The sequence below is a fragment of the Quercus lobata genome, chromosome 5 (genome assembly GCF_001633185.2).
Source record: "Quercus lobata isolate SW786 chromosome 5, ValleyOak3.0 Primary Assembly, whole genome shotgun sequence".
In the NCBI taxonomy this organism is placed as follows: Eukaryota; Viridiplantae; Streptophyta; class Magnoliopsida; order Fagales; family Fagaceae; genus Quercus; species Quercus lobata.
Genome location: NC_044908.1, coordinates 50,597,855 through 50,742,033, shown reverse-complemented (window position 1 = coordinate 50,742,033; position 144,179 = coordinate 50,597,855). Strand labels below are relative to the sequence as shown.

Here is a 144,179-nt window from a genome sequence, read left to right as displayed (position 1 = left end):
AAAAAATCTCAAATCAGATAGCGGCAAAGTCTAGAAAGCATTCAAGGCCAATTAGTTGGCTGCGTCATTGAAAGCGAAGGCATTTAAATTTTGAAGAAATCAGTTTTAAGACTTCTTCTGCAAGAATTCTTACAGAAAAAGATAGCGTGTCTGGGAGGCTCCAGGATGACGTGAATTCTTGCTTAAATAGTTGTGAAAAGGTGATTCCCTACAAAGGATCTTTCTGTCAAGTTCAATTTTGGTTTGATATGTTGGAGGGGTTCCATTCTGCCAGTTAGCTCTAGCTCAATGGCACTTCCTTTTCCCACAATAATGGTTGGAGGGTGAGTTTGAGGGTTCAAGGCTCACTAAATGCCCGTGTAACTTACTAATAGAAAGAGAAAGGTTCTCTTAGTACATGAAACCTAATATTGTGGCCTGATCTAGAAGATTTTTAGATATATGCTGTGTGCCTAGCACGGATACACTTATATTAATGATCCCCCCATGAATTGATAATCGAATTGTACCTTTTTTTCAACACATTATGGAATACTTTAAACATCAAACTCTGTTAGTTTTGTAAATTGTTATCAAAGGTTTTTGGAGCATGACATGATAACATCCCATTGAATTTTGATAATGGAGTTTGTGTATTACGTTGTATATAAACATTTCAATCATTTACAGCTACATTGATTTCCTTTTTTGCATTTTTTTGTATATGACAAACTGAGTGTCACTGTTGTGTTATCATTATGAAAGTCTGGATTAATAGTGATTGCCTTTCTATTATCAGAATAAAGGGTTTAGGTGCAGAAATAGTAATCCCCCAGCAATGTAGCAAACATAAGACATACAGCCAAACAATCTCAGCTGGTAGTTGTGGCTATTTACTCATGGTGCCTGCTTGAGCACAAGAACAAGATGCAGTATGTCAAGGCTTACTCTTCTGGTTAATGAGCATCTCTAAGAAAGTAACAGAAGCTGGAAGTGGAACATCAATTAGGAGATATCAGTACCATAATCAATATTAACACATACATGGCTAGAATGGTGTTTGTTGGCTTGGAGATTCTGAGATAGATGTGATTGTCAGTGACTAAAAGATCCTATGCCTCAAGAGGGTTAGAGAGACTAAGTTTTGGTTGATCTATACTCATTACACATATTAAGAAGATTGAATAACTTTATGCCTTCTAGTGAACATTTAGATTTGTTCAATGCAATGATAGACATTTCTCCCTGATATTTACTGTTTATTTATTTATTTTTTTAGCTTTTGAAAATTTTCCTTTTGGATATGATCTATTCTGCAGATGCCTTGTTTTTCAGTATCAAAATCTCCTAAGCCCCTGGTAGTCACCAAAGGGGCTTATATTAATCGGAAATCCATGTTTTATGACATGGAGCATTCTTCATCAATGTTTCCAGGAAAACGTATCCTCTAGTTCAATTTTAAATGTACATGTAGCTAATTTGTCCTCTCTCCATTATAAAATTGCCTTTCATTCCATTGTTTTCACCTGACTTGATAGACTGAATGATCGGCAACTAATGGTACTTTGGTTGTCAATACCCCTTGTATTTTTTTTATTTCTTCTTTTGTTGTGCAATTATGCATTTTATTTACCAAAGAAACACAGTTTGACCTTAAAGTTTGTGATGCTATGAGCTTCTGCCACGTTTTCTCTTTGGTGCAAAAGAACACAGTACCTTAATAATCTTCAGATATACTAAATTCTCTAAAGTCAAATATTGTTGGTGCAAAATTTCTTATTGGCAATATCTTTGGCTTATCTGAGATAAATTCAACTCAGGAAATGCCATGCTGCCAGAGTAGTGGCTTTTGTGTCAACAAATGAGCATGCATGTAAGTGGCATATTCATATATTTTGGTTGTGGATCATTTTTTTAATTGTATGATGAAACCTTATAGGCCTTTATTGATTTGTCATGGCACAATTATTGTTTTTTGAAGTGGCATGCATGTTAATTTCAGTTTAATGATTTGATCTCTACCATCCAAATTTCTTCTTACTGTATAATATTGATTACATGGTTCTTATAAGCTCTTAGATATGGAACCGTTAAATAGCTCCTTTGCTGGATAGAATAGGAGATTTATGCATGAGACAGTTCCAAACTTTCAATTATGAGTAATGACAATGTTTGCTCAACAAGTACCAGGACTGCAGTTTAAAGGCTCTGAAAGGGATTAAGGTCAAAAGGGACAACAATGTTATAGCCAATGTTCATACTTCAGACTAAAGTCTGGAATGAAATGATGGTTACCGTTAAAATGAGCTTCTTCAGATGGAAGCCATACTGTGTCTTAGAGCACAGATACATGAAAACTTTTACTGACGTATAAAATATGGACATGTTTGTGATCATATTAGGGCAATAAATAATTGCACTTGAAGCCAATACATCAGTTTTTATTTTTGGTGGGTGGTTCTGCTTTAACTGCTTGTTTTTGGTTCTGAAGGTACCACTCACTTGTTAAGTTGTTTAAGAGGGTTGTACGCAGGACACGGTGTTGCCAACATCTGAGATTATTGGATAAGCATTGTGCTGTTCCAGAATAAAATGATACTGGAAAATCTAGCACCAGCTTTAAGTTAAGTATTGGGACTATTTTGTTGTGTATAAGTTGTGTGAAGGCATAATTAGCATTCTCAATTTTACATTATGAGGTTACACCTTGCTCAGTTTCCTATGCATTTTGAACACCTTAGTGCATCATATCCATGCCTTGATAATTGTGGAAACTGAAAGACTATGCAATTTTCTTTTTTCTTTCTTCTTTTTAGAGGGGGGGGGGGGGGGCGTTGGTTCCCTTTTTTTTTTTTGGGGGGGCACGCAGGGGTGGGGCGGTGGGGGTGGGATAGGGGGGTTTGTTAAATTGGAGCTCATCATAGAATTGCACACTGTATTGCACATCCTTTAAGCTATCTCACTAGTTTAATAACTTCTTGCTTCCCCTAAGAAAAATATAATACTTCTGAAATTTTCATTTCAGGGGATGGGGGGTTTTGTTAAATGGGAGCGCATCATAGAATTGCACACTGTATTGCACATCCTTCAAGCTATCTCACTAATTTAATCACTTCTTGCTTCCTCTAAGAAAAATATAATACTTCTGAAATTTTCATTTCAGGGGATAGGGGGGTTTGTTAAATGGGAGCTCATCATAGAATTGCACACTGCATTGTACATCCTTTAAGGTATCTCTCTAATTTAATCACGTCTTGCTTCCTCTAAGAAAAATATAATACTTCTGAAATTTTCATTTCAGGGTGAATCAAAGAAAAACGTTCCTGAGAAATCTCATGGTTTTAATACTGCATATTGCAAGGAAACTGAACCTCAGTTTGAAGCAAATACTTGCTATTGCTTGAGAAGTCAGGTAGTGTCATTTGTATGGGCAGTGATCAGGAGTATAGTTCCTACAGAATTGCTAGGAACTCCTAACTGGAGAATGTTAAGGAGAAATATTGCCCAGTTTATTCAACTACGAAGATTTGAGAAGTTCGCATTAAAGAAATGCATGCATAAATTAAAAGTATCAGAGTTCCCATTTCTATCAACTCAAAATTTTTCATGTTTCTTTAGTAATCAAAAGCAAAAATATGCAACAGGGGTGAGTGTTGGCATGCATAAGGAACCAGAAGATTGGATGATGCTGCATATGATTTGAGACATAAACTTCTGGAAAACTGGATCTTTTGGCTCTTTTCATGTCTAGTAGTACCACTGGTGCGAGCAAACTTATATGTCACTGAAACTGAGCATGGGAATCAAGATATATATTATTATAGGAAGTCAGTTTGGGAGAAGATGATAAATAACGCCATCACTTGCTTGAAAGATCAGGGCTATCGTGACTTGGATGATGTGACTGTTAGAAATATTATGAAAAACAGAAAATTTGGTTTCTCGAAGCTAAGACTTCGTCCCAAAGGAAATGATATGAGGATGCTGGCAAATCTAAAAGCCTCATCAAGAATGCCAACACAAAAATCCTCTTTGGAAAATCAATCATGTGGAATGCATGGAAAAGGAAAACCTTGTCCAAAGAAAGTTAAATTTAATCAATTCAAGTCTTTATATATTGTTCTTCGTGATACACACGCTGTCTTAAAAGGAATAAAGTTGGAAGAACCCGAGAAGCTGGGATCATCAGTTTTTGATTACAATGACGTCTACAGAAAGTTATGTCCATTTCTAATTGGTCTGAAAAATAGGTTGGTAATTATGCCTGGTGCATTTGTTGTTGTTTCTGATGTATGAAAAGCATTTGATTCTATTGATCAGGATAAGCTGCTTACTGTAATGAAAGATATCCTACAGAAAGATGAATATCTTCTTAAAGAGTCCCATCAAGTAGTCTGCACACAGAAATCTTTGTGGGTTCACAAGAACCTTGTCTTGATGGATCAAAATATGAGCACTCCAAAAGTCACATCCTCTGTTCCTTACCGTTTACTGCACAGTCTTTGTTAACCAGGTAACTATTTCAAGTCAATCTTCAAGCAAAGTTGGTGATATGTTTTCTAATAGATCTTTTCTATTTCCATTGAATATTTTAAGGATTAATGCTTTTGCTTTTTATCAGCTATGTCACATAGTTTCAGCTCTTACCACCGTTCTAACTACTACCTTCACATTCACGCATAGTGCCTGCAATATACAAATAGTCTTTAGAATCCTGCAAGCACCTTAAGCAATTTATTGAGTTGGACTTTTATTATTTATATTTTTGTCACTGATTTTGCAAAATAGTGGGGGCTACCTTTTTTTCTAGATCAAATCATAGCTCTTAGTACTAGAAGTTTTGATGTTCAAATGAAGCTCTCTACGAAATGAAAATAGTTTTGGTACTTGCAGAGATTTTTGTGTGGTTCCTAGGCCCAGCTGATTGTGCTACCCTTTGGGTAATTTTGGGACTTGCAGAGATTGACGGGCACTCATTTGGGTTTTGTACTGAATGACAAGGGTATTCTTGTCTATTTTGTTATGGCCCAGGAACTGGTTAGTTGGTTGCGACTCTTATTTAGTCGTCAACTAAAGTGTATTTGGGTTGCCGATGAGCTCTAGCTCAAATGACACCTCTTCCCTTGTAATGGTAAAGTGTGGAGGGTGAGGTTGTGGGTTCAAGATCCGTTGGATACATGTGTTACTTACCAATAACTTTTGGTCTTTAAAGTTTGGGGTTGTTTTCATTTTAACCCTTTAATAAGTTTCAAAAATTTTATTTTGGTCTTTAATGTTGGATTCCATTTTCATATTGGCCCTACCATCCATTTCCTTTAGTAATCTAGTCATTAAGTGTCCTTTGATTTAACTATTCATGAAATACTAGCTCTATAATGTTGTGGAATGTAGTTATTCCCTTATTGTAGGCAAAATAACATATTATACTTGTCAAAGAAAGAAAAAAAAAAAAAAAGAGAGAGAAAGTTTACTAACGGAAATGGACAGTAAGGCCAATATGAAAATGAAATAAAAAATGAAGCGCCAAAATGAAAATTTTGAAATGTAAATGGCTGAAATGAAACCAAACCAAAACTTCAAGGGCCAAAAGGGTACTTTAGTCTTAAAAGATGTATTTGGGTCATTTAGATTTAGTCTTAGGTCTGTTATGCTTTGACTAGTGAACCAACTTTCCTCAGTCCCCCTAATGTGCTCATTCACCAAGCATATGCAGCCTATGTTAGCTATGCATTGATGTACATTAAAGGGGATAAAGAATAAAGTATTTGTAGCCCATGTGGTCTATCTATGTGGTGTAATAAGATATTTGGATGCATCAATGTTGTGATGACTGGGTAGTATTCTTTCTCTTCCACATTACTACTGTCATCAAGCTTTTATCCTAACTGATGTAGGGTCTTTAGAAATTCAGCATTAAATTAGATTCTTGATTAGATCTTGAATGGTTGATGGCTGTTTGCTATTAAAAAAAAGATGAAGATAACATGAAATAAAGAAAGAAAAAACACTAGGACAATCACTCTTAGGTTTTCCTTAGCAATAACACTTAGGTATGAGAAGGTACTCACACCCCCAAAGCTTCAAATAAGATGCTGAAATTTTATTAAAATCAAGCTCTCTATAATTATTATTTACTACAAGAAAGCCTTATGTTGGCGACTGTTAAATCCTTTCCTAGGACTAGGACTTTAAATAAGCTATTCGTCTACTAGTATTACTGATAACAAACAAAAAAGACTTAAGAATGTTTAAACCAAATAGGAAAGGATTGAAAACATAAAAAAAGACTCATGGGCCTTTAGTACAACCAAGGACAGCCCATTCCATAAATCTAGAAATTACCAAATTGCCCTTATTCAAGTAAAACTATCAAAACTAAACAAACAACTTTCTAAACTAAAAATACTTAGGCCCCGTTTGGTATGCGAGTTCAAACACATGTGTTCAGTTTTTAAACAACATTATACTTATTTTTACACACTTTTTCACCCATACGTATTTTCAAAAAAACTGAAAACTATTGTACCAAACGGGCTCTTAATATCAAGCATCCATGATAATTAAAATAACCTATGATGAAAGATGCCAAGGAAGGCCTGCATCAAAACTTGACCACAAATCATGAATCTCTTGGTGTTTAACCTTGTTTTTTTTTGAAAACTTTGCTGTTTGCATCACTAACAGCCCAAGACTAAAAGCAGCCATGCAGAAGTTCCTGTGGCAGATTTACCCATTTCCAGAAAATTTTGACAGTGAAAATTGATCTAGTTTGTTGAAGAGCTGCCACCATGCCTGTATTCCAGTTTGGTCAGTTCTGCCCATTACGTAGTGTAGCCGTTCTTTGATTCAAACTCCTCTCTCAATTTGGTCCTTGACTTGTGAATTTCCTTAAGCACACTACATGTTACCAACGTACACAATTAAGGATTTTTTCATCATTTCTGCATTTAATGAAAATATATCATTTACTTCCCTATGCATAGGGATTAATTTGATCGAGCCTGAACTATTCATGTCACTGCACTTTTCTTTCATACCCTTATACATGGAACTCTAGTGGGGATCTTGCATGCCCTTTATCCTCCAATCTGCATTTGGTGAAGTAAAGGTGGAAGGATAATTCAATGATATCTGAGAATTATGTTTTAAAAAGAAATTGAATCTGAATGTATCTTTTTCATTCACTTGTGCAGATGTAATGATTGTTATAGTTGAAAAGGTAAATGCCACTTCATTCCCTATCAATTGATATTGCTATTAGCTTGAAGCAACAGACATCACTTAATATTTCAATAAACTAAGTGTCAGATCATCCTAGTGGACTCCACAAGTAGATGTCAACTGAATGGGACAGTAGACTTTTAAGCTCTGTTTGGATAGCTGATGGCTGATTGCGTTTGGTGTTTTTGCCCTTTTTTTTTTTTTTTTTTTTTTTTTTTTTTTTTTTTTTCCAGCTCAGCGACATGAACAGTGCATTTAGGCTTTGCTGCAGTGTTAAAAGAGTGAACAGTGTTGCAGAAATTATTTTTTTAATGTTTTCAGTTTTCAGCAAAAGAAACGGTATCCAAACGCATACTTAAAGCGGAAAAAATGAAATGCCTCTTTTCTTAATCGTTATACTTGTAAAGAAATCATCTCTTTTGAGGAAGCTAAGTTTTGTTTAATATTTTTTCTTCTTATAGGAGTGGAGCAGGCATGTGAAAAAAGAAGAGTTATTTTTCATTTTAAAGGAACATGTTAAGTACAATGTACTGCAATTCGATAAAAAGTTTTTCGTGCATGGTGTAGGTATTCCTCAAGGAAGTGCTTTGTCACCTCTGCTTTGCTCATTATACATTGGACATCTGGAAAGGAATTTGATCATTCCATTTCTTGAAAAAACTAGTAAAGGTGCCAGTAAAGATATATCTAGAAGACATATTTCTATGGATGCTTCTTCAGAGGAAAGTAGCGTGGATAGATATATACTTCTTAGGTTTACTGATAACTATCTTTTCATTTCAACCTCAAAGAAGCAGGCTGCTAGCTTCTTTTCCAGGCTGCAAAGAGGATTTTGTGAGTACAACTGCTACATGAATGATGACAAATTTTCTCATAATTTTGATATTGGACAGTTATCAGGGATTCCATCAAGCAGGGCATATGTGGGTGAAGATGGCATTTCATTTCTTCGATGGTGTGGATTGCTTCTCAACTGTTGCACTCTAGAAGTTCAGGCAGACTACACAAAGTTAATTTTCGTATATACATTTTACTTACTTTGTTGTCTTTCTACTTGCCAGATATATCTTATGATCTTCTGTTTTGGAATTTACCTAGTGGTGTCTTGATGGATAATCAACATTTTTGTTTTATTGGTGGGCTTTAGCTTCAGATGCTTAAGATTGGGACACAATCATTTGAACCTTTGTAATGGTTCCAAATCCTTGTCAGGCTACCCATTAGGTGTACATAACATGACACTGCACAGACTGTAGTCTATAGTCTAAATATTATTGATGTATATTGCCAAGAGCCATGTGCTCAATTGGCATTTCCTGGTGTTTCCAACATGAGACATCCAGGTTCAAAACTCCTCATTCCCCAACTATCAAATTATCAAAAAATTATTGATGTATAAGTACTGCCCTTAAGGCCTTAACATTTGGTACTTTCAAAATTGTATGTTAGCATTCTTATTTGGTTGTATATCTTCTTTCTTCCAAACAATTATACTTGAGAGTTTCCTTTTGGCTGTTGCTTGATTTATTTTATTTATTAATTCTAATTCTTATTGATTTTCCAGCCAGAATTTGTGAAAGTTCAATTTCTTCCCCAATTAACTTGTTCCATATGCTAAACAGGTATCTGAATAATCATTTATGTTCGACTCTTACTGTCAGCTGGCAAAGTAAACCAGGCCGCCATCCGAGGGCAAAGCTGTGTAGCTTTATGAGGCCTAAATGCCACCCTATATTCTTTGATTCAAATATTAATTCCGTAGCTGTTATCAGATTAAATATATATCAGGCTTTTCTGGTATGTGCAATGAAGTTTCATTGCTATGTTTGTGACTTATCGTACATATGCAAACTTCATGCGGGATTCTATTTATACATTATTGAAAGATCTCTGAGGTATGAATGTAATTCTTGTTTATCTTACAGTGTATGTGGTTAATAAACTTGATTTATTGAGAGCAGTTTTTCTGTGCTGTTTTTAGTTGATATTTTAGCATTGTTGAAGCCCCATGTGCAGTATACACAATCTTTAAATTTGAAGAACTATAAAATTTAATTATCAAATTTAAATTTACTTATTTTCTACTATTTTTTCAGTTCTTTGTCTTTATTGATTGACTTGTTAGGTATATGTACAAGCTCATAAAGAAACAGATGTGTTCTGCATAACATTTTTCTGATGTCCGGCCAATACTTCAGTTGGAGGAAGAAGTTGAATGGCTTGGATTATATGCATATATACAAGTATTGAAGAGAAAAGAATCACGGCATAAACAGTTGATATTTTCATTAAGGTGTAAGTTAGAACATACAATACCTACAAGTGTGCCACTGCCACCTCAACTAAAGTATGCAGTTGATGCCTCACATTCCTCTTTAATATGGAAAATTAAGTATTAAATTCTTGGAGGTATGTGACAAGTAGTATAATGATGGAACTTTTTTCTTTTTGTTTTCTCATTACCTGTCCCAACCAACAACTTTTGGGACTATATTCCAGTTTACTTGGTTCTTGTTTAAAGGTTACGTTTATTTACTCATTAGCTGGTACAATTCTCATACTGGAAGGGTTTCTTTCTCATGTGGGAATTTTGATGATGCAGCATCAGCAAATATGTATCTGCTATGCTCTGCTTTTGAATTTCAAAGAGTCGGTTGTAGTTTTGATCAAGGTGGGGGGGAGTTTTAGAGTGCGGATGCTCTTGCAAGAAAATAGGCATATCTACAACAAGATTGTGTTTTGATAGGCCCCTACTGATATGTCTTTAAGTCTTCTATGATTCCTTGGGTCTGTATTACTATTATGACGGGCTCTGTCCTGAACTCTATTTTGGTTATTTAAAATTTTAATTAAATGCATCGTTTATTATCTAAAATGATCTTGAAACATCAATGTTATAAAACGATATATTTTTACCTTTAAAATTCAAGATAGAAGAGCCTTGCTTGCATCTACTTAGATTTCAAAGCTTCCCATGGATCTTACAAATTTAGTAGTCCCTACAAGCCATAATTGTGTTTGCATGTTGAGTTCTCTTTCTACTACAGATTACTATTTGCACATGTATAACTTCTTGCAGGAGCATCCAAAATTTGGTCTTTTAGGAATATTGATGATGGTAAACGGCAAAAAAAAAAAAAGAGGAAGGATTATTCAATTTTCAGATTTTGCAAAAAAATTTTAAATGAAGAAAGGATGACAATGGTGATAGACGTCGGATGAGTACCAGTTGTGAAGATGAGATGATTATAAATTTATCCCAAAATGACAATTGAGTTAAAGCAAAAATTTCCAAAGAAGTTAAATGTTATAACTAATATGCAAAAGGCAACGAAGATCAAGGCTGACATGATATCTTTTCCGTAAGTTACATCCAGGATCCTGGTAATAACCAAATTCCACTTTGGTGAGTTGTTTGGACATGAATTTTTATTTATTTATTTATCATTTTAATGATCAATTTATTCTCAAATAACATTTTTCGAAGAATAATTTTTATTTTATCAATCTCTCTATCTATCTTCAACATTTATTTTGTATTGGAATTATTTATGTTTTTTTTCATTTTCAAGTTTATCTTATATTGGAATTATTTATGTTTTTTTAATTTTTAAGTGATTGTAGCTTCAAGCAAAGTGAAATATATCCCATGCATCGCACAAGTTAGCTACTAGTCTACTTTAATTTTGAAAACTATAAATTTTGGTTAAGGTTTTCTAAACATATATTGAGCAATTCAACTACAGAACCATTTTTCAAAAAAAAAAAAAAAAAAAAAAAACGAAACCAAAAGTTCCCAGCCCTCTTATACGATTAGTTCAATTGTTTCTACACACCTTGAGAAAGCTATATCCGTTGAAAGTTCTACTCCATATTATCATTAGTATTTCATCTGTTATCTTTATCCTCCTCTTTTTTCTTCCTCTCTTAGCCTCATGTGTAGAACTATAGTTTTTTTATTTATTTTTTTTTTTTCAAGTAATTGTTTTGTTATATCTGCTAATTTATTTACTTAGAATTCATTCTACTAACCTATATCTTCTCTTAATAAAGTTGCAAGCATAGCATCAACGGCTTTGTAGCAATACTCACACTAAAAAAAAAGAAAAAAAGAAAAGAAAAAAAGCCTCCAACCTATCCAATAAACAAAAACCATCACATGGATTTGTTTTCAAATATTTATCTCTCTTTGTCTCTATGTTTAATCTTGAACAAGTATCGGACACACCCAAGAAAATATTATTTGCACACTACTAAGTTATTACAATTAATACTTTATAATGCTTAAACTATGAGGTTCATTATTATGCCCTCTTATACGTGTTATTTTCCTGTATCTTATATATGATATATCTTACAAAATTACAATTTTTTTTTTTAATCTCTTTCATAAGGTACAACTTTAACTTCTTTAACCTTATTGAGATAGTATGATCTACTTTTTCATGTATAACCTAATTCTAGATTTAGTCACATTGTTGTGATTATTAATTGAAACTATATATGAACTCTCTCTCTCTCTCTCTCGCTCTCTCTCTCTTTATATATATATATATATACATATGCACGTGTGCATGTGTGAATTATTCATTTAGTTAATATTTCTCAAGTAAATTATATGGTATATAAGTTGATGAGTAACACTACGCACAAGACTTTAGCTAGTTAAACACTAATCAAGAAAAAAAATCACAATTTTTATTTTTTACACGGTAGATGTATAACTTTAATTTCTTTATTACTATTAAAATATGTAAAATAGTAGTGAAAAATTACTTCATTGTAGTTATTTGAAGCATTAGATGAGAATTTTAAAATTATGTAATTTCTATATATTAAGAAGATTAAGAAAGTTATTTATTACATTTTTTTACTTATAAAAATACCCCTAATTTAATTAACTTATCCTTATTCTTTTCTTTTTATTTTTGACTGAAAACTTATCCTTATCCCTAAAATATAAGAAATGAGGTTAAAACCATGAAAAGACCAAAATTTAAAACCAAAAAGCGAAAATCTACGGGCAAAAACTCTCCGCAAGATACTATATAGACACAAAGTTCTTTTTCCTATTAAAAAAAAAAAAAAAAAATCTATCCCAAGTCCTGTCAAAAAGAAAATACTATCCCATCTTCTAAAACCACTACCGGATAAGGTAGTTTTTATTTTGACAAAAATTGGGATACTTTTTTTTTTTTTCTAATATAAAATATGCCGTGTTTTTTTTTTTTTTTTTTTTTTTTTTTACAGAAGGTGGGGAAGTTTTTTTTTTTTTGGGTAAATTGCAAATTATATTCCTAAAATTTGAGTGTTTGGATTTTACATTATAAAATTTCAAAAAATTTAACCCTCTAAAGTTTGGAGGTTTTTGGATTTTATACCCTAATGTTTTAGAATTTGGATTTTACTCCTTAAATTTTATTGGTGTTTGGATTTTACTCCCCAAACTTCAAGATGTAATATCCAAACACCCCCAAATTTTAAATGTGTAATTTGTAATTTGCAATTTAATGGTAGCAACTTTGTATCTATCTACTATGGCAAAATTTGCTAAATAACATCTTTTTAGAAAAATACTAGATAAATAGCATGTGACTGAAAGTATTTAGCAAGTTGGACTATTTTTGGAATTCGAGTTCCAACCCAAAATCGAGTTTCCCAAACTCGATTTACTCTTGGATTAATCTGACATGGATTTAAAAAAAGAAAAAAAAAATAGAAAAGGCAAAAAAAAAGAGGTACTTGAGTACCTTTGATATTTTATTTATCCTTGCTTGGAACTCGAGTATAACAAACTCGAGTTCCTTGCAAGTAAATTTTTTTTTTTTTTTTTAATGGAACTCAAGGTTTCTAAACTCGAGTTCTATGTGTTTTTTTTTAATCCATGTTAGATGAATCCAAGCATAAATCGAGTTTGGGAAACTCGATTTTGGTTCCAAAAACAATCCAAGTTACTAAACTGTTTCATCCACATACTATTTTTCTAAAAATATGTTGTTCAGCAAATTTTGCCATCTACTATCTAGTGTAGAGTTTTTAGCATATAGGTTTTTCATTTTTTTTTTTGTTTGTTTTTAATTCTTTCCTATTTACGGTTTTAACCTCATTTCTTATGTTTTAAGAATAAGAATAAGTTAATTAAATTATGAGTATCTTTAAAAGTCAAAAAGACAATAACTAATTTTTTGAATTCTCTTAATATATAGAGGTAATAAAAAAATAAAAAAAACCCCCACTCACAAACTAATTGCAACTTTCTAAAAAAGAAAATTCGTCTTTCATCTGTTCCTCTCTTCCCTTTTCTTGCGTTGTGGTCTCTTAAACTGCAAATCCACAATATTTCTTCAGTTTCTACTTTATTCTTTCATCTTATTTCTATCTAACACTATTTTCTTCCACACTCTCGGTTTCATATATTGAATTCTTCTTAATAGTTAAGTGTTTTCTTGTCAAAATTGTTAAGTCTCTAAACAAAATTTATTCTACTTTCTCAGTTACATATCTTGTGAATAGTTAACTCTTTCTCTATGAAAATTTGGTTATAAAAATGTAAAATGATGAGACTAAGTATCTGTATGTGGATCCACATTTGCGTTTCTTTTCTTTTTTTTTTCCCTAGCAGCATGTTTTTGACTTTTCAACAGTAAACAGTACACGGGTCCAACAAACTTTACTTTTCAGCAATTTTTTCATTAAAAATAGATCCCACGGTACTATTTACACATTTAAAAATTATTTTTTTACAGTGTTTTCAGTTTTTAGTTTCAATAAAATAAATTCTATCTAAACAGACCTTAAACCTAAAAAAATAAAAAAAGTCTCATCATGATGAGGCTAGTAATAACTATTCATTTGTTTATTATTTCTCAAATAAATTATAGTATATATTTCTTTTGCGCAAATAATTATATTATATATATGTTCATGAATAAAACCCTGCAAAGCATGACACTTTAACTGGTAGTAGTACTTTCTAAAAAAAAAAAAAAAAAAAAAAAAAAAAAAAAAAAAAAGAACCATGAGCCTTCCATGCCGAATAACATAACAAAACCATGACTTATGGCATTAAAATATTTTTACTATCAAGGACTCATTCTATTCAAGGTGATCATTCAAAAGGTGAAATGACAAAAAGGAATTTCCTCTCGCCTTGCCAAAACACTTAATTAGAATGACTTAATTAGAAAAGTTCTAATTTTTTAATTTTTTTTAAGAAGTTCTAATGTTTTGTTTTGTTTTTCTTTTAAAGGGTACTCAAAGAACTCGCTAAAGCCTCTCCCTCTCTACACAAACACTAAACCCAAACACTAAACCCACTGCAAAACCCTAACTCCAAACCCATTCTCCTCCCCCAACATAACATTCGATCATGGATGCTTTGTTCGTACTCACCTGCTCTTCTTCTTCGTTTTTTCTCAAGAATCAACCCTCCTCCATTACATGGTGTACCGTGCTTTGTTGGAAGAGATTATAGACGTAGCGCTTCCTCCGATTCTGTTGGGCATTCTTGTCCTTGGAGTGCATTCCGTTGTTAAATCGTATTCACGAGGATGGAAGTGCTGGATTGCCATTTTGACTCTCTGCCGCATGTATGAGATGGTTCTACAAAGGCAAAGCGCATTCCACCCGCGGTAAGATTTGTTTTGTTTTGTTTTGTTTTTCTTTTTGTTTCTTATGATTCCATTTGGTGTGTGTTCTGATTTGATCGAGTTGTGAAATGGTGTTAAATGGTAGAATATGAGATGGAGTACAGTAAATTGATTGTTTCATATTGTCAAACCACCTCTATCTCATTCTTTTCTCTGCTTAATTAACAAATAATTTGTGTATTTTTTTTTTTTTGGTTTATGTTTGTGTCTACCTTTTTCAATGAAAATAGAGAGATCCTAGAATAGTTTGGTAATTGTGAAATGGATTGTATGGGTGATTTGGTTTCTCTCGGATTGTTCTGCATGTTCATAAGTTTTCTTTTTCTTGTTTCCATACAAATTTTGGACTACACATCATTGAATAAGGTAGACACAAACATTAAAAAAAAAAAAAAAAAAAAAAAAAACACAAATTATTTGTTAATTAGGCAGAGAAAAGAATGAGGTAGAGGTGGTTTGACAATATGAAACAATCAATTTACTCTCCTCCCTCTCATATCCTACCATTTAACACCATTTCACAACTCGATCAAATCAGAACACACACCAAATGGAATCATAAGAACCAAAAAGAAAAACAAAACAAAAGAAAACTTACCGCAGGTGGAATGCGCTTTGCCTTTGTAGAACCATCTCATACATGCGGCAGAGAGTCAAAATGGCAATCCAGCGCTTCCATCCTCATGAATACGATTTGACAACGGAATGCACTCCAAGGACAAGAATGCCCAACAGAATCGGAGGAAGCGCTACGTCTATAATCTCTTCCAACAAAGCACGGTAGTTGTACACAATGTAATGGAGGAGGGTTGATTCTTGAGAAAAAACGAAGAAGAAGAGCTAGGTGAGTACGAACAAAGCATCCATGATCGAAATGTTATGTTGGAGAGGAGAATGGGTTTGGAGTTAGGGTTTTGCGGTGGGTTTATGGCTTGTTTGGAAGTTTAAAAAAGGAGGGGGAGTAGAGTAGAGGGAGGGAGAGTAATTCAATTATCTTGTTTGGAAGTTTTTTAAAGAAGGAGGGGGAGGGGTTTCAACCACTTCTAACCCCTCATTTTTAATTTCCCCAAATTGGAGAATTAAAGTGCGGCATCTCTCCTCCCCATAAGCTCTCTCTCTCTCTCTCTCTTGTTTGAGAAAACATAACAAATTTTCACATTTATCGTTTTCCTACACTTTCTCGCCAACCAAACAGTGCGTTAAGTTAGTTTTATTTGTTGTTTTCATTCGCTCTGTTCACTTGCAATGCTAGATTAGGGGTTTGATCTATCTTTGTCTCACAAAATTGAGTGTTTATCATTGATTACTTACAAGTTACAAGGTTCTTAATTATCTGATTTCAAGAATGATTGTAATTTATAAGATTTAAGAACGATTGTAATTTCTAAGTCACACTGTGGCTTCAATGCTAGGGTTGGGGAAATTATTATGTTTCTAAGGTTTAGGGTTGGAGGACATTGATTTTAATTAGCGGAGATAAAGTTCATTGTGTTGGATTTCTCTATGTTGGTGTCAATTGGGCATTATATATGGGTGTGTGCTCGTGCGAGTGTATGTATTTATGCATGTACATATGACATTTATATTAGTGTGTTGTGATTAGCCTTATATACTGACTTGAAGTGGTTGATATGTATTGGTAATTTGATGTATATAAGTTGGGAATGAAAGTCGGTTGTAGTTACTAGAAGCACTCAAAGTTTGTGTCCAGTCCTTGCACCTTTTGGAATTTTCACGGCTGTGTTGTCTTAATGCGTGCTGCTGTTCGAACTTTACAATTTGTCCAAAATTCAATATCCTTATAGTTCGTTCTGATTGAGGGAGAGGAAGTGGGAGTGGAGGGGAACCGTTCCCCTCTACTCTCCTCCCTCTCTAAACTTCCAAACAGGCCATTACTCTTTGCTTTCATATTTGTAATTTTCTTTTCTATACTTGCTCATTTGTTTCATGTTTCTTTTTCAGTAATTACATTGTGCTCATTCGTAAGGTTAGCACTAACTTGCTTGAGATAGTGGATATGGTTATGCCTATGGTTCTACTGGTTATTATCATGATCGCATCCCACTTCCTTTATTTCGCTCCAATTCCATGGCCTTTGATTCGCTGGGCAGCTGCTTTGGTTTTGTGCATCATCTTTATAGTTCGAGCCCACATTCAGAACCGATGGTATGTTGTGGTTTTTGATGTTTTTTGTTTATTTTTTGATGATGTTGTTTATTTTTATTTTTTTTATATTGTTGTTCTAAGAAATAAAAATTGCTTATTGAAATCTTGTTTCCTATAGGCCTAAGCAGGAGGATGGAGATGCTGGAGGGCAGACCCTGCTAGCTATGATCATATAAAGGTTAGAAGGTTATCTAAATATTTCGGTTAGATTCTGTTTCTAAGTTTGTTAGCTTTGGTAGATATTTTCCTTTTGGTAGAGATTTTTTTTGCTTAGCATTAGCCTCTCAGACTGTATATAAGCTGTGTTGTAACAATCTTTCATTCAATAAAATTGGAAGTTCATGTTTGGTGAGAGTTTCAGAGAGAGAGAGAGAGTGGGGAAGAGTTTTTTAGAGAATTCCAGATTCTAACAAATTTGTTGAAAATAAACAAGTTTCATAAATTGAATTTTGGCATTTTAATTGTTGGTGTTTGAGGGAGGGAGGGAGGGAGGGAGGGAAAAGGAAATTCTCAGTTCCACAACTTATTTATTAAGTGAGAAAACTGCTCCCAGTCCTTGCAGGATAAGCCTTTTCCTTCATAACTAATAGAACTTTTCTGTTTCATTTGCCAACTGCAATATGTTGCAGTATATTCATTCGCTTTATCCTCAGTTTGATTTTTATGAACTGGTACAAATTTTTGTTCAACAAATATCATGATTTTGTTAAATCAAATTGGCCGCTTGTGCTACTATGTTGTGAGACAATGGGGGTAATAATTAATAACCAGTAGTGTGTGTGCATTAGTAAGGAAATTCCAAAAAGGTGAGTTTTTTTTTTCCTTGCTTCTGATCCTCTTCTTTTCTTCCTTTCTGATTTAAACTTTGATACTCCCCCTCAAGATGAGAACCAATACTATGTATATTTTTAACACTCATCTTGGACAGTAAAGAAGAAAGTTGTTGAGAAATAAGAGCCTAAGAAAAAAATCTGCTAACTGAGAATGAGTTGGAGTATAGAACAATCTGCTAATTTTGATATATGTTCTATGTTTTCATTTGTGAATTAACAACTCAGTTGCTTTCATATTATTTTCAACTATTTCTCTTTATCTAATTTAGAGTCAAATTCAGTAATTAGCTTTTCGTTTCCATCATGCTAATTCTTTTCATTTTCCTTTTGAGTATTGAATCTGAGTGCCTTGCCTGTTTTCAGATGATCGGTCTTGAAATCTCCATGTAAAGTTTTAGCTGGAGAAGATATTCAGATTGAAGCTGTCTATATTAGCACTCTTTGACCATTATATTTGACAGTCCGTATTAGCTGTCTATATCTCGATATTCCAGATTGAAACTGTCTACATTAGCACTCTTTGACCATTTATTAGTTGGAATATTAGTATTGCGGCTATAGTTGCATTATATAATTTTGTATCCAATAGCAATATGAGACAATTACTCATGTTTTCAACAGAGAAATGATGAAAGAAAGTTGGTTCTTGGTTCTTTTGTTATTATTTATTCGTTCTTTAGATATCACACATTTCTTTATTAATTATGCCTTGCACTTTTTGAAGGTGTGGGTGCCATTTACCAACCTTGATTTTAAAGAGTACTTTTTGCAATTTAAATAAGGTAAAATAAGTTAATCTTTTGAAAGCAAGCATTGCTATTTGCTTCATTCAATGTGCCATACTGCCATGCATCTATTAATCTCTTCGTAATCTAAAAAATAGAAGCAAGTTAACTAGACAATTATTATAATAAAAGTTGAAAAATGATAGCAGCAAGAAATTTGGCATATAAATAAGTCATCGAGTTGTCAGTTGTAGCAACTAGTTTATGTATCTCAAAAATAAAAAGCGTTTATGTATCTCAAAGGTCTCTGCTGTTTCTAAATTCTTGTAGCAGTTGATCAAAATTTTTTTTTTTTTTTTTTTTTTAATGAATAAAGCGGATAGTGATCAATTTTTTTAATACCAAATTAAATACACATTCTTCTCATAAAAAAAAAAAAAAAAAAATTAACTACACGTATACACAAGTGCAATAAATGGGAAAGAGTAGGGAGCTGAAAGAGTAATTCTATGGGTAAAAAACGAGTAAAGGAAGAATATTTTTAATTTGGGGGGGAAAAAAGTTTAATGTAGATAGAAGTAAAAAAAGTCATGATAAATAGAAAAATGCACTTTTAGATTAGCCAAATCTAAAGCAATTTTAACTTCTATTATTTATTTATTTATTATTATTATTATTTTGCTGAATAACTTCTATAAATTGATGTAATGGTGTACCTCACAAGAAATCCTGAATATTTTTACCAAATTCCCTCTTTACTATGTAACAAAGAATCCAATTATCAAAATAATATGTGTACTTGTATTTAATTAGCAATTCAAAGTGAATTACTATGAAAATAGAAATGGAACTATTAACAATCAAACAGATGATATGGATTTTTTTTTTTAAATAAAAATAAAATACATGCTTCAAAAAATAATCGGAGGAGCATAAGCTTAGTTTAGACATATCTACTTCGAAAGATTATTCTACGTCCCCATGAAGAAAAATGGACCTTTTAACTACGAAATTTATGCTCAAACAATGACCTAAAAATAAAATAATACCCCCTCCTAAAAAACTAAAAGCCACCACAGACAGCCATATACTAAGCTATTTTTTTATGAACGTATACTAAGCTATTGACTAGTGCTGTTCTCACCAAGAAAACCCCCTGGAAAGACTTCAACCAAAGTACGCTTTTCTTTCTATTAGGTTTACTTCTTCCCAAATTGGGGAATGCTACTCCTATCATCATAACCATAATATGCATATAATTTAATTTTGATTTTCAAAATCAATTTAGATCCATAAAATATATACCCTTTAAATATAAGTTTCAAAACCAATTAGATGAAATCCCAATGAGTTCGCCTAGTGAATTTAGGCTTCCTAAAATTTGTTGATTATCTTTTATTAATATGGGTTGTAATGCTCCAGCACATTGTCTTGCAGCATGGGCTATTTTTTGTGATTTGGATCGGGCATCTTCCTATCTCTTGTCTTCTGAATTCATGGAAATACTCAGTTGCCACATATAAACAGCTATACCTGTAATTTTTCTAAATGTAGATTGGTAATCTAAGCTTTGAAGGATAGAGAGTGTGAAATTCAAGTTGAGGGTCTCCAATCTCCATTGCAGACGAGGAGGACTTCTGAAAATGTTGCAAGTGGCATAGGGGTTCGAATCTTTTTTTCTTTTCCCCTTTTATTTTTTGGATGACCACACTAGATTTTGGACGGCACACAAAGAGACCAAGAGAGGGGCTATTTAGTATTTACGCACTCATCTTTCAATCCAAAGTATAATATAAGGGGTATTTTATCAAGCACATGACATGGCCTACTCCAAAATTTGGCCAATTCTAAATTAATTTGCTAAGGATCCATAGTCCACCTAACAATTTAGGATTAAGGTTTGTTGTTAATGTTATCAAGCACTTGACATAAGCTCTGTTACGATGAATACAAATCATTTATCTTAATTTTTGTTTTTCACTTTATACTACATAAATCATAACTTGACATCCTTTTTCCCTTTTCCTTGTGCATGTGTATTTATTTCTTTGTTTCTAAAAATAATAATAATAATAATAAAAGTAATTGTCTCATATTGTTTAAAAAAATGTGTTGTGCGTAGTATAACTTACCCTAAACTCCTTTAAGGGTGTTTTTGATTAGAGATGAAATATAATAGATGGAAAACCTCGGAGAGAAAATGGAAAAGGATGTTGTTTGGTAAAGAGGTAGGGAGATAAATTTATTTGGTGAGGCCCAGGCATTTTACACTCAGGTCCACCCAAAACTTGTCTCTCCAAAATAGAGAGAAAACTTGGTGGGGGGAGTTTGATGGGTAAATAACAAAATTGCCCATTGCACTAATTTAGTCCAGTTGCCTTGGATTTTTTTTTTTTTTTTTTTGCTTTCCTGCATTTGCCCTTTTAAGGCATTTATTATTAATATTAATAATAATAATATTATTATTATTTTCACTTCCTGGGAATGTTACCTCTTTTTTTTTAATAATTTTTTCTTTTGATTTCCTGGGCCGTATGTGGTGCTATGTTTTGTTTTTTTTTTTTTTTAGCTAGATATGATTTTTTGTCTAGACATAATTTTTATTATTTAATAAATTTGTGTGATTGCCTTTTTTTTTTAATTACTTGTCACTTTTTTATTTTAATTATGCATCATTTTTTAACAAGGGTATATAAGTAATTATACAAACTCACTTTTTTCATTCATCCATTTTTTCATTCCCAACTAAACAAAATAGTGGAAAATTAAAATATTTTTTATTCTCTCACTTTTCTATCCTCTCACCGTTTTCCATCCTTCTACTTTTTCACCTCTCCAACCAAACAGACCCTAAAAGTTACCGTTACTTTTGAGTGGAGTTTGTGGTGTGTCTTTATATAAGAACATCTTTCCCTCTCTCATATGTGTTTTTGTTTCTTTAAAAAATAAAAATCATAACTTCACACACACACACACATATATGGAGAGAGAGAGAGAGGTGTTGCGTCCACAATATTTTTACAACAAATCATAGGTGGTTAGTTATTATTGGTTCAAATTTGAACTTAACACTAAGATTAAATTTTTGCTCTAAGAATAACAACCAGTAACAACCTACCACTAAGGATTTGTTGTAAAAATGTTGTGAAAATGTTGTGGACATATCATTTCTCATATATATATATATATACGCTTTTACTTTTCTCATAAAATTTTTAAAAAAAAAATCTAAATTGACACCTTAAATTGTTATGGAAAATTGATCATCAATGGTTGCACACTTTACAGAAAATTTCTTTTTGGTGCTAAACCTAGAAGGTATTTTTTTCCATTTAATTGGAGACATGAAAAATTCTTCAAGCTAAGTCTTGCAATTTAAATTAAATAATAATTATTTTATTTTTTACATATAATATAATTTCAACAATTCGCAAACATAGGACTTTGATAAAAACATCTCTGTCAGGCCCATCATCGATTAATTTATGGGCTTTGAATGGTCGCTTAATGATTCAAACACAAGTAGCTAAAATAAAAACTAGTTCGAATGTAAGAGCATCCACAGCAGGTGTAACAAACGTGCCAAATGTCAAATATTTGGCACATTTACCACACCAAACACAAAAATAGTGTTTTATGAGATGTGCCAAATCTCAAAAATTATACAACATGACTACAGTACTGTTGCAAATTTGCAACGGTATGGACAAATGTTGCAAAAATTTTATTGTTTTATATTCTCTTTTCTCTCTCCTCTCTCTTCATTTTTTTCTTTTCTCTTCTCTCTCACTCTCCGGTTCCCTCTCTCTTCGACCAGTCATGGATGTTCAACGGCAGCGAAGACGACATAACTCCGATGACAATAGCGCGCTCTGCCACGCTCGATCTCGCTGATCTCACCCTCTTCCCTCTCCTTTCACTCTGCCTCTCTCTGGTTGTGGGGTTTTTTTTTTTTTTGTGCTACAATTTGGGTTGATCTGATGGTGGTGGTGGGTTGTGGGCTATGGGCGGTGACAGTGGCAGTGGTGGTGGGCTGTGGGGGTGATGGCCGGTGGTGGCTGTCGGTTTTTTTTTTTTTTTTTTTTTTTTTGGGCTGCAATTTGGGTTGATTTAATGGTGGTGGTGGGCTGTGGGCTATGGGAGGTGACAGTGGCAGTGGTGGTGGGCTGTGGGGGTGATGGCCAGTGGTGGCTGTTGGTGTTGTTGATGATAATGGAGGGTGGGATAATATATTATTTTAATGTGTAGTAAATATTATTTTAATGTATAGGATTGAATGATAAAACATCTGATAAATAAAATGTTGTAAAATGATGTGGTAAAATAATAAAGTAGGTCTTTAGCGTGGCAAAATGACATTTTTTTTGCAACATTTGCTGTGGATGCTCTAAATGAGCAAACAACTTGCATTAATTCAAGTGTTAGATACAAGCAATTCTGAACCCGAAGTCTAAAGAAGTCAAACTAATTCTAAATGCTAAAAGAAGATTAAAAATGAACCATAAGGGAATATATATATATATATATATATAATGGAAATTTGGTTACTGTTTTCTAATCTTGACACAAAGTTTTAAGACCCCAATTTTTTTTTAAAATTTTTTTAAAATTTGATATTTAGAGTTAGCAATAATGATAAATTAAGTAACTTAAAACTAATTAGAAGTCACTCACTTTTTGGATAAATCAACCTAACAAGAAACAAGAATTAAATTAGGTCTAAACAAGTTCAAATCATGTTTTTTCTAATGTTGACTCATAAACTTTTGAATGTGGATATTTTTTTATATCGTTATTTTAATATAAAATTTTGAATTTGGTTCCTAGAGTCAAATAAAAAAACTATGTCACCTAATTATTATGAAAACTAAAAGCGACCTTGTTAAAACATATCCATATTGATATTACAATTCAAATTAATGTATGGAAGCCTTACTCTTGCTAAAATAATAAAAAAGGATTTTTAAAGGTACTTGAACACTGTATTGTAATTATAGTATTATAATTAAGTGATTCTATATTTGTAAATTAGTAAGTCATATGTTACACATATAATAACATAATACAGATTTATAATCCTAAGCGTAAATGGTTTTGCTACCAGTTATTCTAGTACAACTTAAAGTAGAGGGAAATATAAAAAGAAAAAGTAATATTAAAATTTAAAACACCAATACAAAATATGAGATATTAAGATACAAAAATATAACGATTTTTTTTTCTTTTTTTGGGCTTAATGATAATATCAATGAGAGAAAAACCACACAAACAAATAAACCAACTCTTTAATTTTGGGCAAATTACAACTTATTCACTTGTGGTTTGACCGAAATTTAAATTATCTATCTATGATTTGAAATTTGACACTTTACCCACCTAAGTTTTGACTGAAATTTAAGTTGTTTACATGTGGTTTGAAATTTCATAGAGCAAGTATTCCATTAGATTCTTTTTGATCTTAATTGATCTTGTATTTTTTTTTTTTTTTTTGTATTTTTGGAGGAGAGGGATATAAAAGTGAAGCAAAATTACATATTTAGCCATATTTTTAACAGATGTGAGTTACAGTATTTTAACTGAGTTAACCTTAGGTTGGTAAAGTGTCAAAATTTAAATCATAAATAGCAACTTAAATTTCGACCAAACTACAGGTGGGTAAGTTGTAATTTGTCCTTTAATTTTTTTAAAACATAAGAACATAAGAACAAAGATTTTTTAATAAATTATTTTCATTACTTTCCAAAAAAATTTTAAATGGTTATTCCATCAATTGGTATTTTGAAAGCACAAAGAAGAAGGGGTGAAAAAAAGAACAATGATTTTTTATTCACCAAAAAAGATTTTAAAATTGGTATTTTAAAAAAAAAAAATTGAAAATCAGCATATCATCTGAGACGTCATTTTGTTTTGGGTTTATATGAAAGAAAGTCGCACGTGCAACGGCTAGTCTATATATAATTTATAAACGGCTAGTCTTTTCAATTCCTCTCTCTCACTTTCCCTCACCCTTTCTCCACTTTTCTCTCTGAAAAAATTCTCACTTTTTTTCTCACACTTTCCCGGATAACCCAATCCATCCCATCTTCAAAAGCAGAAAATTTTCCCTCAAGAAAGTGGTTTTCCTTACCACAAAAACAGACGTATTCAATTCAAGAAACGGGTTCAAAGATTTTCCCCAGAAAATCTGATTCTCTCTCTTCAAATGGGTTTTTAATTTTGAAATACTTAATTTCTTAATTTAATTTAATTAAAAAAAATTTCTTCTGTTTTTGCAGACTACTGACGGTGATGAGGAAGTTATGTACAAAGTTTCCAATCTCTCAAATCAAGAAAAGGGTCTGAAGATTTTCTCTGGTGAGGAATATCCTTTCAAATGTATACGAACTTGAATTAATTTTCATGTTCCTGATGTTTTAAAAGATTTTTCATTTATTTTCTATGTTTCTCCTCTGAAATTTGTGGCATGTACAACAACAAGATTTTTCCCGGCGAAGGGGTTTTATAGACTAATGGGCTTTTCTTTGTGCTTTCATCGGTGTGGTTTTTACTGATTTTGTTGCTAATTGTGAATTTTTTTTTTTTAATTTTTTATATTCTATATACTTGAACAAATTTTGGCACTCACTAGTTATGACATAATTATCCAACATATGGTTTCTTTGGCACTATATATCGTTTTGCATGCTCTTGATCTATTATGTTTGCAACTTGATGCTTTTGTGCCCTTGACTGCTAATTGTTCTGTTGGTTTCCTTCCAATTATTAGGTGCTGAGATACAAGGCTGCTAATTGATCTATTATGAGAACTTTTTTCATCTACTTTTGATATGTAGATCTAGGCTTCTAGAATGTGATCATGTAAGGGTATCTCTGCACAGTATTAGGGGTTATCAATTTCTAGCTTTAGCTTATTGGATAATCTTATTTTTTGGTCTTTTCTGGCCCTTAAAATTAAATTTGCTATTGCTTTTAAGTGTTCCAATGAATCATTGATTCTTCTCCACACCCCGTTCCCCAATGAATAATTGATTCTGTGTGCATGTGTTTGGACTTGATAGAAAACAAGATAGGGTGGAGGGTCCTGGCTTCAAATTTGTATTTCCAACTTATTATTATAAATTTATCAGCTGCTAATCGATTCACTGTATGTGACATTAACTTTTTGCTATTGTTAGCAAAACCTTATTTTGCGATTGACTAGTTCATTTATTTATTTTTTCCGAACAAATTTGAGGCAGTGATGATAGTCATTATTCAGTACTTTCTTTAGCTTTTACTGCATTCCTTAGACTGCTGTGAAAGCAAATTTTGGGTTGAAAAAAACACAGGAAAAACCCAAGTGGTCTGTAGCTACTAAGAGAGATGCTTACAAGTGCTGTAACAAGAGAAATGATTTCTATGCAGTATAGAGACCTTTTTGTATCAACACCCTAAAAGGTTAGTGCATTTTTTTTCCATAACCACCAGAAGTTGGATGCAGAATTTTAATCTTATGAACATGACTCCTTACATATTATTTGGGGATGCTAGCAGCACGACTCACAAGTGCCTCCTCATTTCTTGTTGCTAAGGATTCTCCTGTGAGTCCCACAGACAAAATATGAGATACATTATTTTGGTTGGCATGTTTCTTTGTTTGCTTGTACGGTTCAACAAATGGGTGGCTTTATCATCTAATCACTGCACAAGTGTGATTCTAGAAATATGTATATTTTGTTGACATAAACATATATGCCTGATATTGGTTTACATCTTTGATAAATATATGGAAGCTTTGTATTTATCAATATTTAGTTGGAAGCTTTGTGAACTGGGTATGGAATAGGTTTCTTTGCTGTTTCTCATTTCTATTAGTTTACTGTCTCTTTATACCAGAAACTAAACTACACAAGTATTTTGTGGTTTGCATCATGGTGATATGAGTTGAGTAACTTCTTTGTTGTTTCAATAAGCACAAGTAGAACTCCAAGCTTCAGAATAAAAGGAGTTGAATTTTACAATGGCCTTCTTCATGGGATTTACAAATATCCTTGTTTTGTACTTGTATTGTTATTAGAAAGTATATGTGTACATAATAATGAGCAAATGGTTGAGATACCGTGAAATTTCAAACATATATTGTGTTTGAGTCATTGGGAGTGCTCATTGTCTTATCTTCCCTTTATTTTGCTTTAAATTTTCAAGTCTAATCATGGTCCAAATGCCAACAGACTGAGTTCAAGAGAATCACTTCAACTCTAAAGTACCAGACAAGATGTGTTGCTGCCTTTCCAGATCAGCAAGGTTTCTTGGTATGCAACTGCTTGTAATTTCATTAAGTTTAAATTGTCTATTTATGATTATTATTATTACTACCTTTTTTTAATGGTTGACTTTTGACATTTCAGTTTTCTACTCCCTTATTTTGATAATTCTGCATTGTTTTGATGTTCTCTACTTTCCCAATATGGACAGTGTAATCTATTTGTTGAAAAATGAAAACTTTGTTCTTAGCATGCTCTATATAGATGCACAAATAGTTGATAGAGCATATTTTTTTTAGTGGAGTTTGAATTTAGACATTGATAGGTTAGGGAACTGAGGCTGATTGTTTGTGGTTCAATTAGGGTCTTATCTAGGGTAGGTAACTGAGGCTGATTGTTTGTGGTTCAATTAGGGTCCTATCTAGGGTAGGTACTTTAGAATTTTCTGAGATTGCCTATGTAGTCTTGTAATATATTGAATACATAATCTTTTCTTCCTCATATGCAGCCTGTGGCCTGGTACCTTTCTGTGCTAGGGGTATGTTTTTCCCCAGAAAATCTGATCCTCTCTCTCTCTCTCTCTTCCCGAATGCTCTAAGTTATCCTTAAATAGAAAGTGCTTCTCCAACAACTGAAAGAAAAAAAACACTTTTCTTGGAAATTCAAGAAAAGGGTTTGAAGATTTTCTCAGGAAAGTGACTGCCAGATTTGAATTTTAAGAAAAGGCTATGTGGAACAACAACAAGATGGGGTTTTCCATGCCACCGCTGGCACGGAAGTTGAGGCCAATGATGCCGTACCTGAGATTTTTTTGTGCTTTCATATGGTTTAGACTAAGGGGTTTTTTTCTGGATTCTGATTTGATTGAATTGAATTGCAAGTTCCCGTTGCTTTTTGGAATTTCCTGGTTCTTGAATGTTATTGATTTGGTTCTTGTTACGAAGCTTATCTTAAAAATATTGTGAGAAAAGAGAAGTAGTAATCAAGGAAACATTTATCAAAAAATTTTTAGAATAGCCAAAGAAAATGTATCTGAACTGTGCTGATCATACAGATTTTAGAGACCAGCCTTTCTTCCATAAAAATTTGATAGTTTTCATGTTTGAAGATTACCCATCTGGAATTTTTGTTATTTTCCATTCTGTATTGATTATATATATATATATATATATATTATTAAATGTTTGTTTCTCCAACTACTGTTGATAGATCGGATCCAAGAAAGGCAATTTCCTTGTTCTGGTCTGCCATAAATGCTGGGGACCTGGCTGATAGTGCCTTGAAAGAAATGGCAATTGTGATGAAACAATTGGATCGATTTGATGAGGCAATTGAGGCTATCAAATCTTTTCGTCATCTCTGCCCTTATGATTCCTAGGAATCTCTTGGCAATGTGTTAGTTGAACTCTACAAGGTAAAACTAAAACCAGTTTTATCCAATAAATAGTTTCTTATATTTTACTTGCCATTCTTTGTCATTTTCCTTTCAGCTAGTTACATATATTGGGGCAACAACAACAAGAAAGCTGGAGTGTGGCAAGTATAAATGGTGAGTGTTAATGCTCTTAAAATTGAACAAGTACCATCCTACTTTCTAGGGGAAATTATTGAGAAAAGAAAGTAGGGTGAGTGTAAAAAGGAAAACAAAATATTGTGCTTAAAGAAAGTGGTAGATAGTGTTGGCACTAACAAGAAAGAAAGAAAAGAGTACTGATGAAACATTTCATAGCGTCTTGGCTTTTACTTTAATCCGAGTCTGTGGTTTCTACTTGTGGTTTCTACTTGGGGTTTGTATGCAGAAACTGTGAGAACCAGCTCCTATTTAAAATGTTAAATATCCCATGTGTTGGACCACACTTATTAAGGGGCATTTTGGGTCTATATGAGAGGGATGGTTAGATTTATGGTTAAGTGATTAATTCACCATTTCCTAATGATTTAAGTTTTTGGGACAATCTGTAATTTATCAGAAGTATATGAGTTAATTAGAAGTTTTTTTTTTTTTTTTTCTTCAAAATTTTATTGTGTTAGTTAGGGTGAATTATTTTTTTATATTCAAGCAATGATAAGTTTCTGCGCAGTTACAATGAAAATTTACAATTTTTATGCACCTGAGCATATAATTTTCATATGAGCATATCATCTTTCCTTAAGTGTAACTCATGAAAGTAATTATAAAGAAAACTGACAATTCCTTATCATACTGCTTCATATGTGCCTCCTTGAACAGATATTACAGGACTAAATTTGCAGACAAGAACTTTTACCTTCAAAAAAATAAAAGCAGCCACTAATGATTTCTATTCTGCCAACAAAATTTGAGAAGGTGATTTTGGTCCTGTGTACAAGGTATTACTCGTTCAGCCAAAAAAAAAAAAAAAGGTATTACTCTTACATGGCTGATCCCATTGAGTATTGATTTTCCTGCTTATCCGATAAGGTTCGGTGCAGAGTGAATTACCTGATGGTACTGTCATAGCAGTTAAGCAACTCTCATCTAAATCAAAGCAAGGAAATCGTGAATTTTTAACTGAAATAGGCATGATTTCTTGTTTGCAACACCCAAATCTGGTGAAGCTTCATGGATGTTGTATTGAAGGGGAGCAATTATTGTTAGTCTATGAGTACATGGAAAATAATAACTTAGTCCATGCATTATTTGGTGAGTATTATGTAATCTTGCTTAGCATTGAGCTATTACGAAAAAAAATATGAGATGAAATTTTTTCCATGATTTGAATTTAATTATATGTAGCAAAAAATTAAGTCAGGTGAGCTTATCTGGCTTCCAGACCATCCTTGGATTCTTTTCTTGATTTTCTGGATGGTCAGCTCTATGGGATTCAGATTTGAGTTTTCTGGTTATTGGTTTCTTCTTATTTGAGTAATTGAGTTGACTCAGCAGTATTTTCTTCTTTGGTAGGTCCAGAAATCAATCAGCTTAAACTGGACTGGCCTACAAGGCTTAAGATATGTATTGGGATAGCAAGGGCCTTAGCTTTTTACCATGAAGAATCAAGACTCAAGATTGTCCACAGAGACATCAAAGCTACTAATGTGTTGCTAGATGGAGACTTAAATCCTAAAATATCTGACTTTGGATTGGCTAAACTTGATTAAGAGGAGAAGACCCACATTAGCACCAAGGTAGCTGGAACTATGTCAGTTCCCATCTTATTAATGAACTTCTAGTTATATATGTTATAATTTTAATAATTATATTTGAGGTTAGCAAAATATTCTAATTTTTGGAGTTGAATCATAAGACATTGAGATTTTGATTTGCAATGGATATATGACACCAGAATATGTATTATGGGGTTATCTGACCTACAAAGTAGATGTTCATAAGTTTTGGAGTTGTGGCCTTAGAAGTTCTCAGTGGAAAGAGCAACAGTAATTATATGCCAAGTGACATTTGTGTTTGCCTTTTAGATCTGGTACTTTCTAACTTCCTATCCCTGTTTGATTCATTACACATATATCGTTAATGCTTCAATTATTACTTACTAGTTGAGTAGCTACTAGCAATATTTGCATGATAGTAATAGGATAATTTATATATATCAGTCTTGCCTATCATGTATCACGAAGGCCTATCATGTATCATGGGCGAATGACTGTTCCAGACATGATTCCTAAACCAAGTACCTATAGTGATGATCTAAGGTTTAAGGCCATGAGAGACCTTCGTCGACAAAGGGAAAATCAGAATTTGAGTAGAAACCAAACCCAAAATTCAACAAAAGTCCATACATTCTCCTTTCCCACTATATATATCCATCCAAGATTATTTTGAAATCAGTCCAGAATCTATTCCTGTTTAGAGTGATGAGCATTGCGATTAGTTCTTCATTGAGCATATATATTGTTTATTCTTTAACAATGTCCCTGACTCCCTGTGGCTATTACTGAAGCTTCAAGTATACACATGGATATGATTTGGTATGATAAATCATGGGGGAAAAGATTAAAGTGGGGATGCATGCACTAATATAATGTAATGATGATTTCTGTATAAATTTTTTCTTAGGTTAGAGAGAGAATATGTGGGGATTATTTTTTACAATTTTTCTTGTGTTCTATATATATATATATATATATATATATGTAATAAATGTAATTTTTCTGAGTTACATTATTTACTACACCAATGAAAATTTTAAGGTGATCAAGGTATTCTTTTTCCAATCATGGTACTACACCCTGACAAAATTTATGTCTCTATTACCCTTTATAAGCAACTTTTTATATCAAACCAGTAGAATTTGAATATATATTATTTGGAAAATTCTCAAATTTTTTTGAGTTCGAGTGGGTATGGTATTGTCTCAATTAAGAGAACTTTTGCAAAATAAATTATTCAAACACAAGTAGCTAAAATGAAAACTAATTGGAGTGTAAATGAACAACCAACTTGCATTAATTCAAGTGTTAGATACGAGCAATTCTGAACTTGAAGTTAGAAATCAAACTAATTCTAAATTAATGCTAAAAGTTGATTAAAAATGAACTATAAGGGAATCAATAATATATATATATATATATAAAAAGTGTAAGTTTTGTTAAAATTTTCTACTGTGCACACAGTACACATTTTTAAAAGCCCGCATTTTTTTTTTTTTTTTTTTTTTTTTTTTTTGTTATTCTAATTTTTTTAATTTGATATTTAGAGTTACCAATAATGCTAAATTATGCAACTTAAAACTAACTAAAACTTGCTTGATTTTTGAACAGATCAACCTAACACTAAACAAATTCATATTAATTTAGGTCTGATCGATCTTCTATAAACAAGTTTTAATCATGTCTTTTCTTAAGTTGGCTCATAAACTTTTGAAAGTTCACATTTTTCTATATCATTGTTTTAATATAAATTTTTTAATTTGCTTGCTAGAGTAAAAAATAACTATTTGTGATCTAACTATTATGAAAACTAATTAAGTGCCCGTTTGTTTCCACGTTTTAAACCCAAAAAGCGCTTTTTGAAAAAAGCCGAACCAAAATATGCGTTTGGTGAAGCCCAAAACGCAACTTTTGGGCATAGACCAAAAATAAGGAGAAACGCGGAAATTTTTATGGACCCTCAGGGGTCCATAAATGAAAACGCGCAATGCGCGTTTTCAGTAGGTTACCGTTGCAAAAATAAAATTACGGAAATACCCATCAAATAGCACAAACCCACGGCCACAATCCAAAAACACATACCAAAAATACACATAGAAAGACAGAAAGAAAGAAGAAGAAGATGAAGACGAAGATTAAAATCATTACCCAAAACACAAACCACAATCCAAAAATACAGAAATCAAATAGCACAAACCCACGGCCAAACAACCATAAACACATAGAAAGACAGAAAGAAAGAAGAAGAAGAGGAAGAAGAAGATGAAGACAAAGAAAGACCGAACCTACAGTGTTCAGTTCAGGTCGTGAGGCTTCTCAATTTTCAGTTCAGGTCCGCGAGCAATTTGCTTCACATAAGTCAAGAAGCAGAAGTGGAGATCTTTTGGAAATCAAGTGGAAAAAAAAAAAAAAAAAAAAAAAAGAGAGAGAGAGAAGAAATTGAGAGAGCCGGATAGCTTTGGAATTGAGAGAGCCTTCTGGAAACAAACAGAAAAGGAAAAAGGAAAAAGGAAAGAATGAGAGAATGAGAGAGCCTTCTGGAAGGTGGAGGTGTAGGAAAAAGGAGAGGGCGTGGAAAAAAGAGTGTACACGTGTGTGGTGGGATAAAATACAGGAGAAAAAAAAAAAGAAAAGGAAAAGGTAACGTATGGAGGAAAAAAAAAAAGGAAAAGTATTAGAAATCACAATTTCAAAATATTACCATAATATTTTCACAATATTTTCACAATAAATTTTAAGTAATTAGTTAATATTGATAAGTAAAAATATAATTTTAGTAATGGGTTCAAATTAAAACTAGTAATAACTTTTCATATAAGATTTTGTTATGATTCTTGTGAAAGTATTGCAAAAAATATTGTGAATGTAACACTTTTTGTTGAAAAATATAATGGTTGAAAATGAATAAAAAAGAAAAATAAATATTAAAAAAGAATAAATTTGATTAAAAAATAAAAATTAAAAAAGTGGATAGGCAAAAGATAAATGTCATTATTGATTGTTCAAACAGCACAAAAATTTGTCTAACTTGCTGGAGATGCTCTTATATATACATTGTCCTTTTTGGTAATTTATCCCTTAAATTGTCACTTTTATAAGTGCTAGCCAAACACTCAGCTTTTTCAAAAAACACTTTTTAACAGTTTTTACCAAACACTCAACTTTTTGAAAATGTACTTTTTCAATTATGCACTTTTTGAAAACTCCACTTTTTCATTATGCACTTTTACACTTTAAATATGATCCTGGTAAAATAGATCCATATTGATATTGACAATTCAATTGAATATGTGGAAACCGGCCCTAGCATCAAATGAACATATTAATCCACCTAAAATCTCAAATATTTGGACTCCTGTACATTTGAGTGCAGAAGACATGTGAGATACAAATGTCTCTATGAAGGATAAATAGCACAGTGGAGATAAGCAACATGATATAATTCATCCAATGTTTTGGTACACCTACAACAAACATGATATAAATAAACACATAGACAATTTAACAAAAAAAAAAAAAAAAACTTATTTTACTTATTTTACTCAAATGTTGTATATATTTTATTTCACCAATAGCTTGGAATCAGTGTCCAATTGATTATGCTGGACATAAGCTATTGTATTAAGACCTTATATATCTCTTACTCATTGTGACTTTTTCCCTAAAACCCATTTTTGGTTTATTTAGATGAACCTATTTAGGTCTTATCTCTTACTCGTGATAGCTTTTGTATTAATCTTCTTATTGTTGTTTTTGTATCATGTGATTAATTCAGCATTGGTTGAATCACTCTATAATCTATACATGTTATAGACTGTCTGTTAATCTCACATGATTAGTGTACTCACTTTTGGATTGAGATCCGGTACAATAGCAATTATGGTTTTTAAACCTAGACCATTTAATGAACCGTTAAAATGAGATGTTCAAGATTTTAAAGGTCAAATCAAGATTGATCCGAGTTTGAACTATAATGATGTTATAATTAATTTAATAATTATTTAAATATAAATAATTTTAATTTAAAATTAATATAAATATAAAAATTGACTAAAATAGTCTAATTAAATATATTTTTTATATAAGTCCCTAAATTATTTAATATGTTAGTGTCTAAATAAAATGTCATCATCTAATTGACAAAAACAAAATAGTAAATGCATTTAGATATTTTCAACAAAAATTGAAGTATAATAATAATAAAAATAAAAAAGCTCTTTGTTCCATGTTGACAGAGTCACAGCATTATAGTACAAAATTTTAAATTAAAGTTGTATTGTGCAATCAAAGCACGTGGGTGGGTGGCTCAACAAGTCAGATATGGTCTGTTTAGATACAATTTATTTTTGTTGAAACTGAAAACTGAAAATACTGTAGCAAAATAATTTTTAAATGTGTAAATAATACTGTGGAACCCATTTTTAATTAAAATTTGGATAAAAAAAAGATGTTTGTGGGTCCCGTGAACAGTGTATGGGATCCACAAACAATGCCATTTCGGACCAATATGTGGCCATCCAAGTGCTTGTGGGTCCGTGCACTATGCACGAGACCCACTGGCAGGTTTGTCCCCCACGTGAAACCAACTTCAGGTAAAAGAAAAAAGAAAAAAAAAAGGAGAAAACGTGAAGGAGAAATACGCAATGTGAATAAGTGCAATCCAAACTGCACCATAAGCACTAAGCACACTGTACATGACATACTTAACTTTTAATTTTTTACTCTCTCTCTCTCTCAAAAAGGGATAAAATCCAAAAAAGTGCAACAGAGTTTATGAATAGTAGTAAAAATAAGTTGAATAGTGAAATAATTTATAATTTTAATCCACATTCAAATGCACACTATGTGTCAATATGTATTTTTTTGGGGGCAAAAATGCAAAACTGACTCTCTAATTTTCATATTTTTTCATTTCAATCCTCTAACTTTCAGTTTTGTCAATTCAGTCTTTTAACTTTCAATTTTTGTCAATACAGAACTCCATTACAACTTTGTTAGTGGCTGCCGTTAGTCGGGATGTCCAAAATACCCACTAACCCACCTGACTTGCACCCAACCCACCTGCCCTGTACGGGTCATTAAGTTAGGCGATTTGGGTTGAGCGAGTTAGACCCCCAAAATTGCAGACTAGATTGGGTTATGGATTGAAAAATTGTCAACCTGTTATAACTTGACCCGCTTGCTTAATTATACATACATAAAAAATAAAATATATTAGTTCAGATTGTTAAATATTTAAAGTTAATCAATTCACCTAATAAATTTTTACAACTAATCAATAATCAATTCCCTAAATAGAACTGGCCTTCAAAAATTCCTTAAACAAAATCTAAAAAGTCAACATTGAAACCCTAAACACTCCTACCTACCACCTATTCCATTTACTTAAGCCATGTATACAGTATACACTTTGTGGCTCTAGGTCTCACTTTTGGATTTCACCTTCAGCCACTATCTTTCCCTTCCTCTTTCTTCTTTAACCTTTTTGAAGCCTATTTCTTATCATTTCAATTCTTCACCGACAATCACAAAGGTACGTAATTGCGTTATTGTCTTCTATTGTTTAATTCTTTTTTGTCTTTTTTATTTTGGTTTATGTCATTTGATCCATTTATATATTATAAAATGTGTTATAATATTACAAGTAAAGCCATTCTAGGAGGCAGGTTCATTGCATATTCATGTAGTTCATTGTATATTCAAGTTAAATATGTTATATATTACATAAGAATACAGTTCATCTAGTTCTTTGTCTTTGTCTAATTTTTTATTTATTATTTTTAATCCTTGATGTGAATTTGGAAATGTTAAGAATTTGAGTTTGTTGATTAATTTTCCTAAGTTGTAAGGTAGAGCCTACTGTTTTTTAATTTCCTAAGTTGTGAGGTAGAGTCTACTTTTGCTAGAGATGATATATCTCTTTTTCATTGACCCTATGTTTATGTTAGAATTGAGATTATTCATTGAAATCTACCTTTAGTTTTTTTTGTGCATTAGTTATATTTTGAGATTATTTAATAAAAAATTGTAGTTTGTGATAATTTTTTTTTTTAAATATTGTTAATGTCAACCTGCCTAATCCACCGAGTTGAAACCACCAAAATTTGTTACCAATCAGCTGGATTTAGAATCTGGTGGGTTGGTAGCGAATTAGAATTTTCCCAACCCGCTAGTAGCAGATTGGATAGAAAAATTGGCGTTTACTCGCCTAATCTGACTCGCACACACCCTTAGCCGATAGAACTCCTGAAACGACGCTGTTTTGCATGGTGTTTTTTTTATTTTTTGTTTTTTTATTTTTTTTATAAATTCAGAATTGAAAGAAAATAAGAAAAATCTGAAAAAAGAAAAAGAAAAAATAAAATAAAACATTAAGGGGGAATGACATCGTTCCCCTTCCCCTGAAATCAAAACAAAGGACTTTGCAAGAACACCCAAATCCCTAATGGGTCAGTTTGAGAGAGAGAGAGAGAGAGTGAGTCGGTTTGAGAGAGAAATTAAGTCGGACTGAGAGAGAGAGAGAGATCGAGTATGAGAAACTAAGTCAGACTGAGAGAGAGAGAGAGACCGAGTAGGAAACTGAGTTCGTTTGATTCTGTTTGACTATTCAAGACCGATTTACAGAGATATTTTGAATTGGTTTGATTGAATTGGTGATTAAGTTTTGATGAAGACCGATTTGCAGAGATTGAGACCGAGAATCCCTATATTGACTGAATTGGTGATGGAGTTCTGATGAAGGTGATGGAGGTACTACGGTAAGGCAAGGCAGAGCAGCGAGGGGGTCGTGGTTTACATGGCGAGCAGAGCAGTGAGCGGTGGTGGTGGTACTAGTGATAAGACGGCGAGGGACGTTGTTCTCTCTCTCTCTCTCTCAATCTGACCCATTAGGGATTTGGGCGTTCTGGCAAAGTCCTTCATTTTGACTTCAGGAGAAGGGGAATGACGATGTTGTTCCCCTTATTTATTTATTTATTTATTTTCTTTTAATTTCGAATTAAAAAAAAAAATGCAAAACTGCGTCATTTTAGGAGATCTAATAGCAGCCACTAACTGAGTTGTAATGGAGTCCTACATTGACAAAATTGAAAATTAGAGGACTGAAATGAAAAAAAGGGGAAAGTTAAAGGGTTAGTTTTGCATTTTTGCCTTCTTTTTTTTGGGGGAATGGATCATTCATTCATTCATATTAATAACGTATCTTGATACAAGGCTTCCATTGTTGGTGGGGGAAAATCCTCCATCCAATACAAGTCCTCATCTAATGTGTTCCTAGCATGTTGTGCAAGTGCATGTGCAACCTTATTTCCTCCTCTCCTTATGCAGCAAATGCTAGCCCACTGTAAACCTTGGATTAAATGGCGAATATCATCAACCACATTACCTATCAGTGAGTTATTTGCCAATGGAGATGAAATGGCTTGTATGACGTTGACATTATCTCCCTCAATGATCAGCCTTGAGAAACTAACGTCCACAACAAATTCAAGAGCTCTTTTGCATGCAAGCATTTCAGCTTCATCACTTGTACTCACCTTCGGTCCACTAGTAATCATAGCAGCTATGACCTCTCCCTTGTCGTTATGGATTATCGCTCCAAATCCAGATCTGTTCAATCTCGAAAAGACCACCGCATCAAAGTTAAGTTTGTAGGTTGTTTGTCGAGGTGGTTGCCAAACCTCCCTACTGAGTTGCAGCATTGGGCTCTCTGTCAAATGTGTTTGGGCTTGTCCAATGTGTCAATATGTATTGAATTTGCATATATCACTTAAAAAATAAAATAAAATATATGATTGTTAGGTGGTTTATAAATCATTGAAATTCACATTTATATTATATATATATATATACATATATATATATTTGGATAAGCCATTTCTCTTATATTTTTGCCAACTAATTAAGCCACAATCTTCCCTAAAAAAAAAAAAATAATAATAAAAAATAAGCCACAAACGATGGAGTTATTGTGGTTTATTTTATTTTTATTTTTTTGCATTGCAATGAATATTGTAAGGACGCGATTCGTGGCGGACCGTAACAGTGTTGGGTTCGCACGTGAAAAGGCCCAAACAATATCATTTGTAGAGTGTGGGTTTGGAAGGCTAGGCCTTGATCGACAGGCGGTGGGTTTTTCGTGGTGTTCGTACGAGTTTAAGTTTTCCTTCACCCCTAGAGTCTTTCTCCTGGAGGTGGGCTGAGAGGCTCCGGTTTTTGGCCATTTTTCCCAACCCCCCCTTTAGGTTACTTATTTTTCCTTTTTATCTTTTTCTGCGTTCATTGTCCTTCGTCCACGTATAGGGTCAATCTTTCCAGGATTGATACTTGTCCCATCAGCCCATATTCAAAGTCGTTGGGGGTGGTTGTAAAAGCCAAAGAATGCGGCTCTGTCAGGTTCAGAGTATTGAATGGCAGTAAGGGCAGCTTTCCCTGGATATTTTAGATCTTTCTCCCAAGTTTCAGTCCTATACCGTTTTTACCCCTCTTTCAGGGGGGACTTTAGGTCTGCCGAGGACTGAGCTGTCCTCGGCGGTATCCATAGGCTACTTTGTCGAGCTTGGGCCATAGCCCTCCTCGGCTTGGGCCTTCAGATTCTCCCCGGGTAGATGGGCCTGGCCCATAAATCATTTGGGCCCCACAATAGCCCCTCAAAACCCGGCTGTCCAACCTTTTGGTTGGAAAGGGGGGTTTTGGTGATGCCGAACCTCTTCCTACGGCCCAATCAATTTGGCCTATTAATAATGCTGGCGGCTCCTCATCTGTCCAAGAAATGTGCCGGTCTATGAGACAGTTTTTTGATTTCGCGCTTGATGCGCTCTTATCGTTTGGGCATCCCAAAACGTGCTTTTAATGACCACTATTTACGAGACTACTTTAATTCGGCAGTTTGTTTTGATGGGGTGGAGAAACGGAACCGGCATGTTTGTGTTGGCAAATTCCTTTGGAGATCTGAACCTATTAAATGTCTCCCGCTCCACCCTCAGTATAAGAAGGAAGGGAGGAGGTTATTGTTTTTGTAAAGAATTCCTTCTCATCCTTCTGAGATTTGAAATACTTGGCCTCCCCTAGGGTTCATTTTACCCACTGGTTCACAAACTAAATTGTGATACACTTTATCGTAACAACGAGTGATGCAGGAGCCAAACTCCTCCCATAAACGCCATGTTCCAATAAAGCTCATTATGGCTCGATCGGGACAGGGATGACGAAGACTCAAAATCAACCTCACCCTTCTTTCAGTCAAAATCCGAAGCAGGGACTTGTCACGTCAAACTTTTGGCGTGACTGAGTCGAGAACACCCATCATCAGTACCAACCGCTCTCCTATGAGCATACCTAGTATGGCTCCAGTGTGTTGGGAGTCAGGATCGAGGCAGGGACTAAGTGTCTCTACTTCTTCCTCTCTTCCTTCACTGGTGCTATCCTCCGTCTCCCTTTCTTAGTCTTCCCAGCACCAGATCCATCCTGGTGCTTTCACTTCTCCCTCTTTTGCTCCTTTTTCTTTCTTTTCATCTCTTCTCTCTTCTTCTCCTCCTTCTTTACTCATGTCCTCCATCTTCTTCATTCATCTCCTCCATCTTCTTCATTGATTTCTTCCTTACTATTTCCTTCTCCTTCATTCATTTTTTTTTCAAAGAAGGTTCTTATCGTAATATGAGCAGTATTGAGGCAGAGATTGGAGAGACTTTGAAGACGAGTTTAAAAGACGCCTGACAGTTTACTTATCTGTACTACGGATGTAATTGTTGCTTAGGCAGTTCTCATTTTGTATAGGCTCGCTTGAGCCCCTCTTTGTACGTTGTAATAATTTTTCGTATTAATAAAAATTGTTGTTACTTTATTTCGCATGTTTTGTCTCTATGGCTTTTCTTTTCTTTTCTTTTTAAATTTACAAACGCTGCTCGGCACAATAATATAGCATCTAAATCAATGACGACTAAGACCAAAATACTTGATAATAAAAAGATGTCGCCATAACTTTAATAGAAACGCTTGGCACAATAAGGCCGACCAGTGAAAAGTAATACTTACCCCATGCTAGCCGAGGAGTAAAACGAAGGTTTGATGCCGTGTGAGGAATAACCATTTGAAGATATATCACCCACCAAATGAACAGCCTTCTTATACGACTAAATGCTGGGGCGTTTCACCACCTTCCTCACAACTTTATTGGTCTTAACCTTTTTATGGTGTTTAAGCCGTGGATGAAGTGACCTGACATTTTTATCAAGTAACCCATCTTACGAAATTCAAACCTTTCCTTGTCCAAGTATTTGGTTTCCCCATTGGCCTGAGTCCGAGGACCATACAAGGCCTTGGTTCTGTCCAAAACTTGTGGTTTTTTCGTTTTTGTACTTGGTTTCCCCATAGGCTTGAGTCCGAGGACCATGCAAGGCCTTGGTTCTGTCCAAAACTTGTGATTTTTTCTTTTTCGTACTTGGTTTCCCTATAGGCTTGAGTCCGAGGACCATGCAAGGCCTTGGTTCTGTCCCTGGGCCCATGTGCTGAACGGGCCTGGGCCGCGAATTTACTGGGCCCACAAATTAAGAGGTATTTCCATAGTCTTTGATCACGCGGTACTTTTTGGCGTCCCAGTGTTCGAGGTGCGCCTTCTCGAGACTCCTTTAACCTCAGGGTTGCAGACGACGTTGGAAATCGAGCCAGAGACGTTTTGTCTGTAGCGTTCCTTGGGACGCTGCGTGAATTAAATGCCACCGGTTTACTTCTGGGTATAAATGGGATAGGGGGTCACTTCACTTGCACATGAACTCTCCTGTTCCCTTCAGAACCATATTTCTTCCATATCCGCGATCTCTCTTTCTAGTGCCACTGCCTTAAAGCAAGATGTTTGAGGCGTGGATGGGGATGAAAGGTCTCCGCACGCTTCAGAGGCACCGAATCCTCAAGGTGATATGGTATGGACAAGGATGGCACAGATTCAAGCCAGTCCTCCGTCTTGACAGGAGGAAGATGGTATTCCTCCTTTTTTTAGCCAAAATCCGAAGCAGGTTCTGGTCATGCCAGATTTTTGGTATGTCAGAAAAAGGAATTTCCGCCATCAGCGCCGTCTGCCTTGTAGCAGGCGAATTTTTGCCGGGGCTCCCCAACTTCCGGCTCCCTGCGCCTTTTCTGTAGATGGTGTTAGCCTGAGGTCAGGCTCCTTGCACATTTTCTTCATCGGTGCAAGCCCCAAGTTGGGTTCTTTTGCTGCCTGAGTTATGGGCGTGCAAAAGCATTGAGGAGGAATAAGGTCTCGAGGCAGTAGCCAACTTCTCCTCTGTGCTACCTCCTCGGCTTTATCTTCACTCTCTTGTATTTTTCGTTACTTACGTAGTTAGCTTCAATGTAGGCTTTGTTTCAGCTTTTCATTGTACACTGTACTGTTCCTTTGTCTTAATAAAATATGTGTCTATTTCTCTATACATATCTTTCTTCTCCGTAACCACTACTTTATGCATGAATATTAAATATAAGCTTGCCCTTAATGATATTCTAGGCAGAAAAATGCCTTAACACAGATTCCTACTAGTTTAAACTTACAAATATTATCGAGCATAACAAGGTTAATCATCAATAAATTAAACTCTTGGAACTAACCGGGATAACCGCTGAATGCTGCGCGATGCATACTAGAGCGATGTCCGAGAACGATAAACTCTAAGTCATTCGTCCGAGAGGGTAGCCGAGTAGCGAGGGGCTTTGGTTGTGCTTTTGGGTAATATGTTGCCCCGTATCGCATCAACCCCTTTGATACTGGGGATCCGAGGGTAGACCGAGGACTCCGCGCAATCAAGGTATTAACCCATCTGTTAACGCGGAGTTCTCTTCGGATGGATTTCGAGATTTATGTGCCATAGCTTTTTTTTTTAGATAGTTGGTTCCTCATCCAGGTAGTTGGTTTCCCCATAGGCTTGAGTCCGAGGACTATGCAATGCCTTGGTTCTGTCCAAAACCTAGTTTTCCTCATCCAGGTAGTTGGTTTCCCCATAGGCTTGAGTCTGAGGACTATGCAATGCCTTGGTTCTGTCTAAAACCTAGTTTTCCTCATCCAGGTAGTTGGTTTCCCCATAGGCTCGAGTCCGAGGACTATGCAATGCCTTGGTTCTGTCCAAAACCTAGTTTTCCTCATTCAGGTAGTTGGTTTCCCCATAGGCTCGAGTCCGAGGACTATGCAATGCCTTGGTTCTGTCCAAAACCTAGTTTTCCTCATCCAGGTAGTTGGTTTCCCCAGAGGCTCGAGTCCGTGGACTATGCAATGCCTTGGTTCTGTCCAAAACCTAGTCCACATCCAACCTAGCAATGCCTTTTCTGTCCAAAACCTAGTTTTCCACATCCAGGTAGTTGGTTTCCCCAGAGGCTTGAGTCCGTGGACTATGCAATGCCTTGGTTCTGTCCAAAACCTAGTTTTCCACATCCAGGTAGTTGGTTTCCCCATAGGCTTGAGTCCGTGGACTATGCAATGCCTTGGTTCTGTCCAAAACCTAGTTTTCCAGGTAGTTGGTTTCCCCATGCAAGTTGGTAGTTCCCCATAGGCTCCCGAGGACTATGCAATGCCTTGGTTCTGTCCAAAACCTAGTTTTCCTCATCCAGGTAGTTGGTTTCCCCATAGGCTTGAGTCCGAGGACTATGCAATGCCTTGGTTCTGTCCAAAACCTAGTTTTCCTCATCCAGGTAGTTGGTTTCCCCAGAGGCTTGAGTCCGTGGACTATGCAATGCCTTGGTTCTGTCCAAAACCTAGTTTTCCAGATCCAGGTAGTTGGTTTCCCCAGAGGCTTGAGTCCGTGGACTATGCAATGCCTTGGTTCTGTCCAAAACCTAGTTTTCCTCATCCAGGTAGTTGGTTTCCCTAGGGGCTTGAGTCCGTGGACTATGCTATGCCTTGAATCTGTCCAAAACCTAGTTTTCCTCATCCAGGTAGTTGGTTTCCCCATAGGCTCGAGTCCGAGGACTATGCAATGCCTTGGTTCTGTCCAAAACCTAGTTTTCCTCATCCAGGTAGTTGGTTTCCCCAGAGGCTCGAGTCCGTGGACTATGCTATGTCTTGGTTCTGTCCAAAACCTAGTTTTCTCTTTGTGTGGGATCTTGGCTTTAGGGGAGTTAGCTCCTCAGTCAAGCCCCTAGAGTTTATCCATATGGTTAACGCTACCAAGTGCCTAGTTTGCTCTTTACGGGGGACCTTGGCTTTAAGGGAGTTAGCTCCTCAACCAAGCCCCTAGTCAAGAAACGTAGTCCCTAACAAAACTTTATACTAGAACTCTATAACCAACGGTTAGAAATAACGAAGAAACTCTATCGACCCACTTCCTATACCAACACACAAGCCTTCCCCACAGACGGCGCCAATTGTAAGGACGCGATTCGTGGCGGACCGTAACAGTGTTGGGTTCGCACGTGAAAAGGCCCAAACAATATCATTTGTAGAGCGTGGGTTTGGAAGGCTAGGCCTTAATCGACAGGCGGTGGGTTTTTCGTGGTGTTCGTACGAGTTTAAGTTTTCCTTCACCCCTGGAGTCTTTCTCCTGGAGGTGGGCTGGGAGGCTCTGGTTTTTGGCCATTTTTCCCAACCCCCCCTTTAGGTTACTTATTTTTCCTTTTTATCTTTTTCTGCGTTCATTGTCCTTCGTCCACGTATAGGGTCAACCTTTCCAGGATTGATACTTGTCCCATCAGCCCATATTCAAAGTCGTTAGGGGTGGTTGTAAAAGCCAAAGAATGCGGCTCTGTCAGGTTCAGAGCATTGGATGGCAGTAAGGGCAGCTTTCCCTGGATATTTTAGATCTTTCTCCCAAGTTTCAGTCCTATACCGTTTTTAACCCTCTTTCAGGGGGGACTTTGGGTCTGCCGAGGACTGAGCTGTCCTCGGCGGTATCCATAGGCTACTTTGTTGAGCTTGGGCCATAGCCCTCCTCGGCTTGGGCTTTCGGATTCTCCCCGGGTAGATGGGCCTGGCCCATAAATCATTTGGGCCCCACAAATATAATCATTGTTCATTTGTGGGGAAATCCTAATTGAAATTCTCATTTTGTAATGGCTACCTATCTGTTGTGGGTGGAGGGTGCCCCTTAATCCAAGAGTAAGGGGGAATGCTAAAAATTGACTCCACAGTGGACAAACCTTGACCAATCACATCCACTTTAGCCAATTACAATATACTTTTAACTAGTTTAATGCCCAAACTCAGTTACAAACTTATGTTACTAAGCTTGGCAAATATAATCATTGAATAAAAGAGAAACATTATACAGAAAAGGAAGAAATAAGGAGGCTTAACTTCCTCCCTCACCAATCAACACACACAAAAAGGAGAGGACCCAGCAGAGAAAGCAAAGCTAAAGAAAGAATTTTAAGGTATCCATTTATCTCCAAGATGACTTGACTTGTGGACTTTGATATTATGATTTCTAACCTTAATTAATTTCTCTTTCTTTCCCACACGTCGGTGGTCTCCTTTCCACAACACGGTTACTACTTTTCTCGCTACACATAAGAAAACGAGTCCAAATCTTCTGTCTCACTCTTCCTGCTCCACTATATACTCCACAAATAAAAATATGGTACATGCCCATCTATTTTATTAAATGCTAAATTTATGTCTTCTATTATTTCAATGTCCTAAAATAAATAAATAAATAACCCATCGTATTTAGGTAATTGAAATAATAGAAGGCATAAATTTAGTATTTAATAAAATAGATGGACATGTGGCATGTTTTTATTTGTGGAGTAGGAAGAGTGGGATAAAAGATTTGGACTCATAAGAAAACAAATGAAAAATAGAATTCTGGTTTTCTCTGTAATTAATGAGCAAAGGTTTTCTCTGCCATATCATTGGTGATATCGCCAAGACTTTACATAGATTTAGAGGTTGTTTGTTACTGTTGTTTAAATAATAGTTTTCAGTATTTAAAGAAGGGTTATGCTAATAAGTGTTCTTAGGGCATTGGTTAAGAATTTATTTTAGGAAAGTTTTGACATAACTTTTATGGGAAATGAAAAAAGTTGTCAAATCATTAATTATTATTTTTTTCTTATAAAAACTTTCTTTAAATGGATTATTAACTAATGCTCTAAGAGCATTTGTTAGCATTTTCCTTTAAACAATAACAACACTTTTGACATATATTTCTATAATATTCAAACATGTATTTTCATAATACTGAAAACTGAACCACAATACGCTACCAAATAGGCCCTAATTTCAAGCCTAATAAGAGAGGGTGAATAAGCATGAATATTTGAAAAATAATTCAAACATTCGTGTAACTTTAATCCACATGGAGGTTTGTCGGCAACGTACACATATGCATGATTTATTTATCTTGCCAAATTTCTCTTTGTTTTATTTATTGATTTTTTTTTTTTTTCATTCAATTTAATTATTATTACTTATAAAGTTATAAGAGCAAATAAGAAGATTCATCCTTAGAAATTAGTGGGTTTCAGTTCAGGGGGTGGCGCTACAGTCGGACCTCAATATATATATATATATATATATATATATGTATATTATTTTTTTTATTAGTTTAATATTTTAATTTATTAATTCTTAAAAATATTTTTGCACACCTTAACTTAATCAATTTAATTAACCCAAACGTAGGGTAATTTTTATATTTTATCCGAACTTAAGGTAAGGAGAGAATTAATGCTCAGTGTCTTGTACAAGTTAATTTCATAATTTCAGCCCATCATAAAAAAAAAATTCATAATTTCAACTGGCATGCAAAAGTGGGAAATTATTATTACTTATAGTAGCAAAAATAAGTTGAATAATAAAATAAGTTGGCAAAAAATAAGTTATCTAAGCGCAACCTAATTATAAATTGCCACTCAACTTAATTTACAAAACCAAGTCCCTATTCATTAATCTCTTTCTGTCAAAAGAAAAGCTGCCCCTTCATCCTCTTCAAACAAGTCCCGCACACGTACAATATAAAACTTAAGGAACACCAATTAAGTCTTTGAAGTAGAAGATGCCAAGGCAAGCTCAAAATTCAAGAATCAATTTGACACTCGTTAAGCTCCTTCTTCTTCTTCTTCTATGCATGGAAGTCAAAGCACAAGCAGGGCATCTTGATGATGATGAAGGTAAGAAGACTCTTCTTCTTTCATTTTCTCGTTTCTATAGCAGTAAATTGAGGCTATATATAATGTATTAATATTGACGAAAAGGTATGTCTATATAATGCACTGATGGTCTCAAATTAGTGCAAGTTATTTAAGCATGGGAGCATGATCGGTTTTTGGTTATTTATTTATTTATAGATTGTTTCAACCTAGCTCCTAATAATAGCACTTTATTATTAGACCAAGATACCAATCGGTTTTTGGTGTAGGCAGTGATTGAACATTATCTCTTATTCCTTTAAGCCCTACTATCTGTAAAATTCTCTCCCTAATTAGCCATTCTTTTAATTAATTGAGTCTTAATAAAATATATTGAGCAACAATTGAAAACTAAAGTAAAGATACATGAATAATTTGATACAATGCATAAGTCATTTGCGTATTTTCTTAGTTAATAAGATTTTTAATATATATATATATATATATATTTATATATATATATTTATTTATTTTCTAAGTAAAACAAGATTTTTATGCTAATGATGTGAGGTTTGAATCCTTTTGAGGCCAATGTTAGACCCTACAAGCAAGCTCAGGTGATAGTCAGAGCCTCCTTCAGTCATCAAATGCAACATAGATTGGCTCTTCTTCTACATCTGCCCATGATCTCTATTCAATTAATCTCGACTCTCAGTAATATGAGGTGAATGCTACTTATCTCCAGTTATGGTTAATGATAAAATTTAAAAGAATGAGCAGTGTGATTTTAATTCCATCATGACAACTTTGCTTGGGATTTGGTTGATTGTGAGATATGGCTATGCCAAGGGCACACTCAATTATTTAGAAGCCCATAGACAGGGTAGTCTACAACTGTTCATGAAAAAAAAAAAGTCTAGAGCTTCTAAAAAGTCTCCCTATTTTGTTACTTCCTTCCCTTTAATGCGTTACTAGATTTATGTTTCAAATATCTCCTGATTTTGTGTATGTTTCATTTCCTTGGATCATAAGAATGAGAATAGCCATTCGTTTTGTATCTGTTACATTTCTTAGGTTCCTCCATTAACACTTAATTAATGTGATATACAAATTGTATCACCAAAAACTTAAGAAGAGTGTTTGCAATATCATGAAAAATTGCAATGTACATAGATATGCATAAAGTGGCTTATGAATTTTGTCAAGCAATCACACACTCTTTTCTTCCTAAATCATTCTTGCTGTAAGTGTTGTGGATGGTTTAATTCACGACATTATTAGTTTTGAATTTGTCTTCTCTTGGGAAAAAGTACTGAAGATTATGTAAATATCTCAAAAAACTTCAAAACTGTGAATTGACACCTCAACTTGATAATTTCATACTATCTTTTTTTTTTTTTTAATTGTTCCATTAATGTATAATCATTTTGTCAGGATGACCTAGTGTTAGTTAATTATTCTTTTCTAACTATTAAGTTTTGCTAAGAATTACTATTCAAGACTACATATTCTTTTTTTTGATACAAAATAAAATTTCTACTCTAACCTAATTTAAGTATATATGTGAGTGTATATGTGTGTGAATCTCCCTTCTGGAGATTTGAACCCTGAAACTCGCCCCCCACACCCCACAAGTACTTATACTTGTGGAATGACCATCGCACCAAGGGTATGCGGTGGTAGACTACATATTCTTAACATAATGTATTTCTCTAATAGAAATTAATATTTTTTTTGTTAATACTTTAGTATTAATCTGTCAAAATTAATATTGGTTTGATTAGTAATAAATAAACGTATTTAATTAATATTTAAACATAACAGTCTCTACTAAAATTTATCAATTTAAACCTCAGACTTTATTGAGCTGGCCTTGTTTATAGACTCCCCAACACATTAGAAAAGGAATATATCATTCATTTTTATTATATTTCAGTTTTGTTATGGACTCCAAAACCTTGTATAAAAGTCTCTCAATAGGCCCATAAATGTAATGGTGAGCCCATAATCCCATTAACCAACCATTTTAAATAGCTAGTTTGATTACCACTAGGCCCAATACAGAAGCCCAATTGAGAAGTGCTTCATGTAATAGGTTCACAATTGGGAAAGAAAGACTAGACTTTCGATATGGACCCATGCAGTAGCAATGACCGAAAGTTGGGCAGCGCCCAAATATAAGTGTTGACTGATGCCACTCTACAACAATTCTCTCATCTACAATTGCTCTCATTATCATGGCTAGAATTCAAGACCCATTTTCTTTTATAGCTTTTGGATTTTGATGCTCTTAAGTCCTACCACGCTAACGTCCCATATATATAATTATAAACCGATATTCACTAATTTAAAAAAAGTTTATAATTAAAAAGGAAAAAGAAAAAGAAAGAGGGAATCAGGAGCAAACAAACAAAACTACAAAACATATAGAAAAAAAAAATGAAAGACACATGTAGGGGGAGAAGGAAAGAGGTTCAATAGAAAATCTACAGATTTGATAAGGCTAAGGCTGGCCCAAGGCCCCAGCCACTAAAAAATTTTTACCCCCAAGGGAAAAAGGCCTTGTCCTCTATAGTAAAATGCTTAAAATTTTATAAAATTATATATATATATATATATATAGTTGTTTACTTTTTTTTTTTTTTTTTATTAGTGATGCTAATGAGACCACAAATTTTACTATAAACTTACAAATTGATATGTCACCAATCACAAAAAACTAATTTAAACATTCATTAATTAGGTTGTTGAAGTTCATTAATCATAGCTATTGTCACATCATATTGTAAATATTTTGTAGTATATTTTGCTCATTTTTCCTTTTCGTTTCTATCAAGACTTCCAAAATGAGAGACCAATAGAAACCTAACCCAATTAAAACCCTAAAACTTTTCATAAAAAAAAAAAAGGTGCAAATATTGTTAAATTATCAATTATAGATTAATCTCCCCTAATAGTTTGAGTATTTAATTTTTGTAAACCGATATCTAACAAAACCACACACCAAATAATATCCATCTCTCTCTTTCTCTAAAAAAACAAGATATAAAATTAAAAATTAAATTACAACTTTACTTACCTATGCATCATCATTGTCCAAAATAAAGTATCTTTTTTAATCATAATATTTTTTTATTTTTATTTTTTTCATTTTATTAAAATTTATGATTCAACTATGATATTTAATTATCTATATGAAATTAACATTAGTTCAATTAGTATTATTCATCAAAATATGTATTTAATGTGTCAAATTAATCTTGATTTAATTAGTATTAAATAATTTTATTTAATTAATATTTACGTTTACAATTTAAAAGAATAATCTCTATTTGCGTGAGTTAGTTAGTTAAAAGATATTAAATTGAGGTTAAAAAGAAAATAGAAATTATCTTAGTTATTGGAATATGAATACCCACATTTAGGGAATACATGTCCCCGCTAGTGATGTTTGGTGAAAATTTTGAAATTTACAATCTGGTAGGCATATCACATATGGATTTTTTTAAAAAAAATTTATAAGACATGGATTTCTTTAAGCTTATTGTAAGTTTGTAACCAAATACGAAAATTATCTGGAATACTCTCAAGATTCCTTAGGATTATTAAAGATTACACCAAGTGAAACTTAGGTCACTATTTTTTTTTTTTTTTTTTTTTAAAGTGCATGCTGGGTGCAGTTTTTACTCAAATTGGGGGTCGAAGGTTGGAGTAGTGATCCGTGACCATGATGGAAGGGTCGTAACAGTAATGAGCATGAAACTTCTTCAATCTTTGGGTTTGAAAGTGATTCCAAGATAGTGTCTGACACTTTTCTAGGTTTATGTACTCCTCCTATGACTGTCTCCAATGTTCTGGTTGGTGTAGATCACAAGTTTAAGGATTTTAGATCAATTCAAATCTTCCATGTAAAGTGACAAGACAATAAACCTGCACATTTATTAGCAAAATTGGCCAAAGAAATAGATAATATTGATAATTATGTAACATCGATAGAGAAAAATTTATCACTGATTGAGTCAGCTGTTGCTCATGATGTACTGAATTTGTCTTCTTCCTAATAAAGTTACAAGTTTCTCATAATAATTAAAAAAAAAAAAAAAAAACTCTTTTGATATATATAATATGTGTGTGTGTGTGTGTGTGTGTGTGTGTGTGTGTGAGGTCGAGAATCCCTAATCAAATTTAAATAGGCTGCCAAGACTATTTCCAAGGATATACCTCGGACCTTGGGGACAAGTATTAGCTGAACTCAGGGACGAGTATTAGCTGTGGGAGGCGCATGAAGTTAAAATATCAAAAAGGGAAAAGAGCCAACTCAGCACGAAATACGAGAAGGAAGAAGGAAGAAGGGTGTAGAAGCCATCCCCTCCGCGTTAAATACAACATAGCTACTCCCTTGGCCGCATTAATGAGGAAATGACCATGAACAGTGGTGGCACAGCTAACGTTGCAGGATAAAAGCTTACTAGGAGGTTTCGGATGAGACAAAAGTCCTAGGAACGCAATCTTAGTATTCCAAGTGTAAGACTGAGATGATTTGTGTTGAGATATAAAAGAAAAATTAAGATCCATATGTGAAGAAGAGAGAGAAAAAAGAACAATGTAACCAAGAACTAAAAGACTTGTATTAGGAAAAAGAGAAAGCTCTATGAAATTGATCCTCCTCGAGTTTGACCGAGTAACTTTTTTCCTCATATTTTGCTGTCCTAGTTATTTCATTTGCTTCATATCTCATTGTGATTAACTTTAACTTACCAAGTGATCAATATCCAACCCATTCTCTAACAAATCTATTATAGAGGGCTTATTGGGCCACCATCCTTACCACTTTTGGGCCGCAGTCCAAGTTCCACCCTTACAATATATATATATATATATATATATATATATATATATATTGATTTTGAGAAATAGCTAGATATACAATTAAGTACTCTTTTGATCTTCCCCCCCCCCCCCCAAAAAAAGTACTCTTTTGATGTCCCATAAGGGCTTGTTTGGTTGTGTTGTTAACAGTTTTTGTTGTTTAAACAACACATCACGTATTTCCATAACACTTCTTCACCTACATGTTGGCCTATACTCTTAAAGTTAAAAGTTAAAACATTTCTCCATTCTATATATATCTTTTATTCTCTCTATTGATTGGTTAGACCGTTTGAACAACTGAGTCACTGAACCGATCTAATGCGTTTGGCTAAACTTATTTTTTAGTTGATTTGATTATTTTTGTTAAATATATCTTTTTTGGAACCTCAATTTTTCTTAAAGATGGAGTTGCATAAATTTGTCAATAAAAATAAGTTTACCCAAACACTAACCAAACTTCGTTAACATTTGGATTAAGCCAAATTTGAGCATGGTTCAATTGTTGAACCACTTGACTTTATAAATCTAGGTAACCCATTTTTAAAAGTAATAATAAAAAAAAAAGAGGTGCTACGTCCATAACATTTTTACAACAAATAATAGGTGGTGAGTTGTTATTGATTTTAATTTAAATCCACAACTTAAATTACTTTTTTGTCCACTCATAATAACCAATAACAACCTACTATGGGAACAGCTTATTTAGCTAAAACTGAATTGTTTTTGCTGAAAATACAGTAAATAAAGCTAAAAAGTAGCTGAAATAGTACAAGGGGGCTTATGAATAGTGCAAAAAAGTGCAATGAGACCCATGAATAGTAGCAAAAATAAGCTGAATAGTAAAAAAAAATGGCTTTTTAAGCAATGCCAAATGTGCACTACCTATGAATAGTACAAAATTTGCGCCTCCACATGAGGCAAACATTGGACCACTTTCAGAGCTTGTGAATGATCAAAACCAAGCCAAATATTCAAGCAAATTTTGTACAAACCTATAATCCAAGGAAGGGTCCATCCCGCATTGACAAGCATATCATGAAAGTTCCAATCTTGTGCATTAATTTTGCATCATAGTAGAAACTCACCATGATAAATACTCGATCGAGGGTGCAAAGCCAATTTTTGAAAATGATAGGAGCATGTCCTTAAGCATTTTGTTTGTAGGGTAGCAATTCTCCAATAAAGGTATGATCCTTACTTGCTTGCATAACATTGAGAAACCCTAGGAGAAACGGTTCCAGAACCGCTTGTGCATTAGAACCCACCTAAGTCGTAAGGGTCCCCAACCCTACAAGGGCATGCATGCATTTTCTGATATCTCCCAACTAATTGTATAGATAATTAATTGGGTGACTAGCAACTGAGTTTTTCCATAGAGACATGCAAGAGGCCAAGTTTTTCTTCAAAAATTGGAAAAAAAATTAAGCTTTGTTTTCCTGATATCAAATGCCTTTGCATCAAAATTGGTTTCTTTGTCCAAGGATCTTTGTGAATATCATTACAAAAACCTTTAAACGTTGGGTCAGGATTTCTATCAAAATTTGAGTTTTAGCTTTCTTGGGCAAATATTCCAATATTATTTGTTGGGTCTCAAAGTGTGTCGATTGAGGTTCACATCATTCCTCCTTCAAGAAACGGTAGCCTGACTTACAAGTGTAGCAGCCATCCTTTGCCCATGGCCAGAAAATTGAATCATCAGACTCCACCCATGCAAGTGGAATTCTTTTAATTAAGTCGGCTTCTTGTGGAGCAAGATTTCCATCAATTTTTATACTTAATAATTCACATAATACAAAAATTAAAAACTGAATGAAACATGTGGGACAAAATTGAAAATCCATTTAAAATATAATTGGATTTTCTATATGTATATATATATATATATATATATATATATATATGGACAAAATTTAGGTACAGTACTTTAGGTGCTGATCCTTACGTTCCCTCTTAAGATTCAGTCATGTGGCTACTTAACTAAAAAATACACTTCTATCATATAAAGAAAAATCCACATGGTAGAATTTTAAAAAGAGAACATAAGGAACAACACATAAATACTGTACTTAAATCTTACACGAGAGAGAGAGAGAGAGAGTGAGAGAGAGAGAGAGAGATTGGGTGTGTTTAAATTCTTGGGCCGCATGTTGATGATAAAGGCTGCTACTTCCTTTCTCTTCAGCCACAGACCACATTTTTATTTATTTTTTGCTGAATAACCACATGTTTTGATATTTGCTTGACCAGTTTAATTATCATAGCAATATATCTTTTTTTTCCCTACTATTATTATATTTTTTGGGCTAAGTTGATCATATTTCTTAATCATTCAAGATTTGAGGCATGCTTTGAATAAGACATGACACCGACTAAAAAATAATAATAATAAATCCCGTGCTTAAATATGCAAATCAAGCTGTCTACTCCAAAAAAGTCACGTTTGAACGGCATAGCCAAGTCATCTACACGTGGGATTTGTCGAAATTTATATTGACAGCTCCAAAATAAAAAGACAAAAAAGTAAATAGAAATAGGGGATGCATCTATTGATTACTCCAATCAAAAAATAAATAAATAAAAGAGTGAAGGAAGGTTTTACTTTTTATAAAACAACATTAGTTTCAGAGCTTGTGAATGATCAAAACCAAGCCAAATATTCAACTAAATACAAAATGATAATAGTTTCTCCTTAGTGAGATCTTCAGCTGCCCAAGTTGTGGGCTTTCCTCGCCCAATTTATAAGAAAAACAGAGAGCTAGAGAGTAGAGAAGATAAGCTAGAGAGAAAAGATTGATTAATGATTTTTTTTAATTCTATTGAATGAGTCAAAACTGATTGTACAATATGTATATATACAACTAACACCAGGAAGCAAAATAACTAACTCTAACTAACTCCACATTATACGGATCTTACTCTAACACCCAATTCAACTAATCCCAATATTACACGTGTCCCTATATACATCTTCTAATTAACTTAAAACTGAACAACAAGTCGTATACTAGAATTCATCAACTCAGGTCAGTCATATAGCAAGCTAATCTTCCAACACTCTGTTCCATTCCTCTGCCTCTCTGCCTGAACTAACTCTTCACTTCAATGCTTGCATCTGTCTTCTTCTGCTTGCATCTGCCTTCTTCTTCTTGTTCTTATCTTAGCACTCATCCAAACTTTGACATTCCCCCTCAAGATGAGAAGCTGAACCATGTATATTCACCGCACTCATCTTGCCTAATAAGTGTCTTAATTGTTGACTGCTAAGAGCTTTTGTAAGTAAATCAGCTAACTGAGAATGTGTAGGAGTAAAGAGTAGCCTAACAACATTTTCTTGCACCTTATCTCTTACTACATGGCAGTCTACCTCTACATGTTTGGTCCTTTCGTGAAACACTGGATTTTCTCCAATGTAAATGGTAGCTTGATTATCACAAAACAATAGAGCTGGTTGAGGATGAAAGATCCCTAAATCCTTTAATAATGCCAAGAGTCAAGTCATTTCACACACAGTAACAGCCATTGCCCTGTATTCTGCTTCGGCAGAAGATCTAGACACTATGGACCGTTTCTTGGACTTCCATGATATGAGAGAATCAAAAAGATGCAATATCCTATGGTTGACCTCCTGGTATCAATGCAAGAGGCCCAATTAGCATCTGTGTAGGCCTTCAAATGGAAATCTGATGTGGCTGATAGAAAAACACCTTGACCAGGACTACTCTTGATGTATTGCAGCACTTTATATGCAGCATCTAGATGAGGCTTCCTAGGTTTTGACATGAACTGACTTAATTTGTGAACAGGATATGCAATATCTGGCCTAGTGATAGTCAGATAAAGCAATCTTCCCATTAACCTTCTGTACACCCTAGGATTAGCCAGCAATTTTCCTTGAAACTTGCTCAACTTCAAATTTTGCTCCATTGGCACCTTGCTAGGCTTACAAGCTGACATTCCAGCATCCTTCAATACCTCTAAAGCATACTTTCATTGACACAAAGTGATACCCTTGTCTGATCTAGCTATCTTAAGTCCAAGAAAATACTTTAAACCCCCAAGATCCTTAAGTTTGAAATGCTGATCTAAGGAAGTCTTAAGCTCCTCAACTGCTTGAACATTGTTGCTAGCTATGAGTATATCATCAACATAAACTACCAAAACTATGAATGAATCATTGAACTTCTTTGTAAATAAAGAGTAGTCAGCTTTGGACTGTTTGAAACCATGATGCTTAATGACAACACAAACTTTGCATTCCACTGCCTTGAAGCCTGTTTAAGCCCATATAAAGACTTGTTCAATTTGCAAACAACATTTCCCCCTTTGCTATGAAAGCCTTGAGGGAGTTGCATGTACACCTCCTCATGAAGATCACCATTCAAAAATGCATTGTTGACATCCAATTGCACCAAATGCCAACCTTTCACAGTAGAGATGGCAAGAAGTGTCTTAACAATAGTTAAATTTGCAACTGGAGAAAAAGTATCAGTAAAATCCAGCTCCTCTTGTTGAGTGAAACCTTTAGCAACTAGTCTAGCCTTATATCTCTCCACAGAGCCATCAGCCTTGTATTTGATCCTATAAACCCATTTACAACCAATTGCCTTTTTATTGGGAGGTAAGGGAGTAAGAGACCAGGTATTGTTGGAAACCAAAGCATCTATTTCAGCATTCATGGCTTCTTTCCATTTAGGATCCTTAACAGCCTCATGATAGAATCTTGGTTTCGGAATAGAGGTAATGACAGCACGAAAATTGGCATATGAAGGAGAGAGTTGTGAAGTGTCAATATAATCTGAAATAGGATATTTGGTAGAGACTAAGGAAGTACTTGACTTGCTGTGTGAAGTGGATTGGGAAAGATCAGGAGATATGATGCTGCTACATTTGTAGTCTTGCAAATAGGAAGGTGGTTTAATGGATCTGGATGACCTTCTCAAGGAAGGAAGAGTGGCAGGTTGAACTAAATCTGGTCCTTGAGAAGGGGATAAAGGACCAGGTGCTGTAGAATCTGGTAAGATAGGAATAAAAGAACCAGAAGCAGGTAGAATGGGTTCTGGTATGACAAAATCTGATATACCAGAATCTGAACTTGGATTAGATGCCTGAATAGGACCAGAATCAGAAGAAGGAACATCTAAAGAAGGTGTAAGGGGTTCAGAAAACATGGGATCATGTGGAATAGTCACATTAGGACATATATAAGGAAGTGAAATGGAAGTATGCGGTGAACAAACTGAAGAAATGAAAGGGAAAACAGTTTCATGAAAAGAAACATCCCTTGAAATGAAAATTTTCTTTGTGATCAAGTTTAACAACTTGTAACCCTTAACATCAAAAGGGTAACCAAGGAAAACACAAGGAATTGACCTAGGTGAGGACTTAGACCTATTGTGAGCCAATGTGAAAGCAAAACAAAGGCAGCCAAAAACTCTTAAGTGCTGATAGGAAGGAACCTTGTCATAAAGCTTCTCAAAAGGGGTTTTATGATCCAAAACAACACTAGGCAGCTTATTTATGATGTAAACTGCTGTTAAAACACAATCTCCCCAATAACAAAGTGGTATGTTAGACTGAAACTTCCATGCTCTTGCAATATTTAGGATATGTTGATACTTTCTTTCCACAATTGAATTTTGTTGTGGAGTAGCAATACAGGAATGTTGATGAACAATCCCATGTTGAGCATAAAAATCTTTAAGGAAAAATTCTTGAGCATTATTAGTTCTAAACACTTTGATATTAGTGTGAAATTGAGTATGTATCATTTAATAAAATGAGATCAGCAAAGGCCTAGTTTCTGATTTGGATTTCATTAGATAAACCCATGTAGATCTTGTAGCATCATCTACACTAGTAAGAAAATATTTAAAATCATCATGAGTTGCTTGAGCAAAAGGTCCCCATACATCATAGTGAATCATATCAAAAGAATGATCAGATAAGTAATTAGAGTTGGGAAAAGGTAAACGTTTATGCTTTGCAATTGGACAAACAATACAGTCTTTATTTGAATGAAAATAGGACATATCAGATACACAATGTTGAAGTTTATCATCAGAAGCATGTCCTAATCTAAGATGGCACAAGTAAGACTGAGTTACAATGGGAACGTGAGAGACAAAGTTAACAAAAAACTTCAAAACTGACTCTAGGATAGTAGAAGCTTTTGAAATGGACTTGCAATTGACTGAATCTTGCAGTAGGTACAGATTACCATGAAGCTTACCCAATCCAATCATTTTCCAACAAGTAAGGTCCTATATGAAGCAATAATTTGAAAGGAAAACCAAACAACATGATAGGGATTTGGTTAACTTACTTACTGAGATCAGATTGAAGGAAAAAGCTAGAACACAAATGACATCCTCAAGAATTAAGGATGAAGTAACCTGGATTGTGCCTATGTGTGTGGCAAGGACTTTTTCACCATTAGGTAAATGCACAAAAGAAGATATTGAATTAGTGATCTTAGTAAGCAAAGAAATGGAATGAATAATGTGGTCAGTAGCCCCTGTGTCAAGAACCCAAGTTTCTTCATTGTAAGCTGTTTTGTTTGAAGGATTTTCAGTAAAAATTGAATTCTTCAAACTAAGACATGTTGAATCCTGGAAAGAGCCACAAGAAATACCTGATAGTGCTGAATTTGCTGCGTGAATGACATCAGGAGTGGTAGAAGATGATGCATGAGAGCTCAACAAGGATAGCAGCTGTTGGCATTGTTCAGATGTGAAAGGAAAAGACCCTGGCTGTGATGCAGCTTCAGATTGACCAGAATCACCATTAAGACTCATTTGATTAGCCATGGACACCTTTCCCTTTTGCTTATATCCTGGTGGAAAGCCAATTAACTTGTAGCATTTCTCCATGAAATGTCCAGCCCTGCTATAATGACTGCAGATAAGTCTACCCTTTCCTTTTGTGTTCTTCCCATCTTGATTAAATCCTTGAGTCTTGACTGCAAGAGCAGTTGCATCAACTGAAGGCCCTTCATTGAAGCCTAAAGCCCTCTGTCTTTCATCTTGTATTACCAAAGAGAAAGCCTTGTCAATTGAGGGACTTGGTTCCATCATCAAAATTTGCATTTGGACTTATGAATAGACTTCATTCAAGCCATTAAAAAACTGCATTAAAGAGTCTTGATGATGAAATATTGTGATCCTGTCATTTAGACCACAAACTTATTTACCACAGGAACAGCATGGTAAAGGCCTGAGATTAAGCAACTGATCCCAAAAAGCTTGAAGATCAGTGAAGAAAGAAGTCACTGTTGCCTCTCCTTGCATGATTGTTGAAATCTGCTTATGGAGTTGTGAAATTCGTAGACCATTTGCTTGCAAGAAACGGTTCTTTAATGAATTCCAAACCTCCATTGCAGTATTTTTGTAAATCACACTTCCAGAGATGTGAGGAGAGACTGAATTCAATATCCATGAAGAAATCATAGAATTGTTCTTTGACCAAGCAATCTTTTCCAGAGGTGTAATGGCCATGGAAGTTGTTACAGTGCCATCCACAAACCCTAGCTTACTCTTCGCATCCAATGCCATACGCATAGCCCTAGCCCAATTAGGATAATTGTCTTCTGTCAAGGGCTGTGTGACAAGAATTGCACCTGGTGACTTTCCCTCGTGCAGAAAGAATGGACTCCTCGGATCCTCCATTGGAGAGAGCTCACAATGAGCAGTGGATGGAGAAGATGAAGTTTGAGAAGTCTGATCTTGGTTAGCCATTGACAGAAACATAGTGCTCTGATACCATCTAAGAAAAACAGAGAGCTAGAGAGTAGAGAAGATAAGCTAGAGAGAAAAGATTGATTGATGAATTTCTATAATTCTATTGAATGAGTCAAAACTGATTGTACAATATGTATGTATACTAGAACTAACACCAGGAAGCAAAATAACTAACTCCACATTATACGGATCTTACTCTAACACCCAATTCCACTAATCCCAGTATTACACGTGTCCCTATATACATCTTCTAATTAACTTAAAATTGAACTACAAGTCGTATACTAGAACTCATCAACTCAGGTCAGTCGTATAGCAAGCTATTCTTCCAACACTTCGTTCCATTCCTCTGCCTTTCTACCTGAACTAACTCTTCACTTCAATGCTTGCATCTGTCTTCTTCTTGCTTGCATTTGCCTTCTTCTTCTTGTTCTTATCTTTGCACTCATCCAAACTTTGACACAGTTTGTGGGCTTCCTTGTGTCGGTTTCCCTTACCCAGATAGTGGGTTTCGCGGTGTTGATAAAGGGTGTCGCCTCTAAGTCTCAAGACGCCGATCAACTTCTCTGTAGTTTTGAAGGATTGTCAGCAATTGTGGAGTTCTTAGCTTTGTGGACCGTCCCATATCTTGAAGTGAAGGGGCTGATTGTTCTTACATCTTAGCAATGAAAGACTCTTGGTGGTTGGGTTTCTACAAAGTAGAGAGCTTCCATATTATCTCAACAGCACCTTATCTTGGCTACAAGTAAAGTTGTCTCTTAAAACATCCCAGATATAGGAGTTTTGTTTTGGATTATTGAATATATGAAGTAAGGTGATTAAGAAAGCTGAACCATGAGTATATTAAGTCTTAATTGCCGTGGACTTATGGACAAAAGTTTTGTTGGAGAGCTTTCTAAGCTAATTAAAGTTCAATGTCCCCAAATTGTATTTTTGATGGAGACTAAACTTAAAAAGAAAGGCATAGAAGAAGTGAGAGATGAATTAAAAATAGATAATGTAGTATGTGTAGATAGAATTGGAATGGGTGGAGGTTTGGCTTTGTTATGGGGTTCAAAATGGGATGTGAATTTGAAAACCTTGTCGAAAAGCCATATGGATGTTATTGTGAAAGAGAAGGATGGGGTTTCATGGAGATTGACAGGAATATGGGCACCCTGAAAAATTGAAGCATATTGAGACATGGAATTTGATGCGTCTACTTCATTAGCAAGTCACATTGCCATGGATATGCATAGGAGACTTCAATGAGATACTTTCAGTGAATGAAAAACAAGGAGGCGAACCAAGAAGTGAGTGGCAAATGGCAAATTTTCGAGAAATGCTGGACGATTGCAGATTAAGGGACATGGGCTTTAAAGGTGCTCGCTTCACATGGTATAATCAGAGAGATGAACAGGATCGGGTATATGTTAGACTTGACTGTGGGGTAGCTAACCAAGAATGGTATGATCTTTTTCCTCACTTTGAAGTTCATCATTTAAGCTTTGCAAATTCTGATCACATGGCCATTGGGGTGCAACTAAGAAGGCAATCCCAATTTCAATTTGGGATGTATAAAAAACGATTTCGTTTTGAGGAAGCATGGGTGAAAGATGAAGGCTACGGGGACACAATTGCAAATGCTTGGTCTGTTTCCTTCAATGGAAGTCCTTTGTTCCCGGTGTGTAATAAGATAAAAGAATGTAGGAAGCGGTTGTTAGCTCGGAGTAAAAATTCACTGTGTTCCTAGGCAAAAAGATTGAGGAAAAGCGAAATAGACTGCAGGTGCTAGAGCAAAACAACAGGGATTCATCATGGGCTAAGTGTGAAGCTCTTAGGCATGAGATTAATATTTTAATTGAGAAAGAAGAAATTTATTGGAAACAAAGATCCCAAATCAGCTGGTTGCGTGAAGGTAATAGTAATACAAAATTTTTTCATGCGAAGGCGTCTACAAGGAGTAAAAAATACTTAATTGTCTCGCTAAAGGAGATGGATGGTATGATGATAGAGCAACAAAGCGATATAGAAAGTATGATAATTCAACATTTCTCAACTCTCTTCCAATCTTCAAATCCGAATGCCATTGAAGAGGTGGTGGCCCATATCCCTACAGTAGTTATGGAAGAGATGAATGATTGGCTTGTGAGAGATTTTCATCCAGAGGAGGTTTGATTCGCCTTATTTTAGATGCATCCTTCAAAGGCTTCAGGCCCTGATGGTATGACTGCTCTCTTTTTTCAAAAGTTTTGGCATATAGTGGGTGCATATGTAACTAATGCTGTGCTATCATGTTTAAATTTTGGAATTATACTTCGAAATATAAATAATACCCACATAGCTCTAATACTCAAAACTAAAGTCCCTGAATCAATCACAAAATATCACCCCATTAGCCTATGTAATGTGCTTTACAAAATCATATCTAAAATGTTAGTCAACCGGCTGAAGGTCATCCTCCCAAATTTAATTTCGGATACTTAGAGCGCTTTTGTCCCAGGAAGATTAATTACAGACAACATTTTAGTTGCATATGAAACTTTGCATAACATGAAAAAGAAAAGGTGGGGTGAGATAGGCCAGGTAGCTATTAAATTGGACATGAGCAAAGCTTATGACCGGGTTGAATGGGGTTATCTACAAAGGGTGGGTTTCATGCAAAATGGGTGCAATTGATAATGGCATGCTTAACAACTGCTCATTTTTTCTGTTTTAGTTAATGGCAACCCTACAGGTTATATTCTGCCTTTTAGAGGATTGAGACAAGGTGATCCATTGTCACCTTATCTCTTTCTGTTTTGTGTTGGGGGGCTTACCATTGTGCTCAGAAAGGCAAAAACAAATTGAATTATAAGAGGAGTGGTAGCTAGCAGAGGTGGTTCTTGTATTTCTCATCTCCTATTTGCTAATGATAGCTTATTATTTTGTCATGCCTTAGGAGAGGAGTGCCAACAAGTCAATTTCTTGCTTAATTTATATGAGGTTGCTTCAGGACAAAAGATTAATACTGACAAAACTTCTCTTTTCTTTAGCAGCAATACTGGATTAGAGACCCAAGAATCAATTAAACAGGCATTGGGTGCAGAGATAGTCCTAGAATATGAGAAGTATTTAGGGCTGCCTAGTATAGTGGGGCATAACAAAAAATCAGCCTTTGCTCCAATCATTGGAAGGGTCCGGAGTAAACTAAAGGGATGGAAGGAAAAGATGACGTCTCAAGCTGGAAGAGAAATATATTAAAGCCGTGGCACAAGCTATCCCCACATATGCCATGGAATGCTTTTTGCTACCGAAAGGCTTGCTTAAAGATCTTGAAGGGATGATGAGCAGATTTTGGTGGGGTCAAAAGACACAAGAAAGGAAAGTACACTGGCTGAGTTGGTCTAAACTTTGTATGCCCAAGTCGATGGGAGGAATTGGGTTTCGGGATCTTCATTCTTTCAACCTAGCCATGTTAGCAAAACAAGGATGGAGGCTTCTGAAAAACACACACTCCTTGTTCTATCATGTCTACAAATCAAAGTACTTTCCCAATACATCCTTTTTAGATGCCCCATCATCAATTCAGGGAGTTTTGCATGGAAAAGTATAGTAGCAGCCAGATCTATCTTGGACAGTGGATTGAGATGGCGAGTAGGAATCGGAAATAAAATTCGAATTTGGCAAGACTGATGGCTTCCAACCCCACCATCATTCAAGGTGGTAACCTCGTGCTCCACAATGTCAACAATAGCCACTGTGGATAACCTCATTGATCCATCTACAAGATTGTGGCAAGTATCCATGATTGATCATGTATTCCTCATACATGAAGCTGAGGTTATTAAATCCATCCCATTGAGCAATAGAGTGGGGCAAGACATCCAAATTTGGGCATAACAAAACACGGGTGAATATTCGGTAAAAAGTGCATATAAGATGATCCAAACTCAACAAGTGAGATCTTCTCATGGCCAATCATCCAATCACTCACAGAGCAATAAAATTTGGAAAGCGATATGGGTGGTCAAGGTATGTAATAAAATCAAAACTTTCATTTGGAGAGCTTGTAGAGATATACTGCCTACTAAAGCTAACCTAACTAGAAGGAAAATTTTGTTTGATGCTGGATGTGAATATTGTGAGGATGGGGTGGAGTCAATAGACCGTGTCCTTCTAAGATGTACATATTCTGACAAGGTTTGGATGTCTTCATGCTTGAGGGAGATCATGACTCATTGCACAAATTTCTCATTTGTGGATGTGGTTGATCAAATAATGCAAAGAAAAAATGACCCAGAGATTGCAATATTTTTCACAATCAGCTGGATGATTTGGAATAAGCGGAATGAGGCTCGCTTTGGTACTCCACGACCTGATCCCCATTTTCTAGCCATGTCTGTTGTAGCCCATGCTTTAGAACATTTGGAAGCTAATTATGAAGCTTTGTCTTGAGGAATAGTTAGATAGTCTTGTTTTTTTCTTTGACATCCCTTGCTGTAACTTATTTGTTTATATTTGCTATTTTGTTGGTGAAGAGAAAGCTATTAGCTAGTCCAGGTTTAGCTGGCATGGTTGTTAGTTGGCATGGTTGTATAAACTTATTTTTTCTTTGAATAAATTTCTACCATTTATTCTCAAAAAAAAGGTTGCCAATTGTTTGTGTATTTCATTTGATTATTTGACTACAGTCAAACTCAAAGATATGTAATAAGTTATGATGATGCTTTGGGTGCCGTATCAAAGTCCTTAAGGGTGCGTTTGTTAAGAGAGTTTAGGTATTAGTTTTTAAAATAATGTGAAAATTGTGGTTTAAAAAGTGTTATAAAAATTAGTGTTTAAAGTACTCTTAATGCAAAAAAATGTGTATGGTACCATGTTTCTAATAACATATCTTCAAAAGTGAAAAAATACAATTGAGTGTTTAGTATGATTACATGTTTGCTTTTCAAAAAAATGTGTGTTTTATCTATTGTCTACATCATCTAGGTCCCACAATTAAAAAAAAAAAAAAATTACAACAATATCATTCAAAATTGTTACTTGAAAATTGAAAGCACCTCTTGAAGTGTTCTCAAAATACAGTCTTTAAGCACTCTAAATTAAGAATTGTAACTCAAATATTCTTTGTTAAACTCTCCTACCAAACATTTTGTTTTAGAGCTCACAGTTTTCAATATTTAAACACTAAAAGATATTGTTTGAACTCTCTAACCAAACAGGCTCTAAGTATTTGCCTTAGAATAAGGTTTCCAATTATTGGTGTATTTCATTGATTGTTTGTCTACAATCATACTTTCATGAGAGATTTTTGTTAAATTGTAATGGTGCTTTGTTAAATTGTAATGGTGCTTTGGCTGCCCTATCATCTCTCTCTCTCACACACACACAACTCTCTTGCTTTTTCTCTATCTCCCCCTTCTTATTTCCCTTTTACCTAACATAATTAAGTAGAAGATCAACTACTTGGATTTACACGCACAATCGTGTTGGTTTTTCCAACCTTAAATGGCTATACAAACCCCCATCTCATTTTAATAATTTACACACACATATAGTTTGGATTCTATCCTCATCAATGTAAAGATTGCACATAAAAGAATTTTGAATTCACAACACTTAAAGTGCCTCTATGCATCCATATTACCATGCATAGCCCAATGTAATACATCACCTTAATTATTTTCTCTCATTTGACCTTATCATGTGCACTATCATTTTTGTCTATCCATTCCTTTGAAGCCTAGACTAATTCCCTCATTATTTGATTCCTCATCTTTTAATTTTTAGGGGCACCAATTATAAGAACCTTAATCTTATGAAATTTAGTTTGGTTGGATCTCATCTAGTGTAAATTACATGAAGAAATCTTCTCCTTCAACTACCATCTCCATGTCTATTCAACTTATAATCGTTCTAAAAATTGTTGCTAACAATGTTGGAAGAATATACTTCTCTATATATTAGATGATAAAATACTCTACAATTGGGCATTGTTATACTTTAATTATTTAATTTTCAAATCATCAATAGATATTTCTAATGGAGTTTTTATTCATCATTAAATTTACTTGAGAGGCAGCTGTCAACAAATTTATTCAAGGGCTTTGGTTGTTTCACATCCAACAATGTCAACACTCTTTCTATCATATATGTAAAATATGGGCACTTGATATAAAAGTGTGGATATTGTGTGAAATATTATACATCTGGAAGTGTAAAATAATAATTATCTTTATATGAAAGAATCCTAAGATACAAAACTTTTTTTGTATTTAAGAAAAAATGTATCCTAAGACCGCTAGTTAGGATTGAGGGGAAATAAAATAGAGTTGACCGAGAATTAGCCAATTCTAATATACTAGATAACTCTACTAGTATATTAGAGTTGAGGTTTAGAACTTGAGGTTTAGAATTAGTAAACCATATTTTCTTTATCCAACTCTGACGTCCTCTTTAGCATTGCCCTTTCATATTAGTGATTTCAGTGCTACGTAACACTACCTAATCCTGAGCATCCTCATATAGCTTTATTCCTTCTCTACTAGTGATTTGACCACCATGTAGCATAAATTTTTAAGATTCATCCCCTCCTTCGTAGTTCATACCACCATTTTAAGTTACGAACGACTTGGGTCTTGTTTTGCACAATGCCGAAAGGCTCATCATTAGAATCTTCCGCTCCTTTTAGTTCACTACCTCACATTCTCTATAGTCTATATGACTATACACGCACACACACCAAAATACACATCCACCGACCTCTTCAGTGGTCATACTTTTAGTCCAATCTCAAATTGTTATCAAGCTTACAATTTGAGTTTGACAGGAACATCATCAGAACACTATAAAAGAACCATGGATACAATGAACCGTGATTTTATATAATAGCACGGGCTGTGGTTTTAGGATTATTACATTTGTTATCATATATATAAAAATGATCATCGTTATGGAATATGATTTTACATCAATCATATACCAACGGTACTTAGTAAAAAATTTGATCACCACTAAAAAAATACTTGGAATAAGGCTTGGATGTCAGTAATTATCAACATGAAACTATTGCAAAAGCCTAGAAGCCCTTCCAAATAAGACCGGATTTGACAGTAGCCATATGAGAGCATAGTTATCACAACACTTTAGACACATTCACACACAAAACAATTTTTCTGAGGTTTGGTGCCTAATAAAATGGTGAAAGAGGACATGCTGAATTAGCAATAATGCAGGCGAAGACATCCAAGATATTGAGTTCAGTTTAATGAAGCTCTAAGAGGCACCATAAAAATTAAAAGACAATCCTTACTATTTATTACAAAAAATCCATTTTGTCACTACAACTGTGATCAATGGCCTGCAACTTGATGGACCATCTTTCCATAACTTCCCAGGCTTTCCCGTGTCACGCTCTCTTTTTCCAGGCCCACACAACCTTAAAAGCTGAGTCAGATCCTCGCTTCAATTTGTTGGATACTCCCAGTCCCTAGTGAACAAATCAAACAAGTTTTTTAACAAGTCCGGCATAACTTCGTAAAATTCTTATGCATATCCAGACGCCAAAGAAAAAAAATGGGAAAAGAAAAATTATCAAGGGTATGAAAATTTAAATTGATGCATTTGTAATTTTTTTCCCCGAAGGTACTATTTCATCAACTTATATTGGATCATCCAAAAAAAATTGTAGACACTATAAATAATGAGATAGCATCAAATTAAAAGAATTTACGAAATGCGCTGTCATTGGTTTTCCGTTCTTTTTGTAATATAAGACGATGGACGCCAGTCTTGGACCATGGTGTTTATAATTATGAATTCTGCTCATATTATATACAAAACAGATCAAACCAACTAAATTTCATGGGACATCAATAGAAAAAAATAATAATAAATAAAAAAATAAATCATGGGACATTGAAACAGGGCTAGAAGTGCATTATCCCCCTTGCTCTTCTTCTTCTTATTACCTTTGTAGCGAAATCCTGACCTTCCTGCTTGTAGTAAAATCCCAAGAATTAAGAGAAGTCATTTTAAAAAAACCAAAAAGTAAAGAGAAGTGCTACATCCACAACATTTTCACAACAAATCATAAGTAGTAAGTTGTTATTGGTTGAAATTTAAACCTATTACTTAAATTACTTTTTTGCCCACCAATAACAATCTGTAACGATGTGCCACTTATGATTTGTTGTGAAAATATTGTGGCATAGTTTCTAAAAAGTAAAACAGAAAATGAACTATTAAGGTTCATGATAATACAAAACCATAACAATGGGATTATGAGTAGATGCATCTACAAATCGGATGGTAGTTGTAGATTTATCTATAAATATGTAATAATAAATAAATAAATTGTTTATAATTCATCATGTCAAATGAATTCACTACCAAAATTACTAAAATATGAAAAAAAAAGAAAAAAAAGAAAAAAGTGGCCACCCTCAATACAGTCATATAGCAGAGGCGTTGCATGAATTTGAAGGAAACCAACTTCTGAAAATAGGCATAGAAAGAATTAACTTACATCCTTAGGCAAGGGTGATAGGTGCAACAATCCATCAGCATATTCTGACACAAAAACATGCAGATGAAGACCTTGTTTCAAAAACATGAGATATTGAGACAAAAATATATAGATGGTTTTTTTTCTCTTTTTGGGCTACATGATAATATCATTGAGAGGAAAACCACACAAACAAATAAACCAACCATTTTAATTTTTTATAACATAAAAACTAAAATTCTTTTAAATGGTTCTTCCATCAATTGGTATTTTGAAAGCACAAAGAAAAAGGGGTGAAAAAAAGAACAAAAATTTTTTATTCACCAAAAATATATTTGAAAATTAGTATTTTTTTAGAAAGAAAAATCAATATTTTTTTCTTGTCCTAATCACTTGCTGACTTGCACATGAGTTCCATGCAATAACAATTTCACTTACAAGAATTACTTGGCATGTGAAAATTTTTAATTGAATGTGTGTTATTTACAACTTATAAATGAATCAAAGCTTAAAAAATTTATAGTAATTTTTTACTTCTTAGCATTAAGTGAGTTTGTTCATCATGAATATTATTTATTTGAAATGAATTAATTTCATAATAAAGATTGAATATTATAAATTTAAAAAGAAAAAGTAGTATTAAAATTTAAAATATCAATACAAAATATGAGATATTGAGACACAAAAATAAAATGATTTTTGTTTTGGACTAAATGATAATATTATTGAGAGAAAAACTATATAAACAAATAAACCATTTTAATTTTTTAAAACATAAGAACAAAGATTCTTTAATGACTTATTTTCATTACTTTCTAAAAGAAATTTTAAATAGTTCTTCCATCAAATTGGTATTTTGAGAGCACAAAGAAGAAGGGGATGAAGAAAAGAACACTAATTTTTTATTTGCCAAAAAATATTTGAAAATCAGCATTTTATTTTGGGTTTGTATCGAAGAAAGTCGCACGTGCAACGGCTAGTAAATATAAAGCTGAAACAAACGCACACATAGTGAGCGTTTGGGCTCCGCGTTCGCGGCGTCTGCGTTTTTCCAGTTCGCGTTTTCTCTTTTTTTTTTTTTTTTTTTTGCCCGCTTTTGTTGATTTTGGGAGACAAATTTCACTATTATGAACAGTAAATATACTGTTCACGTACTGTGTTGTTACTGTTTATATATTAAAAAATATTAAAAATGAGTCTCACGGTACTATTTACACATTTAAAAATTATTTTACTACAGTATTTTCAGTTTTCAGTTTTCAATTTCAGCATCAATAAGCTTAATCCAAACAGACCCATACTCATTTATAAAAACGGCTAGTCTTTTCAATTTCTCTCTCTTCACTTTTCTCTCTGAAAATATTCTCTCACTTTCTCACACTTTCCCAGATAACTCAACCCATCTTCAAAAGCAGAAAATTTTCCCTCAAGGAAGTGGTTTTCCTTACCACAAAGACAGACAGATTCAATTCAAGAAACGGGTTCAAAGATTTTCCCCAGAAAATCTGATCCTCTCTCTTCAAACGGGTTTTTAATTTTGAAATGCTTAGTGAATTTAATTTTTCTGTTTCTGCAGACTACGGTGATGAAAAAGTTATCTAGAAAGTTTCCAATCTTCTCAAATCTTCCTGAATGCTCTAAGGTCTCCTTAAATAGAAAGGGTAATGGTTTTCTTGGAAGTCGAGGCCGATGATGCCTATGTCAGAGAGGAAGACCGAAGACTAATGGGATTTTTTGTGCTTTCATATGGTTTAGACTAATGGTTTTTTTTTTTTGGGGGGGGCGGGGGGGGCATTCTGATTTGTTTGCAAGTTCCTGTTGATTTGGTTCTTGTTTATAATGAAAAAGCTGTTTTTGGAATTTCCTGGTTCTTGTATGCTATTGATTTTATTTACTAGACTCTTATATTTTGTATAATTTTGAATGCCTTTCTTGGTAGTCTTAGCTGTACCCATTTGGTTTTTTATTCTAATTGGTGTGAAATATCCTTTCAAATGTATACGGACTTGAATTAATTTTCATGTTTCTGTTATGGAAGCTCATCTTAAAAATATTTATCAAAAAAATTTAGGAATAGCCAAAGAAACTGTATCTGAATTGTGATGATCGTATAGATTTTAGAGATGAAAACCTTTCTCCTATCAAAATTTAATAGTTTTCATGGTTGATTTTTGTTATTTTCCATTCTGTATTGATTATGTATTATTAAATGTTTGTTTCTCCAACTGCAGTTGATAGACAAGAATCCAAGCAAGGCAATTTCCCTGTTCTGGTCTGCCATAAATGCTGGGGACCTGGTTGATAATGCTTCAAATTGAATATTTGTTGCTTAAGAGCACTCTAATTTGTATTGATGCTGAGTGTTTAATTGTTGACAGTTGAGTTTGAAAAAAAGAAGGGAAAAAATATTCTATGGCAAGGGTAGGAGATGAATTAATTATCATATGCTAAACTATTTACATACACACTCAATTATGTAAATGGCATCTCCTGCTCTGTAGGGCATTTTCATTCCATATTCTTGTGTGAGTTCTAATTATATATATATATATAAAAAAGCTGAATATCATTTTGTCTGGTTCTATTATAGGTACCCTAATCCATCAGCATTCACATATGAAAGGCGCTTCTTCCGTCCTTTTGAGTATGCTCTCCAGCCCCCTCTGTCGTATAAGCCAGAGCATGTAGCTGTAAACAAGCCTGAGGTACCTTTTGGGGTGTCTGAACTGAAGCAATATGATGGACCTCAGTGTTTTGTTATTCCCAGAAACCATGGTTTGTATAAATTCTGAGTCTGAGCCTTGCATCATTTACTTTTGTTCCTCCACAAAAGAGAAAAGTTTTTGGAACTGATTCTGTTGTTTTCATTTATGAATTTATTACTGCATTTATTTGATTCCATTTATTTTATAACATGAACTAGTATCAAGACATGCCTATATGGAGTGCATGTCGGACTTTTGTCATTGTGTCAAGACATGTCTACTATCACATGTTTGACAAGCACATTAACAGATTAACTATAGTGGAGGGAAAGTAGTGAAACACTTAATTTTGCAATGTGGGTCTAACTATACTTGCTTTGAGATGTCTATATTACTGGTCGTCCCCCCCCTTTGGGGACAAAACTTATTAAAAAAGAAGATGGGTTACCACCTTTTACCCATGTAGTTTTATATTTTTGATATGGCTGCTTTTGTCAGACCACTCACATTTACACTTTTTAAGTTAGTGTTAATATGTTAACTGTCATTTAGAGAGTGTGGACTTACAAAGCCAACAAACACTGACATTACTTTCTTGTGGTTATGAATCTGGATTTGTTTTTCATATCTTTATTTGGGGAATAATATGCTATTCTTCTGGCTAATAGCCATTAGCTACATTTTTGACCTTCCTGTTATTCTTGTAAGAATTTGAAAGATATCCTTTTCCTCATTTTGTAATAGCTAATTTTATATATCCGGAAAATCAATTCATTTTATGATGCTACTACTAACTAATGTAAATCCTTGTGTTTCCACTTTATCATAATATTCGAGCGACATAGGAGAAACCATAACATTGCGACACAAAAATCACTTAATACATAAAGTGCCTGCTGGTGATTCTCCCTATGTCAGGGCTAAACATGTTCAGGTCAGAGATTTTTTTGTGCTTTCATATGGTTTAGACTAATGGGTTTTTTTTTTTGGATTCTGATTTGTTTGAATTGAATTGCAAGTTCCTGTTGATTTGGTTCTTGTTTGTAATGAAAAACTTCTTTTTGGATTTTATTTGGTCTCTTGCTTTTTGGAATTTCCTGGTTCTTGAATGTTATTGATTTTTTTAACTAGACTTTTATATTTTGTATAATTTTGAATGCCTTTCTTGGTAGTCTAAGCTGTACCCCGTTGGTTTTTTATTCTAATTGGTGTGGAATATCCTTCCAAATGTGTACGGACTTGAATTAATTTTCATGTTCCTGTTGTTTTAAAAGATTTTTCATTTATTTTCTATGTTTCTCCTCTGAAATTTGTGGCATGAAGTTATTCAAATTGCATTAAATTTTTTTCTCCGGTAAAAATCCTTGTCATACAGATTTCTTAGAGGGCAAGGTCTTGCTGGTACACTTCCACCAGCTCTAGCGAAGCTACCCAAACTGAAATCTATGTAAGAAGAGTAGCCATTATTTATTTTTTTACTTAGTACCTTAGTGGTAATATACCCCATGAATGGGGTTCTATGCAGTTGGAATATCTATAAGTGACTTCTGAGTTCAAGTCCAAGTTAGGCAATAATTGCTCATTCCAACTGATTTAAATAAATTCACTGCCGGTCCATCTCTATGAACAACTTATCAGGACCAATTCCAACCTACTTGGGAAATATTACCTCTCTTAAAATAATGTATGCTCTTGTTGAATCTTTCTTTCTCACCAATCATTTAGAAAGTAAAAGTATGTCATTTTTCAATTGCTTTAACTATAATCTTTAAGATTATATTCAGGAGCATAGAGAGCAATCAATTTTCTGGAATTGTTCCCCCTGAGCTTGGAAATTTGCTTAACTTGGAGTATCTGTCAGTGTCTCTTTCTTTTCTTTTATTTACTTTTTCAAATCACATTTGATTGGTAATTTTTAAATTCTCACTGATCTTCTTAATCACTTAACAATTGAAATGGTCTGAACTTTCCTTTTGGTTATGAATATGGATTTGTTTTTCATATCTTTTTTTAGGGAATCGTATGCTATTCTGCTGGTTAATTGTCATTAGCTACATTCTTTGCCTCCCTGTTATTCTTATAAGAATTTGAAAGATAACCTTTTTCTCATTCTGAAATAGCTAATTTTATATATCCTGAAAATCAGATAACTTTATGATGCTACTACTAACTAATGTACATCCTTGTGTTTCCACTTTATCATAATATTCGAGCGACATTGGACAAACCATAACATTGCGTCACAAAAATAGAATAACAGGAAAACAATGGATAGATAACCTTGGAGTCAACACTTAGGTTTGCCTTGAGTCAGCACAAAGCAAGAGAAAACCTCTAGGAGTTAGCATTTAGGATTTGTTTGAGTGGGCTCCAGACCATTGGGACATTTTCAATAGAAATTTTATTAATCAAAATAATCCCCTCCACCAAAGGATTACAATACTTTGCTTATAAGACTACTGAACCCTAATTTTAATTGAAGTAGGAAATTCTAATACTACATAACTTGGGAAATCTCCATTATTGAATTACAAAAATACCCTTGACTTTAAATAAAATACTAATAAACCCAATTAACCACTAGGGTCTAGAATAAAATACAATTGACTTATAAAATTGAATAAGACTAAATTAAAATAAATCTTTGCTTGTGCTTCCTGCATCACTGAGTGCTCCAATTCTCTTCCTGCTTGTGACTCATTCCTTTTGAACTGTCCACCTTTGAAGTAATTTGATTATTTTTTATACATCTCTTGTATTCTGTACGGTATATGGACCTTCTTCATGGCCTGCTCCATATTTTCTTTCTGCCTTTGCTTTCTGGTAGAAGGAAAGGCACTTTTGATGCCTTGCCTTCTGCTAGAAAATAGTTTCTTATATCTCTTGTATTGTGATGCCGTTTAGCTAGTTACATATATATCATCACCTTAGAAAAGGTTAATTGGGTAAAATGCTTGTATCAACTATAAAGGTTTAGGGATAAGTTACTAGATCTTGTTGCAGTGGAGATGGGAACTTTGATACAAAGGTCTTATTTCATTTAGTTTACCCCTAATAAGACCTTGCTGAAATATATAGTTAAGAAAAATGTTTTACTCCTAATAATATGCATAAGTTTTAGTATCTAGTAAAATGTTAGGAGTGACAGAGGCAAGGCTAGCCTATATTGGTGTATGCATATTATCATGTTCTATGTAGCATTTGGAAGAATTTTATTTTATTTGTTAGCTTTTCATTGCCTTTGATATCTGGGATAATCTCAAGAATTTAATTTAGTATGCATCAAATTAGTTTTGTATATGCACAGCAAGATGCTAGGAACTTTATGGGACTAAAAAGCATGTCATGCATAATAATGTATTTGCTTCTATACTCCTATTTATGTTGAAGGATTTTGGTTACATATCTTTGTATCAAATAGTTGCTATGAGGCTGTTTAAGTCATGTATTGTTTTTCTGCTGAGCATTTATGGATATTACATGCATGTATTTGTGTGTAAGCAATTCTTATATTTAACAGAGATCTGGAAGGGTTGAAGAAGAGATTGAAATGCTTCAGCTCAAGCTGAAGCATATTGAAGAAGGTATAGCTTTCAGTGGAAGGAGGGCAAAGACAGCTAGATCTCTAGGGAAGAAGGTTCAAATAACTGTCGAGCAGGAAATTTCAAGGTGGATGTTGCATCTTTTCTTTTTCTGCTTTCATACTTGTTATATATTCCAAAGCGCTTGCATGATTTTGATACTCTTATCATTGCGGAATGCTTGAGAATTGACCTGGGCTTGCTTGCAGCAAAACAATTATAGTTCTGCCAATGAACATTACAAGTAAGTTTGTCCATTCTTAGAACTTGGCTCATTGGGCTTCTCTGATAAGAATCTAGGCATAAGCCCAACTTATGCAGTTAAGCACAGAAACAAAGTAGTATTTAAGAACTATACCTTTAATCTCAGCTTGGCTAAGAAGTGAAGGGTGAAACTGACTTCATAATTATATAATTGCTCATATAATTTGATAATTATATGACTAATGTAGCTATAAGTCATAAAAAAAATATGCATTTAGTAAATATAATTTTAGTGCTTTTGAGACCAACATTTGAATTTTTTTTGTTTAAAATGAAATCTAAAAAAATCAGGGTAATTTCTGGCCAAATGTCTTGTTTAACTTGTAAATGAGTAGGGAAAAATCCTACTCATTTTTTATTAAATTTTTTTCATCAGTAAAAATCCTTGTCATAAAGATTTCTTATAGGGCAGGGTCTTGCTGGTATACTTCCACCAGCTCTAGTGAAGCTACCCAAACTAAACACCATGTAAGAAGAGTTGCCATTATTATTATTATTATTATTTTTTACTTATTAGCAACTGAAAATCAATTTAAGTTTCTTTGACTAATTTCCTCTTGATTGTAGTGATCTCAATGCTAACTACCTTAGTGTTAACATACCACATGAATGGGGTTCTATGCAGTTGGAGTATCTCTAAGTGACTCCTGAGTTCAAGTCCAAGTTAGTCAATAATTGCTCATTCTTACTGATTTAAATGAATTCCAACCTACTTGGGAAATATTACCTCTCTTAAAATAATGTATGCTCTTGTTGTATCTTTCTTTCTCACTGATCATTTAGACAGTAAAATTATGTCATTTTTTCTTTTATTGGTAATTTTTAAATTCTCACTGATCTTCTTAATTACTTAACAATTGAATGGTCTGAACTTTCCTTTTGGTGACTGCAGCATTCTTAGTGCTAACAATCTCATAGGAGAGTTGCCAGGCACTCTTACTAATCTAACCAAATTAAAACTATTGTTAAGTTGGTGGTTTTGATGCCATAGGTGTTCTAACAGTAATTTTAGTATTTTCATTGAAGGGCAATCTTTGGGGTTTGTATTTTGTTCAATCTTCTTTCCATTTTGGGCCATGTGTAATAGAATTAGTAGTAACAACTTCACTGGAAGGATGCCTAACTTTTTTCAAACTTGGAAACAACTAAAGAAATTGTATGGGCTTTTCTTCTACATTGTTTTCCAAGTATCTTTTATCTTTTTAAAGTAAGGGAGTCAGATCTGATCTCAATCCTTTTGAGCTGTGATGTTAACAGAGAGATCCAAGTCTTTAGGGGCCCATTCCCCCTAGCATTTCTGCCTTCTAAGTTAATAGTTCTATAGCTTCTTAACCTCTAAGATACATTCATGTGGTTTTAAATTTATTGTATTTATTTTTGAAGTTCCTGACAGTAATTGATGATGCAACTCTATTCAGACAAATTAGTGATTTATTTGGAGAAGGCTCAAAATTTCTGTCCTTGCGTGGTGTGACAAACATGAGCAAATTGTAAGTCATTATTTTGTTGTAAGATGGTATAAATTAGAATGATACATTGCTCAGATCAGTTTTCCTTACATGAATTTTGTATAAATTTAAGGTTGTTGAGGAGCTGCAATATCAATTTATAGGCGCAAAGAGCTCAAGAAAACTCTTGAAATCATCTTCAATTGAGCTACCTAGTATGTGTTGGGATTCTTGGATGCAGATCACTTTGACCCCTTGCAATCTGTGGGGACAGCTCCAAGGTGGAGGCCTCCTGATGTGGGTTGGGTAATACGGAATGTTGGGATGTCTACTCTTATTTGAACCCTATAATAGTGCTGCATAAACACGTTCAAAATTATAACTAAGTTGACATCTTTGACACCATACATTCCCTTCACATAGTGGCTTTCAGAAATTGCGTTGATTATTAATTACTACAAGCACGTAAACTCAAATTACAGTAGTAGAGAATCAAGTACAGTACATGAAGGTGATTCCTAAAGCAAAGGAGAATTAAAATCTCCCATTAAACATTTCAACAGGTGAGACTAAACTTGTACGAGATTTATAACACACTTAGAAATCCCAAATTGCATACTTCATCAAGGAATTGTTAAAGAGATTGTCTCTTTCAGTAGTTTCACGCTCCTGCATTTAATAAAAAGTTCATTAGCTCACCATTGTATACCTTGATAGTGTCAACAGTAATAGCTATTGCATGCGATAAATGGAAAAAGAAAATGGACAAGTATTATTATAGGAAGGCTGTGCATTTAATAAGTTGAAAATTTTAGTCCAACATTTTGATTGTGAATGAGAACTGAAAATCTAATTATGAAATTAGTTAGGATATACTGGAAGTGATAAAAGATAAATGCAATATCTTTCTTGGTTATATAATTTAAAAGAATTTAGGAATTGAAAGAAAAAAGAAAGAAAGTTCATGACTATGATAGTCCTATAATATAAAATATATTTACCACTTAGTTGGGCTTGATTTAATCTACCTCTGTGGATCCTCAAATCAACAAAAGTATTTTTTTATCAATTTTAGTTCCTTAATGACTTCCTTCTTACTCATTCTATCTTTTGGGGATTTCATTGAACATGAGTCCAATGTTAAGAATTGAGAGTAGGCATATTTGCATGTCAACGTCCATCTGCCTTAAGTACTCAATTTTATTATTTTCTTCTGTTTGTTCAACTTCACTGCCATTGCCATCTTCTTCTGTTTCCACTATTGCTGTAGTTATTGCTCTCATTTTTTCAGGTTTTCTAGGCAAAAGCATTGGGTTAACGACCTGAATGAGTCTTTTTGGTAATGTCATCTTAACAAAGTTATGAAGATTGAGACAATCTTTAAACATATCAGCAGTGGGCCTCCTTCCGGTGAACATTTCCAACACAAGGATTCCATATATGCACCCCCCTGAGTTGATGCCTACCACCCATGCCATACTCCTTCCAATGCCTGCTGGTGATTCTCCCTATGTCAGGGCTAAACATGTTCAGGTGAGAGATTTTTTTTTGCTTTCATATGGTTTGGACTAATGGGTTTTTTTCTGGATTCTGATTTGTTTGAATTGAATTGTGAGTTCCTATTGATTTGGTTCTTGTTTGTAATGAAAAACTTCTTTTTGGATTTTCTTTGCTCTCTTGCTTTTTGGAATTTCCTGGTTCTTGAATGTTATTGATTTTTATTAATTAGACCTTTAAATTTTGTAGAATTTCGAATGCCTTTCTTGGTAGTCTTAGCTGTATCCCGTTGGTTTTCTATTCTTGGAATATCCTTTCAAATGTATACGGGTTGATAGACATGGAAATTGTGATGAAACAATTGGATTGATCTGATGAGGCAATATCTTTTTGTCATCTCTGCCCTTATGATTCTTAGGAATCTCTTAGCAATGTGTTAGTTGAACTCTACAAGGTAAAACTAAAACCAGTTTTATCCAATAAATAGTTTCTTATATTTTACTTGCCATTCTTTGTCATTTGCCGTTTAGCTAGTTACATATATTTCATCACTGTAGAAAAGGTTAGTTGGGTGAAATGCTTGTATCAACTAAAAAGGTTTAGGGATTAATTACTAGATCTTGTTGCAGTAGTGATGGGAACTTTGATATAAAGGTCTTATTTCATTTAAGTTTACCCATAATAAGACCTTGCTGAAATATATAGTCCAGAAAAATGTTCTACTCCTAATAACATGTGTAAGTTTTAGCGTCTAGTAAAATGGTAGGAGTGACAAAGGCAAGGCCAGCCTATATTGTTGTATGCATATTACTATTGTTATGAGGAATAGGGGCAAAACAGTAATATCATGTACTTTATATATAAATAATATTTTGTGTTAGGGTTGACTTATCAAACCCTAAACACCTTTACCATAAACAACATGGTGTTAGAGCCACCAACCCACTGCTGCTGTTAATCCTACGACCACCACCCACTGATACTGTTGTCACCAGCAACCATAACAGCACCTCGCTAGCTGCGATGACCCTAACAGAGACCTTTGACGATCTCAATTTAGTGGATGAAGGAGTTGTCCAGCGCCGGTGACCCTCTCTCAGGTCTTGCGACATCAGATCGACATCACCTGACCGCAAGAGAGGCAGGGCTCACCCTCCTCCGGTGACCCATCCTAGCCCACTCACGGGTTCTCGAGCTGCCGCTCCTGCACCCTATCACCGTTGCCGGACTTTTTCAACTGGGGGTTTCAACCATGGTCTGATTTTCATCTCTTCTTCAATACGCTCTCTGATTATCTGTTCAGGCAGCCTTGGGTTGATTTGTTGGACTAGATTTTGTTGATTGATGTTTAGTGGTGGATTGGGCTTTTTTTTTTGGTGTTGGTATGGATTTCAAGTGGGGATTTTTATTTGGATTGTGAGGTATCTTAAAGCACATCCAAGCTGTGGTCTTTTGTATAAAGCTAATGGTCACCTATGGGTAGAAGCCTACACTGATGCTGATTGGGTTGGATCACCATCAGATAGAAAATCCACTATTGGGTATTGCACTTTTCTGGGAGGAAATCTGATTACTTGGAGAAGTAAGAAACAAGCTGTTATTGCCAAGTCTCGTGTAGAGGTTGAGTATAGAGCCATGGCACACACATCATATGAGCTTATGTGGATTAAGCATTTACTTGAGGAATTAAGATTTTCCTTTATAATAATCCTAAAATGACCTTAAATAACTAGGTCTTTACTAGAGAAAATAGAGTTGGACCTTTTAATATAGTGTCTGATTGACATCCTCTTATTATTATAGCAAGAATATTTTATTAAATCCATTTTTAGCAACTAATGAACTAGCTCTAAAAAAAAAAAAAAAATTTAAAATAAGCTTCCGTGTGTGTGTTTATATATATATATATATATATATATATGTATATTTGGTCTCACCTTTCAACAAATCAGCTACCAGAAAATACTGCCAAACTCACTAATGGTCATGCTATTAAGTGTTCAACCAGTGATATTTTTGTTTGTTTAATAAATGGGTGTCTGATAAGTGACTTGCTTGTTAGGCCTATTCCGGAATGGATCAAGGGCAAAGATTCTAATCAGTAAGGGTTTACATCTTAAATTCTACTTCAATTTTGCATTGACTTGTGAGTATAAAGAAACAGATTTTTAAAGTTACTACCATAATAATATGAATAATGATTGTTATACTCTCCTTATTACACATTCATCGTACACACATTGCGACATGATTGAAATTGTTTCTAAAACATGATTTCACAATTTTAACAAAAATTGTGTTTTAAAAACACAATTCCAAAGGACAGTGTTTAGAGTGTGCAATAGGGAGTGTAATTATATTTTTCGGTAAATTTTATACTTCACTTTGGATAGTGCTTCATCTCATGGTTGGAGCTGTAGTTATGGGGCTACTCATTTTAATGATCTTGGGCATTCTTTGGTGGAAAGGCCGTTTGGGAGGGAGTTATCACAGGAAAATGGTAATATTTGCGAATCTTATGTGGAAATTGGAAAAGACAGTATTCATTGTCTCCTCCTATGCCAGGAAGTTGGAACAATGTATAGAAAATGAAAATTTTTCTTTTTCTTTTATCTTTCCCTAGATGATCAGCGTTCCAAAGTACGCCTCAAAAGAAACTGCATGATTGCAGGGCTCAGAGCATAGAACTTTTCTTTGGGATGATGCATGATGAATCATGTCATTTAGTTCCAATTTTGATGATAATGAGCCCAGGGAATCATGCAACAACAAAAAAAAACTATTATCATAGCTTCTTTCTTTAAAATAAAATAATTTTTTTCAAATGAATATTGCATGGTTAGCTTAATTTCACTGTAGTTGAGTGATGTATAAAGATTTGCATAAGCCAAGCTTCTGATATAGAGAAGATTATAAATTTTGAAAGAATTCACTTTCAGCTTGTCCACAAAGTCACAAGAAATTGGTTTGTCTGTTTTATGTTCTTATTTCAAATGGTCTTGTGACAATTGTCAAGCACATCTCATTCTATGATAAATGAATGGAATATTCACCTTTTCATTTAGTTTTTTATATTCCCTATAAAGTACTTGTGATTGAGAAAGAAGCAAAAGACAAAATCTAAAAACTTGGGGTTTTTTGTACTTCATATATCTTTCTCCACACCCACCCCACCCTTTACAGCTTCTGTGTGCGCAACTACAATATGGTGCCTTACAAAGGCATTTAATTTTCTTCTCTTCTTTAAGATTCATCTAACTAATCAAGAGGCTTGCATTTAGTAAGTTGGTTAAAAAATTGGTCTTGTTATGCATATAGACCTGCAAACTGAATTTTTTTAATTTTTTTTTTACATATAGACAAATAAAAGCTGCCACTAATAACTTCAATGCTGCAAACACTGGGGGAGTGTGGTTTTGGATTAGTTTACATGGTATCTGACAACTCTTTTTCTATTCTAGAATGATTTTTTGTTTCATCCTTTTATTTTTATTTCCTTATTAATCTTGGAAATTTGAAGAGATAAACGATGAAATACATGCCTGAAAATGTATATTGATGCTGGGAATACTATCTGATAGTAATGTAATTGCGGTTAAGCAACTCTCATCAAAATCAAGGCAAGGAAGCCGTGAATTTGTGAATAAAATAGGCATGATATCTGGTTTACAACATCCAAATCTTGTTAGACTCTATGGATGTTGTATATAGGGAAAACAATTATTGTTGGAATATGAGTACATGGAAAACAATGCTTTGTTTGGTAAGTTAATGTTTTATACCTTACCAAGCAATTTATGTTGATAATAGCAGAATGAGGAAAAACACTAATCATGAATTTCATTGATTGGTTCTAGAAATCGATTTCAGGTCCTCCATAAGCACCATGGGACAACAGATGAACCTCCCAAACCCCAGACACAATGACAACCCCTGCCAGCAGCCTACTACAAACAACAAAAGCAGGGAAGAAAATCTGGCAGCACATAACAGAGCTCATTCACAGCTGAATTCTCATCTTAGGGCAGAGAGCTTGATCACTGACTGAAAGTTTAGAAGGAAGAAAAGCCCCAGGCTCTATCTCACATCATTCAAGATATTCTTCACGATGTGACTCCGAAATCAAGGGCCCTAATGTGGTATCTGATTTCTAAACCTCCAAATGTGATATACTGTGGCTGCACAACAAGTTTACCCACTCTTACTGCAAATTTCTTGCTAACCAGTTGAGAACACCCCCATTGCATCAACTCCAACCAGTCACAGGCGACACTTCTGCCAAGACAGAACCAATTCACCTGCTTCCAAACACTTTGAAAGAAATGGTCCCTGCATTCTGCCCTGCTCCTGCCGAAAATACTAAGTAAACTACCATGCCAACCCCATGAAGTCATCCTATCTCAAGTAGATAGCCTGTTTTTAATAGCCAACTACAAGATAAAGCCCTACTTAAGGATGACAGCAGCATCCAACACCAATTTCCACCAATCCACATCACTACTCCTTACTCTAATGGCTTCCCAAGCATAATGGCAGGAAAAAACACAACTTATGGTAAGAGTCCACCTCACCTTATCTTCGTCATGCAACTAATCCAGCAAGCATCCTAACTAGACAGCTCTTACAGTATCACTTCTAGGTGGTCTCTGTTGCCATTCGCCATTCAAAATAACACTACACACTTTAGCCTCCTTGAAACTGCCATCAACACCAATCACGATCAATCGAGTCCAAAAAAATCAACTATCATTATAGGTCTAATTCTATGTGTAGACCATAATGTCCCCACCTCCCATGAAATTATTCGTTACATTTGGTCTAATTTAGGTCCTGTTGGTGGCCGATTAAAATTGGACTGGCCTACATGGCAGAAAATATGTGTTGGCATAGCAAGAGGTCTAGCTTTCTTAAATGAGGAATCAACACTAAAAATTGTTCATAGAGACTTCAAATCTACTAATGTATTACTTGTTGGTGACCTTAACCCTAAGATCTCTATTCTGGTTTGGCCATGCTTTATGAAGAGAACACCTACATTAGCACCAGATTGGTGGAACCATGTGAGCTACCTTCCTTCCTTAAAAAACTAAATATTCTTACATATATATGGAAATAAGATTAATAATTTAAATTATTGATAAATCCTAATAAAAAACTAAGATTATGGTGTTAAAGCCTGTTCCAATCCCTTGTGTGTGTGTGTGTGTGTTTATTTTATTTTTTATTTATTTAAATATGTCGTTAATCTGACCAATATTGGGTTGGCTAAATACCAGTCGGCCCAATTAAAAAGCCCTCTATTGGATTCAATTGCTCAAGAAAGGAGGGCGGTGATCGGCTGCGACGACAGCACCATGAACCCCCTCAATTCCAATCCCACTCTTGTTGATTAAAATTTTTGACGTACTAGTGTACTACACTACTTTATGACAAATAATTTGTGTAGTGAATGCTCTTGTTGAAATAGCTAAACAATTGGGAAAGAAAGACTAGAGTTTCAATGTGGACCCATGCAGTGGTAAAGGCCTAAGCTAGATGACAACACAAGTGAATTCTAGGCCACTCTATGACAACAAAACTTTCATCTACAATTGCAACTACATTGATGGTGTATACCGCGTCCTTGAATTGTATGTACTAAGCTTATTTTTGTTTATTGATTGATTTGTTTAAAGTCCAAACTTAGGAAATAGTGCATAGTGATACAACCATTGGTAGACATCAAAATTTTATGATGTATTTACAATCGTCCGATTGTTTATGATCAAATATTTGTGATCAAATTAATCTCTTATTGATGATGTGGACGATCAGCAAATGAAATCAAGCCACGTGACAACATCAAATGAAGAAATCCATGTGGCAACATCAGAAGAAAAGACTCATATAGAAAGTTCTTATTAAGCGAAAGACCAAATTAAATTTATTATTAATTCTCAATAAATGCTGAGAGAAAATTTTAAATCAAATGCTATTGAGTTGCATATAAATAGATGCTTGTCATATGAGAAAAGGGAGAGAGAAAAACCCTAATGACACTCTACAAAAATAGAGAGTCATCTTTAAGTCCAAAAGAGCACCCTTGCTCCCTTAAAATCAAGGCTCATTTTTACTTCTTCAAATCAAAATAGGGATTTTCCTTCATTTTAGTTTGAGATCAAACCAACGACCCTCAACTTCAAATCAAAACTCAAATACATCCAATCACAAATCCAACTTGGAGACATCAAAGTACAATTCAATATCAAGTTTCATAACCCTTCAGAATGTAAAGTTTCCTGAAGATCGAATCAGGAGAGTTTTATTATATTTTTTCATTGTAAAAGGTCATACAGAGGATTGTACTCAAATATATACAAATCAATATAAATTGATAATTTGTTACACTATTTTGTGACCGTGTGATTTATCATTTACGAATTTTTTGTGTGCACTTACTGTGAATGCTCTTACACGGTTAGTGTAGCTTTGTATCATATTATTTTCTTAATTAATTTTCATATTTTTTAAATATTATTTTCACTTTTCATTTTTGTCGCCCTCACATTGATACTCTCTCTCCCCTTTTACTTCTCATTCTCTCTTGCTACTCATCCTCTGTGTCTCCTTCAATTTCCTTTGCCGGTCAATCTTCTCCATTACAACAATTAGATTGTCCTCCAATTAGGAACTTAGTTTGATTTTTTCTTGGCAGCACCAACTAGGTTAGATCTTTGATGAGCAGTTTGGTTTTTGCTTTTAGGTTTGTGTATCTACTGGGTGGCACCGATCTTCTTCTCAAGGTGTTGTCCTCCTCAACTTTGTGTCACTACTAGGCAGCATTGATAGATTTGTACAACTCTGAGTCTAATTTTTAATTTCAGTAACCCCACTTTTGATTGATTATTGTTGTGAAAATTTTGTTTTGTTAGCTAAACAAATGGGGTTGATATTGGAGATTGTAAAGAATTGGACATGTCTAATAAAAAAAAAAAAAAAAAAGAATTGGACATGGTTGTCCTGATTATCAAATGCACATTGTTGATTTGGTTGTTCTAGTTGGATTTATTTTCTTCTCAAAAAAAAAAAAAAAAGTTGGATTTATTTGTTGGCGTTATTTAATTTGTTGATGTAGTTTGGTAGAAGGCAAGGGAGAATATGGGAGAGAGAGAGAGAGAAAAAAAAAAAAAAAAAGACATTAAAATATACTGTAATAAAAATATGATATTTTAATAAAATATAATTTAGAATACATAATCTGGGGTCGGTGCTTTAGAAAAATGGTTTGTATATGGAAAAATGCTTAAAAAAAATTTCTAATATTAAAATAGACAACAATTGTTACACACGTTAATTTGAATAAAAGTAAAAAGATGAATTTATAAGCTCACTTAAGCAGTCAAAATTATGACGGGTTTATTCAAAGCAACTGACACATTAAAATTGAAGCAAAAATTACAGCATAAAAATTTTAGTTATGGAATAACACGAAGGAGAAATAAAAAAAGAGTTTTATTGGGATGTGATTACTTTAACTGACAACCGGTGTTTAATAATGGCATTAATTAAGTAATTAGTTCCTCTTTTTGGGTAGCATTAAGTAATTAGCTTCTATTTTTTTTTGGTTAATATTATTAAAAATATCCTGGTTCGTTGCCACGTGGCTTGAATTAATGTATTTGTTTATATCCTTCAAAATCGGGTCAAGCCACGGACCCACAGATCTCTCCATCTACTGCTCACCTTCTTCTTCAACTTCATCTTCTTCATCTTTCTTCACATATATTTTTTTTTTCCACTATTTTCTCACTTCACTTCACTGCATCTCAATCCTATTCATTCATGGTTTCAATTTTTTTGTTGTCTCTACTCTATCAACCCACCCCCCACCACCCCCCACCCCAAAAAAAAAAAAAAAAAACACTGAACTGAAATTGGACTTGGATTCGGACATGGACCTAGGTGGTTTTTATCCGGACCAAAATAACAAACACAAACACTCACACAAACACAAACACAAACACAAACACAAACACGCACTCTGTCAGCTTAAACCCTATCAAAACCCATATGGACCATTCGATTCAAAATCCAATAAGTACAGACCATCCGATTTAACTCTGTCCTACTACTATATAACTTTTTCGAACCTAAAACCCTATCAAAACCCCGACCAAATCTAAACGCTTACCGATTGAAAATCCAAACTCTTACAGAATGAAGGAGTGCCTCATCATCCTCTCTGTGATCGTTGTCTTCATCGTCTTTGAGTATTTCATAGAAAGGGTGAGGGATAGAGTTCTGGATGTAGCTATACCCGTGGCTTTGATGGGTGTATTCGTGACTGCCCTACGCTTCCTCTTCCTCACCACATTTCCGAGGTGTATTTGGTTGCGGTGGGTGATTGTCGTCGTTCTCTGCGCCGCCTTCTACTTCTCTTTCGACAACCGCGCCTTGATTCACCCCCGGTACGTAAAAATAAACAAAATCTTTGTTGTTTATTCTTTGCATTATCCATGTGATTGCTTTTCGATACCCTTTTGCTTTGCTTTCATCTATCTTCTGATCACTGATGTCATTGGTGCGTTATTAATATTATCACGTTTCTTTTTGTTTTAATCTATCTTATTCACGTTGGCCGACCATAATGACCGTAAAGAATTCTCATCATTAAGTTAATTATGGTCCTGTTTCACATTTTTTTTAAGGTACAACTGTATAAATTGACCAAAATAAATCTCATTCAATTCAAATAACGCATAATAACTCTGATTTTTCATTCCACTCAACAATTTTGGAGCGTGCATTGTATATTCCTCTAATAGTGGCCTTTGTTCACTGTTTACTTCCTGAAGCTTTGCATCTAAAGTAAATTCTCAATTAACAATTAATAATTATCTAATACATGCATATATATTCTCCAGTAATTCTTAGGTAACTCAGAAGCACGGTGAATAATGTGTTCTCATCTCACATTTATGGTAAAATCCGCTCATTAAATTCATAATAAGTCCATCATAAATGTGGAAAGAGAGAGCATCATTTCACTACACTCTAGGAATACTTTAGTATTTTCTTATATTCTTCTTCTCTTAATCCTTTAGTCTTGCAATCGCATAAATCACATACCATATAATTAATGAATAATGGGACTTGTCATTCTGTCAATATCCTCTAACCAAAAAAAAGGAATGAGACTGTGTTTGTATAATTGAATTGCGTGCAGCTGGATTCTCTGTTTTTATATAAATAGCCCATGCATTTCCTTTTCTTGTTAGGTGAGTATATGACCAATCTTAGTCACAGTGACTGTGTTTGTATAATTCCCAGTCTATTTCAGGCTTCTTGAGCTTAGTTTCCCACACAACATCTATGAAATCCCTGGGCGTAGTCTCAAAGAAAGGCAACTTCAGTCTTATATTTCCCCATACTTCCCCTGCCAATTTACACCCCCACAAAGCATGTCCCGTCGTTTCACAGCAGCCACACACAACTCGCATTTATCATCTTGCCCAATTCCTCTGCGTCTTAGCTGGTATTTTGTTGGGAGTATGTTCAGGCATGCTCTCCACATAAAGTGTTTTATCTTGTGAGGGCAGTTCAAATTCCAAATCAGCTTCCACAAGCTTTGCATACCTGAATTGTTTGACTTCTCCCCCCATTCCAGCTTTTGGTCTGCCTCTCTCAACAGCAACTGGGCCACTTTGTATGCACTATTGACAGTAAATTTACCATTTGGAGTCCAAGCCCATAACAGCGAGTCCTGAGGTAGTCTAGGACTGATGGGGATGCCTAGGATTGCTTGGGCTTCTTGGGGCATGAAGGTATTTCTCACTTTGGTTACATCCCACCCTCTCCTTTCCATATCAATGAGGCTTGCCACCAGCTCAGAATCAGCATGAGGAGGTCTTTGGCTTACAACTTTGAATGAACTCGGGGTTGGGAGCCAACAATCTTTCCAAATACGAACCTGTTCCCCATTTCCAATAGACCACTTTGACCCCCTTTCTACTATCTCCCTAGCTGCCATGATGCTTTGCCATACATAGGATGGCCTCCTTCCCAACTAGGCTTCCATAAAGGAGCATTGTGCGAAGTATTTCGCTTTGAAGACCCTATAAATCAAAGAGGTCTGATTTTTCTGCATTCGCCAGCCTTGCTTAGCGAGTAGGGCCAAGTTAAAAGCTTTTAAATCCCTAAACCCCATACCTCCCCTTTCCTTTGGAGTGCACAATTTTTTCCATAAGACCCATGCCATCTTCCTTTCCCTATCCTTCTGTCCCCGTCAAAAGTTACTAATCATGGAGTTTAGCTCGTTGCACAAAGAGTCTGGGATTTTGAAGCAGCTCATCGTGTACGTGGGTGTGGCTTGGGCCACCTCCTTGATGAGGATCTCCCCTACCTGCATTTGACAGCAACTTTCCTTTCCACCCAGCTAAATGTCTCCCCACTTGATCCTTGATTCAGTTAAAAGCTTTACGTTTCCCTCTACCAATTAATGGTGGCAGTCCTAGGTATTTCTCATGGTGGTGGACAATTTAAGCCCCAAATCTTCGCTGTACATACTCTTGGGTTTCTCTAGGAGTGTTCTTACTGAAAAAGAGGGAGGTTTTCTCCTTGTTAAGCTTCTGCCCCGAGTCACCTTCATACTCCTCCAAAACTTTGATAAGCCTATCACATTCTTCCACTGATGCTCTACAAAAAACTATGCTGTCATCAGCAAAGAGCAAGTGGGATACGCGCAGAGCACCTCTGCATACGGCCACTCCTTTAATCTGCCCATCCCTCTCTTCTTTCTTAAGCATAGCTAAGAACCCTTCAGTACAAAGTTGGAAAAGGTAAGGGGATATAGGGTCCCCTTGTCTCAAGCCTCTAGTTGGGTTTATTTTTCCTTTTGCTTCCCCGTTAATCAGAACCGAGTACTCCACTGTGGTCACACACATCATAATGAGAGAAATCCAACTCTCATGAAAGCCCATCCTCCTCATCATTGCCTCCACCTCTTTCATATGTCAGACCATTGGCTTGATTGGAAGTTTTACTTTTTCAATTCCCATGTTTCAGTATATTTTTTTGATCTGGTGTGAGCTGATATTGCTCTTTATTGTTATTATATTGCTCTATGTTTTATTTTATTTTTTTTGAGAAACTTATTGCTCTATGTTTTAAGCTGAGATTGTTATCCGCATCTATTGCTACTTGTTAGTAAATGTTGCTCTCTGTTATACTTGTTGCTATTTTTCCTGCTTTGTTTTTTTCTGCTCTATTTTGCTGTGGCCATTCTTTTGGCTTTGTATTCTTTCTTTTCTTTACATAAAATTTATAATTGTCTCAAAAATGAATTTTAGGTCCAGGCGAGCAGACGTATGCCGCTACGATTTGAAGTGGAAAGAAAGATATTTTAAGTCTGAAGAGAGCTACCAAAAGCAATGGCGACAGAAGATTGACTTAGAAAAAAACCTCTCAATACTAGAGAGTGGTGAGCCTTTTAGACAATAAAAATTCTTTGTTATTAGTTGTTACTTGTACAATTGATTAAAATTTGATTTTGCAGAAAAGGATGTTCTTCAAAAAAAATGTATTGAAGATAAGAATACGCTGACTATAAATAGCGAGAATCAAAAGAAGCTAGCTAGTGAACAATTGGAGGTTGCAAAGGAAAAAATTCAAGAATTAGAGAGGCGGTGTCGAGGTATTTGTGAGAGCAATGACATTTGTTTTCTTCTATTTTCATATTCATGGGAAAAATTTGCTAAAAATTTGCCATAATTTCGATATATGTTCTATGTTTTCATTTGTGAATTAACAACTCAATTGCTTTCATATTATTTTCAACTATTTCTCTTTATCTAATTTAGAGTCAAATTCAGTAATTAGCTTTTCATTTCCATCATGCTAATTCTTTTCATTTTCCTTTTGAGTATTGAATCTGAGTGCCTTGCCTGTTTTCAGATGATCGGTCTTGAAATCTCCAAGTAAAGTTTTAGCTGGTGAAGATATTCAGATTGAAGCTGTCTATATTAGCACGATATTCAGATTGAAGCTGTCTATATTAGCACTCTTTGACCATTATATTTGACAGTCCATATTAGCTGTCTTTATCATGATATTCAGATTGAAACTGTCTACATTAGCACTCTTTGACCATTTATTAGTTGGAATATTAGTATTGCAGCTATAGTTGCATTATATAATTTTGTGTTCAATAGCAATGTGAGACAATTACCCATGTTTTCAACAGAGAAATGATGAAAAAACAAAAAAAAAGTTGGTTCTTTGGTTCTTTGGTGATTATTTATTCGTTCTTTAGATATTACACATTTCTTTATTGATTATGCCTTGCACTTTTTGAAGGTGTGGTGTGGTGTGGGTGCCATTTACCAACCTTGATTTTAAAGAGTACTTTTTGCAATTTAAATAAGGTAAAATAAGTTAATCTTTTGAAAGCAAGCATTGCTATTTGCTTCATTCAATGTGCCATACTGCCATGCATCTATTAATCTGTTCGTAATCTAAAAAGTAGAAGCAAGTTAACTAGACAATTATTATAATAAAAGTTGAAAAATGATAGCAGCAAGAAATTTGGCATATAATTAAGTCATCGAGTTGTCAGTTGTAACAACATCTCTGTCAGGCCCATCATCGGTTAATTTATGGGCTTTGAGTGGTCGCTTAATGATTCAAACACAAGTAGCTAAAATAAAAACTAGTTCGAATGTAAATGAGCCAACAACTTGCATTAATTCAAGTGTTAGATACAAGCAATTCTGAGCCCGAAGTCTAAAGAAATCAAACTAATTCTAAATGCTAAAAGGAGATTAAAAATGAACCATAAGGGAATATATATATATATATATATAATGGAAATTTGGTTACTGTTTTCTAATCTTGACACAAAGTTTTAAGACCCCAAATTTTTTTTGTTCTTAATTTTTAAAAATTTGATATTTAGAGTTACCAATAACGATAAATTATGTAACTTAAACTAATTAGAAGTTGCTCACTTTTTGGATAAATCAACCTAACAAGAAACAAGGATTAAATTAGATCTAAACAAGTTCAAATCATGTTTATTTATTTATTTATTTTTATTTTTTTATGTTGGCTCATAAACTTTTGAATGTGGATATTTTTCTATATCGTTATTTTAATATAAAATTTTGAATTTGGTTCCCAGAGTTAGACCTAATTATTACGAAAACTAAAAGCGACCTTGTTTAAACATATCCATATTGATATTACAATTCAAATTAATGTATGGAAGCCTTACTCTTGCTAAAATGCTAAAAAAGGATTTTTAAAGGTACTTGAACACAGTATTTGTAACTATAGTTATAATTAAGTGATTCTATATTTGTAAATTAGTAAGTCATATGTTACAGATTTATAATCCTAAGCGTAAATGGTTTTGCTACTAGTTATTCTCGTACAACTTAAAGTAGAGGGAAATATAAAAAGAAAAAGTAATATTAAAATTTAAAACACCAATACAAAATATGAGATATTAAGATACAAAAATATTTTTTTTCTTTTTTTGGGCTTAATGATAATATCAATGTGAGGAAAACCACACAAACAAATAAACCAACTCTTTAATTTTGGGCAAATTACAACTTATTTACTTGTGGTCTGATCGAAATTTAAATTGCTTACCTATGATTTGAAATTTGACACTTTATCCACCTGAGTTTTGACTGAAATTTAAGTTACTTATATGTGGTTTGAAATTTCATAACGCAAGTATTCCATTGGATTCTTTTTGATCTTGTATTTTTATATTTTTTTGTGTTTTTGGAGGAGAGGGATATAAAAGTGGAGCAAAATTACATATCTAGCCATATTTTTAACAGATGTGAGTTATAGTAGTTTAACTGAATTAACCTTAAGTGGGTAAAGTGTCAAAATTTAAATCACAAATAGACAACTTAAATTTCGACCAAATTACAGGTGGGTAAGTTGTAATTTGCCCTTTAATTTTTTTAAAATATAAGAACAAAGAGTTTTTAATAAATTATTTTCGTTACTTTCCAAAAAAAATTTAAATGGTTATTCCATCAATTGGTATTTTGAAAGCACAAAGAAGAAGGGGTGAAAAAAAGAACAATGATTTTTTATTCATCAAAAAATATTTAAAAATTGGTATTTTTTTTTAAAAAAATTTGAAAATCAGCATATCATTTGAGACGTCATTTTGTTTTGGGTCTATATGAAAGAAAGTCGCACGTGCAACGGCTAGTCTATATATAATTTATAAACGGCTAGTCTTTTCAATTCCTCTCTCTCACTTTCCCTCACTTCTCCACTTTTCTCTCTGAAAAAATTCTCACTTTTTTTCTCACACTTTCCCGGATAACCCAATCCATCCCATCTTCAAAAGCAGAAAATTTTCCCTCAAGAAAGTGGTTTTCCCTACCACAAAAACAGACGTATTCAATTCAAGAAACGGGTTCAAAGATTTTTCCCAGAAAATCTGATCCTCTCTCTTCAAATGGGTTTTTAATTTTGAAATACTTAATTTCTTAATTTTAATTTAATTAAAAAAAAAAATTTCTTCTGTTTTTGCAGACTACTGACGGTGATGAGGAAGTTATGTACAAAGTTTCCAATCTCTCAAATCAAGAAAAGGGTCTGAAGATTTTCTCTGGTGAGGAATATCCTTTCAAATGTATACGGACTTGAATTAATTTTCATGTTCCTGATGTTTTAAAAGATTTTTCATTTATTTTCTATGTTTCTCCTCTGAAATTTGTGGCATGTACAACAACAAGCTTTTTCCCGGCGAAGGGATTTTATAGACTAATGGGTTTTTTTTTTTGCTTTCATATGGTTTAGACTAACGGGCTTTTCTTTGTACTTTCATCGGTGTGGTTTTTACTGATTTTGTTGCTAATTGTGATTTATTTATTCTATATACTTGAACATATTTTGGCACTCACTAGTTATGACATAATTATGGTTTCTTTTGCACTATATATCATTTTGCATGCTCTTGATCTATTATGTTTGCAACTTGATGCTTTTGTGCCCTTGACTGCTAATTGTTCTGTTGGTTTCCTTCCAATTATTAGGTACTGGGATACAAGGCAGTCAAATCCAGTGCATACTCCCTAACCGCTTTTATTCTTTTACAATGCGGCATCCCCTGATGGTTGTTGGCACTGCAGATCGCAATCTGATAGTTTTCAACTTGCAGAACCCTCTGGTGACATTCTCATCTAATAAAATGAACCAATAATGATTTTCTTGCATCTTTCTTTGACAATCAGATACTTCATTATTACAGAACAACATTTTGTAAGTCTGGCAGTAATGTTTCGCACTTAAAGTTTGAGAACTTTTTTCATCTACTTTTGATATGTAGATCTAGGCTTCTAGAATGTGATCATGTAAGGGTATCTCTGCACAGTATTAGGGGATATCAACTTCTAGCTTTAGCTTATTGGATAATCTTATTTTTGGTCTTTTCTGACCCTTAAAATTTAATTTACTATTGCTTTTAAGTGTTCCAATGAATCATTGATTCTTCTCCACACCCCGTTCCCCAATGAATAATTGATTCTGTGTGCATGTGTTTGGACTTGATAGAAAACAAGATAGGGTGGAGGGTCCTGGCTTCAAATTTGTATTTCCAACTTATTATTATAAATTTATCAGCTGCTAATCGATTCACTGCATGTGACATTAACTTTTTGCTATTGTTAGCAAAACCTTTTTTTGCGATTGACTAGTTCGTTTATTTATTTTTTCCAAACAAATTTGAGGCAGTGATGATGGTCATTATTCAGTACTTTCTTTAGCTTTTACTGCATTCCTTAGTCTGCTGTGAAAGCAAATTTTGGGTTGAAAACACAGGAAAAACCCAATTGGTCTGTAGCTACTAAGAGAGATGCTTACAAGTGCTGGAGCAAGAGAAATGATTTCTATGCAGTATAGAGACCTTTTTGTATCAACACCCTAAAAGGTTACAGCATTTTTTTTTTTCATAACCACCAGAAGTTGGATGCGGAATTTTAATCTTATGAACATGACTCCTTACATATTATTTGCGGATGCTAGCAGCACGACTCACAAGTGCTTCCTCATTTCTTGTTGCTAAGGATTCTCCTGTAAGTCCCACAGACAAAATATGATACATTATTTTGGTTGGCATGTTTCTTTGTTTGCTTGTACGGTTCAACATATGGGTGGCTTTATCATCTAATCACTGCACAAGTGTGATTCTGGAAATATGTATATTTTGTTGACATAAACATATATGCCTGATATTGGTTTACATCTTTGATAAATATATGGAAGCTTTGTATTTATCAATATTTAGTTGGAAGCTTTGTGAACTGGGTATGGAATAGGTTTCTTTGCTGTTTCTCATTTCTATTAGTTTACTGTCTCTTTATACCAGAAACTAAACTACACGAGTATTTTGTGGTTTGCATCATGGTGATATGAGTTGAGTAACTTCTTTGTTGTTTCAGTAAGCACAAGTAGAACTCCAAGCTTCAGTATAAAAGGAGTTGAATTTTACAATTGCCTTCTTCATGGGATTTACAAATATCCTTGTTTTGTACTTGTATTGTTATTAGAAAGTATATGTGTACATAATAATGAGCACATGGTTGAGATACCGTGAAATTTCAAACGTAAATTGTGTTTGAGTCATTGATAGTGCTCATTGTCTTATCCTCCCTTTATTTTGCTTTAAATTTTCAAGTCTAATCATGGTCCAAATGCCAACAGACTGAGTTCAAGAGACTCACTTCACCTCTAAAGTACCAGACAAGATGTGTTGCTGCCTTTCCAGATCAGCAAGGTTTGTTGGTATGCAACTGCTTGTAATTTCATTAAGTTTAAATTGTCTATTTATGATTATTATTACTACCTTTTTTTAATGGTTGACTTTGGACATTTCAGTTTTCTACTCCCTTATTTTGATAATTCTGCATTGCTGGGATGTTCTCTACTTTCCCAATATGGACAGTGTAATCTATTTGTTGAAAAATGAAAACTTTGTTCTTAGTTTGCTCTATATAGATGCACAAATAGTTGATAGAGCATATTTTTTTAGTGGAGTTTGAATTTAGACATTGATAGGTTAGGGAACTGAGGCTGATTGTTTGTGGTTCAATTAGGGTCTTATCTAGGGTAGGTAATTGAGGCTGATTGTTTGTGGTTCAATTAGGTTCTTATCTAGGGTAGGTACTTGAGAATTTTCTGGGATTGCCTATGTAGTCTTGTAATATATTGAATACATAATCTTTTCTTCCTCATATGCAGTCTGTGGCCTGGTACCTTTCTGTGCCAGGGGTATGTTTTTCCCCAGAAAATCTGATCCTCTCTCTCTCTCTTCCTGAATGCTCTAAGTTATCCTTAAATAGAAAGTGGTTCTCCAACAACTGAAAGAAAAAAAAAAAACACTTTTCTTGGAAATTCAAGAAAAGGGTTTGAAGATTTTCTCAGGAAAGTGACTGCCAGATTTGAATTTTAAGAAAAGGCTATGTGGAACAACAACAAGATGGGGTTTTCCATGCCACCGCTGGCACGGAAGTTGAGGCCGATGATGCTGTCCCTGAGATTTTTTTTGTGCTTTCATTTGGTTAGACTAATGGGTTTTTTTTTGGATTCTGATTGATTGAATTGAATTGCAAGTTCCCTTTGCTTTTTGGAATTTCCTGGTTCTTGAATGTTATTGATTTGGTTCTTGTTACGAAGCTTATCTTAAAAATATTGTGAGAAAAGAGAAGTAGTAATCAAGGAAACATTTATCAAAAAATTTTAAGAATAGCCAAAGAGAATGTATCTGAACTGTGCTGAACATACAGATTTTAGAGACCGACCTTTCTTCCATAAAAATTTGATAGTTTTCATGTTTGAAGATTACCCATCTGGAATTTTTGTTATTTTCCATTCTGTATTGATTATATATATTATTAAATGTTTGTTTCTCCAACTGCAGTTGATAGATCGGATCCAAGAAAGGCAATTTCCTTGTTATGGTCTGCCATAAATGCTGGGGACCTGGTTGATAGTGCCTTGAAAGACATGGCAGTTGTGATGAAACAATTGGATCAATTTGATGAGGCAATTGAGGCTATCAAATCTTTTTGTCATCTCTGCCCTTTTGATTCTTAGGAATCTCTTGGCAATGTGTTAGTTGAACTCTACAAGGTAAAACTAAAACCAGTTTTATCCAATAAATAGTTTCTTATATTTTACTTGCCATTCTTTGTCATTTTCCTTTCAGCTAGTTACATATATTGGGGCAACAACAACAAGAAAGTTGGAGTGTGGCAAGTATAAATGGTGAGTATTAATGCTCTTAAAATTGAACGAGTACCATCCAACTTTCTAGGGGAAATTATTGAGAAAAGAAAGTAGGGCGAGCGTAAAAAGGAAAAAACAAAATATTGTGCTTAAAGAAAGTGGTAGATAGTGTTGGCACTAACAAGAAAGAAAGAAAAGAGCACTGATGACACATTTCGTAGCAGCTTGGCTTTTCTTTAATCTGAGTCTGTAGTTTCTACTTGGGGTTTGTATGCAGGAACTGTGAGAACCAGCTCCTATTTAAAATGTTGAATATCCCGTGTGTTGGACCACACTTATTAAGGGGCATTTTGGGTCTATATGAGAGCGATTGTTGGATTTATGGTTAAGTGATTAATTCATCATTTCCAAATAATTTAAGTTTTTGGGACAATCTGTAATTTATCAGAAGTATATGAGTTACTTAGAAGTTTTTTTTTTTTTCTTCAAAATTTTGTTGTGTTAAATTGTTAGGGTTGATTTCTTTTTTACTGAATTGAATTCTCAATTTCTTATTCAAGTAATGATAAGTTTCTGCGCAGTTACAATGAAAATTTACAATTTTTATGCACTTGAGCATATAATTTTCATATGAGCATATCATCTTTCCTTAAGTGTGAATCATGAAAGTAATTACAAAGAAAACTGACAATTCCTTATCATACGGCTTCATATATGCCTCCTTGAACAGATATTACAGGACTAAATTTGCAGACAAGAACTTTTACCTTCGAAAAAAATAAAAGCAGCCACTTATGATTACTATTCTGCCAACAAAATTTGATAAGGTGATTTTGGTCCTGTGTACAAGGTATTACTCGTTTAGCAAATGTTTAGCAAAAAAAAAAAAAAAAAAGGTATTACTCTTACATGGCTGATCCCATTGAGTATTGATTTTCCTGCTTATCCGATAAGGTTCGGTGCAGGGTGAACTACCTGATGGTACTGTCATAGCAGTTAAGCAACTCTCATCTAAATCAAAGCAAGGAAATCGTGAATTTTTAAATGAAATAGGCATGATTTCTTGTTTGCAACACCCAAATCTGGTGAAGCTTTATGGATGTTGTATTGAAGGGGAGCAATTATTGTTAGTCTACGAGTACATGGAAAACAATAACTTAGCCCATGTATTATTTGGTGAGTATTATGTAATCTTGCTTAGCACTGAGCTATTATGAAAAAAAATATGAGATGAAATTTTTTCCATGATTTGAATTTAATTAAATGTAGCAAAAAATTAAGTCAGGTGAGCTTATCTGGCTTCCAGACCATCCTTGGATTCTTTTCTTGATTTTCTGGATGGTCAGCTCTATGGGATTCAGATTTGAGTTTTCTGGTTACTGGTTTCTTCTTATTTGAGTAATTGAGTTGAGTCAGCAGTATTTTCTTCTTTGGTAGGTCTAGAAATCAATCAGCTTAAACTAGACTGGCCTACAAGGCTTAAGATATGTATTGGGATAGCAAGGGCCTTAGCTTTTTACCATGAAGAATCAAGACTCAAGATTGTTCACAGAGACATCAAAGCTACTAATGTGTTGCTAGATGGAGACTTAAATCCTAAAATATCTGACTTTGGATTGGCTAAACTTGATTAAGAGGAGAAGACTGACATTAGCACCAAGGTAGCTGGAACTATGTCAGTTCCCATCGTATTAATGAACCTTCTAGTTATATATGTTATAATTTTAATAATTATATTTGAGGTTAGCAAAATATTCTAACTTTTGGAGTTGAATCATAAGACATTGAGATTTTGATTTGCAGTGGATATATGGCACCAGAATATGTATTATGGGGTTATCTGACCTACAAAATAGATGTTTATAAGTTTTGGAGTTGTGTGGCCTTAGAAGCTCTCAGTGGAGAGAGCAACAATAATTATATGCCAAGTGACATTTGTGTTTGCCTTTTAGATCTGGTACTTTCTAACTTCCTATCCCTGTTTGATTCATTACACATATATCGTTAATGCTTCAATTATTACTTACTAATTGTGTAGCTACTAGCAATATTTGCATGATAGTAATAGGATAATTTATATATTTCAGTCTTGCCATTTGCAACAAAGGGGGAACTTGATGAAGCTAATTGATGAGAGCTTGGGGTCTGAGGTCAACATATAAAAGAAGCTGAAATTTTGGTTAAAGTGGCTCTTCTGTGGACAAATGCAGCCCCATCACGAAGGCCTATCATGTATCATGTCTGAAGTCGTAAGAAGGGCGAATGACTGTTCCAGACATGATTCCTGAACCAAGTACCTATAGTGATGATCTAAGGTTTAAGGCTACGAGAGACCTTCGTCGACAAAGGGAAAATCAGAATTTGAGTAGAAACCAAACCCAAAATTCAACAAAAGTCCATTCATTCTCCTCTCCCACTATATATATCTATCCAAGATTATTTTGAAATCAGTCCAGAATCTATTCCTGTTTAGAGTGATGAGCATTGCGATTAGTTCCTCATTGAGCATATATATTGTTTATTCTTTGACAATGTACCTGACTCCCTGTGGCTATTACTGAAGCTTCAACTATACACATGGATATGATTTGGTATGATAAATCATGGGGGAAAAGATTAAAGTGGGGATGCATGCAACTAATATAATGTAATGATGATTTCTGTATAAATGTTTTCTTAGGTTAGAGAGAGAATATGTGGAGATTATTTTTTACAATTTTTCTTGTGTTCTATATATATATATATATATATATATATTTTTTTTTTTTTGGGGGGGGGGGGGTAAAATTTGTAATAAATATAAAATTTTTTTTTTTTGAGGGGGAATAAATGTAATTTTATGAGTTACATTATTTACTACACCAATGAAATTTTTTAAGTGATCAAGGTATTCTTTTTCCAATCATGGTACTACACCCCGACAAAATTTATGTCTCTATTACCCTTTATAAGCAACCTTTTATATCAAACCAGTAGAATCTGAATATATATTACTTGGAAAATTCTCAAAATTTTTTGAGTTCGAGTGGGTATTGTATTGTCTCAATTAAGAGAACTTTCGCAAAATAAATTATTCAAACACAAGTAGGTAAAATAAAAACTAATTGGAGTGGAAATGAACAACCAACTTGCATTAATTCAAGTGTTAGATACGAGCAATTCTGAACTTGAAATTAGAAATCAAACTAATTCTAAATTAATGCTAAAAGTTGATTAAAAATGAACTATAAGGGAATCAATAATATATATATATATATATATATATAAAGTGTAAGTTTTGTTAAAATTTTCTAATGTGCACACACTTTTAAAAGCCCGCATTTTTTTTTTTTTGGGTTATTCTAATTTTTTTTAATTTGATATTTAGAGTTACCAATAACGTTAAATTATGCAATCTTGGGTCATTATTAAATGAATAAAATTTTTAGGTACGTTACCCACCTAAACCTAAACCATTAAATGAATAAAAATTTGATCCGGACCATTCATTTAATTTGGAGTAAATACAGGCTACCGGTTAAACAAGTTACATTTATAAGTAAAAAAGCAATAAAGAATCACCATGCGCTTCTCTTTCTCAAAAACAAAATTCTCCCTATCATGCTTCCGATTTGGTTTATCTAAAGAACCTAGAATTCGGCTTCTTCTGTATTAGCTTCTTCTCTTATTAATCAACCACTAGAACCCAGGGCAGCTAAACAAAACCCAAAGAAGAAACAGTATCGGCCGTTCTCTGCTCGGCGACGATATTTGAAATAGGTTTGTCTTTCTCTTTCTCTCAGACGAAGTTGATTTTATACAGATTGTTAAAGTTTCTTTGGCTATCAACGCATGATTTTTGTCTTTAGTTTTATTCATTGTTAGTAATCCCTAATGCTATTAATTGATTTGGGTTTTTATTTTTATTATTTTGATAGGAGATTTGGGTGTTGTTTTGTTTACTTTATTTCGAAAGTTGATATGGAATTTCCTCCTATTTGATTGCGGGATGTATGTTATAAAACACATGTTTACAAATACTTCCAGCAGGCATTTACCCCTTTTGGTAATAAATTTCTTTGAATTAAATACAAATTTTCACATAATTTGTTTAAACTACTTCTTAATTACATGCCTAATTATTTGTAGGAGAGCTGATCGGAACGTTTACGGTACAAGTTGGCAGCAAGTCTAGTGATTTCAAAGAATAATGATCAACGTTCGAGAATTGTTGAAATTGCTAGAAACATTCCACTACTGGAATATTTTCGGTCACTCAAAGATTAGTATAAAAGAATGAATAGGATACTGTTTATGAGTTAGTGATTTAGTGATTTTTTTTTTTTTTTAATGAATGGGAGATTGAATTTTTATCTTTCATACAGCAATTTAGTAAATTGTTTTTTATTTTTCTAATGAATGTGAGGCTGAATTTTTATTTTTTGTTATCGCTTACGTTTTTGTTGTGTGCACAAACTGTTTTGATTTCAGCTGCTTGGTTTAAAGAGCTTCTGACATATCCCCACTCTCTTCATCTGAAGCATTGAACAGATTATTTGGTTTGTGTAAAGGTCATATCATAGTAATTGATGTTTTTGAGTATCTTTTTAGACCCATCTTGAGTTTTGGCTATTTTTAGTGTTTTTTAGAGGTACTTGAGAAGGTTTGTGGCCTTTTTACCAGACTAGCAAATATGTGTCTTTCTTGTAGGATATTTGAGTACAATGTGATAAATTATAGTTTTCAATTTTAATGTGGTAAAGAAAGTACTCTTGACTATTTTGGCAGTCTCTTTTTGCTTAGAAGCAAAATATATATTATATTGAAGATTGTGTCTTGAAGAATAAGTGCTGGAGTTGCACTTCATCTTCAGGTATATTTTATTAAAGATTGTGTCTTGAGTAATAAGTATAAGTGATTTGGTTGTATTTTCTGCAGATTAGTGTTTGGATCTTGGTGGGAAATCTGATACCTGTTGGCTATATACAGTTTGTTTGGGTGTCTAATAATAGTGGATACAGCTAACGTACTAGAATGTCACAATATGTAGTTTTGTTGACATCTTCCATAAGACCATAGGAAGTGATGAAACAACCCTTGGGTTACTAATATCAGTCAGGATGGTCTGTTTTCTTAATCAAAGCAAAGCCTTCAATATCATTTGCAATCACTTTGAAGCAGTAAAAATCTTAATTTGTTTCCCCATATGTAATATGTATTAGCAATAATTTAGCATACATGCACACTCACACACCCACCTTTTGAATTCCTTGCACCTTATTGAGACTATGAAACTTGTAGGTGCTTTTGCCATAAAAAGATGATAGACATGGGCTACATATGTTCTTTATGCTTGTCCATATTCTGTAAGCATCACAAGAAATGTTCAACCTGTGGCTGAGTAGATATATCATCTTTTAAGTTGTATTATGATGTTTATGACGTGCTGCTTACAATAGTGTCACCGCTTATAATCAAACTAAACCTATTGGTAGTTGTTAGAATAATGGTTAAGTAATTAAATTCACCATTTCCTAACAATCTAAACTTTTCGGACAAGTGATAGTTTACCAGACTAAGTATAAAATCACAAAGAAACTAAAAGAATTTTTTGCTATGAGGATATCCTTAATACTATCGTAAAAGGCTATCTTTCTGATTAAGCCTGAGATATGGTCTTGAATCATCAGACTTGAGGATTCAAGGGAGTGAGAAATCTTTTCTGCTCTCCAGATAGGATATGGGGGTTGCCAGTAGCTGGATGGTGAAGCCTATTACAGTTTGTGATGAATTTCTACGTTGAGCTTTTTTCAGGAGTTTGAGATGGGGACAGGAGAATTTGTTAGTATATTATTTAGTTAGGCCACTGTGGAACTGCATGATAAAGTGATTAAGGTTGACAACAACATGAATGGAAAAAATACCATGACTTCATTGCAGGAAGAAATGCTTTACAACCTGAAGGTAAGTTAAAATGAATCAGTGGTTGGGTTTTTGGTTCAAACTTAGCCAAAAATAAAAAGAAAGAAAAGAGAAAACAGTCGCTGTAGATTGCTACTCTTGATCTTTGGTGTCAAAAAAATACTTCTCTAGATGAATCAAATTACTTCTGCCTTGGACATCAATAATTTGCCAAATAGTTATTTTGGGAAAAACAAATAATAATTGCTCTGCATTTCTGAGAGGTTAGTTCTATCATTGATTTGCCCCTCTTGATTATAGTTGTGGCTTTGGACATCATGCAGATTAGTATTTGGTCAGGCCCAGTCAGATGTTGCCTCGGCTTCCAATCTTAAGAGAAAGACTCCAGAAACATAATCTTACTCTTCTACAAGCAGATGTATTTTTAATTATTCATTTTAGGTGATTCATCAGAAGTAAAATGATCTGTTTTTGATGCTCTTCCATATATTACAGTTCAATTATTTGTGTTGTTGAACTGGTATGTCTGGTTTGAATTTCCTAGCAATTGGTTTTTTTCAATTGAGCTGTTTGGGAACCAGAAAATAGTTGCTGAGACAATTTAGGTTTACCGTATACATCACAATTTTGGCCCCTATAGCTAGTAGAGCATATCAGACTTTTGTTTTGAGATGTAGCAATGGTTAATTTTGCATTCAACAAATTGTGCTAAAAGCTAGCGATTGTACCAAAAAGTAATTTGACAATGTTGCACCTTGTCTTTTATTTTAATCTTAGGTTTTTGACAATGTTGCACTTGTCTTTTATTTTAATCTTGGCAAGTATGTTGCCGCATATGAACATTTGTATGAATTCTACATCTTTTTCTCAATGGGTTTTTCCGAACCTTATCAATAACGCAATATTTATACTTAGTTAATGTCATTATCGTGGGATGCAATTTATAGTTAAGGAAATGTTAGTATCAAGTTTGTAGGAGCGACTTTTTTTTTTTTTTTCCTTGAGAATGACTTGTGCGTATTCATGTCAATCAAAAGGAAAAGCAAAAAAATAATAAAGAGCATGAGAAATTGAGAGATGGTCGCATGGCTTTTATCTAACCTTTACAGTCATTTAGAAAAAACATCGGAAGTGGAGTTGAGCAAACTTGACTTCACAAATACAAGAAATAACATCTATATCTATATATTACTAAAAACTAAAACGTAGCATTTAATGTTGTTACGCTCATATTGAGCCACATCAACAGTCATATTATACCCATCTTCTTTTCTGAAATTTTAATTTAATTTTAAAATAAATTTTACCAATTTAAAAATACTGATAAAACTAAAATTATTTCCAGCCCATTCTTTGCTTTAAAGTCCAATTTTTATACTCTAGAGCCCAAGCCCACCCCCATAACCTTTTCAACTACATCCCTTTGTCAAACGACTCAAACCTGATGTTTTTTCATTGTTACTATTCCCTTTCCTTCTATTGCACGATTCAAATTCTTGTCTCCCATGTTTTGATTCATTGTTTCAGGCTTAGTCCCTTCCCCTTCCCCATCTTTTGATTCTCACGGTTTCAGCTTCTGTTCTACTGTTTCACTCACGGTTTCATATTCCTGTTCTACGATTTCTGCTTCTAACGTCAGCCTCTCTTTCTTCTTTCCTTCCTTCCTTCCTCTCCTCACATCTATATAAATACTGACGTAAGTGGGTGGTTTAGTTGAGGTATCCCTACATCCCAATTTCTTTTGTGCTCTATTCTTTTGCTTGATGGTTTTTTTTTCTTTTCTATGTTTGCTTCTAGCTAGGGTGTTGAATTTGTTTCTGCTGGGTTATTTAATTGGAGCACTACTTCTTTTGGGTATGTCCATTCTGATTTTCTAGCTATATTGAATTTATATATTAAATCTGTCACCTTTTACTATTTCGTGTTGTGCTCTATTCTTTTGCTTGATGGGTTTTTTTTTTTTTTTTTTTCCTTTCTACATTTGTTTCTGCCTAGGGTGTTGAATTTGTTGCTGTTGGGTTATTTAATTGGAGCACTGCTTTTTTTGGGTATGTTCATTCTGATTTTCTAGCTATATTGAATCTATATATTAAATCTGTCATCTTTTACTAGAATTGGCCAAACAATTGGTGTGGGTTTTTTTGAAACCTCTTGAGTCACATCCAGGATTTTTAATCATGCGAGAGAATGTGCAGTCTTATTATAGTACCAAGCGACTTGGGATGTCAAGATTTTAGTAGCTTTCCCTTGTGTGAGTTGTGACCCCTAACAGAATCATGCTGTATATATCTATTTTAATATTCGTTAGTACTTGAGATACTTTTTTTTGTGGATTCTTCAGTTTAGATAGAGTAGAAACTTGCATATGCTAATTTCAGAAATACATTTTTGTGGATTCTTCTCTGTCTCTCTCTTTTTCTTTACCACTCTCTGAATGATTCCTCCAACTAAGTAAAACATGGTTCCCCCTATTATCTTATTATGGAGGTTCTTAGTAGGATTTTGAAGAAAATTGAGGATTGTGTTTTGCTTCGTGGTTGTCATGTGGGGCCATCTAACTCTATAGGGGTACGCATTTCATACTTGCTGTTCGCAGATGATACCATATTGTTTTGTGATGCTTCTAGAGAACAGCTATTATCTATTAGGCTGGCTTTGACTTGCTTTCAAGCATTTACTGGTTTGAAAGTTAATGTGGGGAAGAGTGAGATTGTTCCGGTGGGGGAGGTTGGAAATTTAGATGCTTTGGCTACCATTCTTTGTTGTAGGGTGGGTAGTCTGCCTATGAAATACTTGGGAATGCCGTTGGGAACCCCATACAAAACAACATCTATGTGGAATCCTATTTTGGAGAGAATGGAGAAGAAACTTTCTGGTTGGAAGCGTATTTATTTATTGAAGGGGGGGAGACTTACCCTGGTGAAGAGTACTCTTTCTTGCCTTCCTACGTTCTATCTATCTTTATTTTTCATCCCTGTAGCTGTGGCTGATAGATTGGAGTGGATTCAGAGAAATTTTTTATGGGGAACTTCAGAGGAGTGTTTCAAATATTCTTTGGTGGCTTGGGAGAAGGTGTGTTTTCCGATAGAGACAGGTGGTTTGGGGATCAGGAAGTTAGTGCATTTCAATAAAGCCTTGTTAGGGAAATGGTTGTGGAGGTTTGGTCAAGAAGAAACTTGTCTTTGGAGAAGGGTTATTGCATACAAATATGGAGAGGGTCAAGGGGGGTGGACTACTAAATTATGCAGAAGGGCACACGGACGTGGTTTGTGGCGTGGTATTCATGATGGTTGGGAGAGTTTCTCCAAACATATGGCCTTAGTGGTGGGTAATGGCACTTGTATTCTTTTCTGGCATGATAAATGGGTTGGAGATAACTCACTAAAAGGCTTTATCCTCAGTTGTATGTGTGTTCTAATGACAAAGAAGCTTGCACTCGGATGTTTTATGCTTCTAGGAGGATGGTAATGTCAGAATTTGGAATTTGAGATTTCATAGGGATTTTCATGAAAGGGAATTAGAGGATGCCTACTCTTTCCTTGAGTGCATTCAACCTCAGATCCCTAGGGGTGGTGGGAGTGACACTTCTCATTGGTGTCTCAAAAGGAATGGCAAGTTTGATACCAGGTCCTATTATAATACCATTAGGGGTGCAGCTGTATCCATTTTTCCGTGGAAGGGTGTTTGGAAAGCTAAAATCACTAAGAGGGTGGCTTTTTTTATGTGGACAGCGGTTCATAGGCAGATCCCTACATTGGATAATTTTATACTTAGGGGTCGCATTTTGGTGAATTGGTGTTGTTTGTGTCATCGGAATGAGGAAATTGTGGATCATCTTCTCCTCCACTGTCCTATAGCTCACTCTTTGTGGGTTTATATGTTTCAAATCTTTGGGACTCAATGGGTCATGCCAAGCTCTGTGGAAAGCTTGGTGTATTGTTGGAGCTTTTGGCTGGGAAAACTTAATTCAAACATTTGGAATATGGTTCCTGGCTGTTTGATGTGGATTGTTTGGACGAAAAGAAATTGGCGCTCTATTGAGGATACCGAGAAATCCTTGGTTTAGTTACAAGTGCTATGCGAAAAGACTTTATTTGATTGGTCTAGCTGTTGGGGCTTCTCGGATTGTTCCACTATCTTGGAGTTTATTTCATCTCTTAGTATTGCTCATTAAGTTTATTTTTGATGTTTGTTGCTGTTTGTTTGTTTGTAGCATTTCTTTGTGTTCACCATCATGAACACCCTGTACTTGCTTTCTTCTATTTTTCAGTTTGATTAATAAAATTCTTATTACTTATCAAAAAAAATGAATGTCAATTCAACTCAACTTTCTTCTACATGGTGAGATGAACCTAGATGAGAGGATTACATTATCTTAATTGTTATGTTTTATTATTTTTGTTGAAACTTTTGGCATTTAGTACAAGTATCATGTCAAAAAGTTGTTCACACTTGGTAATCAAAATTTGGAGTTTCAAATCACCATCATCTAATCATCTTTGATAGTTGTCCCATGAAAGAAAGATTGTTTCATGGCCTGACAGTACTGCAATTTCATAGCCTGACAATATTTCATCTCACATATTATCCGTTTCATTTCTCACTTGCTATCTTACTGCACATCAATCTTCCTTAAGAAAAACTGTGATGGTTCTGCTTTGGCTAAATCCTCCACAGATGCTAATAACCCTCTTGCACCTTTTCCCAGGACAAACTGATCGTAGAAAATCATCACTTCTTTCAATAATCCTCATCATAAAGACCAATCCCGCTTCCTCCACCTTTACTTTGTAGGATTTCTTTTCAATATATATTATAGAACTCCCTTGACATCTTATTTCAAGAATGGTGAAGTACTTACTTTTTCTCCACTAAAAAGGTTCCAAAAAAAGTTTCTAACATATACTTCTATAACACTCAAACATGTATTTTCACAATACTGAAAATTGAACAACAATAAACTACCAACCGGGCCCTAATTTCAAGGCTAATAAGAGAGAGTGAATAAGCATGAATGTTTGAAAAATAATTCAAACATTCGTATAACTTTAAACCACATGGAGGTTGTCGGCAATGTACACATATGCATGATTTATTTATCTTGCCAAATTTCTCTTTGTTTTATTTATTGAATTTTTTTTCATTCAATTGAATTATTATTACTTATAAAGTTATAAGTGCAAATAAGAAGATTCATCCTTAGAAATTAGTGGGTTTCAATTCAAGGGGTGGCGCTATAGTCGGACTTCAAAATTTATATATATATATATATATATATATATATGAGTTGGGTTTAAGTTACACCTGATATAACTCTAAGTAATGTTACACCACCCAATAACTTGTTATTGAATTAATATCTTTAAAATCTAACTATTGAATTACATGTTCTATATGTTCTTAACATACATGTCAATTTTCATATCAATCGAATGCTATTTACCATTTGATCCATAAATTCATATTTTGTGCATTATTTTAAACTACAAAAATTTGAATTTTAAAAATTGATTGATGACATTGATATTAATTTTTACCACCTTGAAATTTTGCAAGCATAAAGAATATACAACGATAATGTAATCTAACGGTGGATTTGTTAATATTCGCGTCCAATTAAAAAATATTAAGTGGTGTAACATTGTTTAGAGTTACATTAGCTATAACTTGAATCCAATCCTCTCTCTCTCTCTCTATATATATATATATATATGTATATTATTTTTTTATTAGTTTAATATTTTAATTTATTCTTAAAAATATTTTTGTGCACCTTAACTTAAATCAATTTAATTAACCCATACGTAGGGTAATTTTTATATTTTATCTGAACTTAAGGTACAGAGAGAATTAATGCTTAGTGTCTTGTACAAGTTAATTTCATAATTTCAGCCCATCAAAAAAAAAAAAAAAAAAAATCATAATTTCAACTGGCATGCAAAAGTGGGAAATTATTGTGTACTCCCGGTAGGACCCACCATTCATGTAAAAGAGGGAGAATACGCATTTATGGTACTTCGGAAATACCTAATAATTTTCTTGCAAAAGTAGTACATGAGTGATTTGAAAGCTAAGTCTTTGTTGTCAATGGACGTAAACAATAAACTTAGTTGAAATAGTATCGTGAGACTTATAAATAGTATCAAAAAGTATAATAAGACTCATAAATAGTAGCAAAAATAAATTGAATAGTAAAATAAGTTGGTAAAAAATAAGTTATCCAAGTGCAACCTAATTATAAATTTCCGCTCAACTTAATTTACAAAACCAGGTCCCTATTCATTAATCTCTCTGTCAAAAGAAAAGCTGCCCCTTCATCCTCTTCATACAAGTCCTGCACACGTACAATACAAACCTTAAGGAACACCAATTAAGTCTTTGAAGTAGAAGATGCCAAGGCAAGCTCAAAATTCAAGAATCAATTTGACATTCGTTAAGCTCCTTCTTCTTCTTCTATGCATCGAAGTCAAAGCACAAGCAGGGCATCTTGATGATGATGAAGGTAAGAAGACTCTTCTTCTTTCATTTTCTCGTTTCTATAGCAGTAAATTGAGGCTATATATAATGTATTAATATTGACGAAAAGGTATGTCTATATAATGCACTGATGGTCTCAAATTAGTGCAAGTTATTTAAGCATGGGAGCATGATCGGTTTTTGGTGTTTTTTTTTTTTTTTTTTTTTGGGAGATTGTTTCAACCTAATAATAGCTCTTTATTATCAGATCAAGATACTAATTAGTTTTTGGTGTAGGCGGTAGTTGAACATTATCTCTTATTCCTTTAAGCCCTACTATCTGTAACATTCTCTCCCTAATTAGCCATTCTTTTAATTATTTGAGTCTTAATAAAATATATTGAGCAACAGTTGAAAACTAAAGTAAAGATACATGAATAATTTGACATAATGCATAAGTCATTTGCGTATTTTCTTAGTTAATAAGATTTTTAATATATATATATATTTATTTATTTTCTAAGTAAAACAAGATTTTTATTTTTATTTTGGAAGGGGACACTGACTACATATATGAGAAATGTGGCCACAAGATTCCATTAATTACATGTCCATGAATTAACTTATTACTTGTAAAAAAATAAGATTAAAAGAAGGGTCAAATAACCGAGAACCTTTTTCTTCTGTTAAAAATGGTTTGAATTTTTTTCTTTTTGAATGGCTAATTAGGGAGATAATGTTATCTTGAGAAACTACAATTAACTTGTAACACTTTTCGTAGGTTTCAGTTAGTTCAATTAGTAAAGTCTCTGATAGTTGAATAAGAGATTTGGGGTTATCTACACTAAAAACTGATTAGTGTCTTGGTCTGATGATATATATTTTTCTCGCATGTGGATATGAGCTAAGTTTCTATACTCCACAATCCCATCCAAAATAGGATATTCCGAGGTAAAAGGAATTTATAAGAGCATCATCATTAGTGGTGGTAAAATTTTAGCAATTTGACATCACAAAAAACTACTTTTTCTATTTTATTATCTCACTTTACAAAACACCCAACATTAGTGGTTTTATTTGAGCATTCAACACAATAAAATAATATACAAGACAATAAAATAATATATTCACTACAATAATCATTTAATAATTTGAGTTATAGTGGAGGACCTAATAAAACAATTTTTTTTTTTTTTTTTTTTTTTTGTGTGTTTAACATCTAAGCTATAGTGCACACACAAAGATGGCTATGCACTGTAGCTCAACAACAAAAAATTTTGGCTTTTCCTCCACCAATGCAGCCAAAAATCTTGGCTTTACATCCACTGATGTAATCCACTTTTGTTATATTTGGTTGGTAAATTTAGCATTTTAGCCCCAAGGTGGCCTAGGCCTCCCTGGCCCAAAGAATTAAAAGGAAAAAAAAAAAAATTGGGCTCCCTTATCCCAAGAAAAAAAAAATTATGGTTATATATATATATATATATATATATATTTTTTTTTTTTCTTTCTAAAGTTACCTCCATCTTCCAAAAACTTAGACCTCCTCCTTTTTAATCAGCTTAGTCCAACTAGTAACTATTCAACTCAAAAACTTAATAAAAACAAAACTTTAAAATAAAAAATAAAAATCATAATTAGCCTAGTATTAGAGTACAAGCATCAGGTATTGTAAATGCTAAATATTTAGCATTTACAATACCAAATACCAAAAATACTACTGTATGAGATATTTTAAATACTATATTATAGTAGCAAAAGTAAGTTTTGATATGTGAATATATATATATATGCGCAATAGTTGATGCTATTAATGAACAATATTATTGTGCATTTTTTTGTCATTGTTGGTAGATGATTGCATCTTAATGTATTAAAAAAAATGATTTTATGTATTTATCTTGGTTGATATTTTGTTAGTACTATATGGATACCTATTTTTTTCTTTCTTATACTTTGACCCTTAGCTTGAAATCCTAGATCTACCCCTATCTGAGTGCAGCTAGTTTAATTTCACCCATTCTTTGGTTCTAAAATATCAGACTCATTGCAATCTTGTAAAAGATGAACAATTGATTCCATGTCTCCATTACACTTGGGTAAATCAGATAACTTCTCTCCTTTTTATTTTATAATTAATTTATTTAATGTGAAGATTGAAATTGCATTTTAAGAAGGATAAAAACTGTACAAATTTAAGTTAAAGCATGCCAAATGATTTTGAATAGAAATGTATGCTTTATAGTTGATGTGAGGACACGATTCGTAACGAACCGTTAGCAGTGTTGGGTTCGCACGTAAAAAGGTCCCAACAATATCATTTGTAGAGCGTGGATTTGAAAGGCTAGGCCTTGGTCACCAGGCGATGGGTTTTTCGTGGTGTTCATACATGGTTAAGTTGTCTTCACCCCTGGAGTTTTTCTCTTGGAGGTGGGCTGGAAGGCTCAGGTTTTTGGCCATTTTTCCCAGCATCCCCTACTTGGCGCACTAACCTTTTCATTATATAGTCCCTCTTGGTTGATCCTGTCCTTCCATTTGTCGGTCAGGCAGGTGCTTGCTTTTGTACCTGTCCCATCAACTGTCTCTTCTTACTTTTTTGTTTAGTCGCGAGAACCAAAGTTACACCGTCTAAACGTCTTTTCTCATTAACATGATCTGGATGTTGGCCGATGCATTTAATGTGGAGGGGACATATCTTCCTTGAGCCTAATACGCACCGTACTTCCATGTGGACCTTATTCCATTCACATCTCCTTCAGAGGGTAGTTTGGGGATAGCCTTCACCAAGACGCTGATCCTCCCTTTGAAGCCTTAGGATGCCGAGGACAGGGTAGTCCTCAGCCACTCCCCTTGACACCCCGGCCATCGATCATTCATCCTCGGCACAAGACATCCTCGGCACGAGCCCTGGGCCCAGATAGAGTTTGGGCCGGATTGTAAACTTCCCGGACCCACAGTTGATATAATACTTTCATGTGTATCCAGAAAAGGAAAAAAGCAAAAAATAAGTTGTTTGTCATATTCATTAGTATTGTATTTTATTAGTTCTTTTAGGGACATTTGAGAACATTTCCTATTCTTAAATGTTTCAAATTTCATCCACAACATTATTGATCTACATAGGTTTCAAGATGTTTTATGGACAGAAAATAGAATATATATCCACACGTACACTACACCCAACTTAACATAAAGTATTAAAATTTAGAAAATAAAAAATTACAACTTTTTTTTTTTTTTGAGAGAGATCAACTCATGATGTCTATTTCTAATGATGACTTTTTATTATTAGCCCAAGACTCCAATTAGTTTTTAGTGTAGACGATGATTGAATTCCAGATCTCTTATTCAACTATCAGATATTTTACCAATTAAGTTTTATACATATATGACATATTCACTTGACTTATTGTAGTGCAAAAAAAACCAAGAAAAAAAAAGAAAAAAAATTCCCTAAAAGAGATTTATCACACTCCAATCTCCAACCATAATGCCAAAGATATTTTTTCTAATGATTAGTACTATATAATCTTAATTAGATAGATAGTAAATTTACATTTATTTTAAAAAGTATAGGTTGATGGTCTAACTCATAGTTAGTATTATAAGAGGCAAAATATATATACATGATACAAGATATGGATATTTTTCATTTAGTTGAAGATTTTAAATGGAAATGAAAAAAGAAGAAGAAGATTTATATGTGAATTACAAACTGAAACAATTAAAAAGAACTATCTATGTTAAGTTTTTTTTTTTTTTATATTCCATTTTTTTTAGAAACATTTATATTCTAACTTAGTAGCTTGTTTATATAATCTCAATATAATTTGATAAGATATAATCAAACATCTACTAATTAAGTATTTAGTTAAAAGTTTTGTAGTTTAACTAGTTGGTATCTCTTAGTATTTAAAAAAAAAAAAAATTCAGAGTTTAAATCCTCACTCTCCAATACCATCAAGTTCTCAAAATACTAGGTGATAAGATGTTATTAGTTTTAATTTGAATTCACCACATAAACTATTATTTTTATCCTCTAATAACAACATATCATTTCAGATTTGTTGTAAAAATATTTTAGACATAATATTTTTAATTTATTTATCAACTTTATAACCTCAAATTTGTCTAAACAATTATTTTCAAGAAATTTTTTTTTTTTTGAAATTTAATACTAAAAATAAAATAAATAAAGAAGAGTCAGGTTTGATACTTTAGAAACGAAAAATTTCGAAATTTGATTGTGAGAAAGCCGAATGCAGAATACATATCATACCAAGTCCAAAGCGCTAGAATATATTTTATATATATATATATATATATATATAAATTAAAAAAAATTATTAATTTGTGGCGCTTTAGCGGTAAAAGGACGGCGGTGATCGGCTGCGAACGACAGCACCGTGAGCCCCTTCAATTACCATTGCACTCTTTTTGTTTGATTAAAATTTTAGAGATTCTACACCGCGTTTATAGAGCCCTCGGTGAAATTGCTGACCAATCGGGAAAGAGAGACTGGAATTTCAAAGTGGACCCGTGCCCCGGTAATGACCAAAGCTGGACAACAGCACAAGTCAATTCAAATCAGCCGTTCTACTTCAACAATACTCTCATCTGCGATTGCAACCTCACTAACGAATAACGATGCTGTATGCCACGTTGTTCAAATGTACGTACTACTACTTTTCATTTCTTTTTCTTTTTCTTTTTTAGCTAAAAAAAACTTTCTTAAAAAAAAGAAAATTACGGCACCCCACCTCACGTGAGAGTAATGGGTACCACGTGTGCTACTACTACGGGGGCTTTTAGTGAGATTATTTTGTATTTGCTTAAAAATTCATTTTTTTTTTTAATTATTTATTATTTAGTTAATTTTTATTACTATTTGTGGACACTTCTAAATAGTAGTTTTAGCTATTGTTTAGTTACCTTTTAATTTTATTTATAGAACTTTGAGTAAAGAATTTTCAGTTTTATTTAAATAAAATGTTTCCAAACGAACTTTAAGTTTACCCTTACTGATTGATTTATTTGTTTATTTGAAATCCAAACTAAGGAAATAGTGCGCAGCGAATTACACTTGAATTAGTACTATAGGCATAGGTTTTTATTGGGTCCATTACTAATATTACTTTTGTACTTCACTAAAAACAAAAAAAAAAAACAAAATTCTTGATTAAAGTTCAGCTTTTTAATCCTTAAAGCAATAGGGGACAAAAAAGATGACCAAATGGGTGTCAAGGCTTGATTATTATGTACTTGAGTGGCACATTACTCGACATGGTAGTTAGTTCTAATACCAAATAATACAAACTTATGAATAGAATTCATTCTTGAAAATCGTCTTGCAAGAGAAGAGTGTCTAAGAGCTTATATACACATAATTAAACTTACATTTAAGCCACATATAACAGTATGATCATAACACTCCGACATTATTGTAACTTCAAAAAAGATGTATTCAGCCAAAAAAAACATAAAAAAAAGATGTGCTTATATATATATATATATATATATATAACCTCATGCCAAGATATAGGTTCTGGTTATAGTATGCCTTGGCATTGTGCAGGTGCTCAAGCTAGAGAGAGAGACATTTGTAGTATTCTAATCTATGCACATTCACCTTGCTCCAAGTTCGAATTTCAAATGCGAATCAAATGTTTCACATTTGGTTGGATTCTGATTTACTATTGAGCTAGCAAATTTTTTTCTTTAGGCATAAATACGTGAAGTTGACCCATGTTCTAGTGGATATAAGTTTGAAGGTTGGTGTTGCAGGTCTGAAAATTCAGATTGTATTTTTTCTCCTGTAAAAATCCTTGTCATACAGATTTCTTAGAGTGCAGGGTCTTGCTGGTATACTTCCACCAGCTCTTGCAAAACTACCCCACCTGAAGATTATGTAAGCAGAGCAACTATTATTTGTTTTATTTCGTAATTGAAAATCGGATTAAGTTTCTTTGAACAATTTCCTCTTGATTGTAGTGATCTCAATGCTAACTACCTCAGTGGTAATGTACCAAAAGAATGGGCTTGTATACAGTTGGAATATCCGTAAGTGACTTCTGAGTTCAAGTCCAAGTTAGCCAATAAGTGCTTACTCTTACTGATTTAAGATAATGAATTCACTGCAGGTCCATCTCCACGAACAACTTATCAGGACCAATTCCACCCTACTTGGGAAATATTACTACTCTTAAAATATTGTATGCTCTTTTAGTATCTTTCTTTCTCCCAATCATTTAGACAGTAAATTTATGTCATTTTTTTTTTCATTTGCTCTAGCTATAATATTTAAGATTATATTCAGGAGCATAGAGAGCAATCAGTTTTCTGGAACTGTTCCCCCCTGCGCTTGGAAATTTGGTTAACTTGGAGTACCTGTTAGCGTTTCTTTCTTTTCCTTTATTTAATTTTTCAAATCACATTTGATTGGTCATCTCTAAATTCTCACTGATTTTCTTAATCACTTAACAATTGAAATGGTCTGAATTTCCTTTCTGTGATTGCAACGTTCTTAGTGCTAACAATCTCACAGGAGAGTTGCCAGTGAATCTCACTAATCTAAACAAATTAACAGAATTGTAAGTTGGTGGTATTGATTCCGTTCTAACAGTAATTTTGGTATTTTCATTGAAAGCTAATCTTTGGGGTTTGTATTTTGTTCACTCTTGTTTTCATTTTGGGCCATGTGCAGTAGAATTAGTAGTAACAATTTCATTGGAAGGATACCTAACATTTTTCAAACTTGGAAACAACTTTAGAAATTGTACGGGCTTTTCTTCTACATTGTTTTCTAAATCTCTTTTTTAGGTAAAGGTTTCAGGTGTGATCTCAATTTGTTTGAGCTGTTTTGTTAACAAAGAGATCCAAGCTAGTGGTCTTGAGGGGCCTATACCTCCTAGCATTTCTGCCTTGAGTAATTTAAATGAGCTGTGAGTTCTGCCTTCTAAGTTAACAGTTCTTGAGTTGCTTAACCTTTAAGATACATTCATGTGATTTTAAATTTATAGTATTCATATCTGAAGAGCCTGACAGTTATTGATGATGCAACTCTATTCAGACAAATTAGTGATTTATTTGGAGAAGGTTCAAAATTTCCATCCTTGCTTGTCATGACAAACATGAGTAGATTGTATGTCATGAGTAGATTGTAGATGGTATAAATTAGAATAATACACTATTCATATAAGTTTTCTTTACATGAATTCTGTATAAATTTCAGGTTGTTGAGGAGCTGTAATATCTATTGATCAATCCCTCCTAATATTTCAGATTTGAAACTACTTCAGATTTTGTACTTCTCCTGTCCTTTATCTTTTTCCCTTTTTATTTTTCATCTTTTACTGAAAAATGTGTGAAGTGCAAAGTGCAGATCCCTATAATTGGATAGAACCCAGTTATATGACCCTTATTAGAGCATGTTATTAAGTTGTGTTGAAAAAAATGAAAGATTAGGGTGAAGAGAGAATAAAGAGGAAGAAAAAAAATAAAGAGAGAGAGAGAGAGAGAGAGAGAGTGGAAAGGATTAGGGTTTAATCAATCAGTCCCTAGAATTGAAAAACATCAAAATTTTCAACAAAAAAAGAAGGGGAAAATCACCAAAATAATCAGGGGTTGACAATCAAACTCTGTGGCCTGTGCTGGTGTCAGTGTTGATGTCATCAACGGATGCTGAAGTCAGCACACCTCTATCATTTGATGATGACCTATAAATGATGCGCACTTTGGTCACTTGTCTGTTTGTGTGGCATTATCTTCACCAGATGAAGAAAAGTAATGGAAAAATTCTAATTAAAGTTGTTAATAAAACCTATTACAAGATGCATCTACAATGTTTAATGAACATTTTTGGAGTATCTCTAATTGGTTGTTGAAATATTTTATCTTTTTTCAAAAAAAAATTTATTCATGCTTTTTTTACTTGTGCACATTTGGTGTTTAGCAGAACAGTCATTTTGTAAACCTTCTTCTTTGCTATGATGACATCTACATTGTTACCTTCTTGCAAAGATCTCAGCTTCAACAGATTGGAGGGAAATGTTCCAGATTTAGGTGGTCTAGCAAAGTTGGAGCTCATGTAAGCTTCACAACCAAACCCTTAATTAGGTTCAATTATAGAGTAAATTCAAACTAACAATTAATAAGGAGCTAAAACATTAGCAGATTACAAATACGTAACACAGCTTGGCTTTTGGCCGATGTCCATGGGTTAATGTGCAAGGTCACTATGTATTATTAGCATTTATCTCTATCACAATCCCTAATCACCAAATAAACCTAAAACTAGAATCCTTTCCATCCGCTATATCCTTTTATGTAAACCTAAAAGGACCCTTATATGACCAGGACGTTACAACAGAAAGTAGAGTATGACCTTTTAATATCGTAATGCTATAATAATTAGTGCTGGCTGCTTCCTTCTATAGTAGTGGATAGCTTGACTTTTTGGTAGTCTAGGCTGTTAAGCCTATTGTGTTCGCATTGTACAATTCTTTGTTTTTACTAATATAAATTCTTATTTTGATTCATCCAAAAAAAAAATATTTATATATATATATATATATATATATCTTTATGCTTTAGGTACTTAACTAATGATATTGTCTTGTTTGCTAAATAGGTTTTTGACAAGCAACTTGCTCACTGGGAGTGTTCCAGAGTGGATCAAGGGTAGTACCTAGTATGGGTTTTCCTCCTTAATTCTTGATGAATTTCGCGTAGTGTGGAGAACATAGTTTTTAAAATTGTTTTAACATGATGTTATATACATTACTTTGGACACTGATTTTGAGCTGGCCAGAGAAGCTCGGAGGAAAGAGCTTGAATTTACGCTGGATTAAAATTGACAAACCAGTTGTGTTGTTTTAGGAATAATGCAATATGGAAGATAGCTTAGAATGCTGATTCAGACTGCATGTTTCATGCATTCAATTATACCACTAGCGAAGAAAGACTTGAACGATGGCATTGAATGACAGTAAATTAATTAAATTGTAAAAAGGTCATGTTTTCAATGTTGTTGCTTCTAGAATTTTGTAATGATTTCTTTTAACAATTCTCTGTCCATAATAAACTGTTTCTAGTATAAAAAAATTGATCAAAATGCTCTTAAAAATTACATTTTGTACTTGTTCATATTTAGGTTGAGCTATAATAATTATGTTATACTTACAGCAAAATAGATATTTCTTACAATAATTTTTCAGAGAATTCTGCTCCTGCATCACTTTGCCGAGATGATCTGTAAGTATCTGCCTTCTTGAGTGTTATACACTTGCTATCTTTATAACCTTTCCAGTTTTCCAAAACTAAGTGTTTTTTTTTTTTTTTTTCTAATGCGTCAGAAATTTGTTCAAAAGCTCTTCTGGTAGAGACAACTTGTAAGCTTCAAACTAATGAAATTTTAAGGAGAAAGTTTTATTTTATTTTTTTCCTTTATCACTTTGATTTTGGATAACTGACACAATTTATCTACTGCACTAATTAAGAGAACTTCTTGAGTGCTTGGGTGAATCTCCATATTCACAAGGTAATTATATATATATATATATATATATAAATCAAATTATGAGGTATATGCTCCAGTTATCTTGTTGGGGCCTTCTCTTTTGGTACTTTATTTTTAAATGAAAAAAAGAACTTGGTTAGATAATTCATCTTGCCCAAGACAGCTACATAAATGAATTCAGAAGACAATGGCAATTTTATTTTTGTTCTATTGTGTTTGCCTGTATTTGATTGTCATTAATGTGGTGTTGCTTCTATGCAAATTGGTATTCATTGCATATAAATTGTGGTGGGAAAGAAACCACCGTTGGACACATAAAATATGATGGGGTTGAAGACACAACTGGTCCGACTAAATATTTTCATATGAAACCTAATTGGGGATTTAGTAACACTGGTCATTTTTGGGATATAAAAATTACCCCAAATGACTATTTAGCAAATAATGTATCCATACTTACAATGGAAAATTCCCAACTATACACAAGTGCAGGACTATCTCCTCTTTCAATCACGTATTATGCTCACTGCCTAGCGAATGGAAATTATACCATGAAACTTCACTTTGCAGAGATAGTATTCAGAAGCACTATATCTTCTTACAGTCTGGGGAGCCGGATATTTGATGTGTATATCCAGGTAATTCGTCACATTATTTTTTTCTCTATAGGTTATAGTAGAGGATTTAATTGAATTAATTTGCTGTAGGAAAAACTGGCATTGAAAGATTTTAATATTGAAAATGAAGCAGAAGGGCATGATAAAGCAGTCATTAAGAATTTTGCAGCTGTTGTTACAAATAAAGTTCTGATGATTCGGTTTCATTGGGCTGGGAAAGGGACAACAGCTACCCCAAACAGAGGGATCTATGGTCCGCTTGTGTCATCTATCTCTGTGGAATCTGGTAAATGTATTGGGGTTTTATAATCTTTTGTTGTCCAACTTCTTTCATGCTTGGATTTGATTGACATACAATGTAATCATAGCAATTTGGTGGAAGCAGAGCCACATATTTATCTATAGTTAAAATTGAAAAAGAAAGACTAAAAACAAGCTTAGAGTGCATTTAGATGGAAGACATCCAAAGATTTTATCATCTTCTTTTCATAGCCATTCCCCACTAGTTTGTCTTGGAACCATATATTGCAATCTTGCCTTTTATTTTCTATATTTTGCTACATATATTTCAGAATGCAGAATTTTTATCATCGTTCTTAGCTATTTTTCTTTTTCTGTAGATTTTAGTCCCCCTGTTGATGGCAAGATTGTGGTTGGAGCTGTAGTTTCGGTGCTACTCCTCATTTTTATGATTTTAGGCATTCTTTGGTGGAAGGTCTGTATGGGAGGGAGGATATCAAGGGAAAAAGGTAATCAATTGTGAAATCTTGATATATAAATTATAAAGGACAGTATTCATTTTCTCCAACTATGGTGGGAAGTTGGAACAATGTGAAGAAAAATTTTCCAAGGGCTCATAAATTGTTGCACTTCAATATTTTATTTTATTTTTCTATCTACTTCTGTAGATGGATCAGCATTCCAAAGTACACCATGCAAAGTAACCGAATGATTGCTGGATCATGAGCATATGACTTATCTTGGGATGATGCATGATGATTGGAGTGATTTAGTTCTAATAATGGCGATAATTGAGCTTATGTAACCATGCAAAAAACTCATATCGTTGCTATTTTGTAAAATCTGCATAAAATGGATGGCTTGAGCTAAATCTAGTTGAGTGAATGTCTAATTATCTACAAAATATCTTGGCTATTTATTTTTTTTTTTTCATTCCTAAAAAACTTTTTGTGAAGAAATATGAAAAGAAACAAAAGAAAAGATGTTGTGACAACTTGGGTTTGAGTTCCATTTCATATATTTGAACACCCCTGCTCTCTCTCTCTCTCTTAAAGCTTCTGTGTGATCAACTGCATAGTGCCTTTAAAGGCTTTTGCTTGTCTTCTCATTCTTTAAGAAGATACCTAACTACTCAAGAGGCATGCATCTATTTGGTCAAAAATTTGTCTTGTTATACTGTAAGATGCAGCTTGACGTCTAGCCTGATGCCTTTGATAGAGTTAAGAGGATTAGAGCTGCAAACTGGTTTTTTTATTGCCACTAATAACTTCAATGCTGCAAATAAGATCGGGGAAGGTGGTTTTGGATCAATTTACAAGATATCTGACAGCTATTTATCTATTATAGAATGTATGTGTGTGTGTGTGTGTGTGTGTGTTATAAATTTCTCAATTCTCAATGCAAGGTATTCTATTAGATGGTGCTACAATTGCAGTTAAGCAACTTTCTTCAAAATCAAAGCAAGGAAGTTGTGAATTTGTGACTGAAATAGGCATGGTATCTAGTTTACAACATCCGAATCTTGTTAAATTGTTTGGATGTTGTATTGAAAGAGAACAATTATTGTTGGTGTATGAGTATATGGAAAACAATAGCCTTGCACGTGCCTTGTTTGGTAAGCTAATGTTTTATACCTACAATGCATTTTATGTTCATAATAGAAGAATGTGGAGAAAATGCTTTTGATGAATTTTATTGATTGGGTTCTAAACATCAATTTCAGGTCCTACAGGTGGCCGATTAAAATTGGATTGGTCTACAAGGTAGAAAATATGTGCTGGCATAGCAAGAGGTCTAACTTTCTTACATGAGGAATCAACACTCAGAATTGTTCATAGAGACATCGAATCTACTAATATATTACTTGATGGTGACCTTAACCCTAAGATCTTTGACTTTGGTTTGGCCAAGCTTTATGAAGGGAAGAATACCCACATCAACACCAAAATTGTTGGAACCATGTGAGATACTTTCCTTTGTTTATTATCTTTTGTGTTTTTTTCCTATTCTTTTCTGTTTCATCACCGCTACAGATCTTGATTATGAACATGTGAATAGATATTGATCTTATGGTCTCTAGTGCTGTGTTGCTGCACAGAATATGGTAGTAATTTTTTCAATGAAGTCTTCGCACATAGGCAAGTATGTAAAGTACTATGAGATAAATATTGGCCAAAGTACATTTGACACTTTAATTTGTATATGCTTGGTATCCACATGTGATACATAACCATGCTCATAGAAACTCTTTGCAGCATGGTTTCACATTGATTAGATAGGGTTCATGCTTTTTTATCTATAAGACAAAGTGACTTTAATTTATAGTGTTGAATATTTTTTATACCACATTACTCATGCAATATAAATTCGTGTCAAGTTTCTTGTAGAAGAGAAAATTTTCAGATTGTAATGAAGCATGAAGAAAATATATAAAGTTACCCCCTAAACGTTGCTCCCGCTCTGCCTCCATATGCAAGAAAAACAATTTTACAACATTCCTTCTTTTTTTTTTTTTTAAACATGCTAGCCCAGTTACGACATTCCTTGAGTAAGCTCAAATCTTAACAAAGTACATTTTTTTGGGGGAATCTTCCCAATTATAAAAAAACAACCTGTATCAACATAATAAATGATTAGGAAAAGTCTTGATTTTTTTTTTTCTTTCTAAATTAGACTATTTATTGTATACTCTTTTCTGGAAATCATTTTCCAAAATGGGGAGTAAGGCTCCCTATCAACCATCTCTCCCAAACCTCACAAAAGTTTGTGCACGAGATACAACCTTTCTATTGCATACTCAGATATAAAATCTTTGTTGTTTGCTCAATTGCATGGCTCCTGGTCCATGTAACTCAAGCACTTTCATCTACTTTACCAAGTTTAGAAAACATAATTTTTTTTATTTTAATTTATTTGTTATTGTTGCTTTTACTGTCTTGTTATAATTTGTAGTACAATGAAATTAAAACTCAATTACGGTGGCTTTGTTAATTGCATGATTGCATGCATAACCATAAATTGGATAAACTTGTGCTTGGAAACTTGACAGGTATTGCACTTGTTGATTTAGAAGTTCATAGGATCATACTAGCGAACCAATTATCATAGCTTAACTTAACGTATGTTTTGCAGAGGCTATACGGCACCAGAATATGCATTATGGAAGATTTTAACCTATAAAGCAGATGTTTACAGTTTTGGAGTTGTTGCATTGTAAATTATTACTGGGAAGAACCACATGAAATATAGACCTAAAGAGAACTGTGTGTGTCTACTAGATTGGGTAAGTTACATCCTTCTCATGTTCTTTTGAAACTTGTGGCTAAAGCACATTATAGAACCTAGGTAAAGTTTGCTTCTTTTGGAACTTCTCCATTTGACTAGGTCAACCTACTTTATGTCATCCTAGGCTCAAGCCTCATGAAAACATATTTCAATTGATAATTGTTTGACTATGGGAGGCAAGAGTTTGGCCAAATAAGTAGTAAATTTTTGCTTGCATGTTAAACGTTCAAGTTGCATAACTAATATGTCTTCATTGAAATTAAAGTGATATGTGGATAATAATTTAATGTCTTGTTAAAATGATTTTCACCACTGGAAAAGAATTACTTTTGGTAAATATGTGAAAAAGATGAAACTGCAGAAAATTTTGTTAACGAATTGCATTATCAATATTTCAATTAAAAAAAAAATTATTCTTTTATTAATTTTTTTTCATCATTTAAATTGGTAGCCTACTGTATGCTCAGTGCTCACTTGAGAAACATCATTAATATACTAAAGGGATTTTTTTTTTCTTCTTTTTGGTTCTCATTCACTTCTAAAACTCTTATTTTTTCACTTTCGGCCATGGTTTTACATCAAAAAGGGAATTTTATGGAGTTGGTGGATCCAGAATTGGGATCTGAGTTCAGTAAAGAAGAGGCAACTATAATTATTAAAGTAGCTTTATTATGCATAAATCCATTACCAACACTTAGGCCTCCCATGACTGCCATAGTGAGCATGCTTGAAGGACGAACAGCTGTTCAAGAATTGACCATGGAAGCAAGTATTTATGATAATGATGTGAGGTTTGAATCCTTTAGAGGCCAATGTCAGACCCTACGAGCAAGCTCAAGCGATAGTCAGAGTCTCCTTAAGTCATCAAATGCAACATGGATTGGCTCTTCTTCTACATCTGCCCATGATTTCTATTTGATTAATCTCGACTCTCAGTAATATGAAGAGAATGCTACTTATCTCGAGCTATGGTTAATGATAAAATTTAAAAGAATGAGCAGTGTGATTTTAATTCCATCATGACAACTTCTCCCTATTTTGTTACTTCCCTCCCTTTAATGAGTTACTAGATTTATGGTTTAAATATCTTCTGATTTCATGTAGGTAAAGAAATGGATAGTGTCATAATTGTTCAGATTCGTGATATCTTTCATAGTTTCATTTCCTTGGATCATAAAAATGACAAAAACCTGTAGGGCCTTTGGAAATTGCTGATCTGCCTACTTGGAATTAAAACCAAATAAAAGAATTAAAATGAACCCAATTTGTAATTACAAATATTCATTTTGTATCTGTTACATTTCTTTTTTAATATTCAATTTTTTACAATAAACACCAACTGCCTCTTAGACAAATTGGTACCTCCCATGCACATAAGTTCTTGTAGGGTTACAGGGAGAAGAGGGGCTTGGATGGTAATATTAGGATGTCTAACCAATAAAAAAAAAAATGTTACGATAAACCGGGGGGTGGGGATGGGTATGGGGAGGACCGTGGTTTTTCTTGCATATTAGGAAATGCCACTAATCAATGCTTAGGTTCTTCCATTAACACTTAGGGTGATATATCCAAATCGTATCACCAAAAATTTAAGAAAATCTAGTAATGCCCTTGTTTCTCTGTGGTTTAGAAGTTGGGTTTTTCTCTCTAATTTCTTTTACACAGTAGAATTAGTGTGTCCCTTCGATGAAGGTGCTTAGTATCCTGGGAGTAACACTGTTATTTTTAGGCTTGTTGGGTTATTTTATTGGGGTTTGGGAAACCTGGCGGTAATGAGTTGATATGAGAACGAGTCCCTGCTTCAAGATATAAAATTTGAGAAGACTAAACTGTGGGTTCAACTTCATGGAATTTCAATTAAATATATGACAATTGAGGTATTCAGGTATCCATAGATCTGTGGTTACCTTTGTGTTGTGGTAGAATGATATCTGTAGGTGAAGGAGGTAAACAGGTGTGGATATCGTTCAAGTATGAAAGGCTGCCAAATATGTGCTACTGGTGTGGGCAACTTACTCACAACGACAGAGATTGTGAGTTGTGGATTGACAATGAGGGTGCACTCACACTAGAGCAACGTGAGTTTGGACCATATTTGAGAGCACCCCCTTTCATTGCTACAAGATGAAAGTGCAATCATGGACCCTGGGTTCTATGCCAAGAAGAAGAGGATGAGGTCAAGTACATCGGGGGACAGCAATTCATGCCAGAATTCTGGTCCTGGTAGAGGAAATGCACTGGAGCGATCACAAGGAGTAACAACTAGCAATGATGACAACATTGAAGCCGAAGATATTGTCTCATTAAGGCGTAATGAAGTGGATGGGATTATTAGGGAAGATACGACTTTTAAAAACAGAGTTAATGAGACAATCATTAGGGAATTGAAGACTCCTAAGGAAACTGAAATTGTTATGGAATTAAGTAATAAGGAGTTATGTTTGGCACAGGAGTTTGGGGCGGCCAAATTATTGGGATCGGGAAGGAGTACTACTAAAAACCCTAGTGCACGTGACAACTTAAGTGGTAAATCAAAACTTAACAAGTCACGTGCTACTACTGAAACTAGGGTTCACAAAACAACTGCTACACATGCAACATCTATCTGGACTCGTAGAGAAAGAAGTAAACCCAGGGATAACACGACAGCAAGTTTTCAGTCACAAGGAAAAAAAAAAAGTGGCTGGATCTGAGGCAAACCACACTGAAGTTACAGCAAAAAGATTCCAAGCTACTCTCAGTGAAGAAAACACACCTTTTGTAGTGGTGGGAGCTGATGTTTAGCCCCGCCAACAACAACGAGTTATTTAGCATGGAACTGTCATGGGCTTAGGAACCTACATACAAGGAGGGAGTTTGTTGAAATCATACAGGCAAAAGATCCTGCAGTGGTGTTTTTCGCCGAGACACTTACAGATGGTGCAAGGCTAGAGTTTATTTAAAGAAGTACTGGTTTCGATCATGGTTTCGATCATGGGCGGTGGATTAGTTCTTTATTGGAAAGCATCATTCAATCTAATGGTGGAAGGTTCGGATAAATACTATATTGACACGGTGATTGATAAAAATACAGTGAATAAGTGGAGATTAACGGGTTTTTATGGTCAACCTGATACAACTAGAAGACTTGAAGCACAGACCAAGCTAAGGGTTTTAAACTCATGGCCAAAAAAGCCATGGCTTTGTTACGGGGATTTTAATAAAATTATCAGACAAGATGAGAAACTTGGGGGGGTACAAGAAGGCCTTATAATCAGATGCAGCAGTTTAGGGAAGTGATTGATGAATGTGGGTTCATGGACTTGGGATTTGAAGGCTCTAAATATACTTGGAGCAAGAACTTCGAAAATGGAATTTCAATTTGGGAGAGGCTTGATAGGTGTTTGGTCAATAATAGTTGGTTCATGAAGTTTGGGGGGTTCCAAAGTGTACCACTTGTCTTGTACTTCATCGGATCATGTTCCAATTCTCATATCACTCTCAAGTTTGAGCACACCTACTTGGAAAAAGCTTTTTCGGTTCGAACAAATGTGGCTTTCAAATTCGAGTTGTGAGGAAGTGGTAGTTTTGGCTTGAGGTAGTGGAAGTGGTGTCGAGGTTGAGGGTGATATTTTGAGTAAAGTGGAAAAGTGTGGGAAGGAGTTGGGTTGATGGAAGAAAAATGTTTTTGGTAATGTAAGGTTGGAATTGAACCAGTTGAAAAAGGCCCTAGCTAAAGAAGAAAGGGCAGCCATGATTAGTGGGAACAATTTTAGGGTGAGACAAATTAAAAAAGAGATTGAGATTTTGCAGGATAGGGAAGCAACGATGTGAGCTCAATGATCAAGAATATTGTGGGTAAGTCAAGGGGACAAAAATAATAAATATTTCCATTGTTGTTCCACAAGGAGATTCAGGAAAAATTCAGTGGAAGGTATTAGAGATGAGGGTGGGGTATGGAGAACTAGACAAGATGAGATAGGTGAAGTTATGGTTAACTATTACAAGTCTCTATTTGCCTTAACAGAGGGTAGTGTCTCCACAATCATCTTACAATCATCTTAGATTATGTGCCCATAGTGATAGATGAGGAGATGAATGAAAGTCTATATCGAGAATTTGAAGCATGTGAAGTAGCTAATGCCCTCCAACAAATGGCACCCCTCAAAGCACCTGGATCGGATGGTATGCCTACGCTCTTTTATCAATATTTTTGAAGCACGGTAAATCATGATGTCACCTTATCCATATTGTCATGGTTGAACTTAGGTACCATACCAACTTCCCTAAACCATACTTTTATTACACTTGTTCCAAAAATAAACTCTCTCGAATATGCACACCAATTTCGTCCAATTAGCCTATGTAATGTCCTTTACAAAATTTACTCCAAAGTTCTTGTAAATCGCCTCAAAAAACTACTTCCATCCATTATCATAGAACACCAATCAGCCTTCACTAAGGTAGATTAATTTTGGACAACATTTTGGTGGCTTTTGAGACCTTACATAGTTTACAAAACTATAAGGGGGGTGACTATGGTTATGTGGCACTATAGGATGTTTCAAATTGCCATTGGGTTTGTGCAATGAGATCGAGGCTCTAATCAAGAAATTTTGGTGGGGCCAAAAAGGTGACTATAGGAAAATCCATTGGGTTAAATTGGAGGAAATGACAAAATCTAAGACTATTGGAGGTATGGGCTTTCGAGATCTTGCCATGTTCAATGATTCCCTCTTAGCAAAGCAAGCCTGGCGACTCTTGCATAATAAAACCTCACTCTTCTACAAAGTATTTAAAGCTCGTTTCTTCCCAAATGCATCACTTATGGAGGTTGCCGATTCAAGGATGGGGTCTTATGCTTGGAAGAGTATCCTTAGAGGGAGAGACATCATTCAAAGGGGGAATTATGGAGGATAGGAAGCGGAGAAAAAATTAACATTTGGTAGCAATGCTGGCTGCCAAGAAAACACCCAACACAACAGCGAACTTGCCCCTTGGAGAGTTTTGAAAATCATACCATAGACACATTTATTGATCCAATAACAAGAACATGGAATGAAGAGCTGGATGATGGGTTATTTGTGGCAAGAGGATGCTAAGTTGATTAAGAAAATTTCCCTTAGTTGAAATGTAGCAGAGGACAACCTATACTGGCCTTATTCTACCTCTGGAAACTACTCTTGTAAGTCTAGATATAGATTCCTTAAAGAGGAGTCAGAATTGCAAGCAAATCCGCAAGCGCCCCCCCCCCCCCAATCTGTGATAAGCGAGTTTGGAAGGAAATATGGCAGATGCAAGCTCCACCAAAGATCAAAAATTTTCTTTGGAGAGCCTGTCGTAACGCACTTCCAACCAAACAAATGCTGATGCGAAGAAAAATCATAAATGACCCAATCTATGAGAGTTATAACTAGGCAATGGAGGAAACGGTGCATGCATTGTGGTCATGTCCGGAGTTGGATGTGGTGTGGGTTGAATAGGAAACATGGGGGTTTAGGTGCGAAATTGGTCTCACGGATGTAAAGGAGTTGCTATCATGGATGATAGAGGAAGGAAAGTCCCTGCAGCTGTTTGCATACACGGCCTAGAATGTTTGGAATCAAAGGAATAAAGTGCAGATGAATTTGCAGGTCAGTCTGCTTCGTCAGGTTGCAAAACAAACAAAAGCAATGTTGGCGCAATACCGAGCAAATGCACAAGTTTCAAAAGTGTAGGTGGTGAGCAACGGCAATGGGGGAACTAGATGGAGATCTCCGCAAGCTAGATTTGTGAAAATAAATTTTGATGGCACCATCTTTGGTGACTCAAATATGTCAGGTGTTGGAGTTGTAATAAGGGACAACAATGGAGCTGTTTTAGCATCTTGTTCAGAAAAAATTATTCAAGCTTATAAGGCAGAAGAGATAGAAGCCTTGGCTGCACTAAAAGCCTTGACGTTCGCACACGAGCTGAGTTTCCAAAATGTTATACTTGAAGGTGATGCTCTTGGTTTGATTCAAGCTTTGAAGTCATAGGAGCAGAACCTATCCTCATTGGGTCTGCTGGTAGAGGATGTGAAGGTGTATGGGAATAATTTTAGAAGATTGTTGTATTTTCACGTTAAGAGAAACAGCAATAGTGTAGCTCATAATCTAGCAAAACATGTTATTCGCATATTAGATTTTCATGTATAGATGAAAGATGTACCATCTCATATTGTTTCGTTTTTACATTTGGATGTAATTGATTTATCTTAATAAAATTACATAAGCTCAATCTCAAAAAAAATAAAAATAAAAAATTTAAGAAAAGACGGTCTGCAATATCATGAAAAATTGCAATGTATGTACATAGATATGCATAAAGTGGCTCATGAATTTGGCAAGCAATCTTTTCTTCCTAAATCATTCTTGCTGTAAGTGTTGTGGATGGTTTAATTTAATTCACAACATTGTTAGTTTTGAATTTGTCTTCTCTTGGTAACAAATACTGAAGATTTATGTAAATATCTCAAAAAACTTCAAAACTTTGAACTGATACCTCAACTTGATGATTTCATACTATCTGATTTTTTTTTTTTTTTTAAATTGTTCCATTAATGTATAATCATTTTTTCAGGATGAACTAGTCTTAGTTAATTATTCTTTTCTAACTATTAAGTTATACTATAGAATTACTATTCAAGACTAGATATTCTTAACATAATGTTCAAATCTAATTCTCTATATGAAATTAATATTTGTTTTGTTAATACTTTAGTATTAATCCGTCAAAATTAATACTGGTTTGATTAGTAATAAATAAATGCCTTTAATTAATATTTAAATATAACAGACTCTACTAAAATTTATCAATTTAAACCTCAGACAATATTGAGTTGGCCTTGCTTATAAACTCTCCAACACATTACTAAAGGAATATATCATTCATTTTTGTTACATTTCAATTTTGTTATGGACTCCAAAACCTTGTATAAAAGTCTACCTACCATTAGGCCCATAAATGTAATGGTGAGCCCATAATCTCATTAACCAAACATTTTAAATAGCTAGTTTGATTACCACTAGGCCCAGTACAAAAGCCCAATTGAGAATTGCTTCGTGTAATAGGATCACAATAGGGAAAGTAAAGACTAGGCGACGCCAAAATATTAGTTTTGCCTAAGGCCACACTACAACAATTCTCTCGTCTGCAGTTGCTCTCATTATCATGGCTAGAATTCAAGACCTATTGGGAATAAGTTTAATTTATTTTCTTTTATAGCTTTTGGATTTTGATGCTCTTAAGTTTAAAAATAATTTATTTTCTAATAAGTTGAATTTATTTTCTCATTATCATGCTCTTAGCCTCCCATATGTGTAATTATAAACCGATCCAATTCACTAATTTAAAAAAGTTTAAAAAGAAAAAAGAAAAAGGGAATCAAGACGTCCAATATACGAGCCCAATTGAAACCCTAAAAATTTTCAAAAAACAAAATTTGTAGTAAATGTGTTAAATCATTAATTATAGATTAATCTCCTCTAATAGTTTGAGACTTTAATTTTTGTAAACCAATATCCTACAAAATCACACAACAAATAATACCTCTCTCTCTCTCTCTCTCTTAAAAATAAGATATAAAATTAAAAATTAAATTACAACTTTACTTAATTATGTATCGTCACATATCCAAAATAAAATATCTTTTTTAATCATAATATATTTTTATTTCTTTTTATTAAAATTTATGGTTCAACTATGATATTCAATTATTTATATGAAATTAATATTAGTTCAATTGGTCTTATTCATCAAAATATATATTTAATGTATCAAATTAATCTTGATTTAATTAGTATTAAATAATTTTATTTAATTAATATTTACATTTACAATTTAAAAGATTAATCTTGATTCAATTAATCTCGACTCTCAATAACATAAGGAGAATGCTACTTCACTCTAGCTATGGTTAATGATACAATTTAAAAGAATGAGCAGTGTGATTTTAATTCCAACATGTGACAACTTTGCTTGTGATGATGATGATAATAATAATAATATTTGAGTTCAAATAGAATTTCAAGATTATTTAAATTTTGAACAAATTCAAAGGAAACGTGAGTCTTTTATAACAAGAAAAAAAAACTTGGGGTTGTGATTAGTGGTAAGAAAACGTTTTAAGAGTGTTTTATTTATTTTTTTTTATTTTATAAAGAAAAGATAATGACATGTCTACCTTTTATTTTTTTGATAATGATGTCTTCATTTTAAAAAGAAAACCCTAAAATTTTGCTTAAAGAAAAAATTAGTTCCGGTATCATATTCCATTTCATGTTAAGAGTGGGATAATTATTTACTTTTTTTTTTAATAGGAAGGTGGGGGTAGTTTTTTGTTTTCTTGATAGAACGTGTGGGCAATGGGAAGCTATAAACGTTGGTAAGTTGGCTATCTAATGGGGATTGGGGAGTTGATAACAGGTAGGGTTTTTTTTTTTTTTTTTCTCCATTTACTGTTTTAACATTTTTTAATTTTATTTTTTAAGAATAAGTTAATTAAATTAGGGGTATTTTTGAAAGTGAAAAGGACAATGACTAACTTTCTAAATCGTCTTAACTAATTAATTACAATCATTGAGTTTAAATCTCACTAGCAGTTTCTTTCTCCGCTGGTTTCATGCCTCATTGTCTTTACATCTTCTCTTGTTATGGCCCAACACCTCACATTGACTGCATCTAATCTGTGTATTGGATACCTATTGCTTTAAGGCCACAAGTTAACACCACAAATAGGATATACACAACACCTATGTAGCAGCTAAGAATTCCGTCCTATAGTAGCGGTGCACATAATTCTCAATTTGCTCACCCTTGGATCCTAATGCCGCTATAGAAAGAATACAAGGAATCCCAGACACATATCTATCATGTGTTTTTCTCACCTGAAACCTAGAGACCTTTTCATTCCAACACCATACTGCAACCCATAGCCTACCATTGTGCTCTCCTTGAGATTATATTGATAAGTGGTGATTATATTTGTACTAAGAAAAATTAAACTTATTTTTGTATAGTATAGGTTTTTTAGAGTCTCATTACAATTAGTTGCAAAATTTACTTTCTGAGATTAAGATGATGGAATCTGCATTGTCACAAATTGCCAACTTGAGAGATTGTTAGTATCATGCATCGAGAGATAGGATTGGAGTGAGGTGGTGAGTAGAGCTCAATAACTGATTGAAGCTATGGAGGGTTGGCAATGTATGTGAATCATTTGGGTCTATGAGTTACTAAGTTGGCTCTAGGGATGGTTTAGACAAGGATAATCACAATATTAGATAGGTTCTTTGTGCGGAGTGGACATGAAATTGGGCTTGGGTTTTGGGTTGAATGTTTAGTTTGAGTAAGAGCATTTACATCAGTCTCCTCAAATGTTTAGCTAAACTAACCCAAAAAAACTCTACTTTCTCTAGTTTAACTATCCATGTTTTTTTAGGCACACATTAGACTCAATATTCTATTTTTTACTTCATTTAATTATTTATTTTTTCTCTCTCCTCTCTCATTTATTTCCTCTTACTTCATTTAAATATTTATTTTTCTCTCTCCTCTCTCCTTTCTCTCCTCTCACCACCCCAACAACCACAATGTTGCTCTGCAATCTTAACCCCTGAAACAATATTTTTTATTTGATTACCCAATAATTTTTTTAATGCCCAAATCCATTTAAATAGTCAAGCATTTGTAAAATTTTAAAAAAGAGAAAATTAAAAAGCTGGAGGAGTGGCGGAATTAAAAAAATTGATTAAATTCAAATACAAGTCCAAATAAATCTAAGAAAAAGGTGGTTGATTGATGTTGTGGAAGTCTAAAGAAAGCATACACGATGCTCTCTTTTATAGACAGAAACTAAACTATTAGTTTCTATGTAGTAAACCTCAAATCCACAAGGGATTTCTTGAATCTGCAAGGTAATAAACTAGAATCCACCAAAGAAAGAATTCAACAAAAGTCTGTATTTTATTAATAATAATCTGATTTGCCTTTGATGGCTAAAAAACATATAAATACTGAGAAAGTAAAACTCTAGGACGATTAGAAAACGTTTGAACCCTAATTCACACTAATTATGCGATTAGGTGACAAAATACCAAAGTTTACCAAAATTGGGTTAAATGAAAATTATAAACTACTGACCTTAAGAGTCGACCCAAAATAAGTGGGACTTTATTTTGACTTTTGAGCAAAAAGTTATTAAAAAAACAAAAATTACTATAAATAGCAAAAACACAATTTTTGGGGCCTAAATGAAGGAATTCACTATTTTCAAAGGATATCATGTGGCAAAGCCATGAATATTGCTCAGCAGACTATTTCGTTTTAGCTTGCCAAATTTCATGCAATTCTGACTTCATCACCCAAATAATTTCTACTAATGCCTTTTTACCTTGCATGATTTTAGGCACGTTAAGGAATCTAAAAGGGCTATGGCGGTGATCTACGTAATTGACAGCTTGCAAGCATTTAGTACAATATATAAAACAAAGTGTTTGATAGCCAAATGTTTAGCGAGTCAAGCTCAAGTCGTCCATCTGCATTTGCAACGGTGAACGTTCATTGTGATAGTCAAGCAGTCCATCTAAAAGAAGACCAAACTCATAAGAATACAGGAATGGCAAAAAATATAGAGAGAGTGAGAGATAGAGATAGAGAAGGAGAATAATATGAAATGGCGATGCAATCTGTTAGTATGACAGCACCTTTGAAGCTTCAACAATGGCAGTAAGTACCAAAAAAAATTTGGGGAAGAGAGAGAGAGAGAGAAATAGAAACCCACGCAAAGTTCCAGTGAGCAAAGAGAGAAAGTTCTAGTGAGCAAAGAGAGAGAGAGAGAAGTGCAGCGAAGGGGTGAAAGAGAGAAAGAAAGACAGAGAGTATGATGGTTTTTCCTATTTTATTTTCTAGCGAGGAACAAAGCATCGCTAGGACTGTTTAGGGTACTCTCTATTGTTAAAATTGTGGGACAAAATATTGAGACTAATGCATGAGTATTTTGTATAACCAATGAGACCACATTTTTTACATAGCTTAAAGCATATTCTTTCATACATACGCTGCATGACGCCCATATACACCTTCCAACTTGAATTGTCTTTTTTATTCTTATCCAATTTAGATTTGTAGGATAGGCATGAATAGAGTTTATATTCTTTTGCATGGTCTTCTGCCACTCTAATTTCCAAACACATCAGGAATATATCATTCATTTTCATTATATTTAAGTATTTTAGACTCCAAAGCCTAGAATATATTAGTTCACCAATAGGCCAATAATGTGACGGGTGAGCCCATAATCCCATTAAGCTAAGCATTTTGGTAAATAGATAAGCTAGTTACCATTAGCCCAATAAAAAGCCCATTTGGGCTTCATTAAACAGGTGCACAATTGGAAAGAAAGTCTGAAATTTCAATGTGGACCCATGCAGTAGTAACAAGCCTAGTTGGGCAACGCCAAAAATATAGCTTTGGACCGAGGCCACTCTACAACAACTCTCTCGCATACTTCTACCTACCCTGATGGTCAATTAAGAAGTCCAAAAGATTTCTTATACAAAGCTATAACCATTTTTAAATTCAAAGATTAAAAAAAAAAAAAAACTATAACCATTTTTATTTGTTTTTCTTTTTTTCCCAAAAATATTGTTTTAAAGATTGAAATTTTGGTCTCTCAAGTTTTAAAGTACTTCAAATTTATCCAGAAGGATAACACATATTAATTATGTTTTTCGTTTCTGAACAATTTCCATTAAATTTATAAGCAATACTATGGAAATAAAATATTTCATTTTTTTTTTTTCATAACTTGTTGGGTAGTAAATTATGATTGATGTAACATATATTGATATATGTCATTTATTGTCGTATTAACGGGTGCCCTTGTAGTTTCCAACTAAATAACCATCTCACTAACTACCTATCCAACCAATAAGGAACCAGTGACTAGACAACTGTAGCTTAATTCTTGACGTATCTTTAAGCAACTTTCCAGTTGCTTCAGCTCTTGTAGCTTCATCCTCATGTAGACGATTGTAGCTTTAGATAACCTTCCAATTGTTTTAGATCTTGTAGCTCCTTCCAATTGTTCTAGCTCTTGCAGCTTCATCCTCATGTAGAGGAATAACATTAAGAATTAGCATTTTAAACAAAATAAAATAACAGCACGGTATCTTCCATAATTAACTGTGCACATTTTCAAGCAATAATACCCTTACTTTCAATGATATCAACCTCAGCAAGAACCCATTGCTGAATAACTTCTATAAATTGATGTAATGATGTAGCTCACAATAAATCCTGAATATTTACCAAATTCCCTCTTTGCTATGTAGCAAAGAATCCAATTATTATCAAAATGATATGTATTGTCTTGTATTTGATTAGCAATTAAAAGTGAATTATTATGCAAATAGAGACGGAACTATTAACAATTAAACAGATTATATGATTTTTTTTTAAATAAAAATAAATTCTTCAAAAAATAATCGGGGGAGCACAAGCTTAGTTTTGACATATCTACTTTACAAAGATTATTCTACGTCCCCGTGAAAAGAAATTGTCTTTTACCTATGAAATTTTTTTCTTAAAAAAAAAAAAAAAGAGAGTGAAATTTAGGCTCAAACTTGATCCAAAAAAAAAAAATAATAAAGGGAGAGGGGAACAAAAATATAAATAGTATAACCTTCTTACTGTTTTTTTTTTTTTTTTAAGAGAGTTTTAACTTTTGGTGTCCGTTAACTCATGATGATAGCTCTTTATTATCAGACTAAGATATCAATCAATTTTTAGCCACTGAAGACAATCATATATTATTAAACTATTAAAGGCTATTAACTAGTGCTGTTCTCTCCAAGAAAAACCCCTAGCAAGACTTTATGTACCAAAAATTGTCTAAACTCCTTGCTTTGGAGATAACTAATTATAATTCCATAACTTCATCAATATTTCAATAAATTCCAAGCAAGCTAAGTTAATTAGTAGGACTAGATTTCTACCCTAAGTCAAACCTCTGTAACATTAATCCTAAACCTTAGATGACCAAAACAGTAAGGAAAGATAAATAAAATCAATTTTTTGAGGTGAAAGCCTACTGGTAAGAGGATTATATGGAAATTTTCTCTTTATACATAAATCCGGCTAAAATTACAAACTCTAAGTTAACCCTCTTGAAATTCTAATCTCATCATATAATTAAGGACTTAGGTTTAAATAAAAATACAGCATAAATTGGAAAATTCTGAAAATTCAAAATAAAAAAATATTACTACAAAATCCTCTATCTTTTAATAAGCTTTGATTGTGCTTCAGCTTCAATCTTTTGTATGGAACTGAAGCCTATATTCCTTCATCAGTCGAACTGTTCACAGCAGCTCCTGACAGAATTAAATTTTATTTATTAATTAGAATTAAAAGTGTTTCCAAACGTAAATAATAAAATTAACATATAGTTAAAGAAATCCATACCAGGTGGTCAAGGCAGTTAATTGGAGTAAGCTCTTTTCCTGGAAACAAATAATAATAATAATAATAATAATAAATATTTTCAGCAACGAAAAAGAAATTAACATATAGTATAGCATCCAAATTAAAGCCTTTTTGAAATTCATCCAAAGAAAAACAAAGAATTAAGCTTTTTGTGTGTGTGTGGGGGGGGGGGGGGATTTCATAACTTGTAAAAAAAAAAAAAAATAATAATAATAATACAGGAAAATAAAAAATTGAAAAGAAAATCACCTATAAATTGCAAGATGACTCGCATTAGTTCGTGAAGGCAAGAGCCACTACAAAAAAATGGGACTGTGTGTGCGTGTGTGTGTGTGGGTGTGGGATTTCATAACTTGTACAAAAATAAAAAAAATACAGGAAAATAAAACATTGGAAAGAAAATCACCTATAAATTGCAAGATGACTCGCATTAGGTCATGAAGGCAAGAGCCACTACAAAAAAATGGGACTATCCCAACGTATACAAAACCGTTAGGATATCCCCAAAAAGCGTTAGAATGGGCCTAAAATACCTATCCTAGCGCTTCAAACTGTTGCGCAATGAAAGTCGGTATAGGGTCCCCGAACCTGTACTACCGCTTTTCAACAGTGTTGGGATAGGTCTTGACACTTTTCAGACCCTATCCCAGTGCTTTTTAAACCACTGCTATAGGGTTTTTATTTCTTTAAATACAAGCTATAGCGGCGGATTAAAAGCACAGGGTCTTTTTTTTAATATAGACTATAGCGGTAGTTTTAAAATCGCTGCTATAGGCCTTTTAAAATACAAGCTAAAATAATCTGGAGAATCAGAGGAAGAATATGGAGAAGCAAATCTGAAAAAGCAGAACGATCTAAAAAACAGATGAAGTAATCTGGAATGAAGAAGTGCAAAAGCAAATGAAAAAGAAGAAGAAGAAGAAGAAGAAGAAGACGAAGATGAACAATCTGATCTAAAAGAAAATGGTGGAACTCGAGTTTTTTAAAACTCGAGTTCCATGTGAATTTTTTTCCATATTGGATGCCACCACTTGCAACTCGAGTCTTAAAAACTCGAGTTCTATCTTGGAACTTGAGTTTTAGAAATTCGAGATGCTAGTTTGTTGAATAGTTTTGCAAACTATACAACTAACTAAAATATTAAAAAAAATAAAGTTAAATGCAAAAAAAAAAAAAAAAAAAGCAAAAAAAAAAAAAAAAAAAAAATCCTTGAAATAGCTTTGCTTTTCCTCACAAAAAAAACCCACCGTTTTGGCTACCAAATTAAATAGACAATATTTGACTAAAACAAAGTACTGTAGCTTTGCTATTGTAGCTATGGTTATTTACTCTTTTTATATGTAGAGATAGATATAATTTAGAATTTAATTGATTTTAGATCCAATAATTCACTTGCTACAAAATTTAAAAACTTAGATGGACACGCGGCGAAAAATTGGACTCCAATTGAAATCAAATTTAGAATCTAATTGGATTTGAACTCTTCAATTTTTACACTAAATAATTCCCTTAGCATAAAATTAAAAATTAAATAGAACACATGACACAAAATTGAGAATCCAATTAAAATCTAATTGGATTTTTCTCTAAGATTTGTCTATTAATCTATATTAGCTTGTAATCCCTTATACAATAAGATGCATAATATAATTCATATATATATATATATATAATTCACATATTATTAATAGTCATTTTTATATTTTATTAACTCTTTACAAAATTTTGTAAAGATATTATTAGATATAAAATGTAAATTGTCCATATTTTTTTTAAAAAAAAAAATTTATTGTGAAGCCCTTTTTTTTTAAAGATTCATTTATTCTAAACTCTTTGATTTTTGTACTTAATAACTCACTTGGATAAATATTTATGATGATGTGATCCCACATTTGATATAAAATTAAGAAACAAATCTCTTTAAGAATAAATAATTTAGGACACATGACACAAAATTAGAACTCTAATTTAGAATTCTAATTTGAGTTTCTCTCAGTTTCACCTATTATTATATATATAGACTAGTGTATAGCCTCATGTATATATACGATTACAATTAAAAACAATCACAATTATATAATTCAAATTATATATATATATATATATATTTATTTATATATTCAAATTATATACAATAAGATGCATAATATAATTCATATATATATAATTCACATATTATTGATAATCATTTTTATATTTTATTAACTCTTTACAAAATTTTGTAAAGATATTATTAGATATAAAATGTAAATTGTCCATATTTAAAAAAAAAAAAATTATTGTGGAGCATTTTTTTTTTAAAGATTCATTTATTCTAGACTCTTTGATTTTTGTACTTAATAACTCACTTGGATAAATATTTATGATGATGTGGTCCCACATTTGATATAAAATTAAGAAATAAATCTCTTTAAGAATAAATAATTTAGGGCACATGGCACAAAATTAGAACTCTAATTTAGAATTCTAATTTGAGTTTCTCCCAGTTTCACCTATTATTATATATATAGACTAGTGTGTAGCATCATGTATATACACGATTACAATTAAAAACAATCACAATTATATATAGAGTCTAATAAAATTAAAAGAGAAGATATTATGATGTGCACAATTTTAGTACAAAAGATATTCATACATTGATTGTTTCAATTAGCTAAACATTATAGCATAATAAATAGGGAGAAAAAAATGGACAAATTTTAGTCTCAAAATTACTTGTAACCTAAAGTTATAACTTTATTCAATAAAATAAACATTACTACATATTTTGAAAATCTAACCATTGAATTGCACGTTCTTTACGCTCTTAATATATATGTTAAATTTTGTGATAATCAGATATTATTTACTATATAATCAAACTATAAGCTTATATACATAGCTATTAATATTTAATTTTTTAAAAATTTTGCAAGCATGAAACATATAAAAAGAATATGTAGTCCATTAATTGATTTGTAAAAATACACTTCTAATAAAAAGATATTTAGTAAAGTTGTAGTTTAAGGTTATAACTAATTCTGTAGCTAAATATTGTCAAAAAAAAAAAAAATTAGAGAATATTGTAAGTTTAAAACTTATTTGAAAGCTATCACTTGTAGGTTTAAATCTATGCTTTTAAGGTGAGTGTCAATTAGTTAAATGAGTAAAATCTCTTGTTGTTAAATACTAAAAGATATGTGGTTTAAACCCCACATACACCAAATACCGTAATTTGTTACAAACCAAATATCCGAAACTTAATAGCTAAAATTGAAATTACACCGACCAAATTCAAAATCAAATCGAAGTTCAAGAGTAATATTTGTTTTAAAAAAATCTTTTAAAAAAAATAACAAAAGAAAATTGGATATTTGGAATCCATCTCTTTTTTTCCCATCTTTTACATCTTGTTTTGGTGAGTATGTAATAATAATGGTTGATTCCAAATGATTTTAATAGCATGCTGAATTGTTAATTAATTGCGTTTGTCTATTGCTTTGGTTGTTTATTTGATTTTTTTTTTTAATTTCTAATTCTGCTACATGGTGACACTAATTGATTTTTTAGTTAGAATAATATTGAATATATATAAATATAATAATAATAAACATGACTCCTATTTTGTTTGTAAATTATAGCAAACTAACTATAATATTAATTTTTTTTCAAAAGATTACAAAAAGAAAATTTAGAAGTCAATACTAGTTATAGCCAATCTATAGTGATAACATTATGAATTATTCATATAAAAATTTTGAAAAGCTGAAATAAATGAAATTGATATTAATTCGTTAAAGCGTGATTCCGACTTGCATCCGTGAATGTTAGATAATCATTGAAAGAAAAAATTGTTGTAGAGTTTAGAATAAAATCAATTATAGTTGATTAACGATTTAAAATATCATGTGTGTTTTTGTTTCAAAAAAAATATCGTGTGTTTTGAAATAAGCTGAGAGGTGAACGCCACGGGTGAAGTCTTGAAAATTGAGAGAGTGTATGCTTTGGTGTTGACCATGGTCAAACCAAAGTTTCACCTCTGTCTCTGACTCTATTCACTTGAAGAAAAATAAATAAATAAAATAGTTCACCTGCTGTCTGTTATGGTATGCACCCCATTTTTGAAAAAAACCGCAGGCTAAAGCGACCACTCCAAGCCCATAAATTAATCGATAATGGGCCTGACAGAGATGTTATTAAAGTCCTATGTTATTAAGCGACCACTTTCTTTAAGCACAATATTCTGTTTTTTCCCTTTTACACTCACCCTACTTTCGTTTCTCAATAATTTCCCCTAGAAAGTAGGATGGTACTCGTTCAATTTTAAGAGCATTAACACTCACCATTTATACTTGCCACACTCCAGCTTTCTTGTTGTTGTTGCCCCAATATATGTAACTAGCTGAAAGGAAAATGACAAAGAATGGCAAGTAAAATATAAGAAACTATTTATTGGATAAAACTGGTTTTAGTTTTACCTTGTAGAGTTAACTAACACATTGCCAAGAGATTCCTAAGAATCATAAAGGCAGAGATGACGAAAAGATTTGATGGCCTCAATTGCCTCATCAAATCGATCCAATTGTTTCATCACAATTGCCATGTCTTTCAAGGCACTATCAACCAGGTCCCCAGCATTATGGCAGACCAGAACCAGGAAATTGCCTTTCTTGGATCCGATCTATCAACTGCAGTTGGAGAAACAAACATTTAATAATATATATAATCAATACAGAATGGAAAATAACAAAAATTCGAGATGGGTAATCTTCAAACATGAAAACTATCAAATTTTTATGGAAGAAAGGTTGGTCTCTAAAATCTGTATGATCAGCACAGTTCAGATACATTCTCTTTGGCTATTCATAAAATTTTTTGATAAATGTTTCCTTGATTACTACTTCTCTTTTCTCACAATATTTTTAAGATAAGCTTCGTAACAAGAACCAAATCAATAACATTCAAGAACCAGGAAATTCCAAAAAGCAACGGGAACTTGCAATTCAATTCAATCAAATTAGAATCTAGAAAAAAACCCATTAGTCTAAACCATATGAAAGCACAAAAAAAATCTCAGGGACAGCATCATCGGCCTCAACTTCCGTGCCAGCGGTGGCATGGAAAAGCCCATCTTGTTGTTGTTCCACATAGCCTTTTCTTAAAATTCAAATCTGGTAGTCACTTTCCTGAGAAAATCTTCAAACCCTTTTCTTGAATTTCCAAGAAAAGTGTTTTTTTTTCTTTCAGTTGTTGGAGAACCACTTTCTATTTAAGGATAACTTAGAGCATTCAGGAAGAGAGAGAGAGAGGATCAGATTTTCTGGGGAAAAACATACCCCTGGCACAGAAAGGTACCAAGCCACAGACTGCATATGAGAAAGAAAAGATTATGTATTCAATATATTACAAGACTACATAGGCAATCCCAGAAAATTCTCAAGTACCTACCCTAGATAAGACCCTAATTGAACCACAAACAATCAGCCTCAGTTACCTACCCTAGATAAGACCCTAATTGAACCACAAACAATCAGCCTCAGTTCCCTAACCTATCAATGTCTAAATTCAAACTCCACTAAAAAAATATGCTCTATCGACTATTTGTGCATCTATATAGAGCAAACTAAGAACAAAGTTTTTATTTTTCAACAAATAGATTACACTGTCCATATTGGGAAAGTAGAGAACATCCCAGCAATGCAGAATTATCAAAATAAGGGAGTAGAAAACTGAAATGTCACAAGTCAACCATTAAAAAAAGGTAGTAATAATAATAATCATAAATAGACAATTTAAACTTAATGAAATTACAAGCAGTTGCATACCAACAAACCTTGCTGATCTGGAAAGGCAGCAACACATCTTGTCTGGTACTTTAGAGGTGAAGTGATTCTCTTGAACTCAGTCTGTTGGCATTTGGACCATGATTAGACTTGAAAATTTAATGCAAAATAAAGGGAAGATAAGACAATGAGCACTATCAATGACTCAAACACAATTTACGCTTGAAATTTCACGGTATCTCAACCATTTGCTCATTATTATGTACACATATATTTTCCAATAACAATACAAGTACAAAACAAGGATATTTGTAAATCCCATGAAGAAGGCCATTGTAAAATTCAACTCCTTTTATACTGAAGCTTGGAGTTCTACTTGTGCTTATTGAAACAACAAAGAAGTTACTCAACTCATATCACCATGATGCAAACCACAAAATACTCGTGTAGTTTAGTTTCTGGTATAAAGAGACAGTAAACTAATAGAAATGAGAAACAGCAAAGAAACCTATTCCATACCCAGTTCACAAAGCTTCCAACTAAATATTGATAAATACAAAGCTTCCATATATTTATCAAAGATGTAAACCAATATCAGGTATATATGTTTATGTCAACAAAATATACATATTTCCAGAATCACACTTGTGCAGTGATTAGATGATAAAGCCACCCATATGTTGAACCGTACAAGCAAACAAAGAAACATGCCAACCAAAATAATGTATCATATTTTGTCTGTGGGACTTACAGGAGAATCCTTAGCAACAAGAAATGAGGAAGCACTTGTGAGTCGTGCTGCTAGCATCCGCAAATAATATGTAAGGAGTCATGTTCATAAGATTAAAATTCCGCATCCAACTTCTGGTGGTTATGAAAAAAAAAAATGCTGTAACCTTTTAGGGTGTTGATACAAAAAGGTCTCTATACTGCATAGAAATCATTTCTCTTGCTCCAGCACTTGTAAGCATCTCTCTTAGTAGCTACAGACCAATTGGGTTTTTCCTGTGTTTTCAACCCAAAATTTGCTTTCACAGCAGACTAAGGAATGCAGTAAAAGCTAAAGAAAGTACTGAATAATGACCATCATCACTGCCTCAAATTTGTTTGGAAAAAATAAATAAACGAACTAGTCAATCGCAAAAAAAGGTTTTGCTAACAATAGCAAAAAGTTAATGTCACATGCAGTGAATCGATTAGCAGCTGATAAATTTATAATAATAAGTTGGAAATACAAATTTGAAGCCAGGACCCTCCACCCTATCTTGTTTTCTATCAAGTCCAAACACATGCACACAGAATCAATTATTCATTGGGGAACGGGGTGTGGAGAAGAATCAATGATTCATTGGAACACTTAAAAGCAATAGTAAATTAAATTTTAAGGGTCAGAAAAGACCAAAAATAAGATTATCCAATAAGCTAAAGCTAGAAGTTGATATCCCCTAATACTGTGCAGAGATACCCTTACATGATCACATTCTAGAAGCCTAGATCTACATATCAAAAGTAGATGAAAAAAGTTCTCAAACTTTAAGTGCGAAACATTACTGCCAGACTTACAAAATGTTGTTCTGTAATAATGAAGTATCTGATTGTCAAAGAAAGATGCAAGAAAATCATTATTGGTTCATTTTATTAGATGAGAATGTCACCAGAGGGTTCTGCAAGTTGAAAACTATCAGATTGCGATCTGCAGTGCCAACAACCATCAGGGGATGCCGCATTGTAAAAGAATAAAAGCGGTTAGGGAGTATGCACTGGATTTGACTGCCTTGTATCCCAGTACCTAATAATTGGAAGGAAACCAACAGAACAATTAGCAGTCAAGGGCACAAAAGCATCAAGTTGCAAACATAATAGATCAAGAGCATGCAAAATGATATATAGTGCAAAAGAAACCATAATTATGTCATAACTAGTGAGTGCCAAAATATGTTCAAGTATATAGAATAAATAAATCACAATTAGCAACAAAATCAGTAAAAACCACACCGATGAAAGTACAAAGAAAAGCCCATTAGTCTAAACCATATGAAAGCAAAAAAAAAAAAAACCATTAGTCTATAAAATCCCTTCGCCGGGAAAAAGCTTGTTGTTGTACATGCCACAAATTTCAGAGGAGAAACATACAAAATAAATGAAAAATCTTTTAAAACATCAGGAACATGAAAATTAATTCAAGTCCGTATACATTTGAAAGGATATTCCTCACCAGAGAAAATCTTCAGACCCTTTTCTTGATTTGAGAGATTGGAAACTTTGTACATAACTTCCTCATCACCGTCAGTAGTCTGCGAAAACAGAAGAAATTTTTTTTTATAATTAAATTAAAATTAAGAAATTAAGTATTTCAAAATTAAAAACCCATTTGAAGAGAGAGGATCAGATTTTCTGGGGAAAATCTTTGAACCCGTTTCTTGAATTGAATACATCTGCTTTTGTGGTAAGGAAAACCACTTTCTTGAGGGAAAATTTTCTGCTTTTGAAGATGGGATGGATTGGGTTATCCGGGAAAGTGTGAGAAAAAAAGTGAGAATTTTTTCAGAGAGAAGTGGAGAAAGGGTGAGGGAAAGTGAGAGAGAGGAATTGAAATGACTAGCCGTTTATAAATTATATATAGACTAGCCGTTGCACGTGCGACTTTCTTTCATATAGACCCAAAACAAAATGACGTCTCAAATGATATGCTGATTTTCAAATTTTTTTTTAAAAAAAATACCAATTTTTAAATATTTTTTGGTGAATAAAAAATCATTGTTCTTTTTTTCACCCCTTCTTCTTTGTGCTTTCAAAATACCAATAGATGGAATAACCATTTAAATTTTTTTTGGAAAGTAATGAAAATAATTTATTAAAAAATCTTTGTTCTTATATTTTAAAAAATTAAAGGGCAAATTACAACTTACTCACTTGTAATTTGGTCGAAATTTAAGTTGCTTATTTGTGATTTAAATTTTGACACTTTACCCACTTAATGTTAACTCAGTTAAATTACTGTAACTCACATCTGTTAAAAATATGGCTAGATATGTAATTTTGCTCCACTTTTATATCCCTTTCCTCCAAAAATAAAAAAAATAAAATACAAGATCAAATAAAATAAAAAAGAATCCAATGAAATACTTGCGCTATGAAATTTCAAACCATGTGTAAGTAACTTAAATTTCAGTCAAAACTCAGATGGGTAAAGTGTCAAATTTCAAACCATGAGTAAGCAATTTAAATTTCGGTCAAATCACAAGTAAATAAGTTGTAATTTGCCCAAAATTAAAGTGTTGGTTTATTTGTTTGTGTGGTTTTCCTTTCATTGATATTATCATTAAGCCCAATAAAAAGAAAAAAAAAATCATTATATTTTTGTATCTTAATATCTCATATTTTGTATTGGTGTTTTATATTTTAATATTACTTTTTCTTTTTATATTTTCCTCTACTTTAAGTTGTACGAGAATAACTAGTAGCAAAACCATTTACGCTAAGGATTATAAATCTATAACATATGACTTACTAATTTACAAATATAGAATCACTTAATTATAATACTATAGTTACAAATACTGTGTTCAAGTAACTTTAAAAATCCTTTTTAATCATTTTAGCAAGAGTAAGGCTTCCATACATTAATTTGAATTGTAATATCAATATGGATATGTTTTAAAAAGGTCGCTTTTAGTTTTCGTAATAATTAGGTCTGACTCTAGGAATCAAATTCAAAATTTTATATTAAAATAACAAAATAGAAAAATATCCACATTCAAAACATTAGAAAAAACATGATTTGAACTTGTTTAGACCTAATTTAATCCTTGTTTCTTGTTAGGTTGATTTATCCAAAAAGTAAGCGACTTCTAATTAGTTTAAGTTACATAATTTATCGTTATTGGTAACTCTAAATATCAAATTTTAAAAAAATTAGAAAAAAAAAATTTTTGGGGTCTTAAAACTTTGTGTCAAGATTAGAAAACAGTAACCAAATTTCCATTATATATATATATATTCCCTTATGGTTCATTTTTATTCTCCTTTTAGCATTTAGAATTAGTTTGATTTCTTTAGACTTCGGGCTCAGAATTGCTTGTATCTAACACTTGAATTAATGCAAGTTGTTTGCTCA

At 33.6% G+C, this 144,179-nt stretch overlaps 7 protein-coding genes, 2 long non-coding RNA genes and 1 pseudogene across 42 annotated transcripts in view; 8 read left to right on the top strand and 2 right to left on the bottom strand.

Annotated features, from left to right (window-relative positions):
• Positions 1-10,051, top strand: part of LOC115990639 (telomerase reverse transcriptase-like) — an 11,764-nt gene extending 1,713 nt beyond the window's left edge. The window contains 7 exon segments of the mRNA XM_031114450.1: positions 1,299-1,419; positions 3,225-3,659; positions 3,662-4,485; positions 4,939-5,016; positions 7,662-8,209; positions 8,823-9,095; positions 9,326-10,051. Coding sequence (XP_030970310.1) covers positions 1,299-1,419; positions 3,225-3,659; positions 3,662-4,485; positions 4,939-5,016; positions 7,662-8,209; positions 8,823-9,095; positions 9,326-9,368 — 2,322 coding nt within the window. The 3' untranslated portion in view covers positions 9,369-10,051.
• Positions 10,052-14,288: 4,237 nt separating this feature from the next.
• On the top strand, positions 14,289-18,507 carry LOC115989257. Of its 2 annotated transcripts, none has more exons than XR_004091853.1 (4): positions 14,289-14,319; positions 16,812-17,015; positions 17,134-17,193; positions 18,212-18,507. XR_004091853.1 is itself a non-coding variant. In XM_031112928.1 (4 exons), the coding sequence occupies exons 1-3, from the start codon at positions 14,641-14,643 to the stop codon at positions 17,189-17,191; spliced, it is 453 nt and encodes a 150-aa protein (XP_030968788.1). In that variant the 5' UTR covers positions 14,354-14,640; the 3' UTR covers positions 17,192-17,193; positions 18,212-18,507. The 2 variants fall into 2 exon arrangements, 1 of the variants encoding a protein (XP_030968788.1); XM_031112928.1 differs by lacking the exon at positions 14,289-14,319 and adding an exon at positions 14,354-14,831.
• A 6,065-nt stretch (positions 18,508-24,572) lies between these two features.
• On the top strand, positions 24,573-30,328 carry LOC115989101. Of its 3 annotated transcripts, none has more exons than XR_004091779.1 (5): positions 24,573-26,010; positions 26,784-26,864; positions 28,026-28,365; positions 29,047-29,165; positions 29,257-30,328. It is a non-coding gene; the product is annotated as an uncharacterized LOC115989101 (long non-coding RNA). The 3 variants fall into 3 exon arrangements; XR_004091778.1 differs by having other exon boundaries at positions 29,047-29,478; positions 29,740-30,328; XR_004091777.1 differs by lacking the exon at positions 29,257-30,328 and having other exon boundaries at positions 24,573-24,927; positions 25,902-26,010; positions 29,047-29,197.
• A 27,714-nt stretch (positions 30,329-58,042) lies between these two features.
• LOC115990638 lies at positions 58,043-58,594 on the bottom strand. The gene has a single exon (XM_031114449.1). The coding sequence runs from the start codon at positions 58,592-58,594 to the stop codon at positions 58,043-58,045; it is 552 nt and encodes a 183-aa protein (XP_030970309.1).
• Positions 58,595-68,392: 9,798 nt separating this feature from the next.
• On the top strand, positions 68,393-82,875 carry LOC115988433. Of its 10 annotated transcripts, XR_004091503.1 has the most exons (10): positions 68,393-69,485; positions 69,655-69,839; positions 70,615-70,703; positions 71,145-71,216; positions 71,554-71,625; positions 73,290-73,438; positions 75,033-75,104; positions 75,196-75,625; positions 76,354-76,595; positions 80,417-82,874. XR_004091503.1 is itself a non-coding variant. In XM_031112010.1 (6 exons), exons 2-6 carry the CDS (start codon positions 69,801-69,803, stop codon positions 74,252-74,254), a joined length of 357 nt encoding a protein of 118 aa, XP_030967870.1. In that variant the 5' UTR covers positions 68,393-69,485; positions 69,655-69,800; the 3' UTR covers positions 74,255-74,989. The 10 variants fall into 10 exon arrangements, 1 of the variants encoding a protein (XP_030967870.1); XR_004091508.1 differs by lacking the exon at positions 71,554-71,625 and having other exon boundaries at positions 80,430-82,875; XR_004091507.1 differs by lacking the exon at positions 71,554-71,625 and having other exon boundaries at positions 75,196-75,359.
• A 1,572-nt stretch (positions 82,876-84,447) lies between these two features.
• Positions 84,448-88,813, top strand: LOC115988430. Its single transcript, XM_031112008.1, has 4 exons — positions 84,448-85,006; positions 87,887-88,017; positions 88,093-88,230; positions 88,491-88,813. Exons 1-4 carry the CDS (start codon positions 84,756-84,758, stop codon positions 88,502-88,504), a joined length of 534 nt encoding a protein of 177 aa, XP_030967868.1. The 5' UTR covers positions 84,448-84,755; the 3' UTR covers positions 88,505-88,813.
• Positions 88,814-90,826: 2,013 nt separating this feature from the next.
• Positions 90,827-96,955, top strand: LOC115988431 (mitotic checkpoint protein BUB3.1-like). 16 transcript variants are annotated; one of them, XR_004091495.1, is made up of 11 exons: positions 90,827-91,182; positions 91,607-91,740; positions 92,391-92,499; positions 92,598-92,644; positions 93,273-93,353; positions 94,489-94,700; positions 94,777-94,835; positions 95,527-95,972; positions 96,234-96,457; positions 96,600-96,753; positions 96,884-96,955. XR_004091495.1 is itself a non-coding variant. In XM_031112009.1 (5 exons), the coding sequence occupies exons 1-4, from the start codon at positions 91,128-91,130 to the stop codon at positions 94,662-94,664; spliced, it is 438 nt and encodes a 145-aa protein (XP_030967869.1). In that variant the 5' UTR covers positions 90,827-91,127; the 3' UTR covers positions 94,665-94,700; positions 96,884-96,955. The 16 variants fall into 16 exon arrangements, 1 of the variants encoding a protein (XP_030967869.1); XR_004091494.1 differs by having other exon boundaries at positions 92,391-92,644; positions 95,527-95,646; positions 95,751-95,972; XR_004091498.1 differs by lacking the exon at positions 92,598-92,644 and having other exon boundaries at positions 93,273-93,345.
• Positions 96,956-98,378: 1,423 nt separating this feature from the next.
• On the top strand, positions 98,379-99,218 carry LOC115988434. Its single transcript, XR_004091511.1, has 2 exons — positions 98,379-98,555; positions 98,925-99,218. It is a non-coding gene; the product is annotated as an uncharacterized LOC115988434 (long non-coding RNA).
• A 12,388-nt stretch (positions 99,219-111,606) lies between these two features.
• LOC115988429 lies at positions 111,607-121,751 on the top strand (annotated as a pseudogene).
• Positions 121,752-134,715: 12,964 nt separating this feature from the next.
• Positions 134,716-142,631, bottom strand: LOC115992687 (protein RAE1-like). 7 transcript variants are annotated; one of them, XM_031116912.1, is made up of 5 exons: positions 142,278-142,631; positions 141,718-141,851; positions 140,113-140,185; positions 138,623-138,967; positions 134,716-134,766 (listed from the first exon to the last, which is right to left on the bottom strand). In XM_031116912.1, the coding sequence occupies exons 1-4, from the start codon at positions 142,330-142,332 to the stop codon at positions 138,888-138,890; spliced, it is 342 nt and encodes a 113-aa protein (XP_030972772.1). In that variant the 5' UTR covers positions 142,333-142,631; the 3' UTR covers positions 134,716-134,766; positions 138,623-138,887. The 7 variants fall into 7 exon arrangements, 1 of the variants encoding a protein (XP_030972772.1); XR_004092615.1 differs by lacking the exon at positions 134,716-134,766 and having other exon boundaries at positions 138,620-138,681; positions 138,758-138,967; positions 140,105-140,185; positions 140,814-141,851; XR_004092617.1 differs by lacking the exon at positions 134,716-134,766 and adding an exon at positions 140,814-140,860 and having other exon boundaries at positions 140,105-140,185; positions 140,959-141,851.
• Between the last annotated feature and the right edge of the window lie 1,548 nt (positions 142,632-144,179).

Coding starts and splice junctions, on each gene's coding strand:
- LOC115992687 (XM_031116912.1), bottom strand. CDS start 142,332: ATGTACAAAGTTTCCAATCTCTCAAATCAAGAAAAGGGTCTGAAGATT. Junction 141,852..142,277: donor GGGTCTGAAGATTTTCTCTG/GTGAGGAATATC, acceptor TCCAATTATTAG/GTACTGGGATACAAGGCAGT. Junction 140,186..141,717: donor TCAACTTGCAGAACCCTCTG/GTGACATTCTCA, acceptor AAATGCCAACAG/ACTGAGTTCAAGAGAATCAC.
- LOC115988430 (XM_031112008.1), top strand. CDS start 84,756: ATGAAGGAGTGCCTCATCATCCTCTCTGTGATCGTTGTCTTCATCGTC. Junction 85,007..87,886: donor CGCGCCTTGATTCACCCCCG/GTACGTAAAAAT, acceptor AATGAATTTTAG/GTCCAGGCGAGCAGACGTAT. Junction 88,018..88,092: donor CCTCTCAATACTAGAGAGTG/GTGAGCCTTTTA, acceptor TTGATTTTGCAG/AAAAGGATGTTCTTCAAAAA.
- LOC115989257 (XM_031112928.1), top strand. CDS start 14,641: ATGGTGTACCGTGCTTTGTTGGAAGAGATTATAGACGTAGCGCTTCCT. Junction 14,832..16,811: donor CAAAGCGCATTCCACCCGCG/GTAAGATTTGTT, acceptor TTTCTTTTTCAG/TAATTACATTGTGCTCATTC. Junction 17,016..17,133: donor GCCCACATTCAGAACCGATG/GTATGTTGTGGT, acceptor TGTTTCCTATAG/GCCTAAGCAGGAGGATGGAG.
- LOC115988433 (XM_031112010.1), top strand. CDS start 69,801: ATGATGGACCTCAGTGTTTTGTTATTCCCAGAAACCATG. Junction 73,595..74,021: donor TCTGCCAATGAACATTACAA/GTAAGTTTGTCC, acceptor GATTTCTTATAG/GGCAGGGTCTTGCTGGTATA. Junction 74,083..74,181: donor CTACCCAAACTAAACACCAT/GTAAGAAGAGTT, acceptor TCTTGATTGTAG/TGATCTCAATGCTAACTACC.
- LOC115990638 (XM_031114449.1), bottom strand. CDS start 58,594: ATGGCTAACCAAGATCAGACTTCTCAAACTTCATCTTCTCCATCCACT.
- LOC115988431 (XM_031112009.1), top strand. CDS start 91,128: ATGTACAAAGTTTCCAATCTCTCAAATCAAGAAAAGGGTCTGAAGATT. Junction 91,183..91,606: donor GGGTCTGAAGATTTTCTCTG/GTGAGGAATATC, acceptor TCCAATTATTAG/GTACTGGGATACAAGGCAGT. Junction 91,741..93,272: donor TCAACTTGCAGAACCCTCTG/GTGACATTCTCA, acceptor AAATGCCAACAG/ACTGAGTTCAAGAGACTCAC.